Raw genomic sequence first — 140557 nt, 5'->3', positions numbered from 1 at the left:
TTCACTCTTTTAATCACATCTGATGCTAAATACCCATTTTAGGGGTTAGTCACGGTAAACCACTTTCATACTTGGCGACTATATTGCTGCCAGCTGTAGACCAAAACAATGCTTGATTGCAGGCTTTGGAAGGTGGATGTCAAGTCATTTGAAGAGCTCGCAGACCGTGTTTTGCAGCCTGCGAGGTAATCAGTGCTGTGGCTGATTGGGTACTTCTAGTTTTTTGTTCCAATAAGCAAGAATTGCATCTCCAAGTTCCCACCTCTGAAGTTTTCACGCAACGCCAATGATTCTGCTCTGATAAGTAGTTTGTGTGAGCCTACAGCTGTATTTTTTTATCATAAAGATCTCGGTTTTTGGTTTCTTATCTTGATTCCAGATATGTATGGAATTTCTTTTTCAGGTTTGTCCCCTAGAGTCAAAAGCTCTGGACGGTAATTTCGTCCACTGGAACTTCTTCCCAATTCAGTGTCATCATTCTTGTACTGCCTGTGATTACATTTTTTGCAGCAAATGTAAACATAAACCTTCTGGTAATAATCTGTATACATTTTCCAGAAATCCATTGCATTACATTATGTAAGAAGTGAATCATAAGATTCACCAAAGTGGGAGGAATTTTCTGAAAGGTTTGGTGTGGAATATTGATACACTTTTTGTTACACTTCTGGATTCTAAGAAGAAATTGTCAAGGGATTTGAATCGATCATGTTTTCAACTATAATATAGTTGACAATTTTATGTAGCAATAAAAGTTCTTAATACATGTCATATTTTGGTCTCTAGCATTAGATGATGATTAAATTCGTTCTTTTACATGTTCAAAGTATTATGAATTAAGAAATAAATATACACCTTCTTACAATCAATAGTTGAAAATAATACAAGTCAATATAATATAAGGCTCAGCTACAAATTGTAATAATTTACAGAGGTACAAGTGTATAGTGTCTTATAATTTAAAATATTTAATGTAAAACATATTTGTTTAAAAATTAAGGTCTTTTTTTGTCAAATAATTCACTATGTGAGGTAAGTAAATGTTCTTTTGTTTCTCAATTATAATTGTAGTAAATACAAGTGTCATGTAAAGAATTTTAGCTTGTTTTTGTTTTTATTATTAATTTTATTAATGGCCCTTTTATCAATATTGATATTCTTTGGATTATAGAATACATTTGCTAATTGAATTAGAGTATTTAGATTACATTTGTAGTAAGTTGTATTTATTATAGCAAGTTAACAATTGTGAAGAAAAGTCTTTTGAAGATACTTTCTTATGTAATTGTGCTTGGACTTATTTGTTTGCAATGGTGATAGAATTGTGTTCTTGAAATTACACATTATCATATTATATAGTCTTGTTTGGAAAAATATAAGACACTTGGTTGTAGAAGATATACTTGTCTTTTGCAACTAAATAAGAGTTTAATAACCCTAAAGAAATCCTAAATAAATTCCAATCTAACATTAAAAATCCTAATCAAATGCTAAAAAACCTTTAAAAAATCACCAAGAATCTTAAAGAAAATCTCAATAAATTCTAATTGAACCTAATTAAATTTTAAGTAAATTTTAACAAATCCTAATAAAATATCAAAATAATCTTAAATAAATCCCTAATTAGTTCCTATATTGATGCTAAATGAATCCTAATATATTTTAATCAATTCTAAAAGGTATTTAAAAAAAATCCTAATTAAATTTAAAATCTCATTAATTATTTATTTAATTATTTATCTTGGTTACAAACTTTTCAATCTATTAATTAAAAAAAACTACACAAAATTTTAAAAAGATCAAATATACCAATTAGAAGGAAAAGCGAATAATTTTCTTAGATGTAGATCATCCTCCTTATCTAATCTTAATATCAACTTTCTAATACCAATATTTTTGCACTATTACCTTGCTTTAAAAATTTGCAAAAATGTTAGAAATAAAATTAACTATTAGTTCACAAAAAAAATCATTTTAATTCAACTAACAAATTGATTAAAATCATACATACTCTCATTGACCTTCAAAATCCAATTTCTAATATCCTAATCTACTAGAAATTCAATAACTTTTGATCTAAAATTTTATTTGAGCTAATATTTACAGTATGCATCTAGCATGATTATTATCACAAATCCACAAATTTGTATCTGAAGATTTGCTAAAAATTCACAATTTTTTTTAAAATATAAATCTTTTTTTATTTACTAAATTTGGAGTCATCTAAAACAACTTTGACTTTACAAAGGTCTCACAAGTTCATTTTTACTCATATCCTTTTAAATCAATGCTTAAAGAAATTTTATTGATTTTTTTCTTCACTTTGAGTCTTTGATCAATGTTAAAAAAACTCACAATTTTCATAGATGAGCGATTTTGTATCTTAATGTTTAGTTTCAATTTTGATTCACAACTAATCTTCTTTGGATATCAATCTAAGGTTTCTTTATATGATTTTTTATTAAACACTATTCTATATATTTATCTAAAGATTCTTATATATTTATTTTTTAATTTATCTTATTTTATCTTATTTATAGCCCTATAAATAAATATTTTTTATTATTAAAAATATTTCTTAACACTAAAAATATTATTTACTTTCTATGTTTTATTTATATTTTTTAAAAATGATTTGATACTATAATTTTAAATTAAACACTTTTGTAATATAATCCATTTTTATTTTTATTTTTTTACTTAATAGATATATTATGAAACAACAATGTTGATTACTCAAATTTTAAGCATGTTTATTTGAAATGACTTCATCTCTATGTTGTACAAGCTCTCAAAGGTGTTCACTTGTAAAAGTGAAAAATCCATAGAAATAAGAACTCTGCCAATATAATCAAGCTAAGTCTTTAAAAAACCAAAAGTTGTTTTGTACTTGGGCCAAAAAAACATTCAACATTTTAGAAGAAGTATCTTTCAAGGTATAATTAATAGCATCATAGCTAAAAGAGATTCATTTGAGAATACCAATTATGCCAAGTGTAATATCAAAAAGAAAATGTATTGCTATGAATCACTAGGATGATAGTGCACTGGCACTTTAGATATTCTATTACAAGACTTGTTATGTCAATATTTTAATTTATACAATACAAAAAAAAAATACTAAGTTGCTTGTTGTATCATTACGAGTAAGCAACAATGTTCTAATCTCCTCTGATGCCTTGTTATAAAAATTTCAACAATATTACATTTCAAAAATATACAAGTTATATACTAAAAAATAATTCTATTAATAACTATATATTTTTTTAACTTTTAGACCTATAAATAAAGATAATAGAATATAACATCCAAGGAATTTACAATATAGATGAAAATGGACTCTTCTATCAAATGATGCCAAATTTTCCATCTTAAAATGTTAAATTAAAAGGTATAAAAAAGACAACACATATTTTACCATAATATTTATAATCAATATATATATTTTTGATAAATAAAAGCCATTTATCTTTGTCACTTCAATATAACATGTTATCTTAAAATATAAAAATAAATTAATTAATTAAATAATCAATTTATCTTTTGTTATTATCACAATCAAAAAACATAGATAACTAACTTCATTTTTACAAATAGTTAGGAAGCTTGGACAAAAAATGTCCTCAATTGATTGTTGTATTCTTATTTTCTTAGACAATATCCTTTTAGACAATATCAGTGACATCTACTTTAGTAATATAAACATATTCATACTACTCTCGAACTCAAACTCTAAGATCTAACTTATGAATGTTGGCATTATTAATGCTTCTAATTATTGATATTGTTACTTTAAAATATAATATACAATTCAATAAGAACCAAATTAAAAAAAAGATTTAAGATTTAAAATTTTAAAATTTTAAGGAACTTAAAGTATTAAGTAACTAATTATCTTTAGTTAAGCCATCTTGCTTCTTGATTCTACCAAAATTATCCATTTAGAAATATGTCAAGTCCTACAAAGTTTGCAACATAATTTTTTTGCTTTCAAAATTAAGCAATCTACTTTAGATGATTGGATTATGGAATAAAATTTGTTATCTTTTTTTATAAGTGGTTACATCAATTCTTGCTCATTTGATATTATTGGTGTTTCTTGATAGAATGAAAAAAATGAATAAGATTAAAAAGAATTGGCCTTTTCTACTTCTTTAAGTTTTATTATTTAGTAAAAAAGTAATCATATCACAATAAATATACAATACATGAATTCCAAAAACAATAAATTAATTTTTTATAATTTTTCGTTTCTTTTTTTAGAATCAAATTCTATATTAATATTTTAGTTTTTGGATATTTTATAAAAAAATCACTCATCAGAAGCTTTGCAGATAAATCATAAGAAGTGTTAGATTCTGGTATTGTTAGTTACAAAATTTCAAAGAAATTTTATCTTGATTCAGTTATTCCAAAAAGATAAAGTTGCGATTTTCTATCACTAAAATTTTCAATAAGTTTTCAAAATTCTTCTCCATTGAAATATGAATAACTTGTGCAGCATTGCCCATAGCTGCCGGCGCTCCACGTCACCGGCGACGATGCTTGTGACGAACGTCACTTTTGTCGCCTTTCTCGGCGTCGCTGTGGAAGAGTGTGGAAGAGCAGCTCCGAAGAGTGAAGGAGGAGGAACGAGGCGACGGGGCTAAAAATAGCTCGGGATGCACAAGGAGGGCATATTCCTCGAGGGAGCCCTGCCTGCTTGATTCGGCCCTGAAGGCTTCGCTGGTTAGTGAACCACGCTGGAACACGAAAATGGCGACCACCCCAGGCCAGCCCAGACAGACATGGTGATGGATGATGGCTCGATCACTCTTGCTCCATGCCGGACGACATCAAAGGGGGGCGGGAGCAGCAGCGCCATTGGAACCCCGTCAACTGGGATCTCCCCTCACCCCTCACCCGACATTGCTTTGGTCTGCTGTGCTGTGCTCTGCTCATCGTGCAGCTTCTTCGTCTCCCACCACTGCAGCACAGGCGAATTAGCGGAGGACAGGTTGTGGCCGATCCATTCGTCGTCCAGCTACGCCTATTCCCCTCTCTCCCTACCCCTTTCTACCTATTCCTCTCGTTGCTACGCCTACGCCGCTTTTCTACTCCCGAGCCTGTCGATATCCGCCTTCGTTTCTTCGTGCAATAGTGCAGTTGTGTGAGTCCAGGGAATTGCTCCAGTTCATCGAGCACAGGGGTTCCGTTCTCGAGCTCGAGTCCCGGTACAAGCTCAAGAGATATATTGTGGATTTACGCTTTGAAATTCTGGAGGTGGAGCGCGAGGATGAGTGTGCGGAGTTTTGGAAATGACTTTAGGGCGTGTCGGTGAGAGGAAGGTGGTTTTGGCGGATGATGGTTGGATTCGCGATGGCGGTGTGTTAGTTGGGCAGAAAGCGGTGGGAGTGGTGTGGATTGGAGTAGGAGGAGCGGGTGGAGTGTGTAGTGCAGGGTCGGGTTGGAGAGTAGGAGAGGAATGGCAGGGAGATACATGCAGTTTTCACCATCGGCTGGAGGCTCTCCACAACTTGGCATACGTCCCTTGAGTGCCGTTGCTGAGCACGACAAGTACGTTTTTCGCTTGCCCCACTCTGCCTCCGTCGTCGCTGTCTGTATTGTGGAAGCTGTTTTATGGTGTTTGGATTGCTTTCTATTTCTGTTGATTTGATTCAATTTCGTTGCTTGTTATTGCGCACGGAGCCAGCGGGCGGGGGTTAGATAGGAAATGTAACCACGATATTGATTGATGAGGTCAATCGCTAATTTAGTCCATCCTCTTGTAGCTGTGACATTGTCCTTAATCATTGTATTTTATAACTGCCAATTGAGTACATCATTGAAGAGCACGCTGGTTCTGTAGTCTGTATTCTTACTTCACCGACTCTTGATACGATTTGAAACTGGAAATACTTTAGTATGAAATTTTTGGACTACTTATTGTTTTAGCGAACTGCAATCCGACGGATTCAATTATGGTTCCCAGTTTTAGGGTCATGCATACTGTTTTAAACCGTAGGTCTTGTGTACATGAATGGGACACGACTCTTTCATCGTTATTGTTTGGCCGTACACATTTCTCGTGTCGTCCAATATAGTAGGTACTTGGGTTTTTAGGAACAAATTCATCTAGTTATCTCTTGCATTGCAGTATCGGAGCCTCCATTTTAGAATTAGGAAGTGCGTCTTAGCTACGAGTCCCCTACGCTAAGAAATTTCCTGTTTATCAACTCTCATCTTGTCCGGATGGCAGAGTTGCAGAAGACACACTCGCAGAGGCTTAGTAGTTGAATTTGCAGTTCTGGCTTTTCAATTACTGCAGTAACAGGATTTTCTGACCAGGCGACTTCACAATTGATATGCAGGTATCTCTCTGAACTTCTCGCGGAGAGACAGAACTTAGGCCCTTTTATGCAAGTTCTTCCCAACTGTAGTCGTTTGTTAAATCAAGGTGAGTTTTACTTTTGGTACTTTTGTTCTTCTAATGTTTCCTTTGTATTACACCTCAGCAAGCGATTATTTCAGATAGGACCTTTAGTTGCAGTCAAATAGTTAACCCATGGACTTTTATCCACTCACTAATTTATATCCAACAGTCAATAAGTATCCGTATCGTTCCTGTGATATATGAGCCTATAATCAATATGCTCCTGTAGTAAATTATTGTACAAGTTCAGTTCTAATATTCTGAGCATTCATTGGATAGAGATTGTACGTGTGACGGCGCTTGTTGGAAATTCGTCATTCCTTGATCAAGATGGGCTGGAGCATGGGCATGGAAGTCCCCTTTCATCGGGAATACTTCTAAATAACGGTGGTTCAGGCGACTTAAATGGCTGGGGAGACGTATGCTCTTGATCACTCTATTTTTAAAGTCAACCTTTACAGTGCATCAGCTTGCTTAGCACGTGCAACTATAGTTTTGAGGCTTCGTGTTGTGCTCGTCCTGTGTAGATAATTCTCCGTTATTGTTATTGATGATTTATGGATGCGATTCTGCAGAGGCTTGGATTACCTCAATCAAGCTGGCATGGGACACCTGGCACCCTAGCTGGGCCGATAGTGAAGAGGACTCAACGTATTGACGTTCCTGTTGATAAGTACCCCAATGTATCTACTGAATACCATTATCTAATTGCTTTGTCAGCTGATTGTGCGGCACTCTGTGAATGTTGCCGCTTCGGTGTTGAATCTGTAGATTACGCGCATAACCATTCGCAAGCTTTTTTCTATTCGTGTTAACGTGATAAGATTTTTGAATACTCGCAGTACAATTTTGTTGGGAGAATTTTGGGTCCCCGCGGAAATTCTCTGAAGCGAGTTGAGGCAACAACAGGTTGCCGTGTGTTAATTCGCGGCCGGGGTTCCATTAAAGACACTGCCAAGGTCAGGCCGGTTTTGAAAGTTGCCGAAGTGTGACTGTATTCAATAGGTTTCAAATCTTGCCGTTCGCATTCTTCAAGCCTACACGCCTTCGTTTAATCTTTCTCCATAAATCCAAAGTTCCTTTCTAGATTTAGCAATTGATCCGTAAATGGCTCTTTCAAATTGAAAGTCTGTTGTTTTGTTTGATTAGAATTTCTTAAGTCGATGAGTATGTTTGTTTGCAGGAAGACAAAATGAGGGATAAACCTGGTTTCGAGCATTTGAATGAGCCCTTGCACGTGTTGATTGAGGCAGAGCTTCCAGCTAATATTATTGAGCAGCGACTTATTCATGCCCGCGAGATACTTCAGGAACTTCTCAAGCCCGTGGTAAGTCCAAGTCGGATTTTGTCGACCACTGAAGAAAGAATTCATTTCACAGAAAAGAATCTAAAATTATCATCTTGGTAGTCTAAGTTCCTAGTTACGTTCTTGGTTGTTGTTCAGTTGAATTTGTGTTGTCATACTTGGGATGTGAAAATTATTATTCTTAGGAGTGCGCTGGTGTAAGATTTCTTCAGGATGAGACATTTGATGTTGTAAAGAAGGCTCAGCTCCGTGAACTTGCCATGTTAAATGGTACTCTACGTGAGGAGAGTCCCGCATTCATAAGTGGCGCAGCATCCCCTTTTAACAATCCAGAAATGAAGCGTGCCAAAACTCGGCGATAGGTAATATCAAGAACTTTCCAAATTCGTGATTCTCCGAACCATCCTGGGAATATCTTTGGCGAGATTTTCTGCTCCTCATTTTCGAAGATTCTTTCTGAGATGGCATCAATGGATAATCAGCACTTTCAAATGAAGCCTGACAACCTGTGGCAATACTTGGCTATCAAGAAGGTGCAGTTAACTACTATAAATGACTTCATTGAAGAACCGACTCTATGGTTTCATAACCTGCTTGTCAGATGTGTAATTGTCCACTAGATAGACGTGGTGTAGATGTAGACAGGGACTAGCACCGCGCACGAATGTTCGGGAGGCACTGTGTCTCAGTTTTATTAGACGGCTCTGAATTTTTGAGGCTTGCTCAGTGTCTGGTCATTGGCAACCGAGTATTGGGGTTTCATATTTAGGATTTGCAAACTCTACTGACCAGAGATAGGGTAGTTTAGATTACATATTTGTCAAACTTGACTTTGCAGAGTTTTCTTTGTGATACGGTGTCATTGACAGCCATGTGCCCTAAAAGGGGATGTTGGTGGGTACTTTTAAATTAAGTTTATTTGAATATTAATATTTGTGTCCTTAACTAAGTGAGACTTTTGGTATATCGCATCTCTTGACACTAACTATCGAGGAGTTAGGATTTCCAAGTGCTTCATTTTTACAATTTGTGATCGGGTGGATTTAGTTTTACCATTTCAATGTTTGACCAAGTGAAGCTGATCACCCTCTGACCCGTGCATCTGACTTAGCATTTGCTGAATTTTTTTACGTCACGACTTTAAGGTACTTGCTGCTAACATTTCTCTAATTCTGCCCAACTGACACTAATTTATGACTATGCAAGCCTAGAACAAGGCCAAATGTTTTGTCTCTTATGGATACGATTTTCCATGGAGCTTTTGACAGGTGGTGGCTTGATCTTATTTTTCTCGCTCCAATCAAGATGATCAACTCTTAGATTCATGCAGCGTTTGTTGCCTCTTGGGTTTGGTATCGAATTTAGCACAAGCTGCACATGGTATTATGTATTGAATAGGGAGAAAACTTGATGATCTATTACTGACATATGGTGCCATATTCTGCGCAGGTTCTTGGCAACCAGAGGAGCCTCATTGGTTTTTGTCAGGTACTAAGTAAACACTTGAGAGGTGATCTGTATCCCCCGACAGTCAATGGATGTGATAGTTAGGTTCAATAACTGCTCTAAAATTGCCAAATGGTTGTAATTGATGTGATGTTTTGTGTTTTTGTTTAGTGTTGGTATTAAATTATCATTATTATTTTTTTCTATGCCAGTTTGTGCCAGCTCCTTCTTTCTGAAGCCATATTGATCGCCTACTCTTTGAAAGCAGGTTATTGACCTTGTTTGGGTTATATGTGCTTGCAATTTGCTGTGGCAACTCCGCTCAGTGAGAAATCATCATTCTCACAATAAGTGTATTTACAGGCGCCACGATATCAGCCTCTGATTTTTTATGGCACTCAAACAAGAGTATTGGCTGTTTGTCCATTTTGAGTCATTAATATCCTGACTCATAAGCGATAGACGATCTTCTGAGGGTGAAGCTAATTTTTATTTTATTTATTTTATTTTTGTGCTTTCGATCAGGTGCTTGTAGAATTGACTTCACAGATTCTGGTCCAGTGCTGAACGGGTTTTTAAGTTTGTAACAGTTCCTCATGCTTATGTCAGGATAATTTTGGAAGTGAGAACATTTCTTACTTCCTTGGGAAGATTTGGTCATCTCTGATATTCCTTGTTTTAGTCAACTTAGGGTTGCTTGGACAGTAAGTTTGCTTCCAGTTTTTTGGACCGCAGCCTGTATTTTACCAGCGTATCATCTTTGCGTTGCTGTGCGAACTGTGAAATACGTCCTCAACTTCTGGTGAAACATTGTGTACGACTTGAAAAGCCGTGCCTTCTTTTCTTGGAGTTGTGTTAAGATGGCTTCTGTAATTCGCAGTTGGTTAAGCAGGAACCATGATACTTAGTTTGCATCCACTCAGAAGGAAATTGATGTTGTCTGTATGGTTTCAAAATCCCCCTTTTGGTTGATGTTTTGCAGAATCTGTTCCTACTCATTGATGAAGGCGTGGGGAAGCTAGTGAAGGTGAAATTCTATCTCTGGGACTATGCTCGTGTCAGTATTTCGTTATTTTCGATAGCCTATTATATGTAATATGGATCACACAAATTTCGTTCGTACAACGTAAGCTGCAACATATTTCAGTTTTGAAAAACATTTTAGAATGCAGCATACGTCTAGTTTTGCTACATGGAGCTTGATTCATGGAGGACGACATTCCATTTTTACCAGGACTTCCTTTTGCACGTAGGAATCACACTACCTTCTTTGTACGGACAGAAACATCTGGTAAATGAAAAACATGTGACCTGTGTGGGAGTTGTGCGACGAAGTGTGCACGTGCATAGATGCATGAATCTGGATTCCTGGATAACGTCAGCTGGAATACATAATCGCATTAGAGTGGCTCATTTTTGGGGTAGATTATTTCATGTATGTCACAAAGTAGGAACTTCAATACCTGTGCGACTCTCCGAAATTTGACACTATTGTTGGATTTTTAAATTGCTTGAACTGCCCATGGGCAAGCACTCGGCAAAATCATACGTTTTGAACACTAATTGTGGGTAGACACATCGTAGAGGTTCCCCGGATTGTTCTTCGGAATGGGACGTTTGGAACACGTTTCTCTGGTGAAGGACGTGTCCAGCCAGTTCACTAGAAGGAAAGTAGGACGTTTTTCAAATCACGTGTGGAACACGCACACTGCTCACGAAAGACATATTCAGCCTCTTCCCGCCTTTCCGGCGCCAGTGTACATGGTACGCACTCACCCTCGGTAGTTCGTTAGTAGCAATGGCCAGGATCTGGTATGCAGACCCCCCTACGAATGTGTGCCTCTGGGACCCCCACGAGTCCAATGAAGAGTTTGTTGATTGGTTCGAGCTGTTGAAGCGCGGGAGAGCTACCACAACATTCATTATTACTCGGAGCTTCAACGATTCTATGAGGCCCTGTCCAATGATTTTACTATTCTTCAGACAACGACAGTGTGCCGGTGTGCCAGTTACTCTTACGCAATCCGCTCCATGACTTAATCTGTCCTGGCTCCCGATTCCCAAGGTCCTTATCATTCGTAAGCCGAATTCTTTGGATCGGGGTGGTGATTAATGTCCAATCATGTGCGCACGATCAAAAGTTGATTGAATCAGAAAGTGAGATAATTATGCACCAAATCACGCAAGGTGTACTCTGCAACAATCACCTTGGAAACATTCCTGCAAATTTCAGGGTATGGAAAGACGACCCGGATCTACCGTGTCTACCTATGTGACATAAGGCGACAATTCCGAGCAAGTAACTCGGAAGTAAAAAAAAAAAAAAAAAAAAAAAAAAAATGCGTGGTGTACTGATGAGAACCTTGCCTTCACCAGTGTTCACACAGCAAGCATACTTTGAGGAATTCTTAAAGAGTCCGCAATTGAGGCAACAAATTCAATCACATTATGTGGGGATGGGCCCCATCATTGCCCACATAATGCAGTGACAGGGTCGCCTTCAAGCAACACTGGAGGTTAAGACCGAGGGGAGAGTGTGGTGTGTAGCTGGCACCTATCTAAAGTAACTAATGCAAAAGTCTAACTCGTCCCATATCACAGGAGAACAGCCGTAGTTATTGCAAATTAATTGGGGCTGGAGCAGTACACCATAGAACATCTAACCAATCGGATGTTGGTGAGTATTGATTGCCTCCCGAATTTGAAAGAGTCAAATTCGTCATAATGGGATAAGGCGGTAACAATAATCGGAGTAATTGTAAACAGGTACATGCGCCAGTCCTGGGTTCTGGAGCCTTGGGTAGAACCTCGAGCCTGGACTGAGCTCCCACAAAGACAAAAGAGGAGGAAAGGACAGATCATACAAGTGCGAGAGAGAGAGTAGCGAAGCTGGTATGGTTTGGTAGCAGTAAGTCAACAAGTGGCCATTGCGAGTGCGGAGGGTCCTTCGAACTCTGGGAAGTCTTGTTTTCTGTTTTTTATGGCCAATAGCTGCACACTTACAAAGAAGCTGGCGAAGAGCATTGTAGAGGGTGCTGGTCTGGTCCCGCCTTAGTGCAATCATCGCCGCCATCATGTCTTCATCAAGACGACGAACTAGGCCGTAGAGATTGCTGTTACAACATTATCCACCGCTGTTGGCTTGTCCCAGCTCTCTTCATCTTTACTCCTCTAGGGTTTCGGTGTAGAAAAGCGCTAAACATTCACAGCTAGAATTTGGAATTTGGGATGTGGGCTTAGTTGGTGAAAGTGTTGGAAGGTGGATGCTGATCTCCAAGCTTGAGAGGAGTTGGAAGGAAGGATTGTGACGCTATGTGTTAGGGATTAGTTGAGGTGCAGGAGTTTTATCGAATGAACGCGAATGCGTGAGTTTGGTGGCTGGTGAAGGTTCTACATTGAACTATCTTTCAGGGTGTGGATGGTGGGTTCTAGTTGAATTTGAGTGAACTGGGGATTTGATCTCATGAAGTGAGATAAAAGTTCCGATGGTTACAAGGAAAAAGTTCGTGGTTTTATTGGCTTGGAGAATCGTGTTTCAGACCATGGACCATGTATGAAGGACGTGATTACGGAATACGTAGTTTGTGAATTTTTCAGAGGTAGTCTTTGTTCCAGGAGAACTAAGGTTCGGGATACGCGCAGAACATTTTAAGATCCGTGGGGGGTTTTTTTTTATATATTTTTCCCTTCTTCCCTTCCAGAACAGAGTTTTGCATCACATTTTGTGGTTGCACATGCCACGATTCTGTGTTACGTGAAGGCAATCCGCCAAGGTTGGTCCCAAGTCCCTACCAGCGTCCATCTCAATCTTTCTTTGCCAACTCACACGTCTGCCATTTCTTGGGACAGAAGTCGCTTGTTACCGCCACACTGAATTATCCGATACAATTCTGATCGATAGCACATTTGGGCTGAGCACCAGCCCCCTCTGTAAAAAGCAGCTGTAGCAACTAAATTTAAAGCTCATGGATGTATAATTGATTCTTAGAAGAGTCCGGCTAAGTCCACTGTGCTAGTCTTCTACTATATCCGCTTTTAACTTTCTCATTGGATGAAAGTCGGATCGTGCTTTTAAATTAATGAGGGGTCGTGGCAGTATTGATGTCGGGATTCATCCGTAATAGAGTGTTTTGCAGATTTTCCTCACGACTGAAGGCTTTGTTTCGCAATCGCTTCATTTAACGAGGGAATTGTCGTTGGGGCTTAGTCCAATGCATCTCTGTTTCAACCGAATGGTGTCTTGACTTTGCAGACCATGTATCAGAATAAGAAGTTTTCCACAACCAGCTTAATGCCCCAGAGGTCTGCAAGTCAGGCACTAGAGCTTCGAGGGTCAAGTGCAGCTGGAGCTTCTGTTAATTCGGCCGGCAGTCCGGGAGGGGGCTCTGGTGGTGGTGGCTCAGCAACGAAGCAGCGATTACGCTGGACTCCTGAGCTCCATGACCGCTTTGTGGATGCCGTCACCCAATTGGGCGGCCCTGATCGTAAGCTCTCTTTCAACTTGGCAAACTGTTGGATTGATCCGGAGCGGTGGTGGAAAAGCAAATATGTATTAGGATTTTGGACCTTTCTACCGATCTCTAGGCGCTTCGCATTCCTGGATCTAATCTGGGATAGTGTTGTAGAGCATCTCGTTTACTCTATGGCTATTACTTTTGCTTAGTACTTTCTGCACTTTCACTCATTCTAGTTGTATGCTAATTTCTTTTATAAATATATAATTTGCCAATGACTTCTGTCGTCTTTTGGGACAGGTCTTCTGCTTACTCGAATGGGATATTTAGATGCTTCTGGTTATTTAACCATTGCGTTGTATGTTCCACATGCCAGGGGCAACTCCTAAAGGTGTCCTACGAGTCATGGGTGTGCAAGGTCTAACCATTTATCACGTGAAAAGTCACTTGCAGGTAATTGATCACCATTCATGCGAGTTTCATTGTGATATCTGTAGTTGCACCAAGTGATTGAGAATCAATAGTCAATATGAAAGTTCGTTGTTCCATCATTGCCTTGACGCCAGGTTGCAGGTGTGTTATTTTGTGGACGACCATGACATCTGGATAAAACAATAAATGTTTACAATGGTGCTGGTCAATCAACTATGTATTTCAATCTTTACTAGTGTGAGACACGCTAAGATTTTGTGCATTTCCGGCTGCAGAAGTATCGTTTGGCAAAGTATATCCCCGAATCATTATCAGATGGTAAGTTTGGATTATCTTTTTCCTTTAGATTAATCTGTTGTACATTACTTGTTGAGAATAAGCTTTATGTTCAAAGGTTCCAGCGCTAGCGGCAAGACAATTGCTGACTGGTGGTAAGAGGTTATCCCTCTGGGACGGGTATTACAATGTGTTGAACATGTGTGACAATGAGACATGGCTGGAATTTAATTATTGCATTGCGCTTTTATGAAATTTGACAGTGAGTTAATTGTAACAGGAGGAAAGTCGGATAAAAAGAATAACCCAACGGATCTGCTGCCAACCCTGGATGCAACCTCGTAAGCTCTTGTGATAACTTTTTTCTCTTTGTATCAAGTTTAACCATTTTGGGAGTTTTGATGGGGGATGTCGTACAAATATCTTAGTATTTGGCATCTAGGTGGCCAAGTAACCAACCTTGCTCTTGTTTTAGGGGGATTCAAATCACCGAGGCTTTGCGCATGCAGATGGAAGTGCAGAAACGATTGCATGAGCAGTTAGAGGTATCTTCTCTGACCCTGTTTGCTGTCAACAGTTGTACTCTGAGATGTTTCGAAGTGTAGATGGAAGTGTGACAGATGTAGAATTATATTTTGCTGGGTATTACTGATGGATTTTACTGATTTTGTTTTCTTTCTTTTAAAATCTGGAAAATAAAAATAAAAAACTAGGTGCAACGACATCTACAGCTACGAATTGAAGCACAAGGGAAGTATCTACAAAAAATTATCGAAGAGCAGCAAAGAGTTGGTTCTCTCAATAATCGTCCAGGTGTTACAACTGATAGTGCAACACCTACAGTGACAGATACAACCCAAGGACAGGTTGGTTTGGTTAATACCAAGCCAGCATTACCCTTAACTTCTGTTCCACAAAGCGATACTCTTGCCTCAAACAGCTTACCACCAGTGCCCGTGTCTACTAGCAACACGAGACTAACTCAAGCGACCATTCTTCCTCCTCAGCAACCTTTTCAGACCCAGTATGGCTTTGAAACATTCGCCAACCCGCCTGCGCTTGAAGGCTCACCAGTTCAGGGTGCTTCTAAGCGGACTCGAACAGAGGATAGAGGAGGACAATCTCTAGCTGGACAATCTGAGCCTCAACAAGTCTCAGGGGTTCCTCAGCCAGGGGGGCCATTCTTGCAACCAGGACAAACGCAGGGAAGTGGAGGTGGAGCTTTTCACCCCAGCCAGTCTGATTTTGCTTCGGGGGCTACTTTCTCTCCTCGCCAGGGTGGAAGGTCCTTCTCTCAGGCTCCTCTTAGTCAGCAAGCTTACTCACAGCAACCTCTTCCGGGAGTCTTTAATTCCCAATCCTTTCATCCAGCGAACCATGCGAACATTTATTTGCCTACACAAGCACAATGTACTGAAGCTCAGGCTCCACCAGACAATTCTACATCCGGGAGTACGCGTCCGCCACAAGAGGTTTCTGGTAAACTGGATACTGGGGCTTTCCTCACAAACGAAAGAGAAGTCGCTTTGCCAGCATCTGAGGGTGATGGAGGACATAGAAGCGCAGGCCCTTTGTCACAGGCTGCCATTTATGAACAGTGGGATCATGTTGGCAGTGATGGCCAATTATGTAACGAAGGTGGTTAAGTGGAGCTGAGATTCTCAAAAGGGGAATTGGATTGTCAATGTCGAGCAGAGTAGAGGTGGATGGAGTGGTTCTGAAGTGAACTGTAGCTGCTGCCCAAAGAATAGAGTAGCTGTAAGGTTTCTTTTTTCTTCTTTTTTTTCTTCTTTTATTCCTGTTTGATTCTTATGCTTTTCATCCTTTCTGAACCCTCTTTGGTCGCTATAAGTGGCAGATCAAGTGAAGAAATCTGGAAGCAGTTTAATTGCATCTTAAGGATACTTTTTCAAACTATCTGTGCACGTCCTGAAAGCACTAAACGCTGGCACGCTGTGCGAGATGTATTTACAGAGAGTACGAAACTTGATGTTACGACAAAAAGTATCTATGATGCCCCCAGACGTATCAAGCCCAGGGCCTTTCACCTCCTGGTTAGGTTTGTGGGTTACGATCTTATTCATTAATGATCTTAGAATGAGTCAATCATTCAAATATGGTTGTTTTGAGTTTTTGCAGTGTTGTAAGTGAAACAGCATAACGATTACTTCTCAGACATTTTAGCAATACCCAACATAATCTATGTGCCGAAAGATATGAGTACGATACTTGGTTCTGACATCACACAAAAAAAGGACCTTTCATCGAGGAATCAAATACATATCATGAAATCGTTAACGTTTATCCCATTGGCTCGACATTATTTTGATTTCAGATAGTCAGATAGTTCATACCAAAGAGACGAGCACAAAATTCTGATTCCTTACATCCCACAACCATGAAGCCTTGTGATCCGACAAGGATACCAAATTTCGTAATTTTACATACAGGTTCTATTTTCAGAAGCAGTGCCCGGTGAGACACCAGTGGTCATGGTTCGCAGGACCAGCTGCTTGGCCTTGTTCGGGGGTTTGGAAGCATGCTTTGACGTCGTGTGCAGGTATAGTATATGCACTTGAAATAGACTTTCTTCCACCGCTGTCGATGTCATCTTGAGTCTGAATTGCGTTTTTCCTGGATACGTCCATCTGGTTGGAGTTGCTCTCTGCACTGTTGCCGAGTTTGGTCTCAGGAGAAGGTCGCCATGCTGCAAGTTTGTGGGCATGTCCACGGCCTCGCCCTCCGCCTGGGTGATGCCTCCACCTCTTCCTTGATCATGTTCCGATCCTCGTCGCCGCCTCTCCTCAGACGGAACTGTGGGTGCGGCAGGCTCGCTCGGGGAACGCAAGCTGGTGTTGCAGCTCCAATTGTGGCTTTGCAATCGTCACAAATATCTGAAGGAATGGCGGAGGGGTTGAATTCGAAAGCGGTGCGCCCTTTGATAAAAATGTGCGGGATTACGAGCCCAGAAGACGCAGCTGTGGCTGCTAGAGCGGGGGCGACCTACATTGGCATGATCGTTTGGCCCAAGTCCAAAAGATCCGTTACCGTGAGCCTTGCACAAGAGATAGCTGCTGCGGCTAGAGAGAATGGTGCCGAGCCAGTCGGTGTCTTTGTGGATGAAGATGCTGAGCAGATTGAGAGGGCGTGTAATGACGCTAAACTTGGCATTGCTCAGGTGAGGGTGCTATTGCAGTGAAACCCTGTATTCGAATTTTAGAATTTGATGAGAGAAATCGTACAGCTCAACTGGTTTTTCCTCTGCCTGATGGTTTTTCGAACCATGAGAAGGTCACTTCCTACCTGAATCGTATAGAGGAGCACGTACTATCTGCAAGGCATGTAAGACAGTGTAGGGTTTAGGGTTAAGCTCTGCGATGTTGCAATGGGAAAGTTTACTTGAAGGTTTCTGTGCCATGAAGGTGATTCGAGAATTAACGTAAGTCGAGGCGCTGATGAATTTCTATGTGAATTTAATTCGGTTTACAGTTGCACGGAGATGGCGCAAGAGCTTCTCTTCTTCAAGGCTTGCCGGAATCCTTGAAGGTGATCTACGTGTTGCACGCCAACAAAAACGGAATTATTCAGACCAAGTTTCCAGAGAGCAGCGAGGGTAGCCCTCTTGTGGACTGGGTGTTGGTGGATAGCTTACAAGGGGGCAGGTGTGAACCATGCTTGCTAAATTCCTTTTTATTTTGGCCCACTTGGCACACGTAGATATCTGCTCGTGTGTGTTGCATCAACGCAAATGTCGAGAATGTCAATTGAGATACTTGAGATACCTGTTATTATCATATGACTTTGTGGTTGAAGCTACCAAAGTAGAAACTTCAATCTGTCTTGTTGAGATCTTATGAGTGGAATTTTGGAGATCGATTGGGTGATCCTACTAACTCAACGTAAACGGAATGCGCAGTGGCGAGCAATTCGATTGGCGAAATTTTCGAGCTCCAAGTATGCAGAGCCGAAGGGGCTGGCTATTAGCAGGTGGACTTACTCCTAGTAATGTTGCTACAGCACTCTCCCTTGTAACACCCAATGCTGTGGATGTTTCAAGTGGTATTGCGGGGCCCGATGGAATACGCAAAGACCCGGCTCGCATTCAAGCTTTTGTACATGCAGTGCAGAATTCTGACTTGTTCAATGATGTAGGCTCAAGATAACTTGTTAGGGTAGGCGGATGCGTTCAACCAAAGATGCCATTGAGTAATTCACAAGTCAGACTTGTAGATGACCACCATTGAGAAATCAACTCTGGTTTCATTCTTCGTCACACCAAGTGCAAAGACATAGAAGAGGCTGGACGAATTTGTTTGGTGGCAAGGTAGAAACTGGAATGTATGCTGGTGATAGATTCAGTAGAAACCCTCTTCAATTCACCTGTCTTGACCATGTTCATCACAAAGTTATTCCATTTGTTTGGCATCAGAAATCCCGTCTTGCGTGCTGCAGGTAGGTCACCAAAAGTGACCAAACAGTTACGAATTATGATTGTAATGCTCGAGAAATGGCACCTTCTCATTATACTAGAGAGAAACATAGAACGCCCTGGGCAATGAACAAATTTGCCTATCAGCTACTCCAGTGGCACGAATGTGTAGGCAACGAGGCTTTCAACAGAGGCAAAGAAAAGACGGTGCAAAATTCATTTATTTCTTGATCGCCACCATAGTTCTGTGACGAGGGGAGCTCTCCGCTTGTGTTGGAAATGTGAAGCCTCGCTGCTCTATGGCCCTTTCCAGTTGGAAGGTTCTGTAATCGTCGAAATAGGGCTCCGTTGCTTTAAACTGCCACAATACCACATCCCAGTGAGGCAAATGGTCAAAATAGAAACCGGCCTCCAAGTTTAAGCTTCATGTTCTCTTCAAAATGTGTACACAACATTTCAAATACACATTTGTGTTACTCAAGGGACGCCGATCTGCATCATGTGCAAAACAAAAAATTGGGCAGCTCATGTCCAGGTGGCTTACAGCAGTGAAAGCAAAAACATTCTTGACCATGTTTTGTACAAGGGGAGAATATGGGTTCATCTCCATGATGGTCAGAGCACCTCCTGGTCTCAATAATCTGTGAGCTTCCTCAAGGATCTGCATCGCCAACCCCAAAGTGTTAAATCGACAGATCCTCATCCTTAAGATATTTGAGAAAGCAACCAGTTTCTGCTTGCAACTTGATCGAAAAGTGTCAAAATGCATAACCTAAAAAGAGACAAATATGAAGAGTGACGCAATAACACACCTAATGTTGATAACCTAACTTTATGGAAGTGCTTCTTAAAAGACACAGTCGCATACCTCCTTGGTTGCTGAACGTGGCAGTTCGTGACACACAAGGCTCATGGATACCATATCGAATGCCCCCGATGGTAGGCCTGTATACTCCCCAGCGCCGTGCAGAAAGTGCACAGGCGATTTTTGGTCCTGCTTCACTTTCTATGTTAAAATTCAAACGCTACTCACAACTGACTGGGAGCCTACAGCCTGTTACTGAAGTCACTCTAAGGAGTAATGTGAAACTAGAAAAGACAAGTAGTCTGAAATTACTTCTATTCACGCTTCTACTCTCTTTTTCACATTTTTAAACGAGTTCAAGCAGAGTATTTTCACATACCAAAGATTCAGCCTGCTCCTTAACCCGAAAATTAGCCACAGAAATGAAAAAAGGTGAGAGGTCGACTCCAATTACGTGGGCATCTGGGAAAACCTGAAATTAAAATTATAAATAAATAAATAAATAATCAGAAAGTCGTCCATAGTATCAAACAGATTGTTTCATGGTAGTAATAAACCTATGCAAATCCGACTTGTCTCAGCAGGAGCTCGATCTGCTCCACGAGACCTGATCTTCAAATGGGAAATTAAACATTCTTGACATTGAGACCAACCTGGTGTAGACCAAAAGTGCTGAGCCCCGATGCACACCCTAAATCAACAATTGCACGAGGAGTGAAGTTCAACATTTGCAATAGCTTCTCGTGATACGAGTCTCTTAACCTGATATCACCATTTGGATCCAACACTTTTCTCTGTCATCAGCACCAAAATACCTTGAACGGTTAGAGAGGAATGAAAGCACCAATTACACATCTTGCTCCACGTCTCCGTCACAACAAACTCTGCATAATCCAGTGCAGATGCTGAATACTTGCCTCGGGATCGAAGACATTGGCGTGCACGGATTTAGCTGCCAGCTCCACCTCCAAAGCAGCATCCCATGATAGATTTCCAGTGTCATACGCATGAAAGGGTTTTAAATAATACTGCACATGACAAAGCTTTGTGTAAACCACTCGCAGCAAGAAAACATACCCTGTTTACAGATGTGTCCTAGCAGAATTCTATGATTGACAACTTAGATATCGAATAGATAAGATACTTATAAATATAATATCGACTGCAAAGTACTCCTGAATTTTACAAGATAGAAGTTCACAAATATTCTTACACAGAGAATTCAGAAGTGGCAAGTGAGAAGAACCTACTTCTGGATATTCTATGTCAGGATTTTGCACAGTCTTCAATTCCGCATCCCAATCGAACTGCCTAAGTCTGGCTAACTCCGGTTCCCATGGATACCCAATTTCAGAACCTCTTTCTATTATCATCTTTCTTGCCTGACCTGAAGCAAACTTAAAAAATGGTTGGAACGAGAAGAGTGCATTCACCGCCCCGGTCATAACTTTCATGGCCGGTGTTCCCTCTGGCACGGTAAGAGTTTGGTTCAGATTGTAAGGCTCCCGCGTAGACGTTGACGATGACGATGCTTGACATCTTATGCACAAACTCTGCAAAGATTATCGATTCTCTGGTTAAAATCCTAGATCATTTTCAGCGAACCGCTATGATGTGTCCCCTGCGCAGTCTAATCAGTCTAAACCCTGCAATAATTATGTGTGCAAATTCGGCTAAAACACTTAACGCCCAGATTCAGGCACACTCTCGCACAGAAGTTGCGAAATTTTACAAATATTGGAAATGACATCCACTGGCGTAGACACGAAAACTTGGCCCAATATAATGCAATGACGTCCCTGTCCATATAACCACGCTTTCACAAAGCTCTCTGCCACCAGCTTCCATACCCCAATTCCAAAATACCAAGCATGGCTCTCACCCCACTAGCACCAATGCCAGCAAGAAACCCCCTGTAAAACCTTCCAAAGTTCTAAACCTCAAACCAGAATCCATCCAAGAGAAGGTAAAACCAAAGCCTACCGCAGATGGCAACACCGTGAGAGCAGCCATAGCGACAGCTCCACCGCCCCTCCAAAAAACTTAGCGATTCCCTCTCCTTCAGTAACAATCGATGCTTAATCGGAGGCTCAGAGAAGATTTAAAAGGTTGTATTTCAGAGGAAAAATGAGACAGACCAGAAAAGGAGACACTTCAAATTACGTGGTCCAGACACATCAGGGCCTTCAACCGGAACTGCACAAAACCGGCGTGCACAATTTAACTCTTGTGGAGCCCAGTTGCCAAGGTCCAAGTCTCGGCAGTCCAACCGGGCGACGAAGCAGATTGGGCCGATATTGTGGAGATTAACAATAAATCTCATCCACCAGTTGCACTCGGTGCCTCCTACGTCGAATCGACAATTCGACAGTATTCTTCCAAACCTCGAAGTAAAGGTGGCCCACCCAGTCGCTCCAGGATTTTACATGGCTAGTAGGGGAAGAGCGTGAAACTAGTTAAGCCAGTTCCAGCGCCTCACAAAGGTGGGGAATTCGCCCTCCAGGCTACGCTCCACCTTTTACCAGAAGGTTTCGACAATTTCGGTCATCCGTTTCTGTGAATCATCTTAACATGTTTATTTCGGTGACTTGCTTGTGACAATTGAACAATGGAGAATTCAGTTACTAAAAACCACTTCAACGGGGTTTGCATATAGATCGGCATGTACACGGACGATAGACAGTGGATTTGTGACGACGAGTCAGGTAGTGAAGGCTGGTCTTCCTATTATAATGACCCATCCAGACAGGCAATGAAAAACACCATTGGACGCTGCAGATTGAATGATTCTCAATAAAGAGAATAAAATGGATGCGTGCAGGCAAACATACAAAATTGACAAATGCTGCACCACAAACTAAAATAAGGAATAGCTCTTTCTTTAGATGAATAATACAATCCCACACTATTCAAATAGCTTCATCCTACGAGCCCCAGATAAGTGCTAAGGACCAGTAAAACGGCAAAAGAATTTTCTACTCAGTCCTACATTCTCAATCCATTATACACAGTGGACGAGCAGCTTGCAAAAACACGGCTGATGCAACCAGCCACCTACTTGGTAGGTCTATCATAGCACAATACCTGCCACAAGGTTGATTCACAATGCTCTTTTTAATCAACGACACTAAGTAAGCAGAGCTCAAAGCTTCTGATCCTTCCTACTTCTTTGACCCGAGTTTGGCCTGTCCCAACTAGACACCAACGCAATCAAATACACTAGCGTTTGCTGTTTTTCAAATTGATTGCCGAAAGCTCCACCTCCACGTATTCACCGGCATATATTGGACAGTAATTAGTGCTTGCAGGTGCATCGACGAAGTGACCGAGAGGTTTTAAAATTGCGTCTGAAGCAATGTGAGCAAACATCTGCACCACACAAAACTTGAACTTTAACCTCTGTACTATACTTCCTACCCAAATGATACACAATCATTCAATGTAAATTGAAAAATGCTTCTTTGCATATGCACCCCAACGTTAAACTCCTACCAATCATGAAGGACCGCAACTTCCAAACCAGATGTTATAAATGCGTAATCAGTAGTGTTGCTTACATTCAGATCGAAATGGAATGGAAAAGGACTACAGAACTAGCACTTACCGTTGAAGATACCCTCCACAGACTCCTACCAGCCTTCTTTGAGGCTTCAACAGCTTTCATAGTGCCATCACTAACTACCTCATGCATGCCCGCTGCACATTCGCCGCCTGTCAGCCACTCCAACTGTTCCACAGCACATGGCTCAGAACTGGATGAACACCAACATTCAAAAGCAAGATCATCTCAGCTTCCATTAATCACAGATTTCACCCAAAGTTTGGAACGCAAACGTTGAGGCAATTGAAAACACTTCAAGGGTTTCCAGTTTGCGACATTCACCCTTCATACCGTGCTAAATGGCCCGAACATGGGTACTCTGCACAGTACAACAGGCCCGACAAATCAAGCAAATATGATGGTACTGTCCACCAGTGGAAACAAAAGTGTACACTGACCTGTTTGCCAACTTGAAGCAAAAGACAACCTTCTGGAACTCTGACTGGGACTTTACGACCATCTTTGAGCCAGATAAAAAGCCCAGGAAATCGGCTGCGCCCATGAATAGTTAAGAAATTGAGGTCATAATGGTAGCCCGCAAACACGTTGCCCAAATCAGCGTACTTGGATAGATCACTTCCTGTTGGCGCTAGAAGATGAGGTCCCTGTAAAAATAAGAACAATATTAAAACTACAGTTTGTTCGTGTAAATTAAAAACCCCGAACGGCAATTATTTGGTGTATACCGTAAAATTTCTCAAGAATGTTTTTTTAAACCGAAGATATGAACAGAAGGACGCTATCAACAACCACTGAATAGCCAAGTACCTGCTTCATAAGAGAAGTAAATGCTGTTCTTGAAAGACCAAAGCCAAGAGCTGCCATTTCTGCAACAACCTACAACCAAATGACAAAGCGAACTTTTAAAATATCTCAAAAAAATTCAGGATAGGTCAAAAAAGTTGATGACAATGACGATGATGATAATAATAACTTCCCAAAAATGTACATAGAATGAAGCGCATAACACATACCTCAACAGCGGCGATCATTTTGTGACCCCAGCCATCCATGACATCCACCCACTCAGGAAAACCCTCAGGTATGACAGGGTTGGCATTTAATTCCTGGATACCACAATCAAAGGAAACAATTGCTCAACGAAGTACAACACCTAAGAAATAAACGATTCAAAGACATCCACAAGCCAAATCGGGTTCATAATCCACACAAGATAACAAGGGTTTTTCCAAAGAAAAAGAGAAGAAGATATAGCAGACGAGTACCTGAAAGCGAGTTTCAGCAGGGCGGGGTCCAATGCGCCACATGTACCGCCATTTCCGATCGGGACCAGTGGGCATGACTGGGCGGGCATTTTCGGGCATGATCTGCATAAGTCTTGCAACTTAGGATCCACCGAACATCGAGGCACTTCAACTCCCTCTGGGGTTACTCCTACCTGGATCGAAACACATCATCACAGCCATTAAAGGGCAATGAAAACTCGATCCCGACACCAACGAAAACACAGATTGGTGGGCTTGGATACTACGACCTGTACCTGATAATGCAATTCAGGACGTTCCTCCTTGCGCTTGAGATCCGAAGTTTGACCGAAATACCGCTCCAACATATCCAAGAACCGATCATTGTCGTCGGTGGAGCAGCGAGGATCACGAATGACGAGCGCTCCTGTCTCACGCAAGCAAGCGGCCACCCTTGCACAGCTCTCACGCAACAGCGAATCGCTCTCGTCCAATCCCCCGTCTTCTTTCCCCACGTCGCCGTTTTCCAAATGTCCGTTGCAGAAATTACACTGGAAGCTGGTGGGCAGCTCGCTCTTGCAGCTCTGCGCAATCCTCCATTTCAGAAACGGCTCCAATTCTATCACTGGAAGCTCCATGGTTCATTCACCATCACCAAACTCAATCTCCTGCCTCCCCTCTTCCCTTCCCAAAACCTCAAAAGCTTCCTCCGCAACCTGGAACCCCAATTCTTCCACAAGTCTCAAACCACCTCGCATCATCCAAAAACATTCCCAACAACACTCTGAAGTTATGCTTGCTATGTGAGGGAGTCCATTAATCGACGCACATGAAACGAAATCGAAGAGGAAGAACTGCAGTGCAAGGGGGAAGGAGCCACAGACGACGCCGTTCGTCCATTTTGTGGGCGCGTCGTCGTCCTTACGTCCCTCGTCCAGAAACGACGAAGTGTGCTGGAACGACGTTCGTTACTATTACGATTCCTCTTTGCGTGGTCATTCATCCTCCTTGACGTGTACTCATCCATTGGGCTGACTCAGCCTGGCGTTGCCAGGGCAGAGGACCCCGTTCACACCGCGTCGTTTCATCTGCTCTAGCATGAACCCCTTGGTTTTCAAAAATGATAACTCCATCATCACCTATATGTTGATTTTAGCAATCCTTCAAATAACCATTCTCTTCAGTGCACTGGAATCTCACTCGTGTTGCCCACACCTCCCACAAAATATACTAAATAAATGATACAACTGGATCATACAGTGTTCCGGTCTTTATGTGTTCGATGCTGATCAATGCACCTTGTCCAAAGATGAGAAAGCAAAATTTAAAATTGGGGGAAATGGTAACTCTGAAGAAATTTAAAAATAACAAATCATAAATCATAGTTTTGTAAATGCACGAACATCTTTACATACATTGTCCATATTTGTTCATACTAAACCATATTTGCTTTGAGATCCACATAACACATTGAAAGCACGTGACGAATTTTAGATCAAGATCTGTCAGGTCTAAACATTTATTCAATGATTCTACTTTTCACCCTATTCACTTAAATCAATACCACAAGTTTTATTTTATTTTTTAAAGTACTAATGTGAAAACCAGTGGTCAAGTTGTTACTAACAAATAGTGCGCGGTTTCATCCAAGTTTGAAAGTGTTCGGGGTGTGAAAGCTTTCAGACACTACACACAAGTCTTAGATCATTGATATCAGTCACATACTACAGTGTAGAATGGGTCAATTGAATAGGCTTCATGATCTCGGGGCTCAAGTTCACTCAAATAATGGCGCATGCATCAGTCTCTTCCAAGAGACTGAGTGAGAGAGGAGGCAAAGGCACGCAATGAAGCATTCCAAAGGGGTGATGGGGCACTAAAGAACAAGGGGATCAAACAACATTCAAAGTGGCACTCCAGCCCCAAGCTAGTAGTTAGGGCCTACGTGGCAGTGGAATAGTATTCGATTGAGCTGACAAGGCACCCCCCTTTTCATCGATGTGCACGGGCGACTCGTCCCAGCGTTGGCCCCCAAATCCTCGGTGGTGAAAACGGAGTCGTAACAATGAAAAAAACGTTACCAGGATGTCTAAAAGTAATGTAGAGGCTGAGGGTTACTCGTGGGGAGGGGACCAGGTGATGTGTGAATGAAGCGTGGTCTGGGGTGGTGCGGGGAGGGGGGGGCTTAGAACCGTCTTCGGTTCTGGGCTGGCCTGTCGATGTCGGATTTGCAAGCCTCTTCAGTCTCTTCTCTTCTCTTCATCATCGTCTTCAGCTCCTGGTCGCCGTTTTTCATGTTTCTCATTGTTTTTTTTATTTTGGTATCCAGGGTCTCAGATGATAAGAGTCAAAGCTATGCGGGATAGGAGCGTGTCGCAGTAGAGTGGGATAGAGAGAGAGAGGTTTTTTTTTTTTTTTTTTTTTTTTTTCTTCTACCTGCACCCGGCGTGCTCTCTTCCGCTAGACGCGTCCTCTCTTTAGCTGTTTAGGAAGGACACGGATTGGAGTTCGACTAGGAGAACGATTAGTTTGGATGTTGGGGAAAGGGAGGGAGTGAGAGTGAATTACTGTGGTGGTAGTAGTGGTGGTTGACAAGATGAGGGGATTGTTCAAGGAGAAGAAGCGGACCACCGCGGACCTGGTTCGGGGGACGAGGGAGTTGCTGCTGTCGCTGAGTGCGGCACGCGATCCGAAGCGTGAGGAGAAGATGATGGAGGTGGCGAAGAACGTCAGGGACATGAAAATAGTGTTGTATGGGAATAGCGAGGCGGAGCCTGTCCCGGAGGCGTGTGCGCAGCTGACGCAGGAGATGTTCCGGGAGGACGCAATGCGCTTGATGATACAATGTTTGCCGAAATTCGACTTGGAGGTGCGGAAGGATATTACGCAGGTGGTGGCCAATTTGCAGCGGCAGCAGGTGCAGTCGCGCCTGATCGCTGCGGATTATTTGGACCGGAACAAGGACCTTCTCGATCTCCTTGTGGCGGGCTACGACAAGCCGGATATGGCGTTGCACTATGGCACCATGCTGCGGGAGTGTATTCGGCACCAGAGTATTGCGCGGTACGTGCTGGATTCGCAGCAACACTTGTGCAAGTTCTTCCAGTACATAGAGTTACCTAATTTCGAAGTTGCGTCCGACGCTGTTGTCACTTTCAAGGAGCTCCTGACGAGACATAAGTCCACAGTCGCGGATTACCTCAGCAAGAATTACGACTGGTTTTTTAATGAATTCAACACAAAGCTTTTGACGTCTCCGAATTATATTACGAGACGGCAAATGGTGAAGTTGCTGGGCGATATTCTGTTGGATCGTTCCAATGTCAATGTGATGATGCGGTATGTCAGTTCGATGGAAAACATGCGCATCCTCATGAACCTCCTGAAGGACTCGAGCAAGAGCATCCAGATAGAAGCGTTTCATGTTTTCAAGGTTTTTGTGGCCAATGAGAACAAGCCACCCGAAATTGTGAACATCTTGGTGGTTAATCGAAGTAAGTTCCTCCGGTTCTTTAGCGACTTTAAGAGTGAGAAGGAGGATCCGCAATTCGACCAGGACAAGGCTCAAGTCGTAAAAGAAATTGCGAGTTTGGAACAGTCGTAGCTCGCATCCTGCCCCTGTTTGTGTGACCGAAACACGATTCCACCAAGGTTTTCAGCCCCTGAATCCAAGAGATGTACGCCTGACTCATGATGTAACCTATTAGACGGTTACTAGTAGGGTTATTTGCGCTGAAACATAAACTGGAAGTATATTGCATTAAACGCGCTCTGGTCATCACGGTATAGATTCATGTACATGTGTAAGCATTACATATGCTGGCTTGGTTCATCGGCCAGAAGCTCTTTTCTTCTGTTGGTGGTCTGCGTTAGAATGTCCACCTGAGAGAGGGAGAGGGGGAGAGAGAGAGAGAGAGAATACTGTAGTTACGTTTCAAGATTTTGTAACTGAAATTATTTGACACCTTTGGTCCATTGTATAGTTTTTATTAACCATCTACCACAGTCCCGTTAACATGGAGACTGAAGACTCCGTGTGTTCTGTATTTCGTTAAAAAGGCTTGTTTCTGGACCTATTTGTGTTCAATTTGGATTAGCAATTTCAGCTCCCTCTCGGGGATATGCTCGTAGTTGCCTTCTGACAGATAAGGAGCAAAGATTCTGGGTTTGATTCAATACTAGCGTGGGCTAAGTGTCTTTGACTTCCTCACTAACAGTCGCGTGATGGATGTGCAACATAGGCCGTTCTATGTGCTGTATTGGGGGTGTTGCGTTAAATCTGAAGCAGGCAGCTAAGAACTTACCATTAACTTATTTCCCTAGCTTAGGGGTTCCAGTGTATAACGCTAACTTTTAATTCTCATTTATCGGTACATTTTATTGCAAGGGTAAAGCACGCGTCTCTATGCTTAACTTGGCAACACATTAAAAAGTTCATCAAGTGTAAGCATAAGCAGAATCTCTCGGACCACGAAATAGCGCAAGTGAGGTGTCTATGTGCAGTTGGATGTGGTAGGTGATCAACCTCGTACACCAGACCGTCCAGGTTTTGCAGTTCCTCGTGGCGCATCCTGGCCACATGGCCCCACAGTGCTCATTGCACGCCGGGATTCTGAGCTGATAATTAGTAGCCTGACTCCAGCGCACTGATATGACGGTTCATAGAACCAATCGTATTTATCGACTATCCATAATGCGTAATGTTCTCGAGCTTTAGAGGGAAAGGGCTGGTGTAAATTCTGAGAATTTGTTACGCAAAACAATGATTTATTCATCATGAGCCTACTCGTCTGGACACCCACTTTTTCTTACAATATACCCGTGACTTGGTATTCCATTCTAAAGTTGAAACGTATGCAGAAGCACCGTACATAGCATTAGTACGTACAAGTAAGAAAGACTTTCCTAGGAAGGCAGTCACAAAAACTGCTTTCGGCCAAAACTGGGTAGACATTTTAAACGTCTCCGTGCGTAGATCTTGACATGATTTCATCTAGACCACAGTACATGCAACCTGCATGGGAGATGGGACAGAGTGAGAAATAAGAGGATCAAATAAATAATTAAATATCTAAAGAAACAAATCCTTCAATTTTTTTTGAAGACATGGGTAGAGTTGCAAGACATGACTTTGAAGCCTTTCAACCTTATGGGTAGCTAACTGCACGTAGCAAAAGCCAGACCAGCGACAATCTCCCTGTCCTGGTCTCAAGCACTGATCCTTTTTGAAAACTCCAAACATACAGAAGTGACCAAGCCTTTTATATATATTAGTATGGCCTCTGTACTCCCAGTACACCAAGCTGGAATAAGTAATTAATGCTCTGTTTCACTTTTTTAGGGTTTACGACGTCCCCCTAGTCGTCCGGGGAGCACCTCAGACACTCCACATAATTCCATTCATATTTTGTCTTGTGTAGGGTGACTTGTTAATTAGGATCATGTTATGTTATGGTATATATATATTCAATAATATTACGCATACAATATATGTTACGTGTACATATCATCAATAACACATTTAGATGGGTGTACTCATGTGATGAAGCTAGGTAGGAGGATACTATGTACACCTAACTAGATTATAATTATAACAGATTAGATTGTATTCTGTTATAATCTATTACTTATATAGATTAGCTTCGCCATCACAATTAGACAATGTTCTATTGTTATTTATTTATTTATATATATAGCCACCTCAAGGATAAGCCAATTTGCAAATGCAGTCCCCAAATGTTTCTCATCATACAAGAACTGTAACCCAGGGAAATCAGAGCTCTCACTTCTTGGCGACAAAGAGCTTAAAGTTGAGACATCATTGTCTGCTTTCACAGTCCCGTCACAAGAGACACCTTCTGATGATGGGTGCTTCAGCACGTATCCTAGTAGAGATTTTGAGACTTTATTTCAGCTCACTCTCAATGACGTTGCGAGTCAATTCCAAATCCATGGATCATTACGGACGACGTTGAAACACGTCATTTTATGCTCTTAAGCACCTATCATATACTATCCAGTATTTGTCTTGAATATCTTTCTTAGATACAGAAAGACTTCGATTATAACCGACAGTTTGTTTTAACTCGGTGTGTTAAAGTCGAAACGTCGAAACAGCGACCAGGGAAAGGGCTTCTGAATACACATGATTATCGCAAAATACTCGAGGGAGAAGACAAAAGACACTCGAACCCACCTCTTCTTTACATGCGGTGGGTGAGGAAAGGGGAGGGTCAGTGGGGTCACTCAGTACTCAAAAGAAAGACAAAGAGAACTAGTTCCCTCACCTAAAAAGATTCAAGAAATTTGTGCAGTATTTCCTCAACCATGCCATGTGCCAAATGTATGTAAATGCACACATCTGTTATTGTGACCACATAAATGCTGGAATTTGCAGAGGCAAGAACGATGAGGAAGGCACGTAAACTAAGAAAATATTGAAGGAATAGAACAACTTGGTTCTTTTGTAACATTTCCCAGTCAATATTCACAGCATAGTCCAGACATGACCTTCAAAGGTGTCCTGCAACTTAGCGATACTATGTTATTTAACAATACATGTCGAAGTGTCTATCTTCGTCAAACTACCATGAAGACGTGGAGTCGGCCATGTTCTCTAAAGGGTTCCACTAAGGAAACATTCAGGGGATAGGGTAAATACACCGCTGGTTCCCGAGAACAAATCAATAATCCGATGCTACGCTCAAAGAAGACTGAAACCGTAGAGTACACAAAACCTAAAAATTGTTCCATAACATGGCAGAAGATTCGCCCCTCTGGATGTACATAGTAAGTGGAATTCCTGGTGCTGCATTAAAACAACCGAATCCGAACCGGCAGGCCCAGCGTGTGACGCTCAATCGATTCCTGTAATCAAACATCTGCAGACCAGACATTTGATACCGATGTCAGCACTACAAATATTAAAAAAATGTAAAATCATAAATTTTACTGTTAAGTTGACAAAATAAAAGTAAGAATGTAATTAACATCGTTGCCAGTCGCAATGGGTTATAGTAGAGAACATACTGCGTCTGCTTCATAAGTTCAACTTCTTCCAAGTCAAAAAGTGCAGCAAGATAAAACGAGAAGCATAAAAGACAAACGAAGCATACTGACCGAGTCGAGTACTTCTCATGGGAATGTCTTTCAATTCCCGTCGCATGCACAACCACTCTCCAAAGAGAGCAGTTATCACCACGCACAAGATGAACACAAACCACCATAAAAAGCTGGTCGGAAAGCCGTGGTAAAGAACGCACAAAATGAGATGAATAATGTACAGAGTCACGGTGAAATCTAGACACTTCTTGGCCCTCTCTACCAATATAAACATGCATGCGGCTCTGCACCCGAAAACCAAAACACCCGAACACACAATATGATCAGAAGGGAGCGAAACCCAATACACACAACCTCCTCATTACACCCTCGCCGCGAATTATTACACGATAGGTGCTTCCACTGTTATGTTCAACATGCTATGCCAGAACTGGTAGATCCAAAAAGCACGTCAGCAACTTAACGTAACAGTACACCTATGTCACATTGCTTCTAACACGAGTCCCGATCCTGAAAACATGTGACCTGAAATTTCCCATTTCAATCCACACCCAAAAAGCTGCACTAATCATGTGCGAGATGCAACCGGAGTCGCCAAGGTCAAGCAATCCTTCCGGGTCAAGCATTTCCTACATAAGGCAAAGTTCAAGGGCAAGATCCTCACCCGCACAATGAGTTAACAATGTAAGCAGCGATTACGCTCCACCCCACGACCGAGGCCCCCGTGACAAGCGAATGGTTGAAGAAATATTTCAGCGTGAGCTCAGGCACTTGCGTGCCTACAAACGCCCACAAGAAAATCCCTAAACTCATGTAGTACAGTGACTGGATGCACACGATCTGTGCTAGAATCAGCCACGGATCCCATATCATAGCACCATAAAACATGGCGCTCGATCGTTTGACCCTCCTATAGTCTTTCCCCTTCTTCCACAAGATCAGGAACACTCCCACCCTAAAGCTGTATCCTAAACCAAGCAATCTACCACCATCCAGGAAATCACGGCATCAAGCTCCTGGCTAACCTCCTCCTCCTTCTTGACCGGAAATACACAATCTCAGCGCACATGCCATGCGTGCAGAAGGATGCAGAAACCCTAAAAACTTCCAATCTCGACACACAACAAAATGTGATTATCTTTCTCCACGCACATCCTCAACATTTCCTTCCTGCTCTCAACCTCCAACTCTCCGACGTGGCCCTTCTCCTCTCCCCTCGCCTCGTCCAAGAATTCGTAGCACCATGAAATCACTCACTCGCTCACTGGCCTCGAGCATCGCATGGCCTGGTTCATGAGAGAGAGCATTCGCTCCGCCTCATTCCCTAAGTTCTCATTCATCCATTGTGTACATCCATCCACGAGTGTGTGAGAGGCAGAACATGTTTCTCGTACATCCATTCCTCCGCATCGTTCTTCTCCTCAGTACTGGTTTTGATAAACAAATGCGGGGGAGAAAATATTAAATTTCTGCGTAGTTAATATGTGAGAACCCACGAGAAGCACGTGGGTGAAATTTTTATTTCATGATATTTATGAACTTCTATCATTTTATTTATTTTTTGTTCCAAAATCATAGATTGACATAAAAAAACTGGTTTTGTTAATGACCTGATGTATTAAGGAGTATAGTAGATTTTATTTATTTATTTATTTTGTACAAATTGTAGGAAGCGAGAATATTTTCTAAAATAAATTCAAGGTGAAATGTTCCACAAAGTTGTTCACACTTAAGAGAAATGTGCATGAATTAGAACTCTTATTCGTCTGCTTTTTAACTCATGCCTGCCCCTGGGCTACGTCTGTATGAATATATGAACTAAGAAAATAATGTATACTGCTTTCATGTTTTTTCAGACGTCATTGTTGTTGATGAATCAACAGTTCTTATTTATCTATTTATTTTTATTTATTTTTATGTTTGTTAGCAATCAAACTTTCAAGTTAGAAAGGATAATAACAATCTTATACTTAAGTGTTAAAGTCAAATACATGTGTGTATCTGAAAAAAAGAACGAAGAAAAAGTCAGTTTACCTGTGAAGTATCTAGAATAAAAGGACAGATTCCATTCTGTGAAATTGAAGAATGCAATGTCTTTAAATAGTTCCAATATTCCCCAATAGAAAGAGACAAACCCGTTCACCCCACCTCGTTCACACTGCGAGTGAGGATACTACCCGCATATACTCCGATCTATACTCAACTACCACGTGGACAGGAGTAATCGCCACGTCATTTCCCGCCCCGGAAAATCAATCCTACGTAATGTGTCCCCCACGGGTAGAGTTGTCTCCTGGCACAACACCGGGTCAGCCGGTCCGGTGCCATGTCCGCCCTAAAATTACCGTCTCGTTGGATTCCGTTACTGTTGTAGTGAGAGTTGCAACACCGCGATCGCGCTGCCTTGAATTGCCGAGTCTCCTCCATCTTTCCCACACTCGTTGACAGCAATTGTTCTTCGGCACTTGCAGCATTGTAGTAGTTGAGGGTTTCGTGGGGTTTGCGGGAGGTGGGTTGTTCTCTGGCAGAGACAGACTTCGTGGCCATGGGTTACGTAGGAAAGCATGGCGTCGAGGCGCTACACCGCTACAAGTACAGCGGGATCGATCGCTCCTACATGGCCAAATGGGTCTTCCAACCATTCTGGCGTTTCGCCGTCAATTTCTTTCCCATGTGGATGCCGTAAGTGGACGCCGATCTCGCGTTTCATCTAGCGGAGGAGCTCCGTGTCGAAGTTGGGTGGAAAGTTTTTGGTGCAGAGTGGGTCTAGATGTTTTGGAAGGGAATGAAGTGTTTTTTTAGGATTCCGTGAGCGTGTTCTGGATATGTGATGAGTTCTAAGAATGCGATCGATTTTTAACTTACATTGTGAAAGGCTTGGAGAGAATGTGCAATTTCGAATTTGACGAGGAATCGGGCCCTGCGTAGATTCAATGCTGTTTAGCTAGTGTGTTTTCTGACGCCGTTGTTTTGTGTTGGTTGGTTTGGGCTCTACTTCGTGTGTAATGCATCAGTCCCAACATGGTGAGTCTCAAGTTTTGCGCTTTCGGTGGGACATCCTGCAACAGTGTTGTGGCTGCATTGTCTCTTAGACTTGCTTAACTGCGATGTTCTAGATTATATTTTCCTACCAGGATTGGGCACTTGTATGGATGATCGCAAATCAGGGCATATAGGTCTTTTCAGATCTGTGTTTGCTTTACACTAAATGTATTGAATGATGAAGTGAAAGAACTTGTGCACTCCTATCTCATTTTTCGATTAGTGGGAAATTTAATAGTCGCGTTGCGGTGCGGTTTTCGCCGACTTTCCGAAGTTTTTGCGCGTTAGATGTATTGGAAAAGCTCTGTAGTATCAGGTTGCACACGTTCCTAAAGAGAGAGAAATCACATATCTTGTGATGGTGCGTCCAGAAGCATGACCTCAAGCTCATTCTTGGTTGTGACAGATTACTTTGATGGGATTTGGCATGGTCCTCACTTCAGCGTTGCTGAGTTATGTGAGTACCTGCCCCTCGACACGTAATGAATCAGTGTCTATTTTATCAAGTGGAACAGGTAGATTATCGAAGGGTAGTTCATTAGTCTTTTTCATGAGGTGTGGGAGTAATGACTTTCATGAGGTGTTGGAAATCTCAAACTTGAATAACTTTTCATGCAACGCCGTAAAATCATTCGACGACAGATTTATTCGCCGAATTTGGACGCACCTGCTCCTCGGTGGGTGTACTTTGCACATGGCATCCTTCTCTTTCTTTACCAGGTCAAACTCTAAGACTCTTCAATCACTCTGTAAATTTTCAATTGAAAATCGTGATTGGACAGTTATGTTCTTGGAATAGTTGTATTTCTCAAAAAAAAATTCTAGTCAAGAAGATTCCGAGAGATTGCCGCTCACCGATCATTACGATTTTTCGAGTGATTTAAGGGGATGCAGTTCTGCCCATACACCCAAGTCAGAATGTCTCAATTTGTGTATTTTACAGACTTTTGATGCTGTTGATGGCAAGCAAGCTAGGCGGACAAACTCTTCGAGCCCTCTCGGAGAGCTTTTTGATCACGGTAGAGGATCTTACGGAACTCACAATTTGATTGTAGAAATATTAGAGACATCACTCTACAATCTCGTTCAATATTTTTTAGATTCGTTTATGTATGTAAAGCTGCGGTTTCGAAAGAACTGAGCGGCATTAAGCCCGGATTGGAATTCTGTTTTCAGCTTACAAGTTAGCCCTGTAAAAGGTGACGTTGATATCTTTTTGTGATTTCTATTGACATTATTTTGTTGTTTGTGCATGCTTCTTGTTTGGCAGGTTGTGATGCCCTCACTTGCTCGGTTAGTGATAATCCCGGTTCCTTTTTGACACGCTTTGCTAGGATCACCGGTTGGAGGGAATTTAGCTTTGGTGGCATGAAATCTGTTTTTGAGGATTTTTATGATCACAGAGTGGAATTACTAGGAATCTTTGCAAATGATTTAGCTGGTGGTAATTGTTAGTACCTCATACAACACTTCCAAGTATTTGACAGTTATTCGGCTGTGCTTTGCTATTGTCTGATAGTTTGAAACTATGGCATTTGCATCCTCTGTGATGAGTGGCAAATTATCGTTCTGGTTTTGGGTAATTGCTACTATCCCTTTCTACGGTGCCACTTGGGAAAGGTAATATTTTAACTTTTTCTTTTTTTTCTTTTAGTAATTTTAATTTTCTCTTTTGTTGGTTTAGTACTGGGGTTTGTTATGGGAACGGTTTTACTGCAAAAATGGCAGTTTTCAAGTTTTAGACATACTGAATATGTTCTGATTCTTCAAGTGACATTCTACTGATGGGTGTCGGGTGTCGGGTGTCAGTTACTTCACAGATACACTCATCCTTCCAGAAATCAACGGTCCAACTGAAGGGCTGATGCTTATTTACTGTGCCCACATCTTTACGGGAATTGTTGGTACAAATTCTTCTGTCATGTTCGTTGTCGTTCTGTTGATTCTTCACCTACCAAGAGTTTTCCAGTTTTGCTGCCTTAATACTGGTTTTACGTTTTTACTCCAACTTTGCGGTGTATAAGCTGTGTTAGAATCTTGAGATTTGTGCTTTCGATGGTTATAATCTTTGGTAATGGGCGCAGGTCCAACGTGGTGGACACAGAGTGTTAAGAAGGTTGTTCCAGGTCTGAGTATGATTTCGTTCATTCCAGGTAAGATTTAAGGATCGTCATGAGATGACGTTATGATGTTGGAGCTTAATTTCTATTGTTGCAAGTGATTTTGGTATTTTGCGATTTACATCTAACTAGTTTCTCGTTTGTGTAAAATATGTAGACGTATCTGTAACTGTGTTGGTCATCTTTTTAATGATGGCGGTGGCTGTTACCCCCACTGTGGGTTACAAGTATGAATTTCTAACCACCTATAGATTCATATTTTCTGGATATTGAGTTCAGTTTAAGAATGTGCTTCTCATTGTTGTAAACTGGGACTGATTTAAGTTTTGTTGTAGTTTTGTGAACGTACACAAAGTGGTGAGGGGAAGAGGTTCCAGCTTTAGGAATGCCTTGGCCATGGTAATTTACGTTACCTTTCTTTCCAGATGCTTTTATTTAGATATGATTGTTGGTGGTCAGGAGTCATTCAATTTGGAATCTGTTGTGATTTTTTCGTATGACGTGCTCGAATTGAAATGAAACTACTCTGAATATTGGTTGCACCTTCTTTTTATTTTTTGTCCTTTTTTCTTGTTTGTCTATCGTTTTCCATCGAAGCTGACTTCATTGTATGATATTTCATCCTTGCATGATCTTTCCTGCAGCTCTTTCCCTTTTGGACACTTGTAGGATCAGTTATTTTCTGGTACGTCACTTTCTTGGGTACTTTGTGTTCCATATTTTAAGTGCTTTTTGGAAAATGGAAAACGTGCAAGCCAACGTGTTAGCAGAATAGTAAATTTGTGATTGTGAAGAAAGAGTGTGTTTTAATGATACTTTTTTTTGGATAATTTCTGACTATGCCTTGGTTAAGTGAATGTCCGCTAAGTCAGGGTCAGATGTTACTCTTTCGTGCAGGGGTTGGGTATCACCTTCCGACATCTTCAGATTTCAACCACATTTGCTCATGATGGGAACTGGATTCGCTTTCGCCTACCTAGTGGTACGGTGCTTGTTGTATGCTCTCTTTATTAACGATAGTTGACTGCTGCACAAGGAGATTTATTTTGTGTTTCTGTCTGCTTTGGTAGATTGTATGTTGCATACTTCTGGGTACTATTGTGAGAACGGAGGACTGAATGCAATGGGTTATCTCATAATTGCTGCGGTGGCTGTTTGTATTTTGACTTGCAGGGTCGGCTAATTCTTGCTCACTTGTGTGATGAACCCAAGGGTTTGAAGACTGGAATGTGCACGGTACGTCGCCGTTCTTAAACCTAAATCGCATAGTCCAACATCACGTATTTGTCATGCTGTCTTGTTCACTAGGAGATACTGGCTAATATCAAGAGAAAGCGTCCATTGTCTCACTTTATTCAATGCGGATGATTATTTATGAGTAGAGGTGGGTAAGCTAACCTGCATTAGAGAAGGCTGGCTAATCGATATCTTGTTGAAACAGGCTTTATTGTACCTGCCTTTTGCGATTAGCAATGCTTTATCAGCGACGTTCTTTGAGGGGTGAGTGTCATTGACCTTTGTATTGGACTGAACTGGTGTGGATTTGTCACGGTCAATATTATTATGAGCTTGCGAACAATAGTGTTGTGCTGTTGAATGCCCTGATTTGTAGTTGAGTTTGATGTACATGAGAATATGTTGTCAATTCTGTTTTTTTAAAGAAAGTTGTCGTGATCTAAATTTCAAATAAGTAAAAATATTAAAACTCTTGTTTAAGTATGATAAGGTTTGTTCGGAATTGGGGTGCAGTAAACCTCTCGTGGACGAGACTTGGGTCTTGGTTGGGTACTGTGCTTTTACAGGTATGATTCATTTTGTTTCAGTTTAGTTTGCGTTGCTCATTTATGTGATTGTTTCCTACCATAAATAGCTAGAGGACAATTTTAGGAGTGGGTGAAGTTTTACAACTCGCATTACAGTTGGGTCTAGATTTTTGTGTTTTAGACGTTGTTTTTTGAGTTGTATTTCTCTTCGAAAGTACATTCTATTCGTGACGACCTACTATAATAAGATTTGTGATGTTGTAAAACTTGCAGTTTGTCTCTACGGCCACTTTGTTGTAAGTGTTATTCACGAGATCACAGAGGCACTTGGCATCCATTGCTTTAGGTGAGGATCTGTTTCCCGACTTATGTGTATTTTTTTAAGAGATCATTTGCGTAGTGTGGGAGCTAACTATCCGCGTTATGGTTTGGAGCATCTCAAAATGATGCAATTATGTGCATTTCTTTATTGAGTGCCTCCTACACTAGGAAGATTCAAAAGTATCTGGATCTCCCATGAAGGGTATCCAGGATGTTGATTAATTCTTTTGATGAAGCGCGTAATGGCTTCCTGGATAAGGTGATGAACAAACTATGAATCTAACTGGTATTTCGAAGCATACGTCGTAATGTTAAGGGTATTTTCCACGTGAAGTTACCATCCATCAATTCCCGTAACATGAACAAGAGTAATTTGTGGATGGAATTTAATGCGATTATCTGTCGTTAATGTTTATTTCCTTTGGTTGCAGGATCGGTAAAGTTAAAGACGGGAAAGGAACCTAAACTCGAGGTTCTTCGATGATTGCACCTTCAGAGCTGGCAGATTCGCCCGCCACAGTTGGAGACCATTAGTGATTTTTGGGCTTCCCGACAGCGTTACATAGTGTCATTGAACAGCGCACGCTTCTCTTGATAAAGACCAATCTGCACAGCTAGTTCAGGACACATAGGGATCAAAACAAGAGGGAATGCATTCACTGAATTTGATATTAGACCCGAATCGACTTCAAATCTACGTAATTCAAACTCATAAGTTTTGTAAACTTATTCCGAATTCAACATATTTGTCTTTGTATTGGTCATTTGTGTGGAATGCAGTGAAGGACCTTTCAACCAGACCTTTAATGTCTGCGAGAGTATCAGCATGTTTAAGAAATTGCAAGTAATTCAGAACCAGACGGCTGCCTTTTACGGTAATCAGCCTTTGCAGGTCACCTTTGCTTATGAACGTGTGTTTTTTCAAAAGCCGTGCTCTGGGTTCGAAGATATAATGGGGTGTCACAATGAGTGATTATTGTTATGGTAAACAGTTAATTGTAGTCAATAATGCAGACGCAACTTCCTTTTTGTGAAAAAACAGCCAGTGCTATTCTGTTTGTGAGCATAGAGGCCAAGCCTGGTTTTGGAATTGAAATAGATGACCTCCATATGCTATCTTTCCTTTCATGTGCAGTGCAAATCCTTTTTGTGATTTTTTTCAAATTTCTTTTATGAAAATTATAGTATTGTTATAATGTGTCCAGATTTCACTTTACCTGCTAGTTTGACCCGTTTTCATTGTAATTCAACTTATATCATTTAATAAGAATCATTTTGATGATGTACCTTCAATTTCCAAGAAACTTATTGGTTCGTTACGAAATAACTACATTTCATGAGGCTATTACTGAAACAATATTTGGCTTCAACTGTTGGTCCATGGTGAAGAACTGATTTGAATGGTCTTGCCAAACTATTGAAAAGACCATCAAATTTATTATTTAGAATATATACAAAGTCTTTTGTTTTTTGAAGATACTTCAATGTCTTCAGTTTTTTTAATTACAGTTTTCATTCTATGAAGAAATCATTGTTTTGAGCCTTTTTTTTTTTTTTTTTTTTTTTTTTTTTTTTTCATCTAATGGTTATTTACTGTTAAAAAGACTCTATTTTGAGTTAATTTAAGATCATACCAGTGCAATAAATTTTTTTGGGTTTGCTTCTTTTCCATTTAATTTCTTTCATTATGATGTTTTTAATTTCTTGTTGGCATGCTAAAAAAATTCTTTTGTAATCAAAAATCAAAATTTGATGTTAGCATTTCCAATCCAGAAAAGATTTTTACATATTTGAAGTAATTTGTAATTACTAAGTAACATTGTAGAGAAGTTGTACTTTGAAAACAATTTCAAAAAATAATTATTTGTAATAGTCACTAACTAGTTTGGCATATATCTATTTCTTGAATCTTCTAATAAATAAATAAATAAATATATATATACATATATAAGAAAATGTTAAAATAATCCAAGGTTTTATTAAATCAATCCACCCATCCTAATCATCATGAAAAAAAATGACATCGAGATTCATTTCTCTACTATTGGATCCTCAACCAATAAAAACTAACTACATTCATTAAAACCCTAATCTTTGTCAATCTTGCAATAATGGCCACCGAACCCTCGAGCAGAAAAATCCTAGTTTTTTGTTTCAAAGGGAGCCAAGAAAGATCTACAGTTGCCATTATCATTTTCAAGCATACAAGCTCTTTCGATCCATCATTTGTTGCAACCCTTATTCAATATGATTACTTTCGTTGCTTTACATTATAATGTTGAGTGTACGTTGTGCTCTCGAAAAAGTGTTGTTTGGTTTTTTTTTTTTTTTTTTTTTTATCTAAGTTGGATCTTGTTGAGACTTTGAGATACAAAAACAGTTAGTTGCAAAAGCTGATGGAGTGCGTAAACGAATGAAATATGTCTGCGTTGTAACCTTGTCAGGCATGTGGAATTAACAAGCAGCAATTGTGAATTTTGCAGGAAAATATGCTCTGCAAGTACCATGGCAAGCTCGTTGATCGGGGCAGGAGAGGACGGAGGGAGATGGCGATGGCAAGCACATGGCGAGGAGGGCCCGGCTGCTGCGACCGGCTCCCACTACTTGATTTCTTCGAGGCTCATGCTCAAACATCTCAAATTGTGTCTCATTTCTTCGTTGCGAGACCATTTTTGTTATCGGCCAGTATTCCTGCCCACTTGGCTCTCTTGCTATGGACACATCACAGTTTCCGTCATTGTCACCACTGTGCAAAGCATATTTGATCTTTTGAGTCCCCCTACGCCCAACTCATTCAATGCTAGTTCACGTGCACAATATTACTAAGCTGGGTTTGGATGCCCAAACGGGAAGGACTAGAGCAGATAATAAGATCTGCAGCGCACTAATTTGAAGCTGGTAGCCGTCTATTGCATCACGAGATTAAGATTGATGGATTCCAATCGTCCAAGAGGGAAGAGATTCTGCAACTATTGAGACAATGGTCGAGAATTAGCTTGTGTTAACTTTGATGTGATCTTTATTCCTAAACGTACAATTGGAAGGAACTTGCATTCGGAGGATTTTTCTTTTTCTTTTTCTAGATGACTAGTCTTTGCTCAACTATTGATACTCTTCTAGTAATTCTCAGGTGATCCAGATAGAGGTGATTCAACAACAATTGTCGCTCTTCTAGGTGAGAAAAAACAACTCTACTTGCGGTTAAACTTTTTTACACAATTTATTAAACATTGTTATCATCTCTGAGGTTTGATGGACGTAGTTCTTGTTCTGTTTTAAAGTCTTCATGGAATGCTGGCTAATTCATTTGTTATCTTTAACACTAGAAGCAGTTCTTTGTGGCCAAACAACAGTTGATGATGTTGATGATTTTCACCCTTGTAGAACAAGCCACTCAGCTTTTAGTGAGTCCTGTTTCTTCATAATTTTTACAATTTTTGCAACTAAATTGAATGGGTAGAAAGCACAGTTTGTAATGTCCAAGCCCACATGAATCCTTTGTATTTGTGTTCAACATGTGGAGCAAGAAAACGTGCTGATTGCATCATTTCTTTTTCGTTTTTTACTTGATTTTTTTTGTTTTTTTTTTTGTTTTTTTTTTGAAGAGCACCTTAGAGGGGCTGACTAAGTACATTGAGTGTAATACATTAAGTTGCCATTTTTCTTCCTAAAGTTGTCGGAATTGTATTCAACGTTGTTCTTTAGTATGCTTTTGTAATCCAATTTGAATTTTTTTGCGTTCTTTGGCCGTTGATGTTAGTGATGCAATGAACTTGTATCAACAGCCATAGTGTGCAAACCGATGATTGTTGCTAATATCTATCATAATTTTAATTTTGATGTGCTGGTTGTTAAACCTGTTCAATGATTTTTTTTGCTTTTATGTTCAAAGCCTTAATGAAGATGTAGCTCGGGTTGGAAGCAGCAATAAGAAAAAAAATGGTAGAACCAATGGCACCAGTGGATTATTTAATCAATGCAAATGAAGAGTGTGGATCTTATTTTGTACATGTTTTTGTAATGCCATGTTTTATTTAAAGATTGAACATATGTTTATGAATGTTACTCTAAATCTATTGAATAACTTAGATATATGTCAATTTGTGCAAAAATTGGAAGTATATGTCTTGCACAATCATGATTATAAATCCCTCTTCATATTATTAAACAAATTAATTTCTCACCACTTGCATATAAGCTAATATATTGTTTAAATAAGCAAGTGCATATAGCTATTATTTATTTTATTATAATTATAATATATTTATAGATACTTGTAAAGTTAAAATATGATAGGTATGACAATTGCATACATTGTGTCTCTAACCTTGGCAATTTTTGCAATGTCAAGCATATGTTGCCACTTTAACAACTTCAAATTGTGAAGCTCTACATTGTGTAGAAGATTTGTTGTATTTTAGAGTTCGCTACTTCATGCAGTTTGTCTCTTAAACAACTAATTGTTGGATTTTCTAATTTCATATTTGTTGATGCAAGCTCCAACAATTGAATATTCATTTTTTCTTGTTACAGGAAGGGTAGTAATTCAATATTATTTAGCAATTGCATGAGAGTTAATAAGAATATTCTTAGTAGAAAGAATAGTCTATTTTTTTATTGTAAAATATTTCAATAGAAGCACTTATCACATTGGTCCAATCTAGCATAAATGTAGACCAATCTAATTCTATCTCTATGGCAAAATACTTCTTATAGTTTACTAAAATATTTTTTTGAATGTTCCATACACAAAGTAAAACATTAGAAGTAAGAAAAATATTTTCAATAGCATTTACTAATGCCAAATCTCTATCAAACCAAATGCAAATGAATCAAATATTTCCATACAATTGAATAAATTGAATCAAGGTTTGATAAAAAAATACTTCTATTTCTTCTTTAACAAATGCAATAGTATTTGTGAAAGAAATATTTAAGCTAGTTATTCCTACTATATGCAATATAGGCATTTTGAATCAATTTGTCTTATAAGTATAATCCATAATAAAAGAAGTTGTGTATTTTTTTTGCTAACTCGACACATTTTGCATGTACAAAAAAAATAAAATGTTACCTTGTTCTCTTCATTATATTGATAAGTAAATAAATATGCACCATCACACAAGGTTTTTATAAGTGAGACAATAGAAGCATAGTCATCAAGAACAATTTGATTCAATCTATGACACTCACTACAAATATTACATATAATAATTCAATTTTTAGGATTTATTTTGCGTAGTGCATTCACAATATTTTTTTGTGGTACACTTACTATAAGCATTTAAGTTGTCATCTCCTTCTTTGTTGATTGCAGTTGTTATGTAATTGAATGTCCTACAAGAAATGATAAAGGGCAATGGTTGTGTTCACCATTTCATATTATTAAATGCTATTAAATAATATCTTAGATACATTGTGCATATAATGCAAATAGACACCCAATCAATTGGCTTGCAATATTTTAGTGACAAATGAGATTCATTTGCTCAATATAAAATTTTTCTTTATCATATTTAAAATTAATGCAATCTTTGTTAAACCAATGTTTATAAACAACATTAATCGTTAGTATAAGCAAATCTATCTATATTCTCTTTCATATCTTCAAAACAATAAAAAATTCAGACTAATGGAAGAGACATATGTGATATAAAATCTATTACAAAATTTAAGTAATCTAAAAGTAGAACTCCTTCTCTCTCTTTGAATATTAAACACAATATTAAACACATTATAATAATACAATGCAAAGTAAAAAAGAAACTAGCTTAATATATAAGAAAATATACTTCTAATAATATAGGATAATAGAAAGACATTGTTGAATATAGCTGTTGATAAATAATTATTATCATTGATTAGATAACCATTATTGAACCAATTCCATTTTCAAAAAACCATAGTTGTATCAATTCAAATGCAAATCAAAGTAATGATGATATATATTAGGCCAACATCCTATGTGCTTTGTAATGATGGGTGGATTAATTTAATAAAACTTTATATCATTTTAATATATATATATATATATATATATATAGAGAGAGAGAGAGAGAGAGAGAGAGAAAGAGAGAGATAAATATAGATATAAAATAACTTTAAATTTTAAAAATTTTAAGAAGAATTTCAATCCAATAAGTATAATAGAAGTTGATAGAATTCATGAATATTTTATACTTTTGAGTATCATTACAAGAATGAGGTTGATTTGCCGTTTTTATTTATAAATTTAAAGAAATTTATTGACACATATATCATCCTTATATACTAACAATACTACAATCTATGTAGTAGTATTTGATAAGATCAAGAATAATAATAGAAGTAATGTTAGTTTTAGATATATATAATTTAATTTAGTTTTGTGATAATGGTATAATTGGATATTATGTCAACAACAAGGTTGCTTGAGAATTTTATTTGCTAACTAAATTGATCAAAAACTAAGTATAAAGACATTATATAAATAAAAATATAGATAATATTCGTTTTATTTTATTTAAGCTCATACCAAAACATTTATATGACTTGAAAAGATAGGTGGATATATTTATGGATGTTGTGGGAATTTATATTTGTAATGTTGTAGTTTGAGTAGGTTTTACGATTTTAGGTATAATAATGTTACGGACATAATCATGTAAGCTAGTAATTACATATATAAATAGGTAGAAGTAAGTAAAAGTAGATAAAAGTAAGTTAATTCTATAGTATTTAATATGAAAGCTTCCTAGAAGCTTCATAGATGCTGCTTTGACTTCATAAGTGTCTCTAATTGACTTTTTGGATTAGAAAGGTGGTCAACAAGTTGGCTATGTGCCACACATGTTGTTAGCTTGAAGATCAAGCTAACTATATGGCCCACACCTAGAAAAACTTGCCTTATAAGTCAAGGCATGTGTCCTACAAAGTCAACACATATTGGAGGTCCTATAGAACGTCGCCACATAGCCCCTAGTTAGATAGTATATATAGAGACAAGAGTGAAGGCTTCTTCACTCTTGTCAACTCTTTTCTTGCTTCTAGTCTAGTTTCAAGGGTCTCTAGTTTTCTTGCCTTTTGGCAATAGCCATTCCAGTTTTTCTTTCAATATATATACTTTTTTATATATATTTTGTTACCTCTCGTTGAGTGAAGGCTGACTTCTCTAAATTATTTTATCATCGAGTTCTTGTCCTTGACAGATTGACAATAGTACACCTACAATATCAGAGCTTTATCTTATCTTAATTAAGAGTGGATTACTCCTTTTTCTTGATAAGATATAAGCATATTAGAAGTTGCGGATTATCATCTTCTAAACTGATATTGTCCTTAGTATTTTCTTTGTTCTCAAGTCCTCTCTTCTATTTGTCTTGAGCAATATTAGATATCTTCTCTCTTCTAAGTGTTATCATGGCAGAACTTCTTGAAATGAAGAGTGCAATGGCACAAATGCAAGAGCAATTGAGGGAGTTAATGCTTGCAATGCATCAACTCAATTTACAACCACAAGGAGCAACAAGATTGGCAGGAAGTGAAGATATAGAAATGGTTGGAGCTGCTTCAACATCTCCACCAAACCATGTCCTTTTTCCTATGGTGGAACGCCCTTTAAATATTAGAGAACCAAGAATTGTCCTACCCGAGAAGTTTGATGGCACTAGATACAAATTTCGAGGATTTATCAATCAAGTGCAACTTGTGATTGAACTTCAACCCCAAACCTATTCAACTCCAGGATCACAAGTTAGATTAATTGATATGCTTCTTTTAGGTTCAGCACTATCGTGGTTTTCATCTTTTCTTGAACGACGAGATCCAATATTGGATAATCTAGAGGCTTTTTTGGCAGAGTTTCGATCGATGTATAGAGAACATGATACAATTCGTGTTGCAACCAATAAGATCCATATTTTATGACAAGGCAATCGATCAGTAATGTTATATGCTTCACAATTTTGACAACTTGTAACTGATATCAAGTGGGATGATACTGCACTTATTATCCAATTTCTCTACGGATTACAATATGAGGTAAAAAAATTAATGCTCAACTTACCTGATCCTCAAACATTGAGCCAAACAATTGACTTTGCTATCAAGTGTGATAATCACCTTTTTGAGTTCTGATCTGAGAACCGTACAAGTGGACCTCAACGTTAATATAATTCAATGGCAACACCAACACCTCTTCAACACATACATTCGGAAGTAGAGGATATGCAAATTGATGCAGTACGTTTCAAATCTCTTACTGAGCAAGAAAAGACTCGTCGTCGTCAAGAAGGATTATGTTTATATTGTGGAGAACCAAAGCACACTGCTCAACATTGTTCAAAGAAACGACGCAATCGTAAAATGAGGAATATGGCTGTGAAAGAAGATAATATGTCAGAAAATGAGTTTGTCCAGCTACAATAGGGACCGTGTGGCTGGAACCTTGCACAACATCTAGTAAAGGTCCTATTCTCTCCTCAGAGCCCTCTCCTTGTTTTACATTAAATGTTATTTTAGGACCTAAACATTACAAAGTCTTTGCCTTGTTAGATTTTGGAGCCTGAGCGTGTTTTTTAGATGAAGAATTTACTAAAAGACATAGCATATCTTTAGTAAAGAAAACTAAACCTGTTCATGTAGAAGTCATAGATGGTCGTCCATTGTCTTCTGGAGGTATTACTCACAAAACCCTTCTTATAGAAGTAATAATCAATGGTCATAATAGTTTTGTAGTATTTAATATCACTAGATCTCTCTCTAATCTAGTCATTTTAGGTTTATCGTGGTTAGAAAAATACAACCCTCAAATAGATTGGATTTCTCGAACTCTTACTTTCTCTAAAAGTATAACTAACAGTGTAGTTAATCAACTAGAGAGTCATAAGTCCAGTTCAATTAAACCCGTATTTATAGGTGCAAAAGCTTTTTTGCATGCTGCTATGAAAGAATCACCATATATTATTTATGCTACACTCGTTTCTACTAGTGAAAAGACTTCAAGTGGCATTCCAAGCTAATATCAAGAATTTCAAGAGGTATTTGAAGAAAAGAATGCGGATACACTCCTAGAACATCGTCCCTATGATTGCTCAATTGACCTTCAAGAAGGTGTTAGGGACATAGTCCTTAGAACCTTCTAGAGACAAGTTTCTAGAACCTTCTAGAGACAAGTCTCAGGAACCTTCTAGAAGCTTCTTAGTTAGTAAAAGTTGCTTGAGAAGCTTCCTAAATAGGAGTATATATTGGAATCAAGGCTAAAGAGTTCTTCAGTATCGACAACACATCTCTTGGAGCTCTAGCTCACTTCTCTGGTGTTGTTCTTGTATTCATCTAATTAATCTAGTTCTTGCCAGTTCTTCTTGAACTTCTTGTTAGATCTCGAGTCTGTATTTCTATGTCCGTGACAGTTTGTCGAGACTTTACTCACCTCAGATATCAGAGTTGGTTTCTTCCTCGTTAGAATGCGAATTACCCCTCTGCTTGGAAGTGTACTAGCATTTTAGAGGTTGCTGATTACCCTCCTCTAAACTGATACTTCTTTTATTACAATATTGGAGTCTTATTCTTCTTGGAGAGAATAGATTACCCCTTTTCTTGAAGCTCTTAAGGGATTTTAGAGATTGCGGAGTACCCTCCTCTAAACCAATATTGTCTTCTTGTAGAGTCATTTTTGTCCTTCTCTTAGAATGGCCAGACGCCAAGACATTAGTATGACGGAAGGTTCGGAGTCCAAGTTGGATGCTATCATGAATGCCCTTGCTACGTTATCGCAAAGAACTGCAGAGATTGAAGGAGTCGTGGCAAGACTTTATAATGATGGAGCATCTGAAATGGCACAATCTAAGTTGCACCAGCCTCAAACTTCTGCACTTGGAGAAGCAACTTTGCCTCAAATTTGACAAGCACCGTTGGTTCTACAACATAAGGAGCCCCGGGTTAGCCTTCTGGATAAGTTCGATGGTACGCGTTCCAAGTTTCGAGGATTCGTCAATCAAATCAGGTTGATAACAGTTTTACAGCCCGAACGCTATTCAACGGAGGAGTCACGTGTTGGGCTTGTTGGAACCTTACTTAGAGGGTAAGTTCTATCATGGTTTTTTCTTTTGTTTGAGAAACAATCGTCCATACTAAACAACTTTGAAACCTTTTTGGAGGCGTTAGCGAAAGTATTTGGTGAACACGACAAGGTTCGATGGGCTACAACAAAGATCCGGTCACTACGACAAGGGATGCGCTCCACATCAGCCTATGCATCGGACTTCAGGTAATTAGTATGTGACATCAATTGGGACGAAGAAGCGTTGATGAGTCAATTCTATTGGGGTTTAAGGGATGATGTGAAGGATTTGTTGTTAACTCTTCTTGATCCAAAAACGCTCAATGAAGCTATTAGCCAAGCTGTCAAGTGCGATAATCACCTATTCCAACACTGCCAAGATCAACGTTCAAGACAACATACGGTTCGCCACACCCCAACTATGTCGGCAAGCAGCATGAATTCACATTCAGAGGTAGAAGACATGCAAATACGTATCAAATCACTTACTCTAGAAGAAAAAAAAACGGTGTATGGAGGAAGGTCTATGCTTGTATTGCGGTGAAGAAGGCCACAAAGTTGGAAACTGCCCCATGAAGTAAAATCGACATATTGTCAGGACTAAGGGTGCGTTTGTTCAGGAAAACGAGGATGCCCAATCACAATAGCAACCGTGTGGCTGGACAGTGAAATATCGCAACAACAACTAGGTTTCTTTCTTTCCGTTCAACCTGTCCTTTGCTTTACAATCCCTTTGCTTAATGGCCTTCAGAAACTGAGAACCTTAGCATTATTAGATTCAGGAGCATCTTCTTGTTTCTTACACGAAGAATTTGCGAAGTGTCATAAGATCCCTTTAGTACAAAAATCAAAACCTGTTCACGTTGAGGTCATAGATGGACGACCTTTATTATCTGGTAGTGTCACTCATGATTCAAAACCTATAGAAGTGACATTGAAGGGCCATAGTAGTCATATTATTTTTAATATTATTAGAACCCCATCAAATCCTGTTATTCTTAGTCTTTCCTGGTTGGAAAAGCATAACCCATCCATAGATTGGAGGTTGCGGAAGATGACCTTTCCCACAAAACCATCCAAGAACAAGCATAGTAGAAAACCCCAAATAGAGAAATCCTTATTCATTAGAGCAAGAGCGTTTATAAGATCGTCCAAGGAAGGCACACCGTTTGTCATTTATGCGGTTCCAACTACCGGAGAGAAGATCTTGACAACAAGTATACCTGAGCAATATAAGGATTTTAAAGACGTGTTTCAAAAGAAGAATGTCAACATGCTACCGGAACACCAACCATATGATTCCGCCATAGACTTGCAGGAAGGAGCACAACTTCCTTTTGGCCCAATCTACAATCTATCGCAAATGGAGTTGGTGGAGTTGCGGAAGTACATCGACGAGAATCTAGCCAAGAACTTCATTCGTCATTCAAAATCGTCAACTGGAGCACCCATCTTATTTGTGAAGAAGAAAGATGGCTCGTTGCGGATGTGCATGGATTATCGAGGCCTCAACAAGGTAACAAAGAAGAATCGTTATCCGTTACCCTTGATTTTTGGTCTCTTAGAACAACTTAGAAGTGCAAGGATCTTTACAAAAATTGATCTAAAGGGAGCTTACAACCTCGTACGAATCAAGGAAGGAGATGAGTGGAAGACAGCGTTCTGTACAAGGTATGGCCATTTCGAGTATAATGTCATGCCCTTTGGTCTTACCAATGCTCCAGCGATCTTTCAACATATGATGAATGACATTTTCCGAGAACACCTTGACGATTTCGTTGTCATCTATTTGGATGATATTTTGATATTCTTCAAAAACAAAGAAGAGTATGAAAAGTACGTTCGTTTTGTCTTTTAGAAACTACGCGAGCGAAGACTATATGCCAAGTTGGAGAAGTGTTTATTTCACTAAATAGAGATGGAGTTTCTGGGATTCGTTGCAACTACGAAAGGCTTGAAGATGGACCCCAAGAAGGTGGAAGCAATCGTATCCTAGGAGGTTCCGAAGATGGTTAGAGACGTACAATACTTTCTTGGTTTTGCCAACTTCTATCGGATCTTCATCAAGAATTACTCTCAAGTTGCTGCTCAACTCATTCGGTTGACATGCAAGGATAAGCTAGAATGCGGACCTCTAATGGAGAAGGCATTTCAAGACTTGAAGACCGCATTTACTATGGCTCCAATCTTGGTACATCCAAACTTTACAAAGGCCTTTTATTTAGAAATTGATGCTTCGGATTTTACTTTGGGAGCTGTACTTTCACAAATGGGAGAAGACAAGAAGCTCCATCTGGTTGCATTCTATTCTCGAAAGTTCTCTGCTGTTGAAATCAATTATGAGATCTACGATAAGGAACTTCTTGCCATAGTGGATTCTTTCCAAGAATGGCGTCACTTTCTTGAAGGAGCTGCACACCTAGTGACCGTATTCACAGATCACAAGAATTTGGAGTATTTCATGTCGGCTCGAGTTTTAAATCGACGTCAAGCTCGGTGGAGTATGTTGCTATCTAGGTTCGATTTTGTTATCACTTATCGACCAGGAAAGTAGCAAGGACTATTTAACGCCTTATTAAGGAGATCGTATCCTTTACCAAAGGCTAGAGAAGCAGCGTTTGATCAACAATGTACGACATTGTTGAAGCCAGAGCAATTTCAGCTTTGAACTACTATTATGCCAATTGATGCTGACTTCTTGAATCAGGTACATGCTGTGACCATTGAAGATTCAGTAGCCATTGATATTAAGTAGCATACCAATGACGATAAGTTCAAGGTGGAGGAAGATCTTTTATACTTTGAGGAGCGATTGTATATCCCAAAATGACCAGAGTGATTCCGAGTTCTTCAATCTCACTACGATTTTTCAATTGGGAGACATTTTGGATTCAAGAAGACCTTGGAGCTTATTTCTCAAGATTTTTGGTGGCTCCAAATGTGGAAGGATGTGAAAGATTTTGTCCTCTCTTGCGACATTTGTTCAAGATCCAAGAATCCTCAACATCGCCCTTATGGACTCCTACAGCCATTGTCGATTCCATGTCGACCATGGTCTTCAATTTCTATGGACTTCATCACGGACTTGCCATCATCGAACTCATTTGACAACATCTTTGTCGTGGTAGATCGGCTTACAAAGATGGTGCACTTTGTCCCTTACAAGAAGACATCGTCCGATGCAGTCACAGCAAGGCTCTCTCTCGATAATGTGTATCGATATCATGGACTACCGGATGATATCGTATCAGATTGAGGAACCCAGTTCGTATCAAAGTTTTGGAGATCTCTCTTTGAGATACTGAAGGTGGATATCAAGCTTTCTTCGACTTTTCATCCTCAAACTGACGGCCAAACAGAACGGGTGAACCAAGTCTTGGAACAATACTTACGATGCAGCATCAACTATTAGCAAGACGATTGGACCACATATCTACCGCTAGCCGAGTTTTCATATAATTACACCTTCCATGCGTCGACTCAATACACACCATTCTTTTCCAACTATGGGTATCATCCGAAGCTTAATTTATTGAGTCCATCAACAAATAACAACCCAACAGCTGAAGGATTTGCGAAACAACTATCAGAGCTTCAAAATACGTTGAAGCTTCAATTACAATCCGCTCAAGAATCCTACAAGGCGTCTGTAGATAGATTTCGAAATTAAGCACCTACTTTCAAAATTGAAGATAAAACATGGCTTCTTCGATGGAATATCAAGACCAAGCGACCATGTGATAAGTTGGACTATCGAAGATTGGGACCATTTATCATCCAAAAGTAAATCAATCTAGTGGCGTACAGTCTGGAATTACCGGCTTCTATTAAGGTACATCTAGTCTTTCATGTTTCTCTGTTAAAGCCTTATCGAGAGTCGTCTTTTCTTGGAAGAGTGCAATGTCCGCCACCTAGTATTGAGATTGAGAACCACGAGGAATACGAGGTTAAAAAAGTGCTGGATTCACGGCAAAGGTGGGGCAAGTTGGAGTATCTTGTTCATTGGTGCGGCTACGACATTAATAAACGAACGTGGGAGCCAGCTGAAAATCTCGCCAATGCGCCGTAAAAGGTACAGGAGTTTCATCAACAACATCCTCATAAACCTAAGCCGGTTCAACGATAGCTTCTTCCTGAAGCTTGCTCACCCAAGAATATAAGAAAGAGAGAGAGCACCACCAAAATTCATAGTTGATGTAGTTATTTTCTCTAAGATAAAATAGAATTTTTTCAGTAGCCATAGTTTGATCTTCTGATATGGATAGCCAAGAGATAGATACTATGCTAGTCAGATTATCTCAACTGATTAGCTCACGAAGGCGACTCCAAGATGAAGAACTGCCTACACCACGACGACAACGGAGGATACCGAGTAACCGATCATTGGTGATTGTATTTGAGTCCAAGCTTGCTTACAATGGTCAGCCAGAAGGCATGTTTGCAGGACAATTTCACAATGAGGACACGGAAGTTTATTCTTGGTCAGAAGTTGAAGGAATGGGCCACTATCATTGGCTTCAAGGGCGAATAAACCACTTGCCTCATGAACAACAGTTGGAGTTCATAGCAGACGTTATGCGACAGATCTTCATTTTCTTGCGTTGGTACTGATTAACAACAACATTGCTTCCTAGAGACCTCGAAGCTAAAGGAGGGGGTGATGTTAGGGACATAGTCGTTAGAACCTTCTAGAGACAAGTTTCTAGAACCTTCTAAAAGCAAGTCTTTGGAACCTTCTAGAAGCTTCTTAGTTGGTAGAAGATGTTAGGGACATAGTCCTTGGAACCTTCTAGAGATAAGTTTCAAGAATATTCTAGAAACAAGTCTTTGGAACCTTCTAGAAGCTTCCTAGTTGGTAGAAGTTACTTGAGAAGCTTCCTAAATAGGAGTATATATTGGAATTGAGGCTGAAGAGTTCTTCAGTCTTGACAACACATCTCTTGGAGCTCTAGCTCACCTCTCTGGTATTGTTCTTGTACTCATCTGATTAATCTAGTTCTTATCAATTCTTCTTGAACTTCTTCTTAGATCTCGAGTCTGTATTTTTGTATCCGTGACAGAAGGAGCACAACCACCATTTGAACCAATCTACAGTTTATCACAAAATGAGTTGGCTGAACTCAAGGAGTATATTGAAGAAAATCTAGCCAAGAATTTCATATGCCATTCTAAATCTCTGGCAGGAGCTCCAATTCTATTTGTGAAGAAAAAAGATAGATCATTGTGGATGTGTGTTGATTATCGAGGACTCAACAAGATTACCATCAAGAACAGGTATCCACTACTTTTAATATCTGGACTTCTTGATCAGCTGAATCAAGCTAAGATTTATACAAAAATAGATCTTCGGGGAGCATACAATCTAGTACACATCAAAGAAAGAGATGAATGGAAGACTGCATTTCGAACTAGGTATGGACATTTTGAATACAACACCATGCCTTTTGGACTTACAAATGCACCAGTAGCTTTTCAACATCTAATGAATGATGTTTTTTGAGAGTTTTTGGATGATTTTGTGGTCTGTTATCTAGACGACATCGTGATCTATTCTAAGAATCCAGAAGAACATGAACTTCATGTTCGTCATGTGTTACAAAAATTAAGAGATGCAGGACTCTATGCCGAGATAAAAAAGTGTGTATTCCATACTACTCAAGTCGATTTCTTAGGTTACATCATTTCAAATGATGGACTTATGATGGATCCTAAGAAAATTCATACTATTATAGACTGGAAGATCCCAAAAACGATAAGAGATGTCCAATGCTTTTTGAGATTTGCCAACTACTATCGGATCTTCATCAAGGACTTCTCTCGAGTTGCAGCTCCATTTACACGTTTGACTTGTAAAGACAAACTCCAATGGAATCAAGAAGCGGAAGTTGCTTTTGAATCTTTGAAGACAGCGTTTGTTTCTGCACCAAACTTGTATCGTGTTGATTTTTTCAAAGAATTCTTTATGGAAACAGATGCATCGAACTTTGCTCTGGGTGCAGTTTTATCACAAATGGGAACAGATGACAAACTTCATCCAGTAGCCTTTCATTCAAGAAAATTCTCAGTAGCAAAAATCAATTATGAGATCCACGTCAAAGAACTTCTTACAATTGTAGATTCTTTTCAAGAATGGCATCATTATCTAGAAGGCGCTCCCAATCTAGTCACCGTGTATATAGATCAAAAGAATCTCGAATATTTTATGTCAGCACACATATTAAACCATTGCCAAGCTCGTTGGAGCATATTTTTATCAAGATTCGAGTTCATCATCACTTATCGGCCAGAAAAACAACAAGGTTTGTCCGATGCCTTGTCTAGACGTTCTTATCTTGCATCAAAAGAAGGAGATGCAGCTTTTGAGCAACAAAGAATGGTTCTCTTGAAGCCGGAGCAATTTCATCTTTGAGCAATAAAATCAACATTGTTTGTTGATTTAACTTTTCTTAAGCAAGTCCAGTTAAGTATGTCTTCAGACCCTCTTGTTCATGATATCAAGAATAATTCTTCTAAATCTCATGATCCCTGTAAATTTGAATTCAAGAACAACCTACTCTATTTCGAATGACGCCTATATGTTCCAGAAGGAGAAGCACGTTTACGTTGTCGGGGTAGAGAGAGTTTGTCTCAAAAAAGCGCTGGGCTTCTGGCTGTCACTAAATACTCAATCAAGTTTGAAATATAAGGGTAACAATTTTATATATATAAACTCCTCTGCTTTGGAGCAATTACATCAATATACAAGCCTTAAAATCCAAAGAATACCAAAATACTTGATAAGGTGTTATAAAAAACTTATATATCCTTATGAGGAATTTTTCCCGAAGTTCAACAGCTCATAACTTACGATCTAACCGTCGAAACAACTCCAAATTTTACATGGAGTACTGATGTATCTTTAGCAACTACCACACCAAAATTCAACCGTAAATTCGTCTTGGATCTTGTGATATCTTGAAAACCCTAACTATAGCTTCAAACCCTAGATTTTTTACACCCGTGTACAACTTCCTTCATATCTCACAAAGTAATTATTCAAATACTATGAAACTTTGATCTAAAGCTTTTTAACCCAATTACACACACTTGTGGAAATATTGAGCCAAAAATTCGTCCAGAAACTCAAGATATGGCTTCACCCATAACTAGCAACAAAACGATATACTTACTGCCTTCAAATTACAAGTGCTGTCTTCAACGCCTCATAACTCCTTCACCCATTCTTAGAATTCACTATACAGTAAATAGAATGTGTAGCCGAGAAAATGTTCCCTCCAAATCCAATCGCCGATCTTCCGTTGCTCTCCGTATTCGTATGTGATGCCCAAAAGAAGTGACAGTAGGTACGAAATTGACACCTTATCTTTGAATATTCATATCTTTTCCATAAAAACTCGAAATCACACATAATCTTCACCCAAATTATACCCAAAACCCTAAACCTTCTGACCCTAGCCTCAAAAGCTCGAATGGCCTCGAAAGAGGAACCCTAATTCCTAATATGGCCTCGGGCAGCCTCCTCAAAGCCCATTGGGCATGGTATTCGACCAATAGGGATGAAGTTCTTCACCCCTTGCCTTCATCCAACCATGCCTTACTTTCATCCTTCCCAATAAGCCTCCTTCTAGTTATATTTTCATCTTTTAACTCCTCCCTTCCCTTAATCTTTATACTAACTATCTAAATCCTATATAATATAAACTCTATAATCAAACTAGATTAACTTCCAAATAATTTTTCTTATTTCAATTCATTTTAAATTAACATACTAACTATTCTAACTCACATTAAGACATAAACATATTACATGTTTTCACTAATTTTTACATACTGTAAATAATTACAGTACGACAACGTGTTCTTCAAGCTCGTCACGACTTTCCAACAACAAGACATTTTGGATATAATTAGACTTTAGAGCTGATATCTAGAGATTTTTGGTGGCCTCAAATGTGGAAGGCAGTTAAAGATTTTGTACAATCATGTGATGTTTGCTCAAGATCGAAAACTCCTCGTCATCGACCTTTTGGACTTCTTCAGCCATTACCCATTCCAGAACAACCATGGTCTTCTGTCTCTATAGACTTCATCACGGATCTTCCAATCTCAGGTTCTTATGACTCTATATTCGTGATAGTAGATTGTTTTATCAAGATGGCACATTTTGTACCATGTATAAAATCTATCACAAGTGAAGAAACAGCTAAGCTCTTTCTTGACAATATCTATCGCTATCATGGATTATCCAAGGATATTATATCAGATAGGAGAACTCAATTTGTATCAAGATTTTGGTGGATTCTTTTCAAGATTCTTAAAGTGGATATAAAACTATCTTCGATATTCCATCTTCAAACTGATGGACAAACGGAGCGTGATAATCAAGTTTTGGAGCAATATTTAAGATGTACCATTAATTACCAACAAGATGATTGGACAATTCTTTTGCCATTGGCAGAATTTGCTTACATTAACATGGTACATTCTTCTACAAAACAAACACCTTTCTTTGCTAATTATGGTTATCATCCACGACTTGATACTTTTGAATTTTTAAAAGTTGATAATCTTGCTGCGAAAGATTTCGCAATACATTTATCAGAGCTACATGCAACGATGAAGGCGCAGTTAAAAGAGGCTCAAGAACAACAAAAGGTCAATCCGGATGTCTATCGAAAGGAACAACCATCATTCATCTTGGGTGATAAGGTATGGCTACTTTGTCGTAATATCAAGACCACTTGTCCTTGTAACAAGTTGGACTATCAAAGGTTGGGACCATTTTCTATTTCTGCACAAATCAATCCAATTGCATATCGTTTACATCTATCGGAGTCAATGAAAATCCATCCAATATTCCACGTGTCTCTTCTTGAACCATACAAGATAGTGGACATACCAAAAAGATGACAAGCTCTACCTCCTCCTATAGAAGTGGACAATAATGAAGAGTTTGAAGTAGAAGAAGTCTTAGATTCAAGGCGCTGCCAAAATAAATTAGAATATCTTGTCCATTGGCACGGATATGATATTAGTAAATGCACATGGGAGCCAATAAAAAATCTTGTAAATGTAACAAAGGCGGTGGATGCTTTTCATTGATGACATCCATCAAAATCAAGATGAAAACCTTCTTTATAAAAGAAACAACATCTATACAAGATAACATTCTACTTTCAATTCTTGTTCGTAGCTTCTTTGTAGTAGTGACGCTCAGGAGATGGAGAATCAATAACCACTGGATTCGACTCAAGAGCCTTCATTTGCTGACCTGTCGGACGAGACATTATGATTGTCACAACCTCCAAGATGACGCAATCGAGATGAAGATCTTCAAGAACGACATGTTCTTCCTCGAATAGATGGCAAGATACAACGCATTTGGTATCACGATTTGGGAAGGGACTCCTGATGTTTGGTGATTGTGCTAGAGGTAGGAACAACTCCTAATGGTGTTTCAAATATTCTATTTGAAGGAAGTTACGAAGGCCTCAACAATGATCAAATAACTGGGTAGTCTTTCCGCCCTAGTATGGGACACTACCGATGGTTGAGAGGCCCTATCAATCATCTTCGAAGAGAACAAAGATCAGAGTATGTGGTGAATATAATTCGTCACATCATAGATTTCCTCAACATATGATGACCGCTCCTCGTGGAACTCGTCCCTAGAAGGGGGAGTAATGTCACGGACATAATCATGTAAGCTAGTAATTACATATACAAATAGGTAGAAGTAAGTAAAAGTAGGTAAAAGTAAGTTAATTCTATAGTATTTAATATGGAAGCTTCCTAGAAGCTTCATAGATGCTGCTTTGACTTCATAGGTGTCTTTAATTGACTTTTTGGATTAAAAAGGTGGTCAACAAGTTCGCCATGTACCACACATGTTGTTAGCTTGAAGATCAAGCTAACTATGTGGCCTACACGTAGAAAAACTTGCCTTGTAAGTCAAAGCATGTGTCCTACAAAGTCAACACATATTGGAGGTCCTATAGAACGTCGCCACATAGCCCCTAGTTAGATAGTATATATAGAGACAAGAGTGAAGGCTTCTTCACTCTTGTCAACTCTTTTCTTGCTTCTAATCTAGTTTCAAGGGTCTCTAGTTTTCTTGCCTTTTGGCAATAGCCATTCCAGTTTCTCTTTCAATATATATACTTGTTTATATATATTTTGTTACCTCTCTTTGAGTGAAGGCTCACTTGTCTAAATTATTTTTTCATCGAGTTCTTGTCCTTGAGAAATAATCATAGATATATGGTTATATATTAAGTAGTATATTAGAAATATTAGTATCAATCAATTATTATTTACATAATTAAATGTGAGGGTATTTTATATCTTATATTTGGTTGAGTTCAATAGCATAAAAATTTAATTAGAGACACTGTAAGATGTAATATTGATTTTTTGTATTACAGAATTATTGAGGTAGTTAATAATGTATTAAAAATAATTTGTTGACTTGTTCATCCAAACTTTATCAATTAGGAGAAGTAAGATAAGTATAGATTTATCTATGGCAAATATAGAAGAGTTTTTATGGCATCATGCAAATAAGAAATCATGATAAATGGGAATATCTTCAAAATTCAACCTAATGGATAAATTAACTTTACAGGTATTATAATTATTATGCTTTAATATAAAAATTGAATATTATAGAATAATATTATAAAGATATATATATATATATTAAAGATAATATAATATTTTATAGAAAAATTTAAAAAATAAGATAAATAAGGTAAATTAATTTTCAATTAATACTAAATCTATTTCAATAACTATTGGAAAAAAATTTAAATTAAAAAAAAATATTTAATAGTATTTAACAAATATCTTTAGAAGAAAGATATAACTCTTTTTTTTTAGACCATAGAAAGTGTAAATATTTGTTATACACATTTTTATATATAATTGGATATATCTTTTGATTGCTTGCTATTATCTTTTGTAATTTTTTTGTTAACTAATATTACTAAAAATATACATTAACTATTTCACTAACTATCAATTAATTTTTTTATAAATATAAGTATAGTTTCCAAAGATTGAATAGACTTTAAGTCAAATTTAAGTATAACAAGAATTAATCAATTTTAATACAAACAACTCCTATGTATTAAAAAACTCATGTATTTTGGCTTATATATCATATTTATTTTTAATTTTTATCATGCACTAAATAATATTATATTTACACAATATTTTATAAAGTATTTCAATCTACTTTTTTTTCCTTTTTCTTTATCTATATATATATATATATATATGTGCCAAAAATGTAATTTTTAGAAGACAATATAACTTCAAGAAAGAAAAAAAAGAAAAAGAAAAAAATAAGAATATTTTTTATGATTATAAAAACTCTCAAGCATATTTGGTTTCTTAAAATATTATTCAAGAAAAATTCAATAAGTAATCTATTATTAAATAGTGTGGAATGGCAATATTTTTTTACATTGGAATACACTCAATCATTTAAAATAAAATCATTGATAAAATAATATCAAGACATGTATTCTATTTTAAATACAATTCTATTTTAAAGACTGTAAAAATGTGCAAAGAGTATGAGACTTTGTTTGTAAGAACAATTTCACCAAAATCCTCAAAACCCTCAAAATCATTACTAATCTTCTATTAAATAAATATATATTTCAAGAGAATTAAAAAAGTTTTAATGGTTAATTGAGAAAGACAAAGTTAGCTGGTTGCAAATCTATTCATGTAATGATATCACTGCAGAACTTTTACTGAACTAAATTTAAACTTGTTTTTTATAATGTAGCTCTACAACAAAGATAATATTTATAAATATACAATTTTGTAATTCCTTATTGGTCAATGATGATGTTTAATAACATTAAACTATAGAATAATTTACCTCCCACATGGCATTAGTTACAACTCAATAGTTTAAAAAAAGTCTTAAAAAAGTTATTACTAAATCTTGGATTGTAGAACCTCACATAATTCTGTATCTCTCTATGTGTGTGTGTTCACATGTGTGAATACAAAACCATAAAACATGCAATTTTTTATTTTTGAGAATATGAAACAACATCAACAGCAATAATTATAATAAAAATTAAAAAAATTAAAAAATCCGAAGAAAAAGTTAAACAAAAAACACAGATATTGCTTTGGCCAACACATCCAAATGCTCGGCCCTCGTATATTTGTAGGCCCCCCTTGGAACATACGCCCCCCTCCCTGCCCATTCAACAACTGCCCGTCTATCCATCAGTTAAGCTAGCGGACCTGACAGGGGTTGGCTTGGCAGGGCAGGGCAGGGCAGGCCAAGTGTTTTCAAATTCCAACAAACTCCATTCCCAAGGTCGACCCTGACACTCCCCCCCCCCCCCCCAATTTGAATGCCTGCCTGCCCAACACCCAAACCCCCTTCCCAATGCAACAAAACCAAGGCACCACTCCCACCTCGTCGAAACGCCGTGTGGCTGGATGGATGAACTTATATGATATGGATGGATATGAGATAGCCGTGGTTTTAGTTTCATCCATCATCCAAGATCATGATGAGTGGTGGTTATTAACCGGATGGAGACGCCACGTGACCGTGAACCAAATTTAGAGTCAGATTTTGGAGGCATGAAGAGGGTGACTAAGTGGAGCGAGTTGATCACGGAGATAGGTAGACTCGGTGTTGGAGGAGGGGGATGGAGGAGGGAGGGAGCACTCCTCGCCTGGTTAGTAAGTAACTAATGTGGACTGACTGACTGGCTACAGCGAAGGATGGGCCATGGCTATCTATTATCCATTCCATGAAATAATACGGAATATTCTCATCTTCAATGGGTCACGCACCACCGTGGCAACACATACGTCTATAATTAGCCGGATGAGGGGGTCATTCGACACAGCTCTAAATTCGGATGCCACGTCAAGGGGCAGAGATGGAAAGACGGGCAGTCACTTTAAAAAGTAGCAGTGTCTCGAAAAGCGTGAGAAAGGTATCCTATCCGCGTGGAGGTACCACAAGGGTCGGACGATTGCAGCCAGTAAACCAAAATTCGAAGAATGGCATTCTTGAGCGTATAACGAAAGCCATTCCCTGCCCTTCCTTCACTAATTTAGCAAACTTTGAATGTATATGAGGTGCACGGAATCCAGCAGAGCCCGATTGGCGGAATTGAATGCGAATGGAAAGCCGCGACAACGGTCCCACCAATTATTCGTCCACAAGCGACGACGACTTTGGTTTCGTTCGTCGATGGACGAAGTCGACTCGCCCTTGCGCCGAAAGTTGGTTGGGGCCCGGGTGGGGCCCGGGTGGGGCCCGGGACCGGGTGAGACGCCGGCCCGGTCGCAGTGCCCAGGAGGGAGGGGCAACAAAAACAAAAACAAACAAACAAAGCAAGCAACGAAGGAAGAAGAAGAAGACAGTTGCTGTTGCTGTAGCTTGCTTGCTAGCTGACTGGCTGTCATCTGCTGGAGTCGCTCGTCCTGGCAGCCATCGCCACTGAGGCGACGCGAGTCAGTGCCTACTGTTGTTGTTCCCCTGCCATCGCCAAAAACCACCACCACCCACTAGAATTGCCTGCCCATTTTGTGAAAACCGCTGTTCAATTCTCTCCCCCCCCCCCCCCCCCCCCCCCCCCCCCCCTATAACTTGCTAATCTCTCAAATCTCTCTCTTTCCTTCGCTCTGACTCGTTGAGCTCGCGCTCAGCGTATGTCTCCTCACGCCACCGCCACCATCACCACCACGATCATTGTGTTCTCTCAACCCCTCTACTCCCCCTCCCTTCTTAACTGCATAACCCACCTCTAATTCGGCTGCTCTTGTGCACCTTTCATGTTCCTCTGGCCTTTAGGAATTACGGACTCCTTCTGTAGATGTGGGCTAGAGTCGCCATTTGGGTTTTGGTTGCTGGTACCTTCCTCGTCTTGTGCCGGGTCCTGGTGGCGGCTTGGGTGGGTGCTCTGTAGCGTGAAGTGGTCCTTAAAGTGTGTTGTGATCTTTGAGGTGGGGTGTGGGTTGTGTTTGTTTAGGTGGCTTTAGTGTCAGAGGTATGAGTTTATAGGACTAGTGGAATGTGTTTGTGTGTGTGTAAGTGTGAGTGTGGGTGTCTCTCTCTCTCTCTCTCTCTCTCTCTGTGTGTGTAATGGGGTTGCGGAGCGTCCATGGATGTAGCTGGTCGTTGCTTCAGGAGGACGGGGTTTTCCATTTGGAGGTGCGATCTATGTGCGCACTGTTGTGGCGGTGTTTCGAACACTAAGTGATACAACTGATGGTAGCCTGAAGTTTTGTTGGTGGTGGGTTCTAGTTGTGCGTGTTAATTATTTCCCTGGTACTTTTTTTTCTTCTGATGGTTCCCTGTATTTTCGAAAGATAAAACGATCGAGTTTTAGTTATGTGCTGCTTGTCGTTTTCTGTGGAATGTGTCGCTGACCTGTAGTGTTGTAAAGCTCTTTCATTGAAAGGTCTGTGTTTAGAGTATTGCGTGTTGGTGGATCTCTTTGGTCTCTAGTGTGGTTCCGTTGGGATCTGTGGCGGGCGTTTTCGCAAACACGGAGCGCTATTTTATCCCTCAGCTACATGGAAAGTTACTTCTTTGTAGTTTTAGAGAACATCTTTGTTTACTGTGTCTGTACGACACCCTTATTAGTAGATATGCTGGGGCTCATGTACGAGTTTGGCCAATTTTTCTGCCAGGAATCTCCAGTGTCTCCACACTTCGAATTGTATTTGAACTGTTGCCGCTCTTACATTTTACCAGGATTTGAGCTTGTGACTGAGCTGACAAGTACGATGCGCTTGTTTTCTTGTTCAGGCTGATTTGAAACATGGCATTTGCGGTCTCTCGAAAAGTGTCTCATGACTTTTCTTCGGCACTTGGGAAAGGATTGCACGGATTAAAAGTGGAGGCGATGGCGAATCAGGGGAAACCGAAAACAGATCCGAAGACGGGGAAGAAAGAAAGCGTTAGGAGGCGGCTAACTAGGAAGGCGATCCCGGAAACCATCATGCTGGGAATCTTCACGGTCATGGTGGCGGCGGTTCCGGTGATCTTGATCAGCGTCCCTGCTCCCGAGTCTGTACTGCGAGTTAAAGAAATCATGGAAGATTGGTGCACACCTTCCATCTGCTTCGTGGTGCTCATTGTCGGAATCGTGCTCGCAACATCCGGGGCTCTGGGGGGCTCAGGTGGTAGGGTCACTCCTGAGCAGAACCACAAGCTCACCGAATCTTACCTCATTCAACGGCCTGTTTCAGCGTCGCAGATGGACCCCTTGCGGATGCCGGATATATTCTTTTCTGCCGACACTGCGAGACAGGCACATACTCTTTCTCATGCCGCAACTTTTCCTGTCCGGGCTGCTCAACCCACTTCGGTTTTCGTACCAGTGTACTACCCTGCCTTTTTACCATCCCAATCGGGTCCGCCATTCTCTCACAGGTCTCCCAAGGATGTCGAAGTGGAGCGGTTCATGCCGAGACGCGATGGAAGATTTGAGTCCAACTTGGGAGAAAGATTTGTGCCGAGAGTCGAAGAACGGTTTTTACCAACATTGGATGAGAGACTCTCCCCCATGGTTGTCGATTTGAGGTTCAGCCCTAGAGTGGAGGACAGATTTAAGCCTAGAATGGTCGATGAGAGATTTTCCCCTAATGTGGACGATAGGTTTTCACCTCGAGTTGACGATCGATTTTCGCCCGAGGTGGAGGAAAGGTTTCAGCCCCAACTGGAGGAAAGGTTTGAACCCCAGATGCAGGAAAGGTTTGATCCCCAAATGCAGGAGAGGTTTGATCTCCAAATACAGGAGAGGTTTGATCTCCAGATGCAGGAAAGGTTCGATCCTCAGTCTCAGGAAAGATTCGAGGTCGAGGAGGAAGATGTTTATGAGGCTCAAGAGGAAGTCACGTTTGATGTTCGCGAGGAGAAAAGGTATGCACATGATGACGATGAAGCTCGATCAGACTTTGACGATGACCTCGTGGAGGAGGCTCAGGAATCTAGCCGTGAAGACGGTGAATTGGAATCCGAACGTGAGGAGCAGTACGTGGAAACTGATGCCGATGACGAAGGTGGACCTGAGCATGAAGTTGGCATCAAATCTGACAGTGAAGATGAAGTTGAGCACTACACACATAATCACAACTATTTTGAGGCAGACGTCCGTCCTAAGACTCCCCAAAGCATCCAACCCCCTACAGTGTCTACCGAGCATTCACCAGCTGTCCCCCCAACCGTTGAAGTTGAGCCTGTCCCTCCTCCATTGCCTCCCTCTCAGAGGCAGAGCTACGGTAGCAGTGCGACGCTCTCCAGCAGCGCAGAGGATCCCCCAAGTCTTCTTTCGAGACGAAAACCTCCAACGGTACCCGCTCCTCTCATCGTGCAGAAAGCCTCTGAACCTGAGCCTGTGAATTCACATGCTGGAAGCAGTTCAGTTCAGGAGTCCTCCCCCAAGGTGTCAATTAATGGGGAACGGAAGAGAGACGAGCCTGAGACGAATCGCTCATCTGGATTGTCTCCACCAACTCCACCAGAACATCCAAGACGGCCATTTGCCAGCTCATCTTCTCGGAGCTATGCGGAATTTGTCAAACGGACCACCAAGTTTTCTCCCAAAACGCCTATAGAGCCTCCTCCCAAACCGCCGTTTGTGAGCCCAGTCTCCACTCCCAAGGGGCCCTCACCTCCCAAGATTCCCAGACCCGAAATTCTTGCTTCTGTCGGAACTTTGCCGAAGGTGACCCGTAGTCCGAAATCGGAGAGCATCGAAACGGAAGCAATGAATCAGTCTGATGGTAAGAACTCCTCTTCTGCGGTTTCCCTAAAAGCGAGCTCTCCCTCTTTGGTGAAGCAAGAGCCGATTCCAGTCCGGAAGCCAAGAGAGGTTAGAGTTGTAGACGACGACAGCATTGAGACGGATGCCGAGAAGCAAGACGACGACGTGGATCAGCGAGTTGAAGCATTCCTCAGGAAGTTTCGGGAGCAGATTAGATTACAGAGGCAAGAGTCACTGCAACGGCACAGGAGAGGCGAAAGTCTGGACTCTTGAGAGAGAGAAAGAGAAAGAGCAAGGCACAACTTTGTTTTAATTTTTCCATACTTGGAGCATCGCCTACTCAGCTGCAAATTTTGTTCTTCTGGAGCCAAGGGCGAGAAAAAACAAAAGACGGTTGCTTTGCTCCCCAGCATAGCGCTAATGAAGTGGAGATATGTACGAGACGGACAATCCAGAGTCTAGCCCCCCACTTCACTGATTGAATTGTGGCAGTATTTTTCAGGTCCAATGCTAGTACTTGTACCGTAGAAGTTTCATTTTAAGCTGGCAAAATGAGCACAGGGATGCAGACGATTGCACTGGCATAGCCAACATCTCCATAGCCATATCACACACAATCAAGGCCAACTGTCACACAGCATCTGGTTGTGTTGTTCCCACTTCCCTTGGCCTCCGTTTTCTTAATCAGATTCCTCCTCGATGAAGTCAAATGAGATTGGCTCAGTCATTCAATAAAGTAGTCCTCAGCAGCAGCACTTGTCTGGATGAACTTGTATAGTTTGTAACTACATTGTATTATATCAAATAAAGCGGCAGGCGGGGACACTCCACCCATCTTATTGCATTTCCTTGTGTTCCCGTTCCTATTTCGCATGTGAATTATTTAGATTTGCAATGTGGGTTTCTTTTCCCCATTTTACCAGTGGATTTGTAATGGTTAGGGCTTTTTGTGCTGGGTGGTGTTAGTAGCCAAGTCTTAAGGCCACTTGCTTTGTAGAGCATTATAATTTTCTGCTCATTCAGTTTTGTTTTGTACGATGCTGCCTTGACCTGGTGGCCAGTTTCTGACACCATATGCTGCACAGAAACAAGCAATTGAAATGGTGAGCTGGGTTTTGCTGGAACCTGTTGCCGCATAGAAGACAACATCTAATCAGACAAATGCAGACCACAAGTTGCGTTGATGGCCCCAAAATCAATCAACCTCACTAAGTTGGTAAAAAGAAAGAAAGAAAGAAAAAAAATATATATATATATATATATATATATATATTCTTTTAATGCATATGTTTAATGTTCATATATTAAACTAAGTGAGCTTCTATTGAAATTAAGTGGATCTATATTCCATGCACACCTAAATTAAGTACATGCAGATTGATTGGGACAAATCAATTGTATTGAAGTGGCTACAATTTTCCCAAATGTCAACTCTGATGGAATGATAGACCATGATAAATTGCCATATCTTGTAAATTTTGGATGTATATACATTATTATGATTGTGTAATGTGAAGGTATCGTTTTATGTCTCATTATCAATTGGAACACAATGACAATTATGACACAAGTGAGACAAAATAAAGTTTGAATTGCAAAATATAGGTAAGACTAAAAAAATTGTAAAGTCAAACTGTATCATAAAGTGGTCTTGAAGATGATAGTATTGAAATAGGATCATTTGCTTAAAGAATCTACGAATTAAATTAATGAAATGAAAACAAAATTTATAGCTTTTTGACATTACAGCACTTTTATTTACAAACTTTGTAAATTATGTAGGGGCATGGCATCATCAATTTATTCAATATATATATATATATATATATCCATTGAGAATATTCTAATATGCCCATATAAAAATAATATTAATTAACACTAAATGAAATATCAAGAATTAACAAATCTATTTAAATCTCAGGGACAAAAAAAAAGAAGAAAAGAGCCTATGATTTTATAATAATCAATGAAAACTACCACGTCTTTATTAGGGCTTCAGGTACTATGCATACTTCAACCATTAGTTTTGCTAGAAATACGAGTGGGTTTAATATTATTATTTTAGTGTTCCTAACTGAAACATTAGATAATATTATAGTATTTCTTTTGTATTCTTAAATATAATTTTGATGAATACAAATTTTAATGGTGTAATTTTTTATATCAACTTTCTTAAACTACTCTACTAGATACTTTCTTATAAAAAAAGAAATTACATTGTATATTGATAAAAAAAAATTTGAAAATTTACATGTTAAACTAATTCATAATGTATACACACTTTTTCATGCTATTAATACATTATATTATATCAAGTTGTTTAAAATTTAAACTATTAAAGTTTATACACTTCATTAAATTTGAACTGTTTTGATTGAGTACTTCATATTGATTGTGTAGACTTTTTTTAATGGTACAAGATTAAAGAAAATATTTAAAAATCAAATGGTGTCAAAACTTGTAGCAAATTTTTTATTGCAAGTTTTTTTAATAAAAATTGTTAAAACTACACCTAAAATTGTGATTGTTATTTACTTGTCCAATAAATATAAATATAAATATATATCAACAAGTTTTAAAATTTTATTATTGGAAATTAATAATAATAAAAGGTAATTTGATTTTAAAACATCTAAGACCAAATGATAGTTCTTTTACTTTTATGTTCAAATAAGACACTTCGTAGAACATTCATTAAAATAGCTCAATCAAAAAATCATAATTTTTTTTTGTGTAAAAACTTTATATGTTTTATTGACATCATTGATTATTAAAAGAGTGATGTTTCAAAAATCTTAAAATAAATTTCAAATTAATCATTGTTGAAATAGATATTAAATCATAAAATTATAATTTAAAAACACTGTACATTTTAAAAACAAAATAAAAAAATATCAACAAATTATTGAGCATTAAATTTTTTATTTTATATAATGAATGTTGATAAATCACTAATCAAATCATTTAATCTTTTTAATATAAAACTTTTAGAACCATTGGCTTTTATAATCATGGACTAATTGTTTATAGAAACTATTAGGTGGGCACTTCTTTTTTAGTGCATGGACACCCCCTTTGTGTCATACACCCCTGCGCATTCCTCTGTAAAAAATAACTGGTTTGATTTTAAATTATGATTCTTGTTATATTTATTACTTTAATATCAACGTTAGATATAACCTTATCTATCTATAATTTGTGATTCCATATTATCTTAGCCTTAAATTTTTTTATTTTGTCCTTGCAGGCTTTCGTCAAAATTAAATTTTTGAATAAAAGGAACAGAAAAGTTTATGTTTTACTGTTTTTATTATTCATCAATGTCAAACAAAAAAATTAAAAAAAATCCTCATTTAAAATAAAAACTGGTTATTTATTGCAGGATGTGTATGCAAGGGTGCATTGCATAGGGGTATTCACCTTACAATTCCTTTGTTCATTATCTATATATATCTAGACATACATATTAACTCTTTATACTACAAACATACTAAAGACATTATTATGAATAATTTGATGTTTTTAGATTATATATGTTCGAGATATTATTCTAGTCTTTCATAAGAATACAACATTGGACATTCAATGCATTGGCGAAAGGTTTCTTTAAATCAGATATCTCCCGTCTTTTTTCTTTTTTTCTTTAATGATTTTGACAAAAAATAGAAATGTGCATAAAATTCATACACACAACTTCCATCAAATTGCAGTGGTAATGAATACAAATGACACATGTATCTGAAACTTTGATTTTTCAAAAACCAACTTCTACAAAGTTGTATGGTAACATTTAACATATTTTCTATCTATTATGAAACCTCGAATTGCTTAGCGCACTAAAAAGTAGCAAGTAAAAATCTAGGGGGTTAAAACTGTTGCTGCAAGGCGCAGAACTAACATGTCAATACACCAGTTTCAAACTTCAGCACACCCATGAATGCACAGAACACATGACAGAATCATTTAAATACATTGTAAGAAAGCCCCAGGTCTAAAGGAATCAATCATTTCTTTTCAAAAAAACAACACATCACTACAAACAATTTGGAATCCACAAAACGTTGCGTTTTACATTGAACAGAAGAAGCTTTCCAAATATCAGTGTGCTAGAAATTGCAAATCTGACAGCGTGAAGAGATGATTCAGCATCAAGAACAAGCCATAGACAAAACCAGTCTGGTCTACAGATCACAGATGGTAATATATCAAGCATGACTGAAACCCAGTGAGCAACGCAATAGCAGATTCAAACAGGCACTGCAATGCTTATTAGAATGAGGCCCAAGTCTCACTGGAAAAGAGTTTCCGGAGTGGTTGAATGTGAAATGCAAAAAGGAACAGTGACCCAACGAAGCAGCACTGATCGAGACTAACCTTGCAGGAAGTTTGGATCACCTATCTCATCTTTTGGATTTTGGCAGATTGTTCTGCTGACCTTGTCATCTCTTCTACGTATCCTGGAATTGGTGGCGTCAAGGAGGCTGGGATCCGAGTGGGAGGGAATGGGGTGAAGTCTGGTATCAAGGCCTTTTCTCTGAGGTGTGCAGGAAGAGCAGCAATGGCGTCTTTCTTCAACTGTAATCTCACATTTTCTGCAGCAGCTTTCAACCTAGCTTCCTTCATAAGAAACTTGCTGTACTCCTTAGCCAATTTCATGCCCTGTTCTTTCGTCAACTCATACGATGCCAGTTGTTGCTCAGTTTGTTCGACAGTAACAGTTGCATCTTCCCTCTCTGCGGCTGGTTTGTCTGCACACTCAATGGCGAAATCGCATCGTTTTGTGTTAATCTAAGGTGCACCAAGATGCTTCCCATAGCCCAGTCGTAAAACCTAAACCCTAAACCCTAACTCAGAGTACCAGCATCATGAGACGTGAGAGTTTCTCTTCTGTGTCAAATTCACAAGTTATTCAATTTATTCCAAATAATACTTTAAGAAAAGCGAAAAAAATCATAGAACAAAGAGAAACTCGATCATCATGACCATGTGAAGTTCGAGCCAAAAACCTAACAAAAGGAAACCGTAAATCTTGTGACAGAACATAAAATGCATTCACCTGCTTTCTTTTTCTCTTTCGCGACGGCTTTGGCTTTGGCCTTGTCTCTCTCCAAAGCCCTCTCCTTCCCCTTGCTAACTATTCCCAGCTTCTCTCTTTCCAGCTCCCGGAGTCTGTCCCGCTCCTTCATGTGCCGCACCGGCGACGGCGCATCCAAACACGACTGAAGAATGCTGGCGAATTTATCGCGCTTCTCGGTACCTTCGTCTTTAGCAGCACCACCTTTCTTCACCACTTTTGAAGGACTAGCCGCTTTGGCCTCTCTAGAGGGGTTCGCAGCGCCACCAGAAGCCCATCGCACTCCAATTTGCTGCACGCATCTCACATTCTGCAATAAATCCTCACGACCTTTCATGTAAGCAACGACGCGCTTAACAGCCACCCTCTCTCCCATTGCTAAACCAATCTCAACCTCTACAAATGCTTCCTTTCACCTCCGAATCACCTAACTCCCCACCAAATCATCGAGTACACGGCAACTAAAAATCCAATGACAATTAGTCCTAAGCAAAACTTCCAAATTTTTGTGGGGCAGACCCAACTTCCAGAAACCAAATCGTCTACAACGACTTCCAACTAATATCCATCGAGATCCATCACCGACAAAAGCCTCTTGACCTAATTTTCTTACAGGCAACATCCTTCGGGAATGACCTGAGAGAAGACCCACTTGGGCTGTTCATCAATATCAAGACCGGGTATCTGCTCCACTTCAGGAGCAACATCTTTCCTCTTCGTATGTGCTTGTTCGGTGATCGAATTGTGTGTGTTTGTCGCTTGAATGGAAGAGTTAGTACTCTTTTTCTGGTTTCTTGGTGAAATGATCAGTTGAAGTATGCCCGACTCAGATTGATTTCTTTCCTGATCAGAATTGTTTCTACCGATTCAATTAGTTGAGGGTAAGGAAGGATCGCCTTCAGCGTTTACCAGCGTGAAGGAAACTGAATGCAATGGATTTTTCGTTGAAGTTTTACTGTCAGATTAGGAGCATCGGGGGTGAAGTGGGTGTATTGCTGTTAAACTTTTCAGAGCTCGACAGGGTAGGAGCAAAAGGTTTTCACGATCTTTGGGGTTTAGGGTTTGAGAATATGTGATGGGATTGTGAAGATACTGTCCTGCATACTGACCAGGGCAATAAGTGAGAATTCTTTCGATGGACAACTTCTCAACGAGATGTAATTCTCGGTGGATCACCAGACTGAGAGCTACATTCCTTGTTGGAGTGTTGATTTGTTGCATTGACAGCTTGCAATGCTTCAATATTGCATCCCTCTCTCTCAAGTTACTAATTTTATTGCAACTAATGTCGGGGTAAACAGGGGAACTGCAAGGCTCTCGAGAAAACCAGCAGCCATCAGAAACGCCTGGATCATCTCTTTTTGGTCTTCCGTGTTTGTGGCAACGCTTTGTTGCATGCTCTGAGCAGGAGACATGGCTCTGAAGTCCAGCCCTTCTGATCAAGACTTCATCTGTTGCTTGGACTCCGTGCATGACCTCTTGACCTTGCGCCACTCCCTCTCCCTTCTCCTCAGTCAGGTGCCAATCCTCCTCCTCCCACTTTTGCAATTCTTGTCCACTAACTCGTGATGCTAGTTTCGACGTAGAGAATTAAATAAAACCAACTTGTTGATACAGGGCTGGATGGACATGGCCAAGGCACGTTACTCCATGGGTTTGTCACGCATCAGCCAACCCCTCTTCAGTCTCAAACCTCACTCTGCCTCTGCCCGGATACTCGTTTCCTTTACAGGTTGGTCATTCCTCCCTTGCACTCTCGTATCGTTCTTGTGCTTTGTTGTGTAGAAGCACACTCACCTTCTGCCGATTCGTGAATTGACAGATGATGGTGCTGAATCTTCTTCTCAATTGACTTTGGTGAAGCTGGATGCTAGAGAAAGGAATTCTCATTCAACCTCCTATTCTCACACATCAGAGGAGAAACCTGGGCATGAGCTGGAGCAGAAGCAGAAGCCTACTCGTTCGAAAGCTGTGCCAACTGGTATCTTTGTCAAAACCCTTCGTTATCCAGCCAAGTTTCGTTTCACTTGCCTAAAGTTTGACTTTTGGAGACAAGTTGCTTCAAACCGTGGTCAAGGATTAAGAATTCCTTTGTGTTTCTTGATATCCTACCATGCAGATTGGTCACAAGACGAGGACGCAGCTTACAGACAGCTGATGGGTGGTGTGGACGATTCTGACTCCGACTCTGAAGCATCAGTTTCGTATCAGGTGCTCATGTCCTCCACATTTGTCTTCTATGCTTCTTGTGCTGCAGGGCATTTGTTTTCATTTAATTCAGACATGAATTCTTTGTTTAGGCTGTGGAGCTAACAACACCCATACGCTGGTTTGGAGCATTGGTCTCGCCCCACCTTCAATCTGCTCAGACTTCTTTCGATTCAGGTATCCTGAGGGCCTAACTCTAAATCCAGAAGCCCTAAAGTATTCAAGTTATTTGTTCAAGATCATTGTCACAAAATTCTTTTCCTTCCAAGCATCCCCATCTGTGAATTTCCAGCTAATGCAAGGCAACTCTGTGTACTTTGTTCATCAATTGTCATGTCAAACTCAATCAAGAAACCAGTGCAGTATGGAAGGAAAATCCTCAGTGAATTGTTAGCGAAGTCTAGGGCATGAGGAGGTGGGGCTAGGTCTTGTATCCGAATTGATGTAGCCAGTCCTTGTTACCTGATTATCTTAACTCATTTACCTTTTATAGATTTCTATTCTCACGAAACCTGGTTGGCAGCACTGGAGATTCTGGTGAAAATGGCTAACGCACAACGTGAGGCATTGGATGCACATAACCGAGTGACGCAGCAAAATGACGCCCCGGACTCGTGATTTATACTTTTCTTTAGACTCCGAAACAATAGGTCAATACCTCCATGCCTCCACTTTGCTAACGACTACTGTATGATGTTTTGTGAAACCTCACAAACTGCGATGAATTGTTCGAATACTTCATTGAATATCTGCAGTTTCTGATTTTTACAAGCATCCCCGTTGGAGAAAATTATAGCATTGTTTTGGATTCGTCCAATGTCTCGGTGAACTTGTGTCATGCAATAAAGCTCTACCTTTTCAATGACTTGACTCATGAAATTTTAACTTTTAATAATTTGTAAATCCGGTTAGAGGAGCAATACTTGTAGTTTTCATGATTTGAGCTTAAAATCAACTTCAGATTTTATATAGGTGGTTGATCAATTTTGAGCTCAACAGATACAATCAAATATTATTTGAGAGGGTTTTTGGACTTGTATATATTAGTTTTTTGAAAAGATGGTTTAAAAAATATTTTAGTTATTTTGATATGAAGTATATTAATTCGATTAGAATTGGAGGATGAAGTATAAATTAAACATTGCTTTCAAAACCACTTCATTAGTATTTGAAGTTGTGCATACTTACTTAATTTGGAATTGCTTTTAAGTGTTAAATGTAATTCTAAATTAAATCAAAAAAATATGAACTTTTTAATATATTTAGAAATAGTTAAAATTCAGCATGCAATGCAAGTAATTCATAAGTTATTAGCCATAAGTTGTGAGCAATTTATTTGAAATCAATATGTTGGGTAGGTAGTATCTTATTCAAGAAGTATTAAATTCATTTTTTAGATGCAAATTGAATCTATAGATGCATTTTAAAGCACCAAATAACTAAAAAACTTTCTTTTAGAAGTTTTGTATTTCTAACCACAATAGAAAATGTAAAAACAATGTTTTTAGGTTCAAAAATTACATTCATATAGTTCTTTTTTATTTTATTAATACTATTGTAATATCTAATGCTTTCTTGAATTTACAAACTTCTATGGGATGTTTGTTAGGAATTACTCCAAGATTGCTACTCCACTTACATGGTTGACATGCAAAGACAAGCTATATTAGGATCCAGAAGCAGAAAAAGCTTTTCAAAGCTTATAACATGCTTTCACAACAGCTCTAATTTTGATACATCCATATTTCAAAAATCTTTATTTTATAGAGACTAATGCCTTAGACTTTGTATTGGGAGCACTCTTGTTGCAATGTGGAGAAGATAACAACCTTCATTTAATTGCATTCCATTCTTAAAAAATTTCAACGATAATAATCAACTATAAAATCCACAATAAATAGTTGCTTCTTACCATGAATTCTTTCCAAGAATGGTGCCGCTTTCTTGAAGGCACCTCTCATTAGGTGACTATATATTCAGATCACAAGAATCTTAAATATTTCATGTAAGCCTGAGTCTTGAACCATTACCAAGCGCGTTATAGTACATCTTTATCACGATTTGATTTTTGCATCATATATCAATCTGGTATTGTATTATGTGTTTTCTTATTAGAAAATATATTTGGCATCTAGCTATAGAAGGTGAAGTTATGTTTCACAAGTATCTAAAAAACTCTAATAGATTTCATCCATATGAGAAGAACATAATCCAAATTTTAATTCAAAAGTGATAAATAATACTCTTTTTAGTAGCCTCAATCATACATAAATCCCAATTACCTCATTACTTTTATATTTAAGCAATGTAGATTTTTCTTATAAGCTCCAATTCTAATTAGTGAGCGTTGACAAGTTTTAAATTCTAATCTAATCATCCACTTGATATAAAATTTTACATGCAATAAGTAATATAGGTCTCATATAAGCTTAAGAAATTTTAATCTAATTTTGAGCATAATGAAAAGCTCCAATGGTTAGTTACAATTTCTTTTGTAATTTTTTATATAACAAATCTAATGTCTGATAGATAATAATTATTTGAAAAACGTCAAAAAAATACATATTTTTAATTGTAATGAAAATATTTAAAAATAATGTGCGTTTCATTTTTTTTTCTCAAATAAATGGTTAAATACAATAAATTTGATAATACATCTTTGGAAGGAAGTCATAGTGCTTGATGATATTGTTGGATACACATACTACTTCAAAAAATATTGTAAATGAATAATTTAAAATAGACTATAATTACTTAATTAATAATGAGGTGGTTAATTATTTATATTATATAAGCTCAAAAAATCACAAAATATATATAAAGCTATAAGAGTGATTTCCTATTAATTATTAGTATTATCTCTTTATAGATAAAATTTGAATCTTTTTTCATTTTTACTTCTCTTTTAGCTAAGACATCTAATTTTTAAGACCAGCTCTCTAATCACAACCAAAAAAAAATAAATTTTTAATATATATATTTACATTTGAGTCTAAATACTATTGCCTTTGCAAGAACTTAATTTTTATATAATATATAATCTACACGTACATTGAAATGAATATAAAAAACTCTTTAAGAATTATTTGCTCAATCTTTAATTTTATTAATTTTAGAAGCAACTTAGAAGTTGACTATTCTATATAGAACAGTCAACTTCATGATGTTATGAATAAATAAGCTATTTATGTAAACAAGAACAAATAGAAATATATGCAAGTATATAGAAGTTTGTTTTATAAATAAAATATTTTTCTAAAAAGGTTAAAAAAACCTCTTAAACCTAGGTTGAATTTATACAAAGCCTTGAAAGATCTACATGGTTATGTAAACTCTTTTTTTTAAATGTTTTTACATCTAAAAGTTATTATAGAAGTGGCTTACAATTTAGATACTTAGCTTGCATATCTTGTAATACTTTGGAAGCTTCAATGTAGTCTTACTATGTAACATGTGTATAAAAGCATAATTAAAACCATCTTTGGTCTATCCATCTATCTATAATCATCTTAGTATGTTCCTATCTTATAAATATATCTATGTTTGGATTTTTTTCTTTTTAATTAATCATATATAAATAAATCATATATTATTTTACTAATATATTGAAATGTTAAGATATTGAGAATCTATTTGTATATATGTATTTAAATTAAATAATATATTTTAGAATATAATAATAAATTATTTAAAGTCTTTGAAATGGTTTTTAGTATATATATTTTTTAACTCTAATAAAATTTTAAAATTGATAAATTTTAATATATCAAAAACATAATGTATAAATTAATCTATAGATAGATTCAAAATTTAATACAAGCCATCAACAAATCCAAAAACAAACATTAGTAACAATAATATAAGTTTTGCAATAAGTATGGTTTCCAAAAAGACAAAAAGAAAAAAAAATTACATAATTGCAGTACAAAATTGATTAACTATTAAATATACATTTTTGCAAATCTATAAATACAAGAATAAATATAGTTTTTCTTTGTTGGTTTTCCTTTTAACTTTTTTGTACAACAACTTCATATTATGAACATCACATCAAATATATGGTTGTGATAGCCATAATACATAGCATAATAGCTATGACATTATAAAAATATGCATTCAAGCTTCATCAACAATCAAAACATACAACATGCAATAAGATACAATAAAAATGTAATGATGAAGTAAACACACTTAATAGATGCAAAGGATCCTTCATAGATGAAATATTAAGAACTTAATTACAATAGATAAATAAATAATTATATATACATATAGAAAACACCATGAAAAATGTGATGAATATAAAAATCTATTCATTGACAAGTATGAGTTTATGGGGGGAAATGAATATTACACAAAGATGGGAGAAGAATAATGAATTAAGGCCCTTCGAGGGCTTAGTGATGGAAAGATAGGACGACGTGGAGCTTTGTAAGCTTAAGATAAGACACATACACAAGTGGTATGAATGCGCGACGGATGAGAACGAAAAAGATTCATCCATTTCACACAGCGACCCAAACCCATGGGAGACGGACCCAAATCCACGATTCCTAAACCCTCAGCAATTCAGCCCAGATCGATGAAAGCTTATCCACTGCTTCATATAATGGATGAATAAATGCCACCGAATGGAGCATTCATCCGATAGACATCCGTTCAGCAGGGCTCATATAAAACGCCCTTGATGCTTACGAATGGAAGGCCACCTGCGCTGCCTCTTCTCCTCCTCCTCATCCCCGCAATCCTGCAGCAGCTCGCTACTCCCAACCGACCTGGATTAGCCTCTCGCACTCACGAATTTGAGTCGAAATTGGACTTGGATTTCACTTGAATCCTGCTCGAATTGTAAATTGGAGTTGAGAGGAAGTCGAGGGATTGGGCAGAGACGCGACCAGGTTGGGAATTGGTGAGGAGAGTGGGAGCGGAGGCGGCCTCAATGGCCGCCATAGCCAACTTGCCTTCGCTTACGCCGGGAGGTTTAGTGCAGGAGAGTGCCGTCGTCGGAGGGAAGAAGAAGACATGGACGCGGACTGACTTTGCAGTTGCTGCTGCTGCGGCCTCGTCCTTGTCGTCGTCGTTGTCTGCGTCGCTTAAGTGGAGAGGTAGGCGTAATTACGGCAGCGGGAATAGTTCTCTTCAAGGCGACCGCGCGGTTCCGTTCATGATTCAGGAGCTGGCGTGTGTTTGTAACCGCGATCGGAAGCTGTTGCAGTTGGTGTGCAACGCTGCGGACAAGGGCTCTGAAATTTCCGGTTCTCAGGTTTTTGCTCAGATTTCCGGATCCGGTCAATTTTGAGAGAGGAGCGAGCTGTTTGAGAAGGGTTGGACGGAGCTCTTTTCGACAGTCATGAGCATGAATTCGAAGATTTTTTTTTTTTTTTTTTTTTTTTTTTTAAGTCGAAGAATGAATGTTTCTCGGCACTACGTAAAGTGTGTGATGGGCTGTTGCTAGCTGCATTTTGAGAAGACACCTTTTAATTTTCGGGAGAAATTTTAGTGATTCTTGGGTCTTGTTAAATCAGGACATCTCACAATTATACATTTAACTAGGTAGGCGGAGAAGGTACTTTTTCCTTTTGACGGGTGGCAGTGCGAGTGGTAGTGGATATATCGGTAGTGTTCTCGTTGGAACAGTTATTCCGGGTACGCTAGCTGGTGCGGTAGACTATCTGATAGGTTAGGGTCTTAGAGAGGCGGTATGTGACTAAATAACTTCATTGGATGTGGTGTGCAATCTTATCCCACTGTAATATAGACTCTGAATCAGGGGTAGAAGGTTAGGTTCTAGATAATGCGGGTATACACTTTGACTGCTTGCTCATGATTATGAGTTGGAGTTAAACTAACCACAAATGCGTTGTCGTCGCCTGCTATGGCCCATGAGTTTTCCGCAAGTATTTGCGAGGGAAGCCAGGTACATCATTGTGTTGTTAGCAAGCCCTAGTGGGACGCTATGAGCTTCAGGCTCACTCCAACGTGGGTTACGACGTGCTAAGCTACATTCTTGCTCAGCACAACCATGCCGTTCACGGATTATGGCTATTGTCTGGATTAGACCTTGAACCCTTGTACTTCGTACTCAAACCTTCCTGGGGTTTGTAATGCAGGTGCATGGCGAAGCGCAGAGAACAGAGGAGCAACCTTACGGCATTCCCGACAAAGAGGTTCCGAAACGTTGGGACGTAGTTGGGTTAGGCCAAGCCATGGTACTTATTACATTAACTCTCTGACTTCCGGTTTTTCTGGTCTCTCACGTTCGCAGTGATCGACTTTGCGCACTTTACATTGTGTTGCATGCTGAACATGAACATATGAACCGGTCGCTATGTAAACCCGATTCAAGATTCCTTGTGTGGTTTATGCAGGTGGACTTCTCAGGGACTGTAGGAGATGATTTCCTGGAAGAATTAGGGTTAGTCAAAGGCACTCGAAAGGTAGTTGGCCATGAAGAAAGAGGGAAAGTGCTGCGCGCTCTTGATGGCCGCCATTACAAGCTCTCTGCAGGAGGATCCCTTTCCAACACTCTGGTTGCATTGGCCAGGTTGGGTTTCGGTAGCAGTCAGAATTCTGCCCAAAACGTCGCGATGACCGGCAGTGTTGGCAGTGATGCTCTGGGCGACTTTTACAGGTAATAACGCTTTGCACGCGTCTTGTTTCATTGTAATGTAATTGCGTACTCCGGTATCCGCTGGCGGGTTGATTATGAGCTCGCTTTTCCTGAAGAATTACGCCGTTGCTTATTTGTTATCCACTCGTCTTGAATCTGTTGTAGTTGTGATTGTAATTTTAGTCTGATTGTTGGGGTATCAGTAGTCGCGTATTGTAGATGCTATCGACGAATGCCGGAGCTAACGTGTGTGTTCTTGTTTTGCTCATTCAGAACGAAGTTGTTGCGGGCAAATGTGCATTTTTTGTCTCAGCCTGTTGTAGAAGGCACAACAGGCACTGTTATTGTGCTGACCACGCCCGATGCGCAGCGGACTATGCTTTCTTACCAGGTTAGAATCGTTCGACCCTGTTTTTTCACTGTGCATAGAGAGTTAATCATGTTGTCCCGATTTCTTGTTTCCTATCTGTGCCCTGTTAGTGTACATCAATTTGAATCACCGAATGAAGATATCAACACGTGTGTTTCTTTGAGCAGGGGATGTCCTCTATTGTAAATTTTGATTCAGCTCTTGCGAATGCCATTTCAAAATCCCGAGTGTTGGTAGTTGAAGGGTACTTGTGGGAAATCAATCAGACCATCGAGGCTATTGCTCAGGCCTGTGAAGCTGCGCGTCAACAAGGAGTATTAGTAGCATTAACTGCTAGTGACGTCTCCTGTGTAACTCGTCACCGACAGCAATTTTGGTGAGTAACAAACCCTACACCTCAATCTTTCAGGCCTGTGTACATGCGACAAGACAACGTTGTGTAAGCGTTTGGAGATAGTCACGGTTTTCAGCATCGTCGTGATTATTTGTGAAGTCCTGTCCGAATGTTACTTTATATTGAGCTTTTAGAGAAATGCTGGTGTAATCTGCTTCAATCCGTAGGGTCATTTTGCTAGCACTACGTCTGCATGCCTTTCGTGTGATTATTAGAACGCTTACTTACTTTTATGGCTGGTATATTTGTTGCAGGGATGTTATGTGCCAGAGCACGGATATATTGTTTGCTAACGCTGACGAGGCTCGAGCTCTCTGTGCTTTTGGGGACGATTCCACTCCGGAACAAGCTACCAAGCATCTTAATCAGTTCTGTCCACTAGTTTCTGTCACTGATGGACCCCGTGGTTCGTATATTGGGTTGAGGGGAGAAGTGGTTTTTATTCCACCCGCACCGTGTGTCCCAGTAGACACTTGTGGTGCTGGAGATGCTTATGCTGCAGGTGTGCTGTATGGATTGCTTCGAGGAGTTCCTGATGTGAAGGGGATGGGTGATCTGGCAGCTCGTGTTGCTGCTGTTGTGGTGGGTCAGCAGGGAACACGACTGAAAGAAGAAGCTGCTCTGGAACTTGCCGAATCTGTGAACAGCCTTTCGGATCTTTTAGATAATCGGATTATGGAGCTTATGGGAATGAAAGACGAAGTGGTCAGTGAAAGAATTTCGAGCGTATGAGTGGAAGTTCAATAAGGCGATGTATCTGTCTGAAGACATACTGCTGCGGCCCTCACCGCCACGTCTTTAACACTATTGCACTCCTGACTTTCCGAATTCTGGTGCAGATTAGTTTGGGATGTGTGTCAACCTTGAGAGCAGCTAGACTGAAAAATTACTGGAATGTGGATATCTGAGCCTCAAGATCTTGGTGGAAATTACCGCCAAAGTGGAGGCATCACAGTCCAAGTCCATTCAAATTGTGGAGCTTTAAGAGAGGAGACGTAGGGGGGAATTGAACTTCACCTGTTGGCTATGGCTCTGGGCTTCGATGACGGGCGGCGATGCGCTTGAAAGTTCACATTAAGATAGAACTTAAATCACATTCTTTCTACATCCATTTATGAATCCTCGGGGTCACCAAGACACGCACTGATATGTGTGCTGTGGTCTACAATCACAATGCTCATCTATATAAATTCCATGTCTTTGAACCGGACCCTGCCTGATCTCATCTCTCTGTGTAAATCCTACTGCTCATGCACATGACACTGTAATGTCTGTAGTTGATGTCTAATGTGGCTTCTCCAACAGCCGCAACCCGCTTTCAAGCCGCACATATCAATCACCATTGGCATCCAATTTATAGTAAAATTCTGATGACATTTTTCTCTAGTAATTCTCCCTAAATTCCTAAGTAATGTCTACACCGACATCAGACTGGCGAAAGTAAATAGGCTACAAATCTTGCTCTAGACGCCGTCAGTAAAGCGTTTAATTACCTGTGGCTCATCTGGGTTGATAACTTACCCTTAATCAGAGTCACGATCTCCTCCACGCGTCACTTTTGTCTTGAGGCTTCTCTGTCACAACCACTTCCACGTAGCATGACAGTACAGTTAGCAAATAGAAATATCCCTTGCGTGATCATTTGCACATAATAGCAATGTTTGCCACCTCAACGGAGTCTAATCACACTCCAAAAGCAAAGCCCATTATAACATATCAGGTCGAAATTGTCAGAAAGTCGATGGAAATTCCTGATCTCTCACTAACCTCATCATGTAGAGCATGCCTTGAGCTGCATTAAAACAGCTAGTTTTGGGTCTACGATGCGTGCAACAGAAGCCAGATCTTGTGACCACATGGGAAACTTCGATCTTCATGTGCAAGTACTTTGCATTTATTAGCTTTGCTGGAGGAAAGTGGGATGATGTTTCTTGCTTTAGTATGACCATGTGCAACTATGTGCATTTTTTCAGATATTGCAAAAAGTTTTAAAAGCATGATAAAGAGAATAGGTTCACAACCTTCTACTTACAACATGCAATCCACATCTTTTGTTAATGCTAAAAAAAAAAACTTTAATAATATTCTAATTTTAGATATGCAAATTAGAATATTTTAATTTAAATTATTGTAGAAAAAATTATTTAATTAAAAAAACTTCAATGTCTTAAATTTTGTATCAAAATGATAAATTAGAGTATAAAATTATATAAATAAATAAATAAATAAATAAGTATATAAATATATATATCAAAACATGAATCACAAAACATCCAAAGAATCAATACTCTCTTGTCTCACTAAAAAAGAGTAAATATTCACTCAAAGATAGTTGTAATATTAAAATTGAAATGACTATTGCTAAAGACAAAAAGACTAGAGACTCTTGAAACAAGGCTAAAAGTAAAAAAATAAATTGACAAGAATTAAGAAGCCTCTGTATATAATATCTAACTTAGTAGCTATGTGACAACATTCTCTAAATCATCTAATATATGTTCAACATACAAAATATGTATTTAATTTAGAAGGCAAGTTTTCAACATATGTAGCATGTGCCAAACTTCTTGACAAAGTTTTTAACCTAATTATTACCTACATATAGTTGTAAAGTCAAATTTGTATCTATAAAGCTTCTAAAAAGCTTCTCTACAAGATATTATCAAATTAATTACTTTTATTTACGTCTATCTAATTCTTCTTATCTTAGTAATAACTAGTATTGATATACATGTCCATGACATTACTCTCTTTCTTATGAACAAGTTCTATAAGAAGCAATAATCATATCTTAAGAAAGTCTACAATTTGACGAATTGTATTTGCTACATATTTTGATCTTTTTTCTCTTCAAAGGTAGTTGAGAGGTCCTTTCAATTATTGATGGTATCCCATACAAGGGCAATAAGACCATTGTGTTATTTGATCATTATTAAATCTTTTATACTTCTTTCAAATAAAATATTTAAAACACTTTAATGAATGGTTCTTATCTCCAATAATATCACCAAATATTATAAGTCTCTTCCAAGATTGTGATATCAAAGATAATACTAAATATGATATCAAATAATTATACCTTTTTTTTTAACATAAAATTAAGGTTGTTCCTTGCAATAGACATTTGTGTTGATCTTTTTTTGTTCTTGAGCTTCATTTAATTTTTCCTTTATTATTGCAAAGAACTTTGATAAATAACTTTTAAATCATTTTTTTATTGAATTATCAACTATCACTTGTAGATTTTCTTCAAATTATATAAAATGCTTCAAAGTATAAATCCCTTTTATTTCTCAATATCAAAGTTACTTCAAAACAATTATGACTTTTCAAAGCTCTTATAAACTCATTGCAAATTCAAATTACTCAAAAAAAATGTCCATTTTTTTTTTTTTTTTTTTTTTTTTTTTTTGCTTTCAAATTCTAATCTTAAATCAATAAAAAAAAAATCCAATTTTTTTTGTAATGATGCAATTTTATGCCTTAAGCTCTAATTAAAATCTAAGTTTATAATTTGTCCTCTTTAGGTATCAACATCTAATTTTTCTAAGTAGTTTTTGCTAAAAGCTATTATTCACTTCTACTTTAAAATCATCATGATAGTAATTTTGCTATCCTATCTTGTTTTATCTTGTTTATGGTTCTATAATATAAATTGAAGTCTATTTTGCAAAAAATGAGTATCAATATTTATTAATTTAAGAAAAAAACATCAAAAATATCCTTAAAATCTGTTGAAATATCAAGAATACTCATGTATTCTTGATAATAGTACATATATCCTTCATTTTTGTAATAATATCAAATCTATCCTTTAACTTGATAAGGTATCACAATAATTCATTTTTTGGTAAAATTAGAGCTCAACTTATATGCCACAAAGAAATTAGTGGACCTTCTTCAGCACAATATGCCTTATTGTGCAATATAGACTATGAAACAGCCATTTTCAGCAAATGAGAGAATTCACACAAGTAGTAGTCAAACTTAGTTGCAACTTGATTTGGAGTACATTCAAACACTAAAACCATAGCTCCAAGTAAAAATCACTTCTTGTAGAACTTTCAAAATCCTATTAGTGCAGTTTAAAGACTGATTTGTGAGTGAGGATAATTAAAAAGAATATCAAATATATGGTTTGCACCTTGTTGTAATCAAGTACATCTTCATTTTTTCTCTTTGCTTATAAAATTTTCTTTTCTTGGCCTTCTCACAACTTGTCTATTTTGACCAATATCAAGTTGCAATTACTCCGTATTTTGATAATTTGATATGTCTTTTTCCATTTCTAAAAGTTGAAGAAGTTTTCATTATTTTCCATTGTACAAAATACAAGTTTTTTTTTTTTTTTTTTTTTTTTTTTTAATAGTGCTTCTTTTTTCATGGTTCCTAATAGGTATGACTCTCAGACCCAACAATGGAGCATGGTGAAGTTAGTGAGTGTGCTTATGGAATTTGCATTTGGTTGCCTTGCTCCAACACTTCACAATATTCCTCTATTTACTAAGTAATAGATGATGGCGATTTTTTGGTAGACAATTTTAGAAAGAAGAGACTAATTTGGAAAGGAAATATAGAACTTAAAATGATAGATGCAAGTTTGTGGTTATTGAGGTAAATTTCAGTTCAATACACCAAAAGCTTATTATTTTGCAAAGTATTCTTATATTACAAGGAGTGATGATGTGATGAATGAAGGTGCAATGTTGTAGTTGTCCTATAAAGAGCTTCCAAAAAGAGAATTTATGTTCTGCTATGTGAGCTAAAATAAACCTCCATAAGTTGGAAGTTTATTCTAATTCATAATAAATGAATTAACTAAGTAATTCTTAAAAGTTGTAGCTATTATTCAAATCTTCATTAAATCACTCTATATTATTTTTAAATCTCCCAAGTAATCAAGTAAAACCTCTACTAACTTCACACTTATAATAATAAATCACTTGAAATATTTCATGCATTGAGAATTCCTTCTTGTATTATTTATTTATATTATTATTATCATTATTATAATTAAAGTTCATCTATTAACAAAAAATCATCCTTAAATAATAATTCATCCTTGAATAACTTTTCATCTATAAAAAATCATCTTTGATTAAACTTTATTCAAATATATTCATCCAAAATCCTAACACCATCAAATCCTAATTAATTGCCTTCTTAACCTAAATTCTTTCTATGAACCTCATATTCACCTTGCAATCTTAAACTGGTAATAAAAGCTGAAGAAGAACCTTTGCATCCACAGAGCACTCCTTCCACCCCAACAAATCAACACCTTCGTTGTACACTCACAAAATCAGAATGTAAGCCAAGATTTGAGATTAATAGGTTTGATGGTGGGACAATAACAAGTGTGATACCTCATCCTTGGTAGCTAAGTATGCAGTCTTGTCACTTCTACAATCGACGTTTGATTTGCATTGACGCCTTCACCAGAAATCCAATGTGGTAGAAACTTTGCAATGTCCACTCCAAGATCGTCACTGCCAACCCTCCTTCTATTGTGCTGCCAGTTTTTTGAGCGCGGAAGCCTTGTCAAGTGACAAACATGACAATTAAATTGGTCTGCAACAGCCGACACATGCCTTCCGGGAACAACTATCTATCCTAATTGGCGGCTCGCTCTGTATCAGTTCCCACCTAATTCACAATTGGAGCATACACCAGATCTCTCCCCTCACAGTAAATTGGCCCCTTGCGGAATTCTTGCTATCGGCCTTGCATACAAGCCAAAACAATAGTACAAAAAGAAAAAAACTACTCTAGCAGCAATCCACCGCCTGTTCTAACTCAAGCAAATCAACATTCTCTATTGAGTTCAATCAAGGTCTACTTCTCTCGAGGGAATCGCACTTCTGTAGTACTCCGTCTCTATAGTTGTCTTCCACCCCCTTTGTTGACAAGTTTGCATTGGAGCGAGAGACCAGAGTTCCACGAAATAAGTGTTGTAGCCGGCCTCAATGGATTTTCTTCACAGTATCCAGATGGCCAACCACCGGATTAGTCCAACACTTGCTTGCTTTTGATCACGCGATTGACAGCAAAACCCCACTGCCGTCGACTCCAACCCCAAAACTAAATAATAATTAGCAAGAACTCCCAATCATGAGAAAGAAAGCTGCCACAGCGTAACGAACTGATCTGCACAGCTCCTAATCTGACCTGCAACTTGCCGACCCAGATGAGAAGGATTCAAACCGAACATAGCTATAGACTAGAACGGCCGATAGACCAATAGTCAAAAAATCAATATTAGCTAATTTTTGGTACAAACACCGATCCACACCTATATTGCAACCAGAAGTCAACGAAGAAGGCGTGATTTATTGAAAATCTAGACTATGTTCTTTTGCAACACACAACGTAGCTCAGACGCGCTCGTTGGGCAAAATAGGGCAATATTGCATCGTCGCACTTTGCAACGTGAATATCGCAGAATCCGGTTGTCGCACCACGGAACTAGTGAGCATTTCACTCAAACAATAATTGACGTGGAAAAAAAAAAAAACGGCACCAAGGACTTCAGTTGCCGCACTACCAGTGCAGCAACACCAAATCTCAAGCAAGAACGGACAACCAACACACTGCACTAGCCACCAATGCTAGGGAATAACCGTGGATCTTGATGCCAGCCTTGAGCACGAGTTCAACAATACTGCAACCGTGATCGTACCAAGAATAATTCCAATTCAGCGACAACCACTGCCGAACTGGAAGTAACTGCAACAACACCTTGGAAAAAAACAAGGCAACCTAGCCGCAACGCAGCAGCCTGGGGAGCTTTGAAAATCAAAAAATAAAAAACAAGAAAAAAGGAGAGATGTTGCTTCCCACACACACAGTAGCAGATCAAAGGCTGATAACAACGTCCTCCACAAAGTACCACTGCAATTGCATACACCAGCCACAAGCCACAACACTTAGCAGCCACAGACATGAGGGAGCCACCAAAAATTTTGGAGCTTTCCAACTTGTATACAAAAAAACTAGAAAGAAATTAGAGGCCTAGCCTAATCCAAAACTACCTCAGATCCGAGCTGCCTCCTCTTATAAAACTAATTCTACAACTATCATTTTAATCTCTATTTGTTTAAAAATTTCTATACTACTCAAATTTATAATGCTCAAGCTAGTGGCATTTGTTTAATATCCATTCACAACCTCTTTGACAAAAGTCGATAATCTCCAAATGAATCTTGCAAGTAACATTGAAATGCTTGTAATCACTTTGTAGAAATGGAAAATAAGTGGTTCAAATATAACCTTGAAAATTGGTGCGTATGTGATTGTGCTATTTGATTTTACCTTGACATATCTATTTGCATCAAATATATTGATGATATTGCCAATGAAGGGCTTGTATCATATATATATATATATATATATATATATTTTAAATAGGTTCTTAGATAATATGAATAAATAGAAAAAAATAAAAATAAATTAATTTGATAATATCTTATAGATAAGCTTCTTGGAGGCTTTATAGATATAATTTCACATTTTTATATATATAGGTATTACAAATATATATTTATTATAATTTTTATTTAGATAATATGAATAAGTAGAAATAAATAAAAATAGATTAATTTCATAATATCTTCTAGAAAAGCTTCTTAAAAGCTTTATAGATGCTACTTTGACTTTACATATATTTATAATTTATTGGTAGTTTAAAAATTAGTCAATAAGATAACCACATGCTACATGTGTTGGTAGCTTATAGAAAACTTGCCTTATAAATTAATATATGTATTGTGCATAGTCAACACATTTTGGAGGTCCTATAGAATGTCGCTATATAGCTCCTATATAAATAATATATACAAACTCAAGAATGAAGTCTTCTATACTCTTGCCAATTCTTTTTTTTGCTTCTAGTCTAGTTTCAAGAGTCTCTAGTTTTCTTGTCTTTTGGCAATAGACATTCCAATTTCTTTTTAATATATATACTTTTTTATTTTTATTTTGTCATACTTCTTTGAAAAAGTCTCACTTGTTTATTTGCTTTCATTGAGTTCTTGTCCTTGACAATAGGTGATTTGTAGAATAAATATTTAGCCAACAAGCTAGCCATGTGTCATACATATTGGTAGCTTGTGGTACAAACTAACTATATAGTGTATATATAAAAAAACTTATTTTGTAAATCAAGATAGATGTCTTGCAAATTGGACATGTATTAGAGGTCCTGTAAAATGTTGCTACATAGTTCTTAGTTAGATAGTATATATGGAGGCAAGAATAAAGTCTTATTCAATCTTGTCCACTACTTTCTTACTTCTAGTCTAATTTTAAAGGATCTTTAGTATTTTTAATATTTGATATAGCCATTCTAATTTCTTCTTAAATATATATAATTTTTTATGATAATTTTTTCATCTTTTTATGATACTTATTTTACTTATTTATATATGTTCTTTAAATTCTTGTCCTTTATATGTTGACCACGGATTCAAATTTCTTGGTCATCATCATATTATGATAAGTTAGTGTAGAATTCTTAGCTAAAATGATTGAATGTATGGCCTTCTTTGGTTTCAAATTCCTCCATTGATTTTACTTTTTGCTACACTAATATTTGAGAAGAAACAAATCCACATAATTGCAACCATGAAGATTTATTACAATAGGTTTGTCTTTTAAACAAATGAAGTCCATAATTTTGGAGTCCAAAAATTAGGCACGACAAGTAGAAGAATAATTCACAAAGATAAGTCATAAGTTAAATCTACAAACTATGCAAACTTGATTAGTAGTTATAAATATTATGTATTGCACATAGATCTCTAAAAAATCTAATTAAAAAAATTACTCTAGTCCTTTGCTATATACAAATTAGAACCAGGAGTAATTTAATTACTACTTGCATAAATTCTTTTATTTGCCAAAAATGGCCACTTTATAGTCTATGCCACACAAGAAAGTGTACTATGCCAAAAAAGGCTTACTAATTTCTTTGAGACACATAGGCTAGGCTATAATTTCACTTGAAAAAGAATTGTTGTAATATCTTATGAAATTAAAGGATAGATTTGTTATTTTCACAAAAATGAAGGATATATTTGCTATTATCAAGAATACAAGAATATTCTTGATACTTCAATATATTTCAAGAATATATATGATATTTTTCTTAATTTAACTACCTCTATGACTATTATTTGTATTTTCAAGGTAATTTTTTACATAATTTTGAAATAAAAACCTCTTTTTTTTAATTTTATAATTTTTCACTTTTATATATTAGTACTATTTCAATATGACACTGCCATTGGATTATTAATTTTTACAAAGTTAAAAGTATCAAATTGTAAATGATAATCATAATTAACATAGAAAAATAATTGTTGAATGTAAGTATGTACCATGTTATTATAGGTAAATTCTATCAATCAAAAATGAGTTGTCTAATCACCTTTATGGTAGTTGATAGTATATCTTAAATATTACTCTAAAACTTATTTCACTTGTTTTGTTTGTCCATGAATTTGTAGATAAAAAATCAAAAATAGTTTTATATTGATTTTTAATATTTAAAAAAAACTTCTCCAAAATATTAATACAAATTGAATCTTTTCTATTTAATATAATACTCTTTAATAATCTATGATATGAATAAAAAATTATGAAAGAAAATCTATTTATTTTAATATTATAAACAAAAAAAATCTCATGAAATAATAAATTGAGCTTGATTAAGAAAGTTTGAATCAACAAATAACATTGATTTTATTATTCAAAGATAAAATTGCTTTGTCTTTAGAAGAATTTTTTTGTTTTTGATTAAAAATTGTATGTTCTTTTTTATGCAAGATGAAAATGTCTAAAAAGAATATATAAAAAATATTATTTTATTGACCATTAAGTGATATTAAATTCAAATTTTTACAAAGACATATTCTAACATACTTAGTAATGACCTAAAATATGTGCTAATTGAAAATATACAATAATCTTATGATTTGTATAAATAATAATTGGATTAGAAATATCTTTTAGATAATGGTTGCATTCTTGATAGAAATCAATAATTGCAAGTTTTTTCTCATGGATCTTATAATTGATCTTGAATATTAAAAAATTTCTCAATTAAAAGGTTGTTAGATGAATTTCGTCATCTACTTCTATTTATGACAATATTGCATCCAATGCAAAGTCCAAAGCATTTTTTTTCCATACAAGATGTCTTAGAAAAATTGATGCAATACAATATTGAGGCTTTTGTAAAAATTATCTTTAAAGCTTCAAACATAGTTTGAGTTGCTTTATTCTACTTAAGTTTGTCTTTACAAGTTAAATGTGTAAGTGGGACTCCAACTTGTAAAAAGTTGGTGACAAAAATCTAATATTAATTAATAAATCTCAGAAAATATTAAACATCTTTTTCTATTCTTAAAATCTTCCAATCTATAATAGTTTAAACTTTCTTAGAATCCATCATAAGACCTTCATTTGAAGTGATGTATCCTAAAAAGTCAACTTAAGTTGTGTGAAATATATACTATTTTATATTGGTATATAGTCTTATATTTTTAAATTTTGGTAATACATGATATACATAAAAGTCATACTCTTCAATGTTCTTAGAGTAAATTAAAATGTTTTCTATATAATAAACAACAAAATTATCTAAAACTCTCAAAAAAATTATTCATTACATATTAGAAAGCAACAAATATACTTTTTAGTCCAAAAGATATGACATTATATTCGAAATATCTATATTTGGTAAAAAATGTAATCTTCCAATTCATCTACTTCTTTTATGTATACCAAATTTTATATTCATTGTAAATCTATTTTTTTATGAATCTTTACTTGATTTAATTGATTATGAAGTTTTAATAGCAAAGATAGAAGATAATTATTCTTGATAGTAATCTTGTTAATTTTTCAATAATTCACAAAAATTAGTAATAATCTATCTTTTTTCTTTATAAATAAGATAAAAGCTCCTATTAAAAAACTTAAATAGTATATGAAGTTTTCAGCTAAATTTTAATCACTATATTTCTTAAATGCATCTAACTTATTTTGTTATAAGTTATAGATATGAATGGTGGTTGAGCTCTTTCTTAAAGATTAATTAAACAATCATAAGAATGATACTTCAAATGAATACACATATATATATATATATATATATATATATATTTCAAAAACAGCTTAATAATCTTAATATTGGCTCAAAATATTACTTGAAGTATTTTCTTTATTAAAAATGGGCGTGGCATAAATAACAAAAGGTGACATTTATTTTCTACAATACATGAAAATTCTTGCATCTACAAAGAAAAGTTTGGTTGTATTAGAATTTTTACTTATTACTTTATTAATAAGTTAGTTTTTTCTACTAAAGTTATTCTATAATTTTTAATAAAGTCTTCATTTAAAAAACAAGTTGAGGCTCTTAAATCTAATAAAGCAAAGCCTTTGTAATGTTTAGGTCCTAAATAAACATCTATTATAAAACAAGATGAAGGTTTAAAGGAGAGAATAGGACCTTTATTAGGTATAGTATAAGATTCTATTTGCTCGGCCTTTATTATAATTCAACAAACTTGTATTTTGACACTTTGTTTTCTTCAATAATGATTCTTCTTATTTTGTAATTGTATTGCTTTATTAGACATTATTGAGTGGTATGCTTAGATTCTCTATAATATAAGTATAATCCTTCTTGATAATATTAAGTCTTTTCTTGGTCAATTAGAGGTTTAAAACATATTGTATCAATTTACATATATTTTGGTTTTGATAAATAAGTTATTAAAAATAAAAAAAAAAATTCTTCTTTAATCAAAACTTTGATGTTAGCATGTTTTAAAAACTTAATGGTTGCATACAATGGTTTGAATAATAAATTATTCTATTTTTTTTTTTAATATTATCAATAATAAAATCTTTGATATTATCTTTTAATTTATATTAAAATTAATTAATATAAATTTTATTGTTCCAATTCACATCTCTAGTCATATTTTGGAATTTAACAACATAGATAGGAGCAAATTATAATCCTTAACATAAAGATAAGAGTTTTTTCTCCACTATTCTTTTTCAATCATTTTCTTTAAATGTGACTATAAATACTTCTTAGAATGAATTTAGATCATATAAGAATTGCTACTCTTGTTATTTTTTGTGGTGGTGAATTAAGTTGATGCTTTGCAAGCATTAACTCTCTCATTTGCTCTTATATTTTGCTATTGCTTCCTTATCTCAACAAGTCTTATTATAATAAGAAAATATAAAAAAAGATATCTAACATCACTTGGGATTTATAGAAGAAATTACATAAGAAATAAGAAGATTCTAAGAATAATATCAATTCAAAAGTGAATAATCTACAACTTCTAATATACTTGTATCTTATGAAGAAAAACAAATAATCTACTCTTAATTAAGAAAAGACAAAGTTTTGATATTGTAAGTGTATTCTTGTCAATTTGTCAAAGGCATGAATTACAAAACAACCAAATAGTTAATATGCTATTGTATTATAATATTAAAATTGGAATGACTATTATCAAAGAAAAAAAGACTATAGACTCTTGAAACAAGGCTAAATACAAAAAAGACATTAATAAGAGTGAAGAAGGCTTCACTCTTGCCGCAATATATATTATCTCACTAATAAGCTATGTGGTGATGTTCTATAAGTCATTTGACACATGTCTACCTTGCAAAACATGTATCTAATTTGCAAGACAAGTTCCCAACATGTGGTCAATTTATAAAACAAGTGGTCAACATGTACAACACAGTGCCAACTTATTGGCCAAGTTTTCAACCTATCAATTACCTACAAACACTTCTAAAATTAAGATTGCACCTATAAAGCTTCTAAGAAACATCTCTACAAAATATTATTAAATTATCTACTTTTAGTTATTTCTACCTAAGTCTTCTTTGCTTATGAATTATTAGTATTGATATGTATGCTTGTGACAATATATACATATTGTATGACTAATACTTAAAATATAAATTTTAAATAGAAGCAATGATAAATATAATTTGAATATTGTATTTATATTCTTTGAAGGCTTTTTCTATTAATATTATTAAAATTTGAGTGTATGCAATTAAAAAAATATATATATATATATATATTATATACATAAATAATTTGATATATTAAATATACAAGAATGACAAATCATTTTTAAGTAAAATTTGATCTAAAATAGACCAATTGCACATGTATTTATGTTTTTTTTAATTTACAATCTAGCATAAATTAATACATAATTATCATGAATCTATGTCTTTAAATAATATAATATTTATGAATTATAAAAATTAGATATATAGCCCTTGCAAAAATATTAATGTTACATATTTTGAATATAGGTATCAAAACAAAAAAAATAAAAAATAGAGAATAATTTATAAAAATATAAAATAAATAATACTTAAATACTATATTGAAGTAAATAAATCTAAGATGGAATAATTTTCAAAGAATTAATTAACAATTATTATGGTGGTCATCTAACAATAATAACTTTAAAATATAAAAAAATATAAAACATGTTATGAAAATATTATAAATAATTATATAAATCAAGAAATATCAATTTATTTTGAAATTAAAATTTAACCTACAATTGTAATAAATAAAGGCTTTTTGACCATTTGATAGAAATAAGTATTTTACAATAATGTTGAAGTTTTTTTCTACAAGATTTACAATACAAAAGATGTACAATACAAAAAAACTTTAGATATTATTTGTTTTAAATACAATTACTACAAAAAAAATTTAGATATTATTTGTACAAAAGATTTACAATACAAAAGATAATTTTTAGATATTATTTTAATATCTAAAACATTTAATAATATTATAAAGAATACAAAATGATTTAAAAATTTCTTTGCAATTTGAATTTTTTATAAGAAGATATTATATATGAAACATCTAACAAAATTTAAAACTACAATAGATGGTTATTATAAAAGAATAAAATACACAAAAAATTAGAACTTTATTAATATTTATAAAAGACCTAAAGTTAGGATTATTGAAACTCTGAGGAAATTGTATAGAAAAAGATGACTTTTTTTGTATACTCCTATTCAATATTTTGAGAATGCTTAAGATTTGAAAGATGCTGTAATTATTATTCAACCTTTATTATTAATGTTATTTAAATCATACTTGTGGACAAATAGATTGATTAGACTTGCATCCAAGGGTCTCAATTGGGAATTAAGATTAAATTATGTTTACAAAAAGGTGTATCAACATTAATATATTGATTCTAATAGAGAGAAGTTATAAAATTGTTGTAAATAATAGTAATAAGTGAGATGGTTATACTACTAATTGTACTTGGGTTACAAAAAAACATGCAATCATTGCATATTTTTAATTTCACATAAAATGATTGGACGAATTTGTCGATATTTTAAGAGTAGATCTATCATATTTCAGACTCTAAATTCAGAACCTTAGCACATTAAACATCCTTTTCAAAACTGTTATATTTCTCTAAAAGTCAAGTGATTGTCGTTTTCAAGTGCCAGAGACACAATTATCACAAAGAGCACCTTGTATTCTTAAAATGCAGCCTAAAGCTCAACTAGTTCAATAATTTTTTTTTTTTTTTTTTTTTTTTTTTTTTTTTTTAAATTCTTTTTCCAATCTAATGCGATTAGATAAAATTTTTAACTTACAATCTAGCAGACGGAATTTGGTGAGTGCCGGAGCGTAGTTACAATTGCAGCGCTCGAATCAACTTTGAAAACGTTCCACAGCAACATCCTCCTAGACATGCTTCGGCTTGAGGCGCACGTTGCTTCTGTCAGATGCTGAAAATGAAAGAAATTGAACTCTGAGAATATGCTGATGTTGCAGCACCTTGGTCTAAGTCTTAGAACTGGAACAATTCCCTCTAATTCATATGGTCTTCCAGCACGCAGCAATGACTGAGCAGCATTAGCCCACTTTCACTTTCGGTACCACTAAGACCAAGACTGGAAGGTAATGACCACATAAACTGCGTAGCTCCCACCTTCATTAAAGATTTGATACAAACTTGACGTTCCTCGTCAGCTTCAGCAGCTGTGAAGGCTGGTGCAGAGGATATGATACAAAAAGGAGACTAAAACGATAACCTGGATTAGATCCACTACCAATGAAGGTTGCAAACTCCAGAAGCTTTTAGATAACTATATTTCACCGTGCTCGAGAAACGATTTGGACTGAAAAGCCACTTTCCTCTCCACAATTGATGCCAGCACTATATCTGCACCTCCAGATATTGGCTCTGCATTCAACACGGTCCTTCAGCTATTAGTAGTTAATGTTGATGAGAGCTCCTCGAAAACATGAGAAAGGGTCAGCGACGAGAATTAGTTATCAATGTTTCTAAAATAATGGAACAAACAAGAACAATGGATGCTCCTGTGGAAAGTATTGTAATAACAAGGAATGATTAATAACATTGCCGATGCTAAAGTCTGATGTACTACTCTCTCTAACTTGTGACTACCTTGTTTGGAAGGCAGAAGCCCTGCTTCGACTGCTGAGATGGGCAAAACCACGAGCTCTTGAACTGATGTCTTCCCAACTATGCCATCTGAGAGCTTGGATGGCGCTTGAATACTGGATGCAAGATTGACTGGGGTTCCTTTAGTAGAAGAGAAAGCCGAAACAGTTGAAGCAGGAGTGACGATTCCTGTTGACCTATCTTGTTTAGAAGCTGCTTGCAAGTTTTCCATCTGAAGGACAATCTGCAAACAGAACCTAGTTATACAAAACTTGATTCTAAAAGCACATATCAATTTCATAGGAATTTGAATAATTTAGATAATGAGAAAGAAATAAAAAAAACAATCATTATCACTTCTCAGAGCCAACGTGTACGATCAATTTGAGCCACAACGTTAAACAGCTATGTTACATAAATTCGACTACTTCTGCTACTTGCCAACCGGCTGCCAAAGCACACCGGCAGAGAAGCTTTCAGATAATGATGGAGTCTCAAAAGATGACTGACCTGAGTGGGAGAAACCTGCCTAGTAGGTCCAGAAATGGGATGAGTAACTGATGCAAGTTGGTCCAAACTGGGTCTGTGCTCTGGTCCCACATCATCCATCTCAGCAGAAAGTATGTACACCCTAAAAAATCTTGCCCCTCCCAAAAGCACTACTAGGAAGGCAAATACTTAGGTCACCTAAAAAAGGTTGGAGCCAACATCTCATAGTCGCAGCAAACATCGTTTTATGAACATTATTCAGTACTCAATCAAGGCAGAAGAATTCAAAACGTTGCGTACCCTTTCCGGATGATTCTAGAGCACTATCCAGCACTCGGCTAGTCATGGGACCGGGACTCATTATAGAGATGCCTGTCCTCATCTCATGACGAATGGCTTCGAGCTGTGCCATTGTCTCACGCAACTCTTTATGAACCTGTAAGAAGACATTTTACATTCAAGCTCTTGTGCGGGAAGGAAATATTTTCAATGCACACAAAAATAAAAATAAAAATAAAAATCTAGCTTCGTATGCTACCAGGAGATTGACATTCGAAGCTGGAACTCATAATCACAAGGTTTCACGAATACAGCATTCATAGGGTGGGTAAGATAAACTTGGCTAAGCCATGCTGCAGCTGACTTGTTTCTCCAAATTCAAATGTGCCCAAACCGTGCAACAGAAAACGAAACTCAAAATGACCATTCCAGAACCAGTAGGGAGAGCCACGAACTGTATTGATCTCCGATTTGTGCATAATGGGGGCGATGTGACCACGGGCATTTTGGATGTAACCAACAGCTTTCCCTGTCAACCGCCCTGCTGCTCTTCCAATTATAACAATATCCTTAGGCCCTGCATCAATCAACCATTAAGTTTGGCTCACGGCCCGGATTGTAAGGAACAATTCACTAAACCATCAGAAACACCACGACAGCCCGTTTGAAATGCAAACACGTCTAGCTGTAACGTGTTCAATATCCGTAACCTAAAAAACCCACTTTCAAACTCCCACACAAACCGCCATCAAGAAGCAGAGCAAGGGCGAAGAAGGAAAGGAGCACTCCAACCCACCGAACAGCGCTGCACTGGCACCGAGAATGAGCGCTACTTCGCCCCATGAGAACCCAAACACCATGGCTACAGGCACCACCTCAATCAAACGGTCAATGAAACCCTAATCTCAACATCAATCACCGCATACAACACCATCGCCCAGTCTTCAAACCTCTCATCCTCAGCCACAAATCGCGAATTCGCTCTGTGGAAACCTCAGCAATGCCACATCGCACGCTCGTACCCTCGCCTTCGCAATCTGGATGAGGGTTTCAACCTGCCGAGGGATGAAATGCTTGAAGCCGGAGAAGCAAAAGCGGTGGCACGGCATGAATTAGAACACCGGATCATGTCATGCTCACCATCAAATCTTCGATCCCCCAACTCACGAATGTTTGTTTCCGAGTTGGGAATGTCGACTCAGAATCGAAGGGCGATCGGCTCGGTGACCCAATTCGGTGGCTTTATAGGTCCTCCTCCATGAAATCCGGCGAGTTGTCGGTGTGTGTGGGTGGGGCATCTTGAAGTTAGAATAAAACACTTCGAATTATGATTCAGATTTGAATCCGACTTTAATTTCTTGTTAACTCAACCAACTACTGGATTCTGAATTTCATATCTACTTTACAAAAAACTATTCTGTGTTGAGTTGAATTATTTTTTACTCTGAATGACTAAATTTAAGTAATTAAGTATCAATTGTTATGGTATTATATGTAAAGAAAAATTTATGAAAACTAATAAAAAAAAAAAAAAAAAGGAAATATTTTTTATTTGAATGTGTACAAAGTATGTGATTTGAGATCCAAAAAATATATTAAATTAAAATTATTTCTAAAATAAAAAATCATTTGTATTTATTTATTAATAAAAAATAAAATAACTTAAAGTTCATTTGAGTTAAAATGAACAATAAAATGGTGCTAAATTAAATGAATAATTTAGAATCAAAAACAAAAAAAATGATGCTTCACATTGCAAATCTACAACATAGATTACTTGAGGGAAGAATAAAGATTTGTAATTATTAGAGTTGTGTTTCAATAAAATAAATAAATAAATACAATCCAAGCTATGCCTAAGCATCTATAATATATGGGATATATGTAGAATAGATTGATAAGATAATATATGTGTAAAAGTTACTATTTATTAAAAGATATATTAAATCAAAGTTAAAAATTAAAAAATTAAGAATTGATTAGATAAGAATTTTATAGATAGTTATATTTACTTTGTGTGCATAGGCAAGTGTGTTTTTTATAAGTTCAAATCTTTACAGAAGCATATGAGAATACACAAGCTAAGACACAAGTTTTGACATGAACTTTTAGAAGCATCAAAAGAATTGCAAACAATAATAGTTTGTATCTAATAAATAAACTACTAGTGAAACTTTCTTACCTAGATAGAAATAAGTTGTGAGATGTTATTTGTAAAAACCAATCTATGTTTAGTGGATGACAAGATAGTGAAAGTAAAAACAACATATTTACAAAGTATTACTAATATACATATTTACCTTGATAAGAAGTGCTAGGTAGAACATAAATGTAGATAGATTTGATATTATCTTATAGCATAGCTTCTTAGAAGCTTCATAGATGCATATTTGAATTTATACATGTTTATAATTGATTGGTAGGTTAAAAACTTGGCCAACAAATTAGCCATGTATTGTACATGTGGATAATTTGTGGTACAAGCTGATGATATAGTGCATATATATGAAACTTGTCTTGTAAGTTAAGATACATATTAGAAGTCCTATAGGATGTTGCTATAGAGCTCCTAGTTGGATAGTATATATGGAAGTAAGAATGAAGCCTTCTTTACTCTTGTCAATGCCTTTCTAATCCTTTGTCTTCTTTCAAGACTTTTTAGTCTTCTTATCTTTAGTAATAACCATTCTAATTTTATATTATACCATCTTTGAGTGATTCAATAGTCTTTTCGGGTGACATAAGAGTGGATTGATCTTTTAGTTTTCTAAAATTCATGTTCTTGATAGTTTGACAAAAGTGCTAACTTATTGTCTATGCTTGTATTAGAAGTAAGTGAATTCCTCCACTTCTATTGTTGTATATTGAAGGTTGCAAACTACCCACCTTTAAAACTTACTTTTAATTTTTTAAGAATTATTGTTTTTCTTAAAAAGAGTAGACTATTTTTTTTATGAAGAAACTTTTATTTGATATTAAAGATTGTAGATTATCCTCTTTTAATTTGGTTTTTGGAATTTTTTTGAATTGTTTATGAAAGAAAAAATTATAGATGCTATTCTTTGCCAAATTGAGAATAGATTTGCAAGTGTTACAAATCTTCACAAGTTTGTCAATACTTTGAGGGTGAAAATCTCATGTATCTCTAATGTCAATTATAGAGTTAGTATTCTAACATCTATAGAAGAGGTCAACTACAAAGTTCAAAGTCTACACTAAAAAGTTATGTAATTAAAAGAAGCAAGTAGATCAAGCTCACAACTAAATCCAAAAAGTCTTACTATTTCAAATATAAGAGAGGCAAGGATAAGTATGTTGAAGAAGTTTGATTAAACAAGATCAAAATTTTGAGGATTTTTACAATAATTTAAGCTCTATCTAAGATTGCATCCTTCTCAATAATTAGATGGATATACTTAAATTTGATTCATAAGTGCACTTTTTTTTGGAAGTGCTCTCTCTTGGTTTGAATCTTTGATGGAAAATGGTTAATGTCTTTTCTATAATCTTAATTTATCCTTAAAAGTGTCCATAGCCATTTTAAAGAAAGTGATTGAAAAAAGGTAGTAGAGACCAAACTTATAATTTTACAACAAGGATCACATTTAGCTACTAAATATATTATAAAATTTCAAAATCTTGCTTGCTATGTAGATTGGAATGACAAAGCCCTTATCAATAAATTTTGATATGAATTAAAAGATAACATTGAAGCTTTGTTGTAGACAATATAAAGAGTAGGTTCATTAAAAGAATTTATTCTTCAAGCCAATGCATGAGACAATTGATTCTTTAAAAGATGCTAAGAATAAAGATTTGGCTAAAGAAGTACAAATTAAGCCATAGTGATAGCCTCTTAGTTCACAAAAGCTTATTTATTAGGACCAAAATTTATACATATTAATACAATATTTTTCAAACCTCTTACTAAGCAAGAAAAAATTTAATGTCATTAAAAAGGTTTATGATTATATTATAGAGAACCTAAGCACATTACTCAATATTATCTAAAAAAGCAATGTAACCACAAAATAAGGAGCACAATTGCCAAACAAGATAATGTATCAAAAAATAAGTTTCTTCAAGTACAATAAAAATTATATTATTGGAATCTTGCATAACATCTAGTAAAGGACCTATTCACTTTTGAGATCTTTCACCTTGTTTTATAATAGAAGCTTATTTAGGACCAAAAATTTACAAAGTCTTTGCTTTGTTAGATTTAGGAATCTTAGCCTATTTTATAGACAAAGTCTTTGTTGAAAAATAAGAAACATCTTTAATGAAGAAAAATAAACTTGTATATGTAGAAATCATAGATGGTTATTTATTATCTTCTAGAAATGTTATCCATGAAATTATTCCTTTGGATGTAGCAGTTAAAGATTATAATAGCTTAGTAATATCCAATGTCATTGGATTTCCATCCAACCTAATTATTATAAGATTATTGTGCCTAATGAAATATAATCCTTAAATAAATTAAACTTCTTGTGACCATGATTTTTTTTATAGTTTAATTTAAGATCATGCTAGTCAAGTAGAAACCCTATAAGTCGAATACAACCAAACCTTTATTGATAACTATAAAAGCTTTCATGCATGCAATAAAAAAATGGTCAATTTTTGCAATCTATGCTATACCTATTTTTGATAGAGAAAAGACTTCAAATATAATTCTAAGCCAATATTAAGGATATCACAATATTTTTAAGAAAAAAAATATAAATAATCTTCTAAAATATTTTTTCTATGACTGTTCTATTGATCTTTAAGATAGAGCTCAACCACCATTCAGACCACTCTATTTTTTATTGCAAAATAAGTGGGCTGCACTCAAGAAATAAATTGAAAAGAATTTAATTAAAAATTCTATATACCATTTTAAATCTCCAATAAGAGCTCCTATCTTATTTATAAATAAAAAAGACGGATCTTTGCAAATATGTGTAGACTATCAAAGACTCAATAAGATCACTATTAAAAATAAATATTTTGTATCTTTGATTTTAAGACTTCTTGATCAACTTAATTAAAGAGAGATCTATACAAAAATAGATCTATGAAGATTATACAACTTCATATGCATCAAAAAAAGAGATAAATAAAAAACTATATTTTGAACCAAATATAGGCATTTCAAATATAATATTATACCTTTTGGATTCACAAATGCACTAGCTATATTTCAACATCTAATGAATGATGTCTTTTCTTAGTTTCTTGATTATTTTATCATCTATTATCTAAATGATATTTTAATCTACTCTAAAAATATAGAAGAGCATAAACTTCATATTCGTTGTGTGCTACAAAAACTTAGAGATGTAGGATTATATGCCAAAATAGAAAAGTGTATATTTCATACTACTCAAGATACATCATTTCAAATGATGGTGTTAGGATGGATCTTTAGAAGATCTAAACTATTATAGATTAAAAGATTTCAAAAATAATCAAAGATGTGCAATATTTTTTGAGATTTATCAATTATTATCAAATCTTCATTAAGATTTTTTTTTAAGTTGTGGCTCTTCTTACACATTTGACATGTAAAAAAAATCTTAAGTGGAGTGAAGAAAAAAAATCATCTTTTGAAGTCTTAAAGACAACATTTATTTCTATACAAATTTTATTTTGCATTATCGTAGTAGAAAGAGTTTGCCTTCAGAAAGCAATAGGCATCTAACTACTACTAATTATTCAAATAAGTTACAAATTTATAAAATATAAATCTTATTTATAGCTTATCTTTATGAAGATAACTACATTAAATATATGAATCTTAGATGCATAAAAATTTCTAAGATATGACCAGATATTCTAAAATCACTTCAACTTTTATAGAGATTCCTTCCAAATCTATATTACCTAATAACTTTTAATCTAATTTTCTTATTGGATTCAAACTTCTCTACAAGTTAATTAATACCTTTAGCTACATCCACAAAATAAATCAATTGTAGATTTATTATAGATCTTTAGATATTACCTAATTTCTAGCAAATGCTAAACATGCTAATTTTTAGATACATGTGTACTAAATCTACATATCTCAAAAATCCAAAACTCAAATATTATGAAATTTCATACATAGCTTTACAATATAATCATTTATATTCATGAAAATTTTGAGCTAAAAATTCGTCCAAAAACTCAAGATATGGTCCAAATTAAAAACCTCCATGAAAAGAACTCACTTATAAATTCTAGTTTTAAAGTGTTGACTTTCAAGAACTCTTTCTTATTTGTTTCAAATTAAAATTTATCAATTTTTTTACATCAAATGTTGTTCTTCAATTCAACTTTCAAATCTCACTTTTCAATCTCCAAAAGCTCTTATATAACTACTTGATTTCAAAAAGGTGGGAGTAGGTCCAATTTCAAGAACCTAACTTCATGTGCCTATTTCTCTCTTATAAAAAATCCAAATTCCTTGATTTTTGTACAAAAATTATAACTCTCAATAGGAGCTAATAAATCCTAATCTTTGAACTTTGAATTGCTATCCTAAAATGGCTTCAAATCCTAATATGGTCTAAAATAACATCTTGAAGCATATTAGGTATGACCTTCAATCAATGGAAATGAAGTCCTCCATTAACTTGCCTGATCCATCTACATGGGATGGCGTGGAAGTCAAAATATTATATCTTTGATATCAAAGCCTCTCTAAATTCTTTACTAATAAATCCTACAACTTCTATGTTTAATTATAAAATTTAAACTACAAACTTAATAAATTAGATATATATATATATATATATATATATATATAAAAATCAAATTTTTATAATATTTTATATTATTTTTATATATTATATTATTTTTTAGTATAACAATATTAAATTTTTTAAGATATTTTTTATGGAAATAAACACATTAGACTTTGCTATAGCTATAGTGCTATTACAAATGAGAACAAATGATAAGTTCTACCTAATAGGTTTATATTCTAGGAAATCTTCAACAATTGAGATTAAATATGAGATCTACAAGAAAAAGCTTCTTGAAATTATGGATTTATTTTAAGAATAGAATCATTATCTAAAAAGTGCTTTTATTCCAATTACCATATATACAAATCATAAGAATCTTGAGTACTTTATGTCAATACATGACTTGAATCATTGCCAAGCCCATTGGAGCATGTCTTTATTAAGATTTAATTTCAAGATCACTTATTAATTCAAAAAATAACAAGGTTTATCAAATGCCATTTTTTCATGTTCTTAACTTATATCCAAAGAAAGAAATGTAATTTTTGATCAACAATGGATAATTTTCTTAAATCCAAAGTAATTTCATCTTCAAGCAATAAAAATAATATTAATTATTGATTCAAATTTTTTTAAATATATTCAATCAAGTATATCATCTGATCCTTTTATTTAAGATATTAAGAATATTTCTTTAAAATCTTATGATACTTCTAAGTTTGAATTCAAGAATAATCTATTTTTAAAAAAAATTATTTATATGTTCCAAAAAGTGAAGCACAATTACATGTTCTCCAAATTCGTCATGACTTTCTAGCAATAGAACATTCTTGATAAAATAAGGCTTTAGAATTAATATTCAAAGATTTTTGATAGCCTCAAATGTGGAAGGTAGTCAAAGATTTTATATAGTTATGTATAGTTTGTTCAAGATCAAAAATTCATTGTCATTATATTGTCTTTATCTCTATTAAAGACTTCTTTGGCCATTATTTATTCTAAAACAACTATGGTTTTTTGTTTTTTTGGATTTTATCACAAATCTTCTAATCTCAAATTCATATGATTCTACATTTATGATAATAGATTATTTTTTAAAGATGGCACATTTTTTATCATGTATAAAATCTATAATTAAAAAAAAACAATTAAGCTTTTTTTTGATAATATCTATTGCTATTATGGATTGCCTAAAGATATTATATCAAATATAGAGACTCAATTTATATCAAGATTTTTAAAAATTCTTTTTAAAATTCTAAAGATAGATATAAATATATCTTTGGCTTTTAAAAAAAATTAGTTGTTCTTTTATTATTGTATATAGCTTAGAAAAAGGATTTGTCAAATCCTTTGTCTCAAGATTATCAACTTTTGAGAAGTCAAAAGCATCAAGTCATAGATCATAACCATAATTAATAAAAAAAAATGTTTGTTGGCTTAAAAGAATGACAAAAGTCTAATATGGATGCCTATTGCAAAGATCAACCTCAATTCTATATTGGCAATAAGATATAATTACTTCATTGTAATATCAAAACTAGCCACCTTTATAATAAGCTGGATAATTGTAGACTTTAATCATTTTCTATTTGTAAAAAAATCAATTATATTACTTATTGATTACATCTATTGGAGTCTACAAAGATCCATCATACATTCTACAAGTCTCTTTGTAAGCCATATAAGATAGTGAATATCTTGGAAAGAAGACAAATTCCACATCTTCCTATAGAAGTTGATAATAATTAAGAATTTGACATAGAAGGAGTCTTAGACTCAAGGCGATATCAAAATAGATTGAAATATTTTGTTTATTAGCATAGACATGATATTTTTAATTGCACATGAGAATCAACTAAAAATCTTGTAAATACAAAAAAAAAGATTCATATTTTTCATTGACAACATCTATTAAAATTAAGATGAAGAATAGAAAATGAAGATGAGCAAGAAATCTTAAACATATGCCAATTGTTGTGGAAATTCATATTGGAATTCATTGCTATATAAAAGTTATCTTTGTTGTCATAGTAGATGGGAATAGGTCTTATGATTTGAAGACCAAAGTCTCTTAAGAGTTTTTTCAACCAAGCAAATTCCTTTGAAGGAATAGATAATTCTATATACTTAGCTTTAGAAGAACTCATGGCTATTAAAAGTTGCTTCTTTAAAAACTAGGTGATAGAACTAGAGCCTAATACAAAAATAAAATATATTATAGAGCAACCATCAAGCATGTCTCATGCCTAGTCTATATCGACCAATCTAATTACATTTATATTTAATTTTAATAGGTAGAGAATACTATAGTTTGAAGTGTGTTTGATGTATCTAATTATTTGCTTGACTATTGTCAGATGAGGTTGTTAAAGATGAGTGAGAAATCTTAAGCATATGCCAATTATTGTGAAAATGTCAAAGCAAGTATGTGTAACATGATTCAATTTTTTCACTATAGAGTAGTAGTATATAGGATGACATAGTTTTGTATTCATGTCAACCATTAGTTTTAGCTATTTGTGCATTAATATTGTGGAAAGAGCACAAATTTTTATACCAATATATTTTAGTACTTAAAGCACATACCTATGCTGACTTATAAAGATACTTTTAAAAAAAAATTACACATTTGCCTTTAGGTAGAGTATCATATCTCTTTTATTTGATTCCAACATGTCAAATTTAGATATAAGTTGTTTGAACCAATTTTGATAATTTTGACAATTACAAGTAAATAATAAATCATCTACATATAAAGTTAGTAGTATTTTATATATTTTTTTAGGAAAATATAGATTGTAATTACCTTTTCTTTTTGAAAAACCTTGTTCATGTAAAAAAGAATTAATCTTATTTTATCAAACTTTAGATATTTATTTGAATCTATAGAAAGCTTTGTGAAGTCTGCAAAGTAAATATTTTGGTCTAGTTTTAACAAAAACCTTATAGTTATGTAATGTATATTTCCTTCTTCAAATTGCCATAAATGAACATGGTCATGACATCTATATGGAAAAAAAATTGTCCTTTTTGTGTTGCTAAAGCTATTATCATTTAAATTATGTTTCATTTTACTATTAGAACAAAAGTCTCTTTATAGTCTATTCTAATTCATTGTTCAAATTTATAGCCAATTAAGCTTATTTTTTTCTTTTATAAGATATTATCTAATTTTAGCTTATCTTTGAATATCTATTTGGTAGAGATATATTGTTTGTTAGGTGAAAGAAATGTTAATATCTAAGTATTATTGTTAGATATGGATTTTATTTTTATTTTCCATAGAGGTCCTCCAACTTGCATATTTGATAGCTTCAAGATAGGAAGAAGATTTGATTGTAGGTAGAATAACAAATCTATAAAAATAATCTTACATCCATCTTGGTGGCTTAGAAATATGTTTGTTGGAGTAGAACAATAAAGATAATGTTATTAAACTAGTTGGTGAATGTTTGAGTCTTTATGGAATCTATGCTAGATCATTAAGGTAATCTATATTAGGATTTGATTTAGTAGAAGAGGTATTATTGATGTTATAAGATGGCTAAGTATCAATATCATCAAAGTTGATATGATATGACATGAAATTTGATATAGTAGCTGATGTAGATATTTCTTTAGAGATTAATAAGAGATTCAAAGTTGATATGAATTGGACTATTGAAAGAAAAGCTAAGGTATTTGTATTATCAAGAAATAATATAGTAATATGAGAAGAAGATGTAGTCTCAAATTCTACATCTTCATCATTATTGTTATTGCTAAAAATAACTTCTTTTAAGTGAAGTGATTGAAGGTCATTAGCAATAAGAATTTTCATTAGAAGGTCTAAGTTGAAAAAAAGTATTTCATCAAAGAAGAAATTTCAAGTGATTTGGATTTTGTGATGAGTAAAAAAGTACACTCTATAATCTTTAAACTCATCATCAATTTCTAGATAAATATCAAATTCTAATCTTGATTCAAGCTCATGTCTTTGTATGATATTTTTATCCATGAAGCACAAATATCTAGTCACTTTTATTAAACTAACATCTAATTTTATATCATAGAAGAGATAATTATAGAACATACTATAGTTTACATAGGTATGAATATAATTAATGAATTATATAGTAATGTGAGCTATTTCAATTCAAAGTATTTAAAGTACGCTCTTATTTATAACTATACTTCTCATTTTTTTTAAATATATATATATATATATATATATATATATATATATTTTTGGTATTCTATTTTGTTAGGATGTATAAGTAATGGATAATTGATGAGTGATATCGTATTTTTATAAGTACTTAGTAAAGTCTTATGACATAAATTTACCACCTTATTAAGATCAAAGTAAAAAAATGTGGTTGGAGATCTATTTTTCAACCATCATGTGAAGTTTTTTGAACATGCGAAGAAACTGATTTTTTGAAATCATGAAGATTTTCTGAAAAAGCTATTAATAAGCACAATAAAATAACTTGAGTGAGCCAAGGATTTAATTGGAAAGAATATAGTTTCATTGGCATTTGCCTATAATTTTATATGACTTAGTAGCAAAGATGACAATACACTATTTAGGTTTGAAAAGATAAAAGTTGCCAATATTTGTTATATAATCAAAAGATAGTACATTTCTTTATAGATTAAGAATATATCAAACTTCTTTGAGAGTATTTATTTCTCCAATAGATATAGACAAGTTGACTAATTTTTATCTTACAATTATATGGATATTGTCATTGACTAAAGTAGCTATGCTGCTTTAGAAGGGGTCTATCTAGTCATTTGTAGAATAGTTGCCAATGAAGTACTTTGATGCACTAAAATCTAGAATCCATTCATTATTGACTTTGTTTCTAAGTGCTAGTAGCTCACAAGTTTCTAAGATAGCTTTATCACTTGGTAGATCAAATAGATTAAAATTAGTATAATTTTTTCAATAACATTGACTCTACAAATATTGTATATTGGTGATATAAAAGAAAATCTACTTGACTTTTTAGTAGTTGGACAATTGTTAGTGTAGCCTTGATGAAGAATCATATTGGCAAGTACACTATATACATTTGAGGTGTGCCCTTCTTTGCCACATTGTCAACAAATAAGTGGACCTTGTAGTTATCCTTAGTGATGATGGTGAGGTCCTTAAATTCCATTTGTTACACTACAATTCTACTTTTAATGATGTAGAGAGCTTCTATAAAGTCTTTTGTAGTAGATATTTTGAATCCATTATTGTGATGTAATATGGCTAATGAATGAAAGAAAGAAGAAAATATTATATTATACAAGATCTTATTTTAAAATATTATAACAAATTATCTTAGAAATATAGATAATAGTCGAAAGATAATAAAACTAAAAATGCTAATGGTGCTTTTTTGCAAAATAGTTTTCTATTTACTTTGTAGGGCCATAAATAAAGCAAAAAAAAGTAGATGGAAAATTAAATGATATAGACATATACAAAAAGGAGTTAAGAGTAGATTTTAGCAAAATTTACCTCAAGAAGCCAAGAATTGATACTTAGAGAGGATTGGTTGTCAACATGGATTAAAATTAGACCTTGAGGCACAAAACCACGTACCTATAGTGATTTTGGAATTCTTTTGTAAATTAGAAAGTAGAATATGAGGAGAGATTTTTAGGCATTAGTTTCATGTCAATTGAATCAATATTAAAATTTTGAGGGATTTTCAAAATTAATAATGTTCTTGGTTGGTTTAGATTTTGAAAAATAAAAATATGTTTACAAATTTGAGGATTTCTTGAGCTTTGTGGTGTATTTATGAAAGAAATTTAGGCAATATATTTGTATGCTAGTTATAAATATATGTACAAATTCTAAGGTCAATCAAACAGTTAAATCAAAGTGTGTGAAGGTTTTCAAAGGATTGAGGTCTCAAAAATTGGAGTTTGAGGGTTAGTATGTATTTCAAAGATCTTGAGCAATCTATTGATTGGATTGAAGTGAATTTTTTTTGTATAGATACTAGACTTGATTTCTAGCATTTAAATGAAATTTAAGAGTAATTCAATGGTTCAAGAAGAAGATATTGGTACTTGAAGTTTAACATTTAGGTTGTTTAAGATCTAGGGTTTAATTAGGATTAGGATTTACTTAGGATTTGGTTTAAAACTTGTGTAGGATTTGTCTAAGAACTAAGATTTCATTGAAATTTCATTAAGATTTGACCTTGGATTTGGTTAAGCTTCAATTAGGATTTTAATTAGGATTTGACCTTGGATTTGGTTAAGCTTCAATTAGGATTTTAATTAGGATTTGACCTAAGATTTTATTAAGATTCAATTAAGATTTTAATTAAGATTATATTAAAGTTTTTATTTTTAGTATTTCTTCAAAATTCTTTATATTTCTTTTATAACTTCTTTTAAATTTATTTTGATAAGTTAAACTTTAACTAAATTATTAAGAATTACTTAATGTTTATTTAAAGTTCTATTAGACTTGGTAGAATTGTTGTTGCATTATTACTTACCTTCCACAACTAGATGCATTCTTAAGTGAGAATACATATAATATGACATTGTATAAGAATGGCTTCATGTATAGGTTTTTGATATTTTTTGAGGATCGCATTAGTTTCTTCCATATGCAATCAACTCCACAATTTATCTAAAGATAATAAGTCTTTTCATTTTGCATGTAAGTTACAAGTTTTTTAAAATGCTTTAATAAACAATTTATTATTTTATAAACTATGACTTCAAATTGATTGTCAATAATAGTATATTATAAATTTGGAACAATGAAGAGTTGGAAAAATGCCTTAGAATACTGCTTGCATTTGTAATTGACTAAAAAAATTCTAGATGTTGTAGTGATGTCTTTTGCTACCATTTCCTTGCCCTTCTTATCTTAGTTTGTAATAGAATAGTCTTTAAGTTTAATGAGGCTCTATAGATATTTTTTTTTTAAATGTTGTACATCATCATAGCCCAATGTTTGTAGTTTTTAGATCTTGTTAACATTGTTTTTTTAAAACAAACACTTTTGTTAGTATTCATGGTGTGTTTTGTTTTTGTAGGTATTGAGGTACAATATGTGATATGCAAAGAAGAAAAGAAAGTGAAAGGAAGTAATGAAATACTATTGTATCATAAGAACATATAGTTTGAAGGAAAGAAGATATCTATATAGAAGCTTATTATTTCACATGTTTTGGAAAAGAAACGTGACAAAAATGAAAGAGAAATTGAAGAAGAAGAAAAAAAATATTTGTAGACACTTGTTTATTATAAAATAAGAGTTAGATAGATAATTTAGAAAACACACCATTACAGTGTCAATATTACAAAAGAAAGAGAGATAAAAGAGGAGAAAAGAAAACTTTAATAATAACAAAAATCTCAATACTTTAAAAGCAAGCTATGCAATAAATTTTGCTTTGATACTATGAAGAAATAAACATGAGATGAACATACTATAAGAAAAAAAAATAGCGATCTAAAAAACAAAAGAACACCATATATTCAATACAAAACCATTGTGATAGCACATGGTATAAATATATAGATTGAAATCCAATACTTCCAGATTTCAATGATAATAATATGATGTGGACCAATTGTACTCTTTGTCCATGAATTAATGATAGACAAGACAAAGATTGAAATCATCATCCTAAAACAGGCAGTTCAATGCATTGGCTTGAAAAAAACAATATATCATATGAAACTTGATTATTTTCAAATAGAATAATAAAATATAAGTTAATTATAAAATTAGTTGAAAAGGCATGTAACATAGACCAAGAGATTATAGAACATATATACATATGATAGAAGAGTAGTTGTCAATGTGTAAAAGACATACTTAAACAAAGTCACATCTCCACTATTCCAATTTTGGATGTTAGGTCTTTGAAAAATGTTACTATATAAATTTTGGAGGTATTTCCAAGCAAGATGTATATGAGATTGAATAATATCAGTATTCCACAAATCAGTTGCAAGTCCTACCAGAGATAGGCTGTAAGTGAAATACTTTTTTCTAAAAACAAATAATATTTGTGAAAGAGATTTTGTCCAGCTTTGTAAGATTTAGAACAATATGATCATTACTATATTGATCATGTTTCTAAACAATATGGATGTAATGCAATGTTTTTCTTTTATTAGAAAGGAGTAGAATAGCAAACAAACTAGGATTTAATATGGTCAAATCTTATTAAAAAACAACCACATGATGTAGAAATTAATTATCAAAAAGTTCAAAAAACAACCCAACAAAGAATAGAACATTATATGCAATCTGGATGAATCTCAGATTGCTCATAAGATGCTCTTATTAAAAATAGAAATAAATAAATAAACAAATAAAATTCTAAAATTACAGAATTTAACACAATGGATTGATCGTTTACAATCAAATAAAAAAATATTAATTAATATGATTAAGTTGCTATAAAGATAAAAATAAAAATAAATCTATTTACTAATAATAACAATAATAAGGTATGAGGACATGGGATGCCTTCAAGATTCAATCTTAATACTAAGCATTGCATCAAGCAAACCCCATACATCTCAAATTATACACTTACACGCACTCACTCACTCACTCCGCTCGTGGCGATGTCGGAGCGCATCCGATGGACGCCGGACAGGCAATCCTCTTCGGACGGCGTCGATCGCAAAGGCCTGAGCTCGTTTTGTGGGAGACTCGTGGTTGCGTCGCTGTGGATGATGGTGTGGCGGAGCCTCCTCGTGATGAGGATATGCCACTCTCTCTCTCTCTGTCCCCGTCTGTGTGTGTGTATATGTCCGTGATCTGCCTCGTGGCTGGAGCTGCCTCTGCGTTGTCGTAGTGGCTCTGGCCGTGTGTGTGTTTTTTCTGGTGCTGAGGACTTCTGGGTGTTGTGTGACTCTTTCTTGAGCTGCGTTTGTCATTGGTTTCTGATTCTTGCACCAGCTGTGGGAGCTTGTGATGATTCTGCGTTGTGGGGTGGAACCAACTTGGTGGTGTTTCAAAGACAGTGCAACATTGTGGGGGTAGGAGTTGAGAATTGCCTCTGGGGGGTTTAGGAACAATGCAAGCTTTGCTCTCTGTGAGGGGAGTCCCTGCGTTGGGCTCACCGAGGGCCTCTGTCAGGGCGCGATGTTCGGCGCCAAGAGCTGGCAGTTTGGTGCTGCTGGATGAGAGGAGGAGACGAGGGGAGCGAATTGTTACTCAAGATCGAAGCAATGTAAACTGTGCTCCGGGACGAGCGATGGGGTCGCGGAGGCACGTGCTTGTGAGGGCTTCGGATTCGAACATTGCATCGTCTGAGACTGCAACTCCGTCCAGCCCCGCGGATGCCATTAATTCGGGGCTGGCCCTCTTCTCCAAAGGCAGGGTACAGCATGGAATTGCTCCTTCTCCCTTCCAGTCCATCCTTGTGCCTCTCACTCCTCAACTTGTGATTTCGATGGACATGGGATGCGTACCCACAGCAGTGATTGCCTGCGGCAATTGACAGTGTTACAAATGGTTATGATAAATGTTCTTTGTGAAATTTTGGCCATGCGACGACAAGAGAACTACTAGACTACGTGATGGATGGATACCGACGAAGTGAAAGTGGTCCCACTTGTCGGTCGCATTTGAATCCAAGGGCAAACACTATATGTTGTGTGGACCTTGGTTTAGAACTGCACATGTGAACTTCATGGATTTTATCAGATATTTCATCCTTTCATTTTGAGCTTTGTTTCACAGTTAGTATGAAAGAAAAACCCTACGGCTTGAATTTTGGGGTCATGTGAATCACAAACTGTTCTCTCCCCACACTTAATTAGGTTTAGCCTCTGAACGATTCCTAATGTCAGTCGGTTCAGAAATGATATGCCTGATCTACCAGTCGGATCTAAAACGCGTTAATGGACTGAATTTCAATAGATGGGCGGGCAATCCTGGGTTGCGGACGGCCAGCTGTTCAGAATTCGTGCTTGGTTCCACTAGCTCCTGATCGTGAGGGGTTACAGAAGTCCTCTAGCTTCGTGTCGTTCCTGCTTTGCTAAATTTTGTGTCGTGGCGTTCAGGTTAAAGATGCTCTGGCACTGTTCGACGCCGCCCTGGAGATGAATCCGAGTGAGGAGGAGGCTCAAGCAGCCCTATACAATAAGGCCTGCTGTCATGTCCGCAGGTTGGGTACACTTCTGTTATTTGTCCCCCATGTGGGCTAGAAATCCAGTGCCACTTCAGACGTTACTTGTGTTCTAACCATCAGCTATTCAATGCAAATTTTCCATCGAAGGGATAAGTGGAATGTTGTGGATTCAGATTCACATGACCAGGTTCATGCATCCTTGCTAATTGAGTTGTCTGCCTTGGATACAGTGAAGAAGGGAAGGAAGCCTCAAAAGCGCTTAGGCGAGCTCTCAAACAGTATAACCTAAAATTCAGTGTCATCTTGAACGATCCGGACATGGCTCCTTTTCGAGCAATGCCAGAATTTAAGCAGTTGCAAGAGGAGGTTAGTGCCCCTTGATAATGTTTCGACGTGACTTTGGGATGAAATTAGGTAGAAAGTTATCGCATCAGCAGTTTTTTTTTTTTTTTTTTTTTTTTTTTTTTTTTTTTCGGCTTAAGCTTGAGAACCTAGCTGAACTTGTCATTCTTCAGGGTTGCATCCAATGTTTTTATTAGTGGAAAGAATGTTGTGAAAGATCGGTACTTTGGGTAGAGTACTCCAAATCACAATTTGGACTAAGGTCTTCTTTAATGTTCTGCCTGTCGAATTCCTTAGCAATGCTCACTTGTATGTTCCATGCAGGCCAGGAAAGGTGGAGAAGAAGTGGGCGGGAGTTTTCGGAGGGATCTGAAATTAATCAGCGAGGTTCAAGCTCCATTTAGGGGGATCCGCAAATTCTTCTACGTGGCTTTGTTTTTAGCAGCTGGAATTTCTACACTCTTCACAGTTCCCCGATTCATCCTCGCAATTCAGGGCGGAGATGGGGCACCTGGCGTACTTGAAACTGTGCAGAACCTAGCCATCAACATTGGAGGTACAAATTTTAGCGAAGATTGTATTGCATCGAGGCAAAGCTTTGTGGTTCTGGGAACTCGGAAATGTGGGAAATATTTTGGTTTCTTGTTTCTTGTTTCTTGTTGATAATTGTAGTAAAAAGACGTTGTGAATTAAGTGGGGGTTGGTGAGGTCTGGACTTGACAAATTTTCCAATGTCGCACGGAGCAGGAGGTGCAGCGTTTATAGCCATATACCTGTGGGAAAATAAAAAGGAAGAAGAGCAAATATCTAGGATTACTAGGGACGAAACACTTTCGAGGCTGCCTGTTCGCCTGGCGAACAATCGAACAGTGGAGCTCTCGGCGTTGCGAGAGAATACTCGACCGGTGAGCTTTTATCTGTTGCAAGCTAATTATGCGAATCCTGAAAGTTTATCTTCTTATCAAGTTGCCTCTAACTCAACCCTTGTATTGAATCATGAAGTTGATGTGAACTGGGAATCTGAACTCTTGCACAAGATTTTACGTCAAACTTCAACATGTTTGCCCCTGCCCTACGACCTCTTCTCGCATTTTTTTATCAGGTCATAATAGCAGGAACGGCGGAGAATGTGGAGAGGTCTATTCGTGCATCCCAGAAATATCGAGAAGACTTGCTCAAGCGAGGTGTACTGATCATTCCTTTAGTATGGAGTAAGAATAATCCAACCAAGCCCAAGAAGAAACTTGGTTTTGGAGTGAGGCCTCCTGTGGTACGTCCTTCTGCTACTTCAGTAATGACAAGCAGATTCCTAGATTGTGGATGCATTGACTGTGGACCTGACTGTGTGAATAGTAAATGTTCAACGCTTAACGTTCAAAGAGTATTTGATTGGTATATTGTAAGCACTGTTTACAGAAGTGGTATTTCACCCTGAGGCTCATTTTGGGAATTACACTTTGGGGGAAATGTCAGGATGAGTTCGAGCAGCGAATCCAAGCCGCGGCTGCGAAAGGAGTAATCCAAGGAGAAAAACGTTTCAAAGCTGAGCCCGTCTCGCCAGTAGAATGGGAGAGGTAAGTGATGTGCTTTACTCTTTATGATATATATTTACGCTCATTTGGCACGTTCTACATAGTTCCTCAGAAGTTATAGGTGTTGATTACATTTTACAGTTTGGAATAGTATCTCCAATGTGACTCTTTGTCCTCGCACTAATTACTTGTGGAATTTTACAAAATTATTGTAGTTGGGTAAGAGAGCAGCAAGAATCGGAAGGAGTGACGCCTGGAGAAGACGTTTTCGTTGTTCTGCGGCTTGATGGAAGAATCCGGAAGTCTGGACGAGTGAGTTGCCAAAACTCGACTTTTGCTTCTTTTCTCTGCTTGCTCATTTTTTATAACCATGATTCCGGAAAATGTTTGCTTCAACCTCACATGATTAATTTTCATCTAAAACTAAATAATTTGTATCTTTTTTTTTTAGTTTGTAAAGTTCCATAAACTCATCTGACATTACCTTCTGCTTTGGGTTCGAGTGATGCATGCTTGAGGACCTACATGAGCTTCTTACGTTACCTCTTTTTTCATTACAAGATGTCAATTCCCTGTGTAATGATCATGTAATCGGTATGCAATTGACACGGACTGTTCCTCTGATGCAGGGAATGCCGGAGTGGGTGGATATTGTGAATGAATTGGCTCCTCTGGACACTTTTATCAGTAAACTTGAGAAATAAATTGTTTCATGCTCTTTTTTACTCTTATCAGGGGTACTGTGCGTTTTAAGCACATTTTCATGTCCACTTTAGTTTTGGTACGACTCGTGATACATAAATGCTCCTGGATTACTCTTCAATCGTAATCGAAGCTCTTTTGTTGTTCATTTTAGACAAAGTATTTTATGTGTGTTTTTGTTTTGGTTGTTCTCAAGGAAATGCAAGAATAGAGCCACATTTGCATCGGAGGGTCTCTTTTGTACTTTGGAACATTTGCCAAATCTTTCAATCGAACACAGTAACCGACAGTAGAGAAAACAGTGACTATACGAGTTCACTTCGCTTGTGGCTGTGCCCCCACTGGGACTGTAGAAAATGTGTATTGGTTGTCTGGATTCCAGAAGGTATCTCTTCAAAAGAGAGGGCTAGGCCATCATGCAATCACTCCAACTTTGACGAATTGCAGACTTCAAACAGGTGGTTGGCTGGTGACCTTCAATCATTGCTTTTGCTGCGTTACGCCACACTGATTCTGGTCAACCTCAAATACATCAGAATTGTCAGCGTCGTTTTAATATAACTAATCTTATAGGAAACAGGTCAATTTCTCATTGGAATTAATCAGGTGTGACACCCCATGGGTATCGCTGTCAAGGATAAACCATTTCTCGGGATTAGACACCACAACCATCCTCGAGATGTGGAAACTTCTGATGCCCTGAACTCTACACCGATCACGACACTGTAACTGCAAATCAATGGCGAAACCTCTGTGTGGTAGTCCCCCCTGCATCGATTCACACAACACCAGTTTTATGGACTTTCTCAAAGGGACTGCAAAAACATTTCTAAGCGTCTTGTTGGTTTCAGTGCCAAGTAAAATGGCAGTAATCCAGCCCCATAGACTCAGGCATCTCACCGAACTCACAACTGACACGGTGGCAAACGTGGACTAACTCAGATGGCGACTCCCACCACCTGAAGCTGTTGAATGGGACCGACTCTCCAACCTCCACCTTCACCTTCCTAAGGGCTCATGTAAAAACCAGTGAAACTGATTTGGGTCAATTTTGACTGTATCCCCTGGACAGTGAAGATGCTCTATTTGCTGTATCCCCTCGTCAAAATTTTGACTGTATCCCCTCGTCAGTGAGCAGCCAAGTACTGCACCACCCTGGTCCTCGATACTCTATTTGCTAAACATCCATTTTTCCCCCAAGTCCTTCAATCCAGTCAAATGGGGGCAAGATGGTGGATTCCAGCAGACACCAGCTCCTGCACGGTCTGGTTCTGTCAAACTCCGATCATTTTTCCACGTCACTAGTGGGCACTTGCCTTGGTTCCAAGGCAACCAAGCCAATTTCCACAACCATCATTTCTAGATTGCGTGAACTGGGCTGCTGCCTTGAGAAGCTTCTTCTCTTTCCTAGTCCTCTCTTCATCATCAGTGCTCAACCATGAATGTATACCACAATCATTGCAAACTTATGAAAACTCTTTCTTTGGTGTGTTGTAGAATATAACATCATGCAAGGAAGTAGTTGAATCTTGGGACCCTCTTATAATCCTGCAAAGAACCCAATTGCCTAAGACTCAGAAAAAAATTGTCAAATCAAAGATGGTATGATATTAAATTAGAATGGCTATTACTAAAGATAAAAAGATTAAAATGTCTTAAAATAAGATTCAAGATTGGAAAGGCATTGACAAGAGTGAAGAAGGCTTCATTCTTGCCTCCATATATACTATCTAATTAGGAGCTACATAGCAACATTTTATAGGACCTCTAACATATGTCTAATTTATAAGACATGTATCTTGTAAAGCAAGTTTCTTATATGCATGTCACATTATTAGATTCTATTACAAACTATCTACAAATGCGATACATGGCTAACTTCTTTGCTAAGTTTCTAACCTATTAATCAACTCTAAACTTATATAAAGTCAAATATGTATCTATGAAGCTTCTAAAAAGCTTTGCCACAAGATAATATCAAATCTATATATATTTATCTTCTACTTAGGATTTTTATCCAAATAAATATGTATGTCCATTACATTATCCTCCCTTCTAGAAAAAAGTTCTATGAGGAGTAGTCATCATATGTTGAAGAAGTTGAAGATATAATGAATTGTGTTTGTCATATAATTTGATCTTTGTTTCCTTCAAAGGTAGTTGTTAGGTCTTCTTAGCCATTAATAGTATCTCAAACCAAGGTTAAAAGACCACCATATTATTTGATCATTATTGAGGCCTTCATAATGTCCTTCAAATAAAACATTTGGAATTCCATCAAGAGTAGTTCCTACCTCCAATAAAATCACCAAATATTAGGCATCTCTTATAAGATTGTCATATCAAACATGTTATATTTTGCCATATATTCGAAGAAAAATATGTTATTTTTGAAGATCTTTATTTCTATTATGTCATCTTGAAAGTTGTAACAATCGTAATGTCTCATCTGATAAATCAGCAAACAATAATTCTTGAGTTTAATCTATTAGTTGTTGATTCTCCATCTCTTTAGTACCACAAATTGTCACGGACATACATATTTATCCTGATAATTATCTAGATAATAAGAATAGGTAGAAATAAGTCAAAGTAAATAAATATGATAATATCTTGTGGAAAGCTTCCTAGAAGCTTCATAGATGATGTTTTGCCTTTATACATGTCTATAGGTAATTGGTAGATTGAAAACTTGGCCAACAAGGAGGCTACATGTCGACATATTGACTACTTGTAATATAAGTTGGTGTTAGGGACATAGTCCTTAAAACCTTCTAGAGACAAGTTTCTAGAATCTTCTAGAAGCAAGTCTCTGGAACCTTCTAGAAGCTTCTTAGTTGATGGAAATTGCTTGAAAAGCTTCCTAAATAGGAGTATATATTAGAATCGAGGTTGAAGAGTTCTTCAGTCTCGACAACACATCTCTTGGAGCTCTAGCTCACCTCTCTGGTGTTGTTCTTGTATTCATCTGATTAATCTAGCTCTTGCCAGTTCTTCTTGAACTTCTTGTTAGATCTCGAGTCTGTATTTCTATGTCCGTGACAATTTGTCGAGACTTCACTCACCTCAGATATTAGAGCTAGTTTCTTCCTCGTTAGAGTGTGGATTACTCCTCTGCTTGGAAGTGTAGTAGCATTTTAGAGGTTGCAGATTACGCTCTTCTAAACTGATACTTCTTTTGTTACAATATTGGAGTCTTATTCTTCTTGGAGAGAGTGGATTACCCCTTTTCTTGAAGCTCTTAAGGCATTTTAGAGGTTGCGGAGTACCCTCCTCTAAACCAATATTGTCTTCTTGTAGAGTCATTTTTGTCCTTTTCTTAGAATGGCTGGAGGCCAAGACATTAATATGATGGAAAGTTTGGAGTCCAAGTTAGATGCTATCATGAATGTCTTCGCTACGTTATTACAAAGAACTGCAGAGATTGAAGGAATCGTGGCAAGACTTCATAATGATGGAGCATCTGAGATGACACAATCTAGGTTGTACCAACCTCAAACTTCTGCACTTGGAGAAGCAACTTTACCTCAGGTTCGACAAGCACCGTTGATTCTACAACATAAGGAGCCCCGAGTTAGCCTTCCGGACAATTTCGATGGTACGCGTTCCAAGTTTCAAGGATTCGTCAACCAAATTAGGTTGATAACAGTTTTACAGCCCGAACACTATCCAATGGACGAGTCACATGTTGGACTTGTTGGAACCTTATTTACAGGACAAGCTCTATCATGGTTTGCTCCTTTGTTTGAGAAACGATCGTCCATACTAAACAACTTTGAAACCTTTTTGGAGGCGTTTGCGGAAGCATTTAGTGAACACAACAAGGTTCGATGGGCTACAACAAAGATTCAATCATTACGACAAGGGATGCGCTCTACATCAATCTATACATCAGACTTCAGGCAATTAGCATGTGACATCAATTGGGACGAAGAAGCATTGATGAGTCAATTCTATTGGGGTTTAAGGGACGATATGAAGGATTTGTTGTTAACTCTTCCTGATCTGCAAATGCTCAACGAAGCTATTAGCCAAGTTGTGAAGTGCAATAATTGCCTATTTCAACGCCGCCAAGACCAACATTCAAGACAACATACGATTTGCCATGCCCCAACTATGTCGGCAAGCAGAATGAATTCACATTCAGAGGTAGAAGACATGCAAATTGATGCGGTACGTATCAAATCACTTACTCTAGAAGAAAAAAAAGCGGTGTATGGAGGAAGGTCTATGCTTGTATTGTGGTGAAGAAGGCCACAAAGTTGGAAACTGCCCCAAGAAGCAAAATCGACATATTGTCAGGACTAAGGGCACGTTTGTTCAGGAAAACAAAGATGCCCAGCCACAATAGGAATCGTTCAACTGGACAGTGAAATATCGCAACAACAACCAGGTTCCTTTCTTTCCTCTCAACCTGCCCTTTGCTTTACAATCCCTTTGCTTATTGGCCCTCAAAAACTGAGAACCTTAGCATTATTAGATTCAGGAGCATCTGCTTGTTTCTTAGATGAAGAATTTGCGAAGCGTCATAAGATCCTTTTAATACAAAAATCCAAACCTGTTCACGTTGAGGTCATAAATGGGTGACCTTTATTGTCTGGTAGTGTCACCCATGAATCAAAACCTATAGAAGTAACGTTTAAAGGCCATAGCAATCATATTATTTTTAATATTATTAGAATCCCATCAAATCCTATTATTCTTGGTCTTTCTTGGTTGGAAAAGCATAATCCATCCATAGATTGGAGGTTGTAGAAGATGACCTTTTCCACAAAACCATCCAAGAGCAAGCCTAATAGAAAACCCCGAATAGAAAAATCCTTATTCATTGGAGCAAGAGCGTTTATAAGATCGTCCAACGAAGGCACACCGTTTGTCATTTATGCGGCTCCAACTACCAAGGAGAAGATCTCGACAGCAAGTATACCTGAGCAATATAAGGATTTTAAAGACGTGTTTCAAAAGAAGAATGCCGACATACTACCGGAACACCGATCATATGATTGCGCCACAGACTTACAGAAAGGAGCACAACCGCCTTTTGGCTCAATCTACAATCTATCGCAGACGGAGTTGGCGCAGTAACGGAAGTACATCGACGAGAATCTAGCCAAGAACTTCATCCGTCATTCAAAATCGTCAGCTGGAGCATCCATCTTATTTGTGAAGAAGAAAGATGGCTCGTTGCGGATGTGCATGGACTATCAAGGCCTCAACAAGGTAACAAAGAAGAATCGTTACCCGTTATCCTTGATTTCTCGTCTCTTAGAATAACTTGGACGTACAAGGATCTTTACAAAAATTGATCTAAAGGGAGCTTACAACCTCGTACGAATCAAGGAAGGAGATGAGTGGAAGACAGCGTTTCGTACAAGGTATGGCCATTTTGAGTATAATGTCATGTCCTTTGGTCTTACCAATGTTCCAGCGGTCTTTGAACATATGATGAATGACATTTTTTGAGAGCACCTTGACGATTTTGTTGTCATCTATTTGGATGATATTCTGATATTCTCCAAAAAATGAGGAAGAGCATGAAAAATACGTTCATTTGGTCTTGGAGAAACTACGTGAGCGAGAACTATATGCCAAGTTGGAGAAGTGTTTATTTCACTAAATAGAGATGGAGTTTTTGGAGTTCATTGCGACTATGAAAGGCTTGAAGATGGATCCCAAGAAGGTGGAAGCAATCGTGACTTGGGAGGTTCCGAAGACGGTTAGAGATGTACAATGCTTTCTTGGTTTTATCAACTTCTATCGGATCTTCATCAAGAATTACTCTTAAGTTGCTGCTCCTCTCACTCAGTTGACATGCAAGGATAAGCTGGAATGGGGACCTCTAGGGGAGAAGGCGTTTCAAGACCTGAAGACCGCATTTACTATGGCTCCAATCTTGGTACATCCAAACTTTACAAAGGCCTTTTATTTAGAAACTAATGCTTCAGATTTTGCTTTTGGAGCTGTACTTTTACAAATGGGAGAAGATAAGAAGCTCCATCCGGTTGCATTCTATTCTCGAAAGTTCTCTACTGCTGAAATCAATTATGAAATCTACGATAAGGAACTTCTTGCTATAGTGGATTCTTTCCAAGAATGGCGTCACTTTCTTGAAGGAGCTGCACACATAGTAACTGTATACACAGATCACAAGAATTTGGAGTATTTCATGTCGATTAAAGTTCTAAATCGACGTCAAGCTCGGTGGAGTATGTCGCTATCTAGGTTCGATTTTGTTATCACTTATCGACCTGGAAAGCAGCAAGGAGTATCTGATGCCTTATTGAGGAGATCGTATCTTGTACCAAAGGCTGGAGAAGCAGCATTTGATCAACAATGTACGACGTTGTTGAAGCCAGAGCAATTTCGGCTTTGCGCTACTATTGTGCCAATTGATGCTCACTTCCTGAATCAGGTACGTGCCGTGACCATTGAAGATTTAGTAGCCATTGATATTAAGCAACATGCCAATGATGACAAGTTCAAGGTGGAGGGAGATCTTTTATACTTTGAGGAGCCATTGTATATCCCAAAAAGACCAGAGTGATTCCGAGTTCTTCAATCTCGCTACGATTTTCCAACTGCGGGACATTTTGGATTCAACAAGACCTTGGAGCTTATTTCTTGAGATTTTTGGTGGCTCCAAATGTAGAAGGTTGTGAAAGATTTTATCCTCTCCTACAACATCTGTTCAAGATCGAAGAATCCTCGACATCGCCCTTATGGACTCCTACAACCATTGCCGATTCCACGTCGACCATGGTCTTCAGTTTCCATGGACTTCATCACGGACCTACCATCATCGAACTCATTTGACAGCATCTTTGTCGTTGTAGATTGGCTTACAAAGATGGCGCACTTTGTCCCTTGCAAGAAGGCATTGTCCAGTGAAGTCACAGTAAGGCTCTTTCTCGATAATGTGTATTGATATCATGGACTACTAGATGATATCGTATCAGATCGAGGAACCCAGTTCGTATCAAAGTTTTAGAGATCGCTCTTTGAGATACTAAAGGTGGATATCAAGCTTTCTTCGGCTTTTCATCCTCAAACTGACGGCCAAACGGAATGGGTGAACTGAGTCTTGGAACAATACTTACGATGCAGCATTAACTATTAGCAAGACGATTGGCCACATATTTATCGCTAGTCGAGTTTGCATATAACAACACCCTCCATGCATCGACTCAATATACACCATTCTTTTCCAACTATAGATATCATCCAAAGCTTGATTTATTGAGTCCGTCAACAAATAACAATCCAGCAGTTGAAGGATTTACAAAACAACTATCAGAGCTTCAAAATACGTTGAAGCTTCAATTACAATCCGCTCAAGAATCCTACAAGGCGTCTGCAGATAGATTTTGGAATCAAGCACCTACTTTCAAAATTGGAGATAAAGCATGGCTTCTTTAACGGAATATCAAGACCAAGCGACCATGTGATAAGTTAGACTATCGAAGATTGGGACCATTTATCATCCAGAAGCAAATCAATCCAATGGCGTACCGTCTAGAATTACTAGCTTCTATGAAGGTACATCCAGTCTTTTATGTTTCTCTGTTGGAGCCTTATTGAGAGTCGTCTTTTCTTGAAAGAATGCAATGTCCGCCACCTAGTATTGAGATCGAGAACCACCAGAAATACGAGGTTGAAAAGGTGCTGGATTCACGGCAAAAGTGGGATAAGTTGGAGTATCTTGTTTATTGGTACAGCTACGACATTAATGAGCGAACGTGGGAGCCAGCTGAAAATCTCGCCAATGCGTCATAAAAGGTACAAGAGTTTCATCAACAACATCCTCATAAATCTAAGCCGGTTCGACGATAGCTTCCTTCTGAAGCTTGCTCACCCAAGAATATAAGAAAGGGGGAGAGCACCACCAAAATTTGTAGTTGATGTAGTTATTTTCTCCAAGATAAAGTAGAATTTTTTCAGTAGCCATAGTTTGGTCTTCTAATATGGATAGCCAAGAGATAGATACTATGCCAGTCAGATTATCTCAACCAACTAGCTCATGAAGGAGACCCTGAGATGAAGAACTGCCTACACCACAACGACGATGAAGGATACCGAGTAACCGATCATTGGTGATTGTATTTGAGTTCGAGCCTTCTTACGATGGTCAGCCAGAAGGCGTGTTTGCAAGAAAATTTCATAATGAAGACACAGAAGTTCATGCTTGGTCAGAAGTCAAAGGCGTGGGCCACTACCATTGGCTTTAAGGGCCAATGAACCACTTGCCTCGTGAACAACAGTTAGAATTCATAGCACACGTTATACGACAGATCTTCATTTTCTTGCATTCGTATTGATTAACAACAACATTGCTTCTCAGAGACCTCGAAGCTAAAGGAGGAGGTGATGTTAGGGACATAGTCCTTAGAACCTTCTAGAGACAAGTTTCTAGAACCTTCTAGAAACAAGTCTTTGGAACCTTCTAGAAGCTTCCTAATTGATGGAAATTGCTTGAGAAGCTTCCTAGTTGGTAGAAGATGTTAGGGACATAGTCCTTAGAACCTTCTAGAGACAAGTTTCTAGAACCTTCTAGAAGCAAGTCTCTGGGACCTTTTAGAAGCTTCCTAATTGGTAGAAGTTGCTTGAGAAGCTTTCTAAATAGGAGTATATATTGGAATCAAGGCTGAAGAGTTCTTCAGTCTCGACAACACATCTCTTGGAGCTCTAGCTCACCTCTCTGGTATTGTTCTTGTATTCATCTGATTAATCTAGTTCTTGTCAGTTCTTCTTGAACTTCTTGTTAGATCTCGAGTCTGTATTTTTGTATCCGTGATAGTTGGACTTATGGTGCACACCTAAGAAACTTGCTTTACAAATTAGACATGTGTCTTGCAAGTTGGATGTTGTTGTGTTGTAACATGACTATATGGTGAAAGATGATAATATGGATCTTATTATAAAAGAGCCAAATTAAAAGATAAAATAAAAAAACATTAATAAAAGATAGAAAGGTAGTAAAACTTTTAGTAGTAGTACTACCTATTTACAAAAGTGACTTCTATTTATTTTATAAGATCATAAATAAGATAAAATAAAATATATTTAAAAAATAAATGATGTAAGTATTTTTAGGAGGAAGTTAAGAATAAATTCTATTAAAAATTACCTAGAAAAATTAGAAATTGATACCCAAGGAAGACCAGTTATTAATCTGAGTCGAAATCAGACCTTAAGATACAAAACCAAGCACCTATGGCAAGTTGAAGGTTCTTTTGTAGATCGGAGAGTGGGATTTGATAGCAAACTAGATAAGATTTCTATAAGTATTGGTTTTGGGCAATTTGGATTTATAATGACTTAGTAAGAGCTTTAGAAAGTCAAGTTTGTTTTTGGATGATTTGGATTTTGTGAAATAAAATAGGATTGACGTTTCTAGTGATTTTAAGAGTTTTGTATCAGATCTATAAGTAAAATTTTGTGGATTAATGGTCATAGTTGTGTTTAACATGTGTTATAAATCTTAGCTTGATCTAACAATTGAATTGAGGGTTATTGAGGTTTAAGTGGATCAAGGTCTCAAAAAGTAGAATTTTATGTCTAGTGAGGGTTTTTAAATTTTCTTGTAATTTACTATTGGATTGGAGTGAAATTTGTGTGTAAAGATATAAGACTTATTTTTCTATATATATGAGAATTTTGAGATCAATCGAACGGTGAAAAGGAGAGATATTGGCTCTAGAAGATTAGTATCAAGGTCAGAGAAGGAGGCCGACCAATATCCAAGCACGTTTTTGAGGCTATCGTCTATTTGATAATTTCGATCCTTTTCAAAAAAAAATACTTATTTTTAACTTAATTTTTAAAAAGCATGAAAATTTTGAGTTAAGATCAACGATTCATTCATTAGTAATTGAGGTTTAAATATGTTATAGAAATTACCAGGGTTTGATTTAGGATTTAGGATTTGGTTTAGGATTTGGTTAGGATTTGATTAGGGTTTGATTTAGAATTTGGTTAGGATTTGGTTTAGGATTTAGGATTTTATTAAGATTTATTTAGGATTTATTTAAGGTTTAAGATTTGGTTAGTTTTTGGCCTAAAGTTTAAATGAAGTCCAATAGGATTTTAACTAGGATTAAATTAAGATTGAATTGAGATGTATTTGAGATATATTTGTGATCATTCTAATATTCTTTTAAGATTTTTTATTATTTCTTTGTAATTCCTTTGAATTTTCTTTGAATTTAATTAAAGCTTACTTAGTATTGTTATGGTCTAATTAAAGTTTAGTTAGTATTCTATTAGAGTTAGGATTTTGTTGTTACAATTTCCATTCTATCTTCCACAGCTAAGTGCCCAAAGCATTCTCAAGCAAGACTTCATGTATTATGACAATGCATATTAGATGTCCTATAGCATGTCGCCACATATTTTTTACTTAAGTAGTATATATAGAGGCAAGAGTGATGCCTTCCTCACTCTTGTCAATTCCTTTCTTGCTTTTATTCTAGTTTTAAGAGTCTTATGTTTTTTAGTCTTTGGCAATAGCCATTTCAATTCTTCCTTGAATATACATACTTTCTTTTATTTTGTCACTTTCTTTTTGATATAGATTCCACAAGATTATGCATCTTCTTCAAGTTTGTATCTTTGATACAAATACATATAAACTACAAACAAGGATAGAAAATAATATGTAATCTTCCGTAGATCTTATTTCTTTTATAATAAAGATTTGTTATTTTTCATATTAGATTTGATGGATGTCGTCAATGAAAAGCATCAATATTTTTTTGTTGTATTTATAAGATTCTTGGCAGCTTCTTATTTTTGTTCATTAATATTATATCTATATCAATGAATAAGATATTTTAACTTATTTCAATATTGCATTGAATTTAAGATTTCTTTGACTTTATATTCTTGATTATTATCTACTTCTATGTGAGGAAGTGATATCTATCAATATAATCTATAATAATAAATGTTGTAAAAAAAAAACATAGTTGTTTCTTCACCAGTGATAGATTTATATATAATAAAAAATATATCATCTTAGTAAAATGATCTACTATCATGAATATAGAATCATACAAGTTTGAAACTAAAAGTTTTGTGATAAAAACCATAGAAATAGAAGACTATAATTTTTTTTAAATAGGTAATGGTTGAAGAAGTCCATAAAATTAATAATGAGGATTTTTTGATCGTAAAAAAATGTTATATGATTTTTCAAAGTATTTGACTATCTTTTATATTTGAAACTATCAAAAATATTTAGATATTAGTTCCAAAGTCTTGTTATATCCAAAATGTCTGGCTATTAAAAAGTGATGACAAGCTTAAAAAATACGTAATTATACTTTATCTTTTAGAATATATAATTTTCCCTCGAATTAGAATAGATTATTTTTAAATATAAATTTAAGAGTATCATAAGATTTAGAAGAATTATTCTTTATATCATAAATAAGATGATTAAAGAATATACTCAATTGAACTCGCTTGACAAATGTTGAATCAACAATCAATATTGATTCTATTACTTGAGGATGAAAATGCTTTGGCTTTAAAAGAATTTATTCATTTATTCATGAAAAGTTGCATCTTATTCTTTTGATAAAAGATAAAAAAAATAAAAAAATAAAATTGGGAGATCTTGTTGTTTTTTAAATTGATAAGTGACATTGAAATTAAATCTTGATAAAGATATTCTCCAACAAGCTTAACAATAATTCAAAACATGTATTGTCATTTAATACTTAAAATTTTTATAATCCATATGTATAATAATTAGACTTAAAAAGCCTTTTAGATAATGATGTTATTTTAAAAATGAATCCACAATTGTAAGAAGTTCTTTTTTGTAGATGTCATAATTGATCTTCATTGCTAAAAACTTATTAATATAGAAACCTAGTATGTGGAGCTTGTCATATGCTTCTATTTGTGAAAATACCACATCCACAGCAAAATCTGATGCATTTGTTTCTATAAAGAATGCTTTGAAAAAATCAACATGATATAAGATTGATACAAAAATAAAAATAAAAAATTAAGGCTTCAAAAGATGTTTTAGCTTCTTTGCTCCATTCAAGTATGATTTTACATGTCAAACATGTAAGAAGAGCCACAATTTGAAAAAAAATCTTAATAAAGATCCAATAATAATTGACAAATTCTAAAAATTATTACACATCTTTGATTATTTTTGGGATCTTTTAATCCATGATAGTTTGAACCTTCTTAAGATTAATTATAAGGCAATTTTTTGTATACATATATTTATATATTTATATACACACACATATATATATATATATATATATATATATATATTTTTGATACAATAATGTATCCTAAAAAGTCAACTTGAATAGTATGAAATATAAAATTTTCCATCTTAGCATATAATCCTATATCTCTTAGTTTTTATAATGTATAATAAATATGAAGTTTATATTTTTTTGTATTATTAGAGTAGATTAAAATATTATCTAAATAAAAGATGATAAAATCATCAAAAAACTCTCAAAAGACATCATTTATTAGATGTTGAAAAGTAATTGGTGTATTTGTAAGTCCAAAAGGCATGACATAATATTTGAAATACCTATATTTGATTTAAAATATAATTTTTTATTCATTTTTTTTTTTGATGTATATCAATTTGTATAATCTTCATAGATCTATTTTTCTATAGATCTTTGCTTGATTGAATTGATCAAGAAGTCCTAAAATTAAAGATATAAGATACCTACATAGTGATCTTATTAAATCCTTGATAGTCTTTATACATTTGCAAAGATCTATATTTTTTTTCCACAAATAAGATAGGAGCTCTTGTTGGAGATTTACAATGGCATATGAAGTTCTTAGCTATGTTTTCATCAATGTATTCCTTGAATGCAGCCAATTCATTTTATAATAAGCTATAATTTGGTCCAAATCGTAGTTAAACTCCTTCTTGAAGATTGATAGAATAGTTATAAAAATGATGCTTTAAAAAAATATTAACATTTTTTTTTCAAAAATATCTTAATAATCTTGATATTAGCTTGGAATGCCACTTGAACTCTTTCTTCAATTGAAAATATGTATGGCATAAATAAAAAAAATTAATATTTCTTGTTTTTTGTCAAAATTTCTTGTTTTTTGTCAAAATCCTTATCTATAAAATTTCTTGTTTTTTGTCAAAATCGTTATCTATAAAAAAAGGCTAAGGCTCTTGAACCTAATAAGGTAAAGTTTTTGTGATTTTTTTGTCTTTAATAAACTTCTATTGTAAAACAAGTTGAGAGATTTGAAAAAAAGAATATGACCTTTATTAAGTGGTGCACAAGATTCTAGCTGCACAATCTTTATTGTAGTTGAAAAAACTTATTTTTTAAGACATTGTTTGCTTTGGCAACCATTCTTTTTATTTTATAATCATATTGTTTCTTTGTACAATGTTAAACAATGTATTTGGATTCTCTATAATATATATAAAAAAATTCTTGAAGACTTCAAATCTTTTTTTTCTTAGTAAGAAGTTTGAAATGTACCATGTGAATTTGCATAGGCTTTAGATTAAATGAATAAGCTTTTGAAAATATAGAAGGTATCAACATGACTTAACTTATATCTCTTTGACCAAATCTTTGTTTTTGGCATCTTTTAAAGAATCTATTAATGTATGTAATGGCTTGAGTAATAAACTACTTCATTGAGTTTGTTCTTAGTATCACTAACAATAAATCCTTGATATTATCTTTTAAGCCATATCAAAATTGATTGATGAGAGCTTTGATATTTCAATTGACGATGCAAACAAGGTTTTGGAATTCAGCAATAAATATGGTTGGTGAACGTGATTCTTGTCATATTGATACAAGTTATCTTTGCTACCTTTTTTCAATTATTTTTTCCAATATGACCATAAATACTTCTATGAATAAATTCAAATTATAAAGTAGTTGTGAATCTTTTTTATCAAAGGTGCAAATCTAAAAAGAACACTCTCAAATAGAAGTACACTTATGAATTTGACTTGAGTAAATCCATTAAGATCTTAAAAAAAATGCAACTTTAAATAGAGCTTTGCTTATTGTAGAAAGCCTTGAAACTTTTATTTTGTTCTATCAAACTTCTCTGACATACTTATTATTGTTTCCATCATACTTATAATAGTAAGACTTTTTGGATTTGATTGTGAACTTAATCTACTTACTTCTTTCAATTGCACAACTTTTTGATATGGTTTTTAAATTTTATTATTGACTTCTTTCATGGACAGAGAAATAGTACCTCTATGATGTACATTAGAAATATGTGAGATTTCTATTCTAAGAGTATTGACAAGTTCATAAAGATTTATAATAGTTATAAATCTATTCTTACTTCTATTAAGATTAGCATCCATAATTTTTCCCTCTTTAGGTAAGTAAAACGAATCTATAAGTCAAATTAGAAGAAGATAATCTACAACCTCAATACCAAATAAAAATCTCCACAAAGAAAAATAATCATCTCTCTTTTAAAAAAAAAATAGTGTTAGAAAACTAAATATTAATTTAAAGATAAATAATCTACAATACAATAATAGAATTTGAATAATCCATTCACTTCTTTAAAAAAAAAATAAAAAAATAAAAAAATAAAAAATACAAGAACAATAAATTAACATTCTTATCAAACTATCAAGGATATGAATCTCAAAGAACTAAAAGTTCAATACTAAGGACTGGAAAGATATTGATAAGAGTGAAGAAGGCTTTACTCTTGCTTCTATATATACTATCTAATTAGGAGTTATGTAGCGACATTCTATAAGACCTCTAATACATATCCAATTTAGAAGATATGTATCTTAATTTGTAAGATAAGGTTTTTGTATGCACACCACATTGTTAGCTTGTATTACAAACTATCCATAAGTATACCATATGGCTAATTTGTTGGCCAAATTTCTAACCTATCAATGTGTTGTAAACATGTATAAAGTCAAACATGCATCTATAAAGCTTCTAAAAAGCTAAACTAGAAGATAATATCAAATCTACCTAGATTTATCTTCTACCTAATACTTCTTATCTAAATTAATATGTATGTCCGTAATAACTCAATGCCTCAGAAACTTGTCAGAGAAGGTATTAAGGATTCTCCTAGTAACCTTTATAGATTGATGCCTTTAAGCCAACTACTAGAAGCCTACACACCATCTTTGCTTACCATCCAACACAAACTTGTCAGAGAAGGTATTAAGGATTCTACTAGTAACCTTTATAGATTGATGCCTTTAAGCCAACTACTAGAAGCCTCCACACCATCTTTGCTTACCATCCAACACTCGCAAGAACTTAAGCATCACAAAAACAGATTTGTGGTACAAACAACTAGGACATGTCAACAATTGGACACTTTATAATCTATCAAAATTAGGACAAGCTTGTGGCCTACCTTATCTATTGCTAGTACACAATTTCTGCAAAGAATATGTTATGGCTAAACAACAAAAATTGTCTACTCTTAAATACAGTTAGACGCGATTTCAGCACAAACTCGAGCTGCTTCATGCTCATTTTTGTGGGTTGTTTGCAACGACATCATTAAGAGCTTCAAAACTCTTCGTTAGGATTACCGATGACTGCAGTGGCTACACCTGGATATTCTTCTTGTTTGAAAGAGCTCTTCTTTCAGATCATTCCAACCCTTCAAAACACAAGTAGAAAGTACACACAAGATCAGCGCACTCAATACCGACCATGAGGGGAGTTTGTGTTGACAATGTTTAATCATTTCTGCAAATAAAATGGTATACATAGAGAATTCACCATGTCCTATATACTCAATTAGAATGACATGGTAGAACGTAAGATTTGAACTATATCAGATCAAGCCAGAACCCTTGCACTATTCGCATTACTTCCGGATTACTTCTGGACAGAGGCTATAAGCACATCCACTCTTCTCATGAATATCAGCCCATCCAAATCAAATGACGGCCTTTCACCTTCGTTATACGGAAAAAGTGGTCGATAATATGATATATCAAAACATAAAATTTTTGTTAGCAAGGACGTCAAGTTTAATAAAATAGAAATGGCAATATTACGATCATGGCTGATTGAGCACAAAGAACCACCGACTATCATCTCCTTATCACTTTGACTAGAGTACATCAATGACAAGCCGACTGCCTCAAATTCAGACCCGGATATTACCTCCACTCCAGCATGTCATGATAACCAACCAACAACCATACAAGATCCAAGCAACCCAAACGAGCCACTCCTCGCTCTTTCACCTCTACAACAATCAGTAATTACTTTGCAGCAGCACATCAGCATAGGTGCATCTCCACCCGAATCAAAAGTGTGCCTTACCTCGCCAAAGACTATATCTATGGGACACTCGCCACCATGACAATACAAACGCCAGAACTAACGACTTTTGAGGAAGCCTTCTCACATCCAAGATGGAGGCTAGCAATGTAGGAAGAGCTTGAGTCCTTCCTCACTAACTAGACATGGACGCTAGTCCCACTCCCAGTGGGCAAGACAACCATTACAACTAAATGGATGTTTTGAAGCAAATTGACTGCAGATGGTACCTCCAAAAAATTCAAGGTGCAACTTGTCGCCAAGGGCTTCTAGCAATGACTCGACATTGATTTTGAAGAAACATTCTCGGCGACAATCAAGTGGATCACAATTTGAATCATTATTTCTATAGTCGCCACCAAAAAGTAGTACATCTAATATCTCGATGTAAAAACCGCATATCTCAACGGTTTTCTGCAGGAAGAAGTTTATATGCTTCAACCTGAAGGATTCAAGCAGCCACACAAGGAGACATTAGTGTTCAAACTCCGCAAAGAAATATACGGGCTCAAATAATTGGACAGGACATGGTACATGAATATAGATTGCTTCCTACAAAAATAAGGCCTAAATCGTAGTCAATCTGATCACAATTTGTAATTTTCTATCACAACCTCGAGCCTCTATACAATCCTGATATTATATGTGGACGACATCTTACTTACCGGCGATGATATTGTTGCCATATCTTTTCTCCAATGCTCCCTTGAACACCGCTACCAAATGTACAATCTTCGCTCCATGCAACTATACATGGAACTACAGCTTGCCTACCTCAAGCATGGCATTGCTTTACACTAAACACGTTACACTGAAGCCCTCCTCAACACGTTCTGCATGAGCAACTGTAATCAAAGCACCACTCTTATAGATGAAGGAATAAAGCTTCAGAACAACATGGATTCAGCACCTATCAATCAAGAGAACTGCCAATGTTTGTTCAAGTCTCATATTTTACACCAATACTTGCCCAAATCTAGCGTATTCAGTGAGTATCCTAAGTCGATTCAAGAGTGCTTTCCTCCGAAATCACACGGAAGCTGCTAAAAGAGTGTTGAGATATATTTGCAAAACAACAAGCCGTAGTATCTTCTTCCCAGCGAAGAATGATCTCACATGGTTGGCAACACAGATTCAGATTGGAGACGAGATCCTGATTGGTTTCTTGTTCAAACTAGGAATAGCACCCATAGCATGGCTCAGTAAATTGCAACCAATCGTCTTCTTATCAACCACAGAGGCCAAATATAAGGCACTAAGTGATGCAGCAAAGGAGGTGACTTGGATAGTAGCACTCCGCAACATTAAAACTTACAACGACAAGCCAACACAAATTCTTTGTAACAATACATGAGCAGTCAAATTAGCCAGGAATCCAATGATGCATGCTTGGACCAAACACATTGATTTACATCATTTTATACAAGAAAAGGCTACTGCATGAAAAATTGAAGTCATCCACTTTCTAAGCATGGAACAAAAGACTAATTTATTAACAAAGCCCACATCCTGCACAAAATTCAATATAATCTTGGAGCACATGGAAAAGCTCGATCTTACACAACAAAATACTATGTAAATCTAGAAAGACTACTAACTTCATCAAACAAGAATATCAAGAAAACCATCATATAATACATAAGAACCATCACTCAAGCCAATTTTCTCCCTCTATTCCTCCACTTCTACTAATGCACCAATATTCTCTACTAGTAGAGTCTCAAAGGCAGCAAGGTTTCTTTGATATTGCAAAAGAATATGATCCATCTTCAAATCCATTTTCTCCATATTTTGACAAAATCTAAAAGTATCGAGTTTGGTAAATTTGGCCCCAACCTAGTCAACAATCTCATTCACCTCCTTGAATTATTTTCTACTCACTCCTCTAAATCGATCTAATACAAATAGATTCTTATAACTTCTTATTCTTGACCAAATATACATACAAATAATTTTATCTAGTAATCCTAGAATTAGGCTATGAGAGAATCCACTATCAATTTTCAAAAACAATATTAGCTAATTTATGAATGCATACAAAAATTGATGAATAATAACAAGTATTACCAATAAACATAGAAAAAAAAATTCTTTGCAAGTAGTCTTTCTATCTCATAACACAAAGGCATCATTGTATAGACATGAAGAGCGTCTTCTTGATCACTCTAATCAACCTTGAAGTGGCTAACTTCTAACTAGTTTTTCTAACTTTCTAACTTCTAATCATTCTTAAAACAAGCTTCATCAGCAATGCATTTAGTACAAGTTCATGAAGTATCTTGTTGTTAAAATCATTTTATGTGTGTAAAAGATGTTTATTGATATTATGATTTGAGTCTAAAAAGGATATTCACTATTATGCTAATATTTTTCCTTTTAAATGCCTACTTAGAACAATATATGTGTGGTGATATTAGGGCAAAGAGAATCAAAGCCGTTTTCGAGAATCGGGATGGATGAATAAATGACTCCATTATCCAATTCACTTAGGAAAAGTATACATCCGTCAATAAAAACTTTCATCCATCCCTCGCGTAGAAGAATAGGCTATGGAGAGCGTGGGGAACAGAGCATTCGTAAATTAGTGAGTTGGGAATAATGTCTAGAGTCATGGTCCCCAATGCAGTGTGTTCACTGGCCCTATCTCTCTCCGCCACTCCGGACATGCCACGTATTAGTAAACTAACTCTCATTGTTCCATATTTAATAACCCATAATAGGCGGGTTGAGAACTAACTATAGTTAGAAAAACCATGAAGTAGTGGGTCAACACTCCTCATGATGGTGGGCTGAGTCACGCATGTTTCTACAAAAAGGGCGGGAACGGAGAGAAAGGACGAGCATGGTAGGGTTAGCGTGGCGATCACGCATTGGACTGTACCCGTATGGGCGGGGTGCGTGACGTGGATGGATGGATTCGCTCGCCCGGTTTCCTTTTAGCCCCAGCGTTGGGCGATCTCATTGGACGAGGGGGCCATCCTTTCCCTGGTCGTCTCTTCTAGAGCTCGTGGTTTCTAAATTATGTATCTAATAGTTTGGAGAGCTTCCGGCGTGGTGATTGGCCTAGAAGCTTGTGATTTGGTCCTCCCACCTTTTGGTAAAAAGGACACCACCACCACAAAAGGAATTCGGACCACTCCTCCAAGAGTTCCCAGCACTTGGCCAAACGAAGAAGTTAAAGAAAAAGAATAAGGATCTGAGAAAAAGTTAAAGTTAACAAGATGGGGGGGGGGGAGACAAGATAAGAGAAAATGGGATCGTGCTCCAAACGGGTTCCAATGTAGCACGATCTGGATTGACATGATTGGCCATCGTGGTATGCCAGCTAGGCGAATTCTCTCACCCAAGCCCCCAACTGATGCCACCTCACCACCACCACCTCTGCCAAGCTGGCACTCACTCACTCACTCACTCACACTCACTGTCTGTCTGTCTGGCTGTCTCTCTCTCTCTCTCTCTCTCTCTCTCTCTCTGCTTGTTCCTCCTCCTCTTGCTTGCCCTTCTTCCACACATCCAGCAATAACAATAATAACAACAGAAGCAATAGTAGGAGGGGTAGTGGTGAGAGAGTCCCCACTGCATAAGTGGGGTGGTGGTACTGCTACTGGTGTGGGTTACCAAGATCTATGAGACCCTGGTACTGCAGGGGAGGGGTGGGGGTGGGAGTGTACTATGGTGGCCCCATAGATACTTACTTATATTTGTACAAAGGAAAGGAATCACTCCCCCCCCCCCCCCACACTGCCAAGCCCAGGCCTCACCATGGAGAGTGTAGCACTCATAAAAAGCATCAATCCTTCCTTCCAGACATCCATCCATTTGGTATGTTCATTCATCCATTGCATGATGCCATCATGCTCTCTGATCATGCAGCCTTTTCCCAAGTTTAGGGTTTGCAGAATAGCTTGGTTCCCATTACACACACAAACACACCAATGTGAGTTTTACATGGATATATACATTATATGCTATATTATGGTAGTGGGTGTGAGGTGGTTGTTAAAAGGGGAGTTACATGTTTGGTGACATTGTTACTCTATGCTTGTTTTCTTTACCCATCACTTCAAGTGGATTAGAATGTACAATGGGGCATGAAATCACACATGTTGATACAACATTACATATAAACTCACATTGACATGTATGTATGTATGTATAAATATGGAATTAGCTCAATAAGACACATGTTTTTAAAAATGAGGTAATATGTAATGTGGCACAGAAAAGGAAGTAAAGCATAATCACATTGATAAAGACACACATTTGCAATGGAGATAAAGTGGTCAAACCTCAAGGAATAAAACTTGTTGGAAACATAAATTTCAAAGATTCCTATATTTTAAAAGAATAAAAATCAATAGATAAATCATGTTGTTAGGACAATGAGAGTTTCATATATATTTGGTGCATAATCTTACCAAATTTAGTAAATATCTTGTTGTTGTTTTTTTTTTCTTCCAACTTATTTTCCAAAACGTCAATTTGAAATATTACTGTAATACATATTTTATTAAGAATTTATGTCTGTGAATTAGACAGAGAACAAATTAAAACATGTTAATGCAAAAAAATAAATGTATATACATGCATACACACACAGGAATATCATCATTTTAGAATGTCACCAATAATTTAGAACATTTATTAAGATTAGTGTTTTTGGCAAAGAATAAATTCTGAAGCTTTGTAGTGGAAGAACCAAAAAAAAAAAACAAAACAAAACAAAACACACACACACACACACAATAAAAGAGAAGATAAACTATTCATAAAAACTGCCAGAGGATTTAAAAAAGATAAGGGTGGAAAGTATAAACATGCTTAATTTTAGATTCTATATTTGATAAAGGTATCCTAAAATATTTCAAGACTTCCAATGTGCTAGGATACTACCAAAGGACTTTGGAAGAATGTTGGAGATGCTATTGGAGTAAATCCATTTTAATGCAGAATCTTTGTAGATTGTTTTTTTTGAACATTCTAATATTTTATAACAATTGCTAATATTTTATTATAATTTTTTGAAGTCATCAAGCATCAGTCTGAGGTGACTTTTTAGCAAAGGGAGTCTTGGCTAATGTCTCTGAAGGTGTGTTCATGCAACCCAAAGAGGTCTGCAATGACCCTACTTAGAGAGTCCTTGAAGTGTTCTTGCATGTTTTATACAATGCATAGCAAATTTCAAACAAGAAAAACCAAAATAAAATCTTAAGGATAAATAACAATTCTCAGTAGTAATCTCAGAAAATTTGATTTTTTTTTATAGTTTTTTATGTGAATCAAAAAAATAAATTTTAATTTATATATATATATATATATATATATATATATATATAGTAAAAATAATAAGAATAAGTTTTGATGAAAAAAAAAAAAAACTATAATGACATGTGGTGGATGGCAAGCTGTAGTGGCAATAACAAAAACTAGGGTGGCACTAGCCACAACTATTTATTTATTTATTTATTTATTTATTTATTTATAAAAATTATAAAAGTATCAATCACATAACTTATTTTATCAATAATAAATATGGTAATGGTGAATTTATAAAATTTTAGATCAAAGTAAAATATGTTCATAGATATGAATACATTATTTGAAGATTAGAAAGAATTGAAATAAAATGTAAAATAAAGTCAAAATTCGCTACCTACAATGTGTGGTGTTGGAATAAGCAAAATAGAGAACAATTTTTGCTTGGTTCTGAAATTGTAAAAGTCGCTGCAAGAAGGCTAATAAAAAATAGATCATGGTTATGATTGTTGTTGTTATTATTATTATATTTCAAATGTTTTTTATTTTTAATTCCATTTTTATTTTTATTTTTATTTTGTGTGTTTAAGTGATTCTATCCTTCATCAACACATGAAATTTGGCATGAAAATCAACTTTAATTTTTAAAAAATATCTAATTTGTTACATTTAAGATGTTAGTCTTATTACTACAGTTTTAAAATCAAGTTAGAAAATAATTACAACAGTAGTTTTGAAAGAGAATAAAAATATCATTGCAAAACTTGTAGGTTTTTTCATTAACTTTAATTCATAGCTTGGAATGAACATGTGAATAGAAATCATGTTCAATTCAAAGTTTCAAACATTTAATATCTATGTTGTTTTTTTTTTAAAATTTACACATATAATTTTAAAAACTCCAAGAAAAATAAAACTTCTTGTCATTGAAGATATCAAATCTTGCATCTGAATTCTCTAAGAACAAACTCTGAGGTGCAGAAACTCAGAATGAAGCAGAGACAGTAGAGTCTTGTGAGGGTTGCAAAATGCTTGGAATTAGGGCTCTTTGAAGACATCCCCATTGTGTGCACTTGCAGTGAGCTGCCAGACATACATTGTGCACACTCTACTTTTTCTGTAGTACAAAGCCTTGAATATTTTTCAAGTAAAATAACTTGTTGATCCATATTTCAATATCTGTAATACTTGTAGAAAAATGTAGTTATTTTACATTCATCTTCTCTTTATCTGATCAATCTTGGTCAACCATTTGGCTTTGGTCAATGGATATTTCAATAGATGTTACTTGACATCCCTATCATTCATTCATATATATATATATATATATATATATATACACACACACACATTTATACACACATATGAACACTAAAATAATTGGCTTTGTTACATGTTCATAGGCCAACAAAAACATTGGATGCACCCACTTTTAATTGACGCTTTATTGTATTAACACAAAACAATCCCATCCCACCTGCAGTTCTCCAATGCTTGGCTAAGTGAAGGAGCAAACCAATCCCTTATCCATGACAAGAGAGCCCATAAATTAAATTTGTGGTACAAACTTCCATATCTCAAGTTTATTGGTGTCACTGTGGAAACACACACACTCACACACACACATGAATGACTTTGTAGGGCCAGTGACATGATTTGAACCTGCCTTGGTTGCAGCTTCCCCTGCCCCAAAACTGAATGCAAAAGAAAAGAAAAACAATAACAATAACAATAATCATAATCATAAGAATCATGCACAGTGGAGGGTCAGTTTCTTGTGTATGGGGACCCAATTGAATGGGAAAAAGGGGATCAGATCATAAGGGACTAGGATGTGCCAACAAACAAAACCTCTCCACATCACCAGGTGGTCCAAAAAGCTACATATCATGCTATATTCGGATCATTAAAAAAAAACAAACAAACAAACAAACAAACAAAGACCACCACCACCACCGACATTCACAAGGCCCTTCTGTGGAGGATGCCAAGTGTAATATTGCTATTAACCATCCCAACAAAAACATATCACAGATATCTCAATTTAGGGCTCTTATTATATATATATATATATATATATATATTTGTATACAAAACTGTGCTGCTACAGTGAGGCTGGAAACTGGATTCCACAAGTCTAACTCTAGAGAGACAAAAAGAGAGAGAGAGGGAGAGGGGGGGTATATTATTTCCCAGTTTGGAAGGTACATTGGGCCAGTGTCCACCCAATTGGGCACCAGTAACATGCCCCAGTAGGGAGTGAGTGGGGTTCTGAAGATTCTATCCCCCCCTCCCTCCCCACTAATTTATTTTCCAGACCCTTGTGCTCAAATACTTCCCAACTTTAGTTTTCTGCCCAGTGGGCAGACGGGCAGGGGTGTGTGGGCAGGCAGGCAGACACACATGCAATCAGGCATGTGGATCAACCTATGCTGAAATTCTGGGTTGAACTTCTTATTTGTGTGTGTATATATATAGTCTACTACCAGACAGTGTGCAGAAATAGTAATTTCTAACTGCACTGAGTTCAACTGCAGCAAATGCTGTGTGATATTTACACCATGCCTGGGATCCTCTGATTGATTCCTAACACCCCTCCCCATAAATAAATTTCTCTGTTTCCTTTTATTGAAAAGCCTTTTGCCCCCCAGCCCCTGGGTACTTTGCCATGTGATCAGAAGTTGGAACAGTTGCTCACTTTCTCAGATATTTCAGACACAGTCAAAACCCTTTATTAAGAGTATCTATCTATCTATCTATGTATTTACAAGGTCCCCACCCTAGAGTTCCCTCTCCACATCTTTGTCTTGGTCCATAGTAGTTGATGCCTGCATATTTTTATCTGGATGTAGAATCCTGTAACTTGAAAAAAAGAATATGGCAAGGTAGTTGGTGGACTTACCACCTCCACCCTAATCTTACATAGATGGACACACACACATACATTCACCACTACTTTTATGTAGAAACATGCAAATTTAAGATTAGGTTGGAGAGGACAGGCAATTTTTGTTTCATCTGTCTGTAATAATAAAATAAAATAAAATAACACAGAATTCAACATAAAGAGATGTATGAGTGTTTTGAGTTGTTGTAGAGTTCCAACTTTGGGTCACAAAGTGACATGAAAAAACATAGTGAATTTTAATAGCTATCACACCAT

The 140557-nt window shown here is 36.2% G+C and overlaps 14 protein-coding genes and 1 pseudogene across 37 annotated transcripts in view; 10 read left to right on the top strand and 5 right to left on the bottom strand.

The window, feature by feature from the left end:
* Positions 1-540, top strand: part of LOC112294608 (uncharacterized) — a 2568-nt gene extending 2028 nt beyond the window's left edge. For 3 of the 5 annotated variants that reach the window (XM_024545261.3, XM_024545264.3, XM_024545260.3), the window contains exons 9-10: positions 123-185; positions 404-540. In XM_024545261.3, the coding sequence (XP_024401029.1) occupies positions 123-185; positions 404-416 (76 nt within the window). In that variant the 3' untranslated portion in view covers positions 417-540. Of the gene's footprint in view, positions 1-122; positions 366-403 lie in introns of those variants that run through there. The other 2 variants (XM_090243924.1, XM_024545262.3) reach the window with 1 other exon arrangement.
* Positions 541-4814: 4274 nt separating this feature from the next.
* Positions 4815-10494, top strand: LOC112294464 (KH domain-containing protein At5g56140). Of its 5 annotated transcripts, none has more exons than XR_016498049.1 (9): positions 4815-5556; positions 6351-6436; positions 6692-6831; positions 6988-7095; positions 7255-7371; positions 7596-7739; positions 7931-8251; positions 9168-9206; positions 10147-10494. XR_016498049.1 is itself a non-coding variant. In XM_024544904.3 (7 exons), exons 1-7 carry the CDS (start codon positions 5465-5467, stop codon positions 8078-8080), a joined length of 837 nt encoding a protein of 278 aa, XP_024400672.1. In that variant the 5' UTR covers positions 4815-5464; the 3' UTR covers positions 8081-8648. The 5 variants fall into 5 exon arrangements, 2 of the variants coding, with proteins under 2 accessions (XP_024400672.1, XP_024400673.1); XR_016498048.1 differs by having other exon boundaries at positions 9168-9978; XR_016498050.1 differs by having other exon boundaries at positions 7921-8251; positions 9168-9978.
* Positions 10495-12037: 1543 nt separating this feature from the next.
* LOC112294460 (uncharacterized) lies at positions 12038-16413 on the top strand. The gene is made up of 7 exons (XM_024544896.3): positions 12038-12937; positions 13417-13648; positions 13995-14071; positions 14326-14368; positions 14607-14667; positions 14802-14871; positions 15040-16413. Exons 2-7 carry the CDS (start codon positions 13420-13422, stop codon positions 15970-15972), a joined length of 1413 nt encoding a protein of 470 aa, XP_024400664.1. The 5' UTR covers positions 12038-12937; positions 13417-13419; the 3' UTR covers positions 15973-16413.
* A 282-nt stretch (positions 16414-16695) lies between these two features.
* On the top strand, positions 16696-18599 carry LOC112294463 (N-(5'-phosphoribosyl)anthranilate isomerase 1, chloroplastic). 2 transcript variants are annotated; one of them, XM_024544903.3, is made up of 4 exons: positions 16696-16886; positions 17156-17504; positions 17816-17988; positions 18243-18599. In XM_024544903.3, exons 1-4 carry the CDS (start codon positions 16819-16821, stop codon positions 18487-18489), a joined length of 837 nt encoding a protein of 278 aa, XP_024400671.1. In that variant the 5' UTR covers positions 16696-16818; the 3' UTR covers positions 18490-18599. The 2 variants fall into 2 exon arrangements, with proteins under 2 accessions (XP_024400671.1, XP_024400670.1); XM_024544902.3 differs by lacking the exon at positions 16696-16886 and having other exon boundaries at positions 16893-17504.
* Positions 18600-18720: 121 nt separating this feature from the next.
* Positions 18721-21624, bottom strand: LOC112294462 (uncharacterized). 2 transcript variants are annotated; one of them, XM_024544900.3, is made up of 8 exons: positions 21544-21624; positions 20811-21113; positions 20478-20588; positions 20214-20354; positions 19940-20032; positions 19624-19752; positions 19300-19416; positions 18721-19113 (listed from the first exon to the last, which is right to left on the bottom strand). In XM_024544900.3, exons 1-8 carry the CDS (start codon positions 21571-21573, stop codon positions 18976-18978), a joined length of 1062 nt encoding a protein of 353 aa, XP_024400668.1. In that variant the 5' UTR covers positions 21574-21624; the 3' UTR covers positions 18721-18975. The 2 variants fall into 2 exon arrangements, with proteins under 2 accessions (XP_024400668.1, XP_024400669.1); XM_024544901.3 differs by having other exon boundaries at positions 19624-19749.
* A 794-nt stretch (positions 21625-22418) lies between these two features.
* Positions 22419-25152, bottom strand: LOC112294461 (uncharacterized; annotated as a pseudogene). Its single transcript, XR_012219314.1, has 7 exons — positions 24663-25152; positions 24388-24560; positions 24136-24228; positions 23930-23998; positions 23560-23766; positions 23165-23287; positions 22419-22929 (listed from the first exon to the last, which is right to left on the bottom strand). The product of XR_012219314.1 is annotated as an uncharacterized LOC112294461 (transcript).
* Positions 25153-26563: 1411 nt separating this feature from the next.
* LOC112294896 (putative MO25-like protein At5g47540) lies at positions 26564-28424 on the top strand. Its single transcript, XM_024545878.3, has one exon. It carries the CDS (start codon positions 26963-26965, stop codon positions 27968-27970), a length of 1008 nt encoding a protein of 335 aa, XP_024401646.1. The 5' UTR covers positions 26564-26962; the 3' UTR covers positions 27971-28424.
* A 2379-nt stretch (positions 28425-30803) lies between these two features.
* Positions 30804-32683, bottom strand: LOC112294108 (uncharacterized). The gene is made up of 3 exons (XM_024544278.3): positions 32093-32683; positions 31486-31712; positions 30804-31247 (listed from the first exon to the last, which is right to left on the bottom strand). The coding sequence occupies exons 1-3, from the start codon at positions 32314-32316 to the stop codon at positions 31240-31242; spliced, it is 459 nt and encodes a 152-aa protein (XP_024400046.1). The 5' UTR covers positions 32317-32683; the 3' UTR covers positions 30804-31239.
* A 1142-nt stretch (positions 32684-33825) lies between these two features.
* Positions 33826-39419, top strand: LOC112294051 (choline/ethanolaminephosphotransferase 1). 2 transcript variants are annotated; one of them, XM_024544165.3, is made up of 18 exons: positions 33826-34110; positions 34443-34452; positions 34877-34927; positions 35113-35190; positions 35414-35489; positions 35741-35763; positions 35990-36090; positions 36280-36374; positions 36555-36623; positions 36748-36817; positions 36926-36989; positions 37235-37275; positions 37488-37572; positions 37764-37826; positions 38032-38090; positions 38340-38392; positions 38627-38699; positions 39106-39419. In XM_024544165.3, exons 1-18 carry the CDS (start codon positions 33974-33976, stop codon positions 39137-39139), a joined length of 1182 nt encoding a protein of 393 aa, XP_024399933.1. In that variant the 5' UTR covers positions 33826-33973; the 3' UTR covers positions 39140-39419. The 2 variants fall into 2 exon arrangements, with proteins under 2 accessions (XP_024399933.1, XP_024399934.1); XM_024544166.3 differs by lacking the exon at positions 34443-34452 and having other exon boundaries at positions 33880-34110.
* A 22915-nt stretch (positions 39420-62334) lies between these two features.
* On the top strand, positions 62335-66320 carry LOC112294544 (uncharacterized). 5 transcript variants are annotated; one of them, XM_024545101.3, is made up of 2 exons: positions 62335-62456; positions 63517-66320. In XM_024545101.3, the coding sequence occupies exon 2, from the start codon at positions 63530-63532 to the stop codon at positions 65747-65749; it is 2220 nt and encodes a 739-aa protein (XP_024400869.1). In that variant the 5' UTR covers positions 62335-62456; positions 63517-63529; the 3' UTR covers positions 65750-66320. The 5 variants fall into 5 exon arrangements, with proteins under 5 accessions (XP_024400869.1, XP_024400866.1, XP_024400867.1 ...); XM_024545098.3 differs by having other exon boundaries at positions 62341-62916; XM_024545099.3 differs by having other exon boundaries at positions 62390-62656.
* A 3382-nt stretch (positions 66321-69702) lies between these two features.
* LOC112294878 (uncharacterized) lies at positions 69703-71167 on the bottom strand. The gene is made up of 2 exons (XM_024545835.3): positions 70533-71167; positions 69703-70224 (listed from the first exon to the last, which is right to left on the bottom strand). Exons 1-2 carry the CDS (start codon positions 70924-70926, stop codon positions 69872-69874), a joined length of 747 nt encoding a protein of 248 aa, XP_024401603.1. The 5' UTR covers positions 70927-71167; the 3' UTR covers positions 69703-69871.
* Positions 71168-71183: 16 nt separating this feature from the next.
* On the top strand, positions 71184-73620 carry LOC112294879 (uncharacterized). 4 transcript variants are annotated; one of them, XM_024545838.3, is made up of 7 exons: positions 71184-71268; positions 71852-72068; positions 72168-72282; positions 72373-72531; positions 72670-72761; positions 72851-72935; positions 73282-73620. In XM_024545838.3, exons 2-7 carry the CDS (start codon positions 71964-71966, stop codon positions 73374-73376), a joined length of 651 nt encoding a protein of 216 aa, XP_024401606.1. In that variant the 5' UTR covers positions 71184-71268; positions 71852-71963; the 3' UTR covers positions 73377-73620. The 4 variants fall into 4 exon arrangements, with proteins under 4 accessions (XP_024401606.1, XP_024401604.1, XP_024401605.1 ...); XM_024545836.3 differs by lacking the exon at positions 71184-71268 and adding an exon at positions 71288-71431; XM_024545837.3 differs by lacking the exon at positions 71184-71268 and adding an exon at positions 71288-71572.
* Positions 73621-77473: 3853 nt separating this feature from the next.
* On the top strand, positions 77474-81342 carry LOC112294655 (uncharacterized). 2 transcript variants are annotated; one of them, XM_024545353.3, is made up of 6 exons: positions 77474-78021; positions 78869-78967; positions 79127-79389; positions 79642-79759; positions 79906-80114; positions 80387-81342. In XM_024545353.3, exons 1-6 carry the CDS (start codon positions 77698-77700, stop codon positions 80862-80864), a joined length of 1491 nt encoding a protein of 496 aa, XP_024401121.1. In that variant the 5' UTR covers positions 77474-77697; the 3' UTR covers positions 80865-81342. The 2 variants fall into 2 exon arrangements, with proteins under 2 accessions (XP_024401121.1, XP_024401122.1); XM_024545354.3 differs by lacking the exon at positions 77474-78021 and adding an exon at positions 78411-78675.
* Positions 81343-94619: 13277 nt separating this feature from the next.
* Positions 94620-97645, bottom strand: LOC112294071 (uncharacterized). Of its 3 annotated transcripts, none has more exons than XR_016498047.1 (7): positions 97209-97635; positions 96868-96989; positions 96434-96569; positions 96155-96234; positions 95648-95888; positions 95168-95422; positions 94620-94964 (listed from the first exon to the last, which is right to left on the bottom strand). XR_016498047.1 is itself a non-coding variant. In XM_073540395.2 (7 exons), the coding sequence occupies exons 1-6, from the start codon at positions 97270-97272 to the stop codon at positions 95325-95327; spliced, it is 741 nt and encodes a 246-aa protein (XP_073396496.1). In that variant the 5' UTR covers positions 97273-97635; the 3' UTR covers positions 94620-94964; positions 95289-95324. The 3 variants fall into 3 exon arrangements, 2 of the variants coding, with proteins under 2 accessions (XP_073396496.1, XP_024399972.1); XM_073540395.2 differs by having other exon boundaries at positions 95289-95422; XM_024544204.3 differs by lacking the exon at positions 94620-94964 and having other exon boundaries at positions 95141-95422; positions 97209-97645.
* Positions 97646-111911: 14266 nt separating this feature from the next.
* LOC112294883 (protein LOW PSII ACCUMULATION 1, chloroplastic) lies at positions 111912-115975 on the top strand. Of its 2 annotated transcripts, none has more exons than XM_024545856.3 (9): positions 111912-112482; positions 113173-113276; positions 113471-113606; positions 113907-114138; positions 114330-114487; positions 114685-114852; positions 115056-115156; positions 115330-115426; positions 115744-115975. In XM_024545856.3, the coding sequence occupies exons 1-9, from the start codon at positions 112447-112449 to the stop codon at positions 115816-115818; spliced, it is 1107 nt and encodes a 368-aa protein (XP_024401624.1). In that variant the 5' UTR covers positions 111912-112446; the 3' UTR covers positions 115819-115975. The 2 variants fall into 2 exon arrangements, with proteins under 2 accessions (XP_024401624.1, XP_024401623.1); XM_024545855.3 differs by having other exon boundaries at positions 111912-112487.
* The last annotated feature ends 24582 nt before the right edge of the window (positions 115976-140557 follow it).

This window comes from Physcomitrium patens, chromosome 17, assembly GCF_059467195.1.
Source record: "Physcomitrium patens ecotype Gransden chromosome 17, ASM5946719v1, whole genome shotgun sequence".
NCBI lineage: Eukaryota > Viridiplantae > Streptophyta > Bryopsida > Funariales > Funariaceae > Physcomitrium > Physcomitrium patens.
This window is presented reverse-complemented; position numbering and strand designations above follow the sequence as displayed.

Excerpts from the sequence above, each read along its gene's own strand:
- LOC112294464 (XM_024544904.3), top strand. The coding sequence starts at position 5,465 with ATGGCAGGGAGATACATGCAGTTTTCACCATCGGCTGGAGGCTCTCCA. Across the intron at positions 5,557-6,350 it reads GCCGTTGCTGAGCACGACAA|GTATCTCTCTGAACTTCTCG; the intron begins GTACGTTTTTCG and ends ATTGATATGCAG. Across the intron at positions 7,096-7,254 it reads CTGTTGATAAGTACCCCAAT|TACAATTTTGTTGGGAGAAT; the intron begins GTATCTACTGAA and ends GAATACTCGCAG.
- LOC112294460 (XM_024544896.3), top strand. The coding sequence starts at position 13,420 with ATGTATCAGAATAAGAAGTTTTCCACAACCAGCTTAATGCCCCAGAGG. Across the intron at positions 13,649-13,994 it reads CCAATTGGGCGGCCCTGATC|GGGCAACTCCTAAAGGTGTC; the intron begins GTAAGCTCTCTT and ends TCCACATGCCAG. Across the intron at positions 14,668-14,801 it reads CCAACCCTGGATGCAACCTC|GGGGATTCAAATCACCGAGG; the intron begins GTAAGCTCTTGT and ends CTCTTGTTTTAG.
- LOC112294463 (XM_024544902.3), top strand. The coding sequence starts at position 17,031 with ATGCTGCAAGTTTGTGGGCATGTCCACGGCCTCGCCCTCCGCCTGGGT. Across the intron at positions 17,505-17,815 it reads CTAAACTTGGCATTGCTCAG|TTGCACGGAGATGGCGCAAG; the intron begins GTGAGGGTGCTA and ends TTCGGTTTACAG. Across the intron at positions 17,989-18,242 it reads GATAGCTTACAAGGGGGCAG|TGGCGAGCAATTCGATTGGC; the intron begins GTGTGAACCATG and ends CGGAATGCGCAG.
- LOC112294462 (XM_024544900.3), bottom strand. The coding sequence starts at position 21,573 with ATGGCTGCTCTCACGGTGTTGCCATCTGCG. Across the intron at positions 21,114-21,543 it reads TCACGGTGTTGCCATCTGCG|AGTTTGTGCATAAGATGTCA; the intron begins GTAGGCTTTGGT and ends TAATCTTTGCAG. Across the intron at positions 20,589-20,810 it reads CTGACATAGAATATCCAGAA|TATTATTTAAAACCCTTTCA; the intron begins GTAGGTTCTTCT and ends TGTCATGTGCAG.
- LOC112294896 (XM_024545878.3), top strand. The coding sequence starts at position 26,963 with ATGAGGGGATTGTTCAAGGAGAAGAAGCGGACCACCGCGGACCTGGTT.
- LOC112294108 (XM_024544278.3), bottom strand. The coding sequence starts at position 32,316 with ATGTTTTATGGTGCTATGATATGGGATCCGTGGCTGATTCTAGCACAG. Across the intron at positions 31,713-32,092 it reads ATTGTTAACTCATTGTGCGG|AGCCGCATGCATGTTTATAT; the intron begins GTGAGGATCTTG and ends TTTCGGGTGCAG.
- LOC112294051 (XM_024544165.3), top strand. The coding sequence starts at position 33,974 with ATGGGTTACGTAGGAAAGCATGGCGTCGAGGCGCTACACCGCTACAAG. Across the intron at positions 36,091-36,279 it reads TACGGTGCCACTTGGGAAAG|TTACTTCACAGATACACTCA; the intron begins GTAATATTTTAA and ends GTCGGGTGTCAG. Across the intron at positions 38,091-38,339 it reads TCAGCGACGTTCTTTGAGGG|TAAACCTCTCGTGGACGAGA; the intron begins GTGAGTGTCATT and ends ATTGGGGTGCAG.
- LOC112294544 (XM_024545101.3), top strand. The coding sequence starts at position 63,530 with ATGGCATTTGCGGTCTCTCGAAAAGTGTCTCATGACTTTTCTTCGGCA.
- LOC112294878 (XM_024545835.3), bottom strand. The coding sequence starts at position 70,926 with ATGGGAGAGAGGGTGGCTGTTAAGCGCGTCGTTGCTTACATGAAAGGT. Across the intron at positions 70,225-70,532 it reads GAAAGAGAAAAAGAAAGCAG|ACAAACCAGCCGCAGAGAGG; the intron begins GTGAATGCATTT and ends TTGAGTGTGCAG.
- LOC112294879 (XM_024545838.3), top strand. The coding sequence starts at position 71,964 with ATGGCTCTGAAGTCCAGCCCTTCTGATCAAGACTTCATCTGTTGCTTG. Across the intron at positions 72,069-72,167 it reads TCTCCCTTCTCCTCAGTCAG|GGCTGGATGGACATGGCCAA; the intron begins GTGCCAATCCTC and ends TTGTTGATACAG. Across the intron at positions 72,283-72,372 it reads GATACTCGTTTCCTTTACAG|ATGATGGTGCTGAATCTTCT; the intron begins GTTGGTCATTCC and ends GTGAATTGACAG.
- LOC112294655 (XM_024545353.3), top strand. The coding sequence starts at position 77,698 with ATGGCCGCCATAGCCAACTTGCCTTCGCTTACGCCGGGAGGTTTAGTG. Across the intron at positions 79,390-79,641 it reads GCTCTGGGCGACTTTTACAG|AACGAAGTTGTTGCGGGCAA; the intron begins GTAATAACGCTT and ends TTGCTCATTCAG. Across the intron at positions 80,115-80,386 it reads CGTCACCGACAGCAATTTTG|GGATGTTATGTGCCAGAGCA; the intron begins GTGAGTAACAAA and ends TATTTGTTGCAG.
- LOC112294071 (XM_024544204.3), bottom strand. The coding sequence starts at position 97,272 with ATGGTGTTTGGGTTCTCATGGGGCGAAGTAGCGCTCATTCTCGGTGCC. Across the intron at positions 96,990-97,208 it reads TGCCAGTGCAGCGCTGTTCG|GGCCTAAGGATATTGTTATA; the intron begins GTGGGTTGGAGT and ends TGATTGATGCAG. Across the intron at positions 95,889-96,154 it reads GGCAGGTTTCTCCCACTCAG|ATTGTCCTTCAGATGGAAAA; the intron begins GTCAGTCATCTT and ends TTCTGTTTGCAG.
- LOC112294883 (XM_024545855.3), top strand. The coding sequence starts at position 112,182 with ATGCAAGCTTTGCTCTCTGTGAGGGGAGTCCCTGCGTTGGGCTCACCG. Across the intron at positions 113,607-113,906 it reads TTAAGCAGTTGCAAGAGGAG|GCCAGGAAAGGTGGAGAAGA; the intron begins GTTAGTGCCCCT and ends TGTTCCATGCAG. Across the intron at positions 114,853-115,055 it reads TTGGAGTGAGGCCTCCTGTG|GATGAGTTCGAGCAGCGAAT; the intron begins GTACGTCCTTCT and ends GGGAAATGTCAG.